The 142,528-nt window shown below is 48.4% G+C and overlaps 2 protein-coding genes across 2 annotated transcripts; one reads left to right on the forward strand and one right to left on the reverse strand.

The window, feature by feature from the left end:
* Positions 1-38,224: 38,224 nt before the first annotated feature.
* On the reverse strand, positions 38,225-74,966 carry BLK (BLK proto-oncogene, Src family tyrosine kinase). Its single transcript, XM_030945065.1, has 13 exons — positions 74,887-74,966; positions 66,187-66,289; positions 63,819-63,867; positions 57,299-57,392; positions 56,227-56,325; positions 55,095-55,198; positions 48,761-48,910; positions 47,982-48,134; positions 46,864-47,043; positions 46,251-46,327; positions 42,994-43,144; positions 40,084-40,215; positions 38,225-38,665 (listed from the first exon to the last, which is right to left on the reverse strand). Exons 1-13 carry the CDS (start codon positions 74,964-74,966, stop codon positions 38,457-38,459), a joined length of 1,581 nt encoding a protein of 526 aa, XP_030800925.1. The 3' UTR covers positions 38,225-38,456.
* Positions 74,967-91,037: 16,071 nt separating this feature from the next.
* On the forward strand, positions 91,038-113,263 carry FAM167A (family with sequence similarity 167 member A). The gene is made up of 3 exons (XM_030945436.1): positions 91,038-91,391; positions 98,638-99,182; positions 110,621-113,263. Exons 2-3 carry the CDS (start codon positions 98,805-98,807, stop codon positions 110,882-110,884), a joined length of 642 nt encoding a protein of 213 aa, XP_030801296.1. The 5' UTR covers positions 91,038-91,391; positions 98,638-98,804; the 3' UTR covers positions 110,885-113,263.
* Positions 113,264-142,528: the final 29,265 nt, after the last annotated feature.

The following is a 142,528-nucleotide window of genomic DNA, read 5'->3' on the forward strand; positions in this document are numbered from 1 at the left end:
GAACTATTTACCCCTTGCATCCCACCTGGGACCCCCCGAGCTTCCCAATGCACATCCCATCACCTGAAACACCAAGAAATTTTTTGAGTAAAGCAGGAAAAATGGCAAGGAAAACACCCAGGTGGATTCTTGTTTACTTTCACATTCATTAGAAAATAAAAAGCTGTTTTCCTGGATGTATTCTCTGTTCCCGAACCTAAGCAAACTCAATATTTTTATGGGAAAAAAGTACTCTCAGCCACCTTTTGGGGCTGCTGGGCAAGGTCTTTAACTTCTCTCAGCTCACAAAATTTTGTTGTCTGGCTCTCAAATTTGAAGGAAAATTAATAGCAATAATAATAATAATAATAATAATAATAATAATAATAATAATAATAATAATAATAATAATAATAATAACACCTATATAATATGTAATATATACTATATAAGGTATTCGATATACTATATAATGTATTATTATTATTATTATTGTTATTATTATTATTATTGCTATTTTTACTATCCCTATTATTATTATTACTATTACTATTTTTCTGTTTCTTTTTCCACTGTGCCCTGCAGGCAGCTCCATGTCCCAGCCGTCCCCAGGCAAAGTTCACACTTGGGGATAATAAACCCCAACCTATGTGACATGGAAACAACTCCTTCCTTATTTTCCTTTCCAGAAGGGTGAAGAAAAGACCTGTATCCTCCAGATCCCTCCAGCTGCTCTCATCCTAAGGGGAGGAGATGATGCAGGTTAAGGAGTTAAATCCTCCCCCAAACTGAGGGTTTATTAGGATGGATAAAGCCAATCTCCAGGATAGGAATGGAGGGTCTCCAAATGGGAGAAAAGACCAGAAAATTGGATCTCTGGGCAGGCACCTGCTTCTCCCCCTTGCTTAAATCAGCCTGCCTTGGTCCCCCTTTTTTTTCCCATTTTTTCTCTCCTTTCTTTCCAGCTCTCTCCGTGCCATCGGTGGAGTGCTCAGCAGTTAATATCCTTCTGTCTCCAATTGTGCCTGGAGAGGTGTAACGTTTGATAAGCCCCATTTAACTTGGCTGTACTACATTGTTTAAATAATTCAAATACAGATTGGCCCTTTAGAAGGATTTCTGCTCTATTGACCCTGCTGGTCACGAGTTACCAGGAAGTCAGGGAGGGGCTTCTAGAGCTGAAAGCCTGGAAAAAAAAAAATCAATTCTACCTCTTTAGTGCCCCAATCACACCCCATTATTCCCGGGTAATTGCAGACCTGCTTTGCTGTTAACTCTTTGGGAACAATATGGGAAGAGGGGGAACAAGAAGGGTTTTCCTCTCCAGTGAGGTCCTAATCTTCTTGGAGAGTGTCATGTCCTTATCACTGGAGTTTGGATGAATAATTATTTACAGGTAAAAGTGTCAAATTGCTTTGTGTGTTATTTTTTCTCCCTCTTCCCTCTCAATACCTGGTTTGCTGGAGGTTGTTTGAGCTGCAGAACTCGTAATACCTTAATTTTTCCTGCTTGTATTTCTTTTTCTCTGTTCATTGAGCCATCAGAAAGAAGGAATAGGATGAGGAATTAGTTCTGATTTGTGTTTGTCTTTCATGCAGGGACCCCACCAGGTCCCTTTGCTGCACAGACACGTGGCAAATCCTACTCAATAACTTGTGGAAAAGCAGAAGAAGAGGTGGCCATGTAGGAGTAGGACAAAGCAGACAAAATACTGGCCTTGAGCAAGTGATGCCCCCACTGCAGATGGTTCAGAAGGGGTTTAATCTGATCCCATAGAAAACAGACCTCTGGTGAGCTGTAGTGCATCTTTTGGATTGATTTAATAATAATAATTGATTTAATTATTTAATTGATTGATTTAATCCACAAGGATTCTGTGATTTTAGGCACAGTTGGATCTGGAGGGGAAAATGTTGAAGGCTCAACAGAGGTTGGACTGTGGTGATGCTTCAGAAATGAAATGGTTCAATCCCAAAAGATGTGCTTCATTCTTTGACAGCTAGAAAAAACCCCAAACTTTGCATGCCTGAAAATGCCAGATAATAAAAATGTCCTTTCTATTTCACTGTCACGAACAGGTGAAACCTGCCCTGACCAGAAGGAGATTGTGATCCTGGTGCCTTCACCTTGTGAGATTTCATTAATCAGGCAAAGAACCCAAAAGCAGGTAAAAATGCCCCAGATCCCACCTCTGGCATGGTGCCTTCTGCCTCCCCTCAAATTCCTTCAGCTCCTGGCTCCTCCTCCTTGACATGAGACCAATAAGATGGGACCCAGGGCTAAAAACTTCTCAGGATGTGACGCACAAAAAAATCCATCCTTCCTTCCTGGTGTGGGAAGGCTGAAAGTCACCCATCCCATCCTCCAGCCTGGTCTGGCCTGGGGCAAAAGCCAGGCCCTCACCCTGTCACCCAGCAGGGCTCCTGGGGTGGCACTGGGCCAGGAGATGCCAGCCAGGGTGGAAAATTGAGGTGATGGGGAACTGAGCTCGCTTGGTGAGGCTGCTGGGTCCCCACCCCTTTCACAAATGGTGACCTTATCACTGGGCTCTGTTTATCCAGGAACAGGGGACAGAGGACAGGGAGGAGCAGCATCAGCCTCCACTCTGGGTCACCACGCCAGAGGCTGCTCAGAGTCCATTGGTGGGATGGGTGGGATTCCTGTCCCAGCTGCTTCTCCTGGGATGTCATTCCAGACCCTCTGTAGGAGCCAGGAGATGCCCAAGTGGCATTTCCCAGGCTCACATGTGTCTTACAGCACTGGGGTATCCCTGCTACCTTCCTGAAGGGTGTTTTTGATTGACTTGTTGATCCAGCCCATGGATTTCAGGGTGTGGACAAGGGTGAGGTGACATCTCAGGGTAGCCAATGCAGTAACATCCACCCTGGCCAGTTTACAACACTTCATGCAGCAGGTGATGATTTCCAGGGGGTGTTACACAGCAGGACCCTAATTTTGGTGTGCTGAATTGTCCTCAGGAGGTGCCACTGCCTCTTCCCTCACCATGAGGGGCCTACAGAGCCCCTCTGGTTAATTGAACTGGCTAAATGACTGCTTACAGGTCGAGAGCCTGAAAATCTTCCTCAGTGCGAAGGCAGGAACACATTTCTCTGCACATTTCAGAGACTAAAACACCCAGCAGCAAGACAAGAGGGACACAGCACTTCAAGACATGGTTTAGGGGTGTACCTGGCCTAGCTGGGTTCATGGCTGGACTCCATGATCTTCTCCAACCTTAATGATTCCATTATTCCGCAATTCCAGGGTGGTTGGTGTTGCCATGGAGGCACCAAGCTCCATCTCAGGATATTCTATGATTCTGTGAGGTTGGGGTAAATCCCACCTGCTCCAAGCAGCAGCAGAGACATTTGCCCGTGGTGTTGTGTGTCCCCAGGGTGTGTCTGATGGGCTCTGTGCTGCTCGGAGCGGAGAGAATCCCAGTGCAGATGTGCACAGCTGCAGAGGAGCCACAGCTCAGGGGAGCTGCAGAACCACCATGGAGTGAGTGCAAGCAGCACCTGAAGTGTGAAACAGAGTGAAGAGGAAACAAAGTCTGTGGTAGTTTTTAATTGACAATATTTGGGACTTTCCAGGTATTTTAAAGTGGTTAGGTGCTTGGCCCCGAACTGGAATAGGATGCCTTCAGGTGCAAGCACCAAAACAAATCCCATAAGAATTCGGGAAAACCCTGGATGTAGAGTAAGGGGACAGTATCCTAACTGCAATAACTTACCCCTATCTCTGGAGAGACTCCTGGGACCCTGATTTTAGACAAAGCAGAGCCATGCTCACCTCCTCCCCCTGCCTGAGCTGCGAAGGGTTAAAGGGTGGGGGAGTCGTTTGATTAATAGATGTCGTGTGAACGAGCACATTTGCCTGTGACTGCATTCCTGGGGCTTTCGGCGGGGTGATAAGCTGCGACCAAAGTCCTCGGGCTCTGGGCAAGGAGAGCAAACAGGGCCCCAGTGGAGCAGTTATTAATTCGAGCCTTGCATCTCCCAGGGCTGTCTCTCAGCAACGGGGCTCCCGGGCAGCCTTTCACACACCAATCGATACAACTCACCTCTCCCCTTGCCCTTTTCATCCCCATTCCCCCTTCTTTTGCCCTTTCCATCCTCATCCCCCCTCCTTTTGTGTGCTTGCCCTGGTCTCATTCCATGCCAGGACCTCCAGCTCTGGGACCCTTTCCCATGGGCAGCACCGGAAGGGGAGGATGACATTCCTATTAGGATGGTGGAGCAACCCAAAGTGATGCTGTAGTTGTCCCATCCTGTGTCCCCCCTGTTTTATTCTGCATTGGGATGGATATTTTGGGACCAAAACCAGGGAATTCAGCAGTAAAGTTTCCCAAGAGCATACAAACCTTTCTGCTCCCATGGAAAGACATGCTCTGAGAGTCATTGCTTTTCTTCTAAATACATTTATAAAACAAACACACCTGATTCAGAATTCCTTTAGCTGAAAATTTTGCTTTTCCCTCAGTTGCAAATTGATTCAAGCCCCATATGGTCATTACAAGTTCAAACTTTGGCATGAAGACACAATTGAAAATGAAACTCCTTTCCCTTCCCTGAAAAGCAAAACAAACTGAATCAGCCTGGACCTTTCAATCTGCTGGGGTTCAGGTACAACACTGGCATCCTTGCACAGCTGCTTTCACAAGGGTATATTTTTAGTGGCAATGTTGGTGCATGGAGGATTTCTCCACACCACGGTTTTGGGGCAAAAAAGTAGGTTTCTGGTTACTGGCATCTCTCCTAACCCCTCAGCTGCTCTCTGGAGGTTGATGGTGGCAATGATCAGACCAGGAGGTGTCTCCTTTAGGAAAATCAGTTTCTTGAGCTGGGCCAAGACATTTGGTGATGGTTTTGGGAAGATTGGACTCCAGACCACTTTATAATTTACAATTCTCCAGTCCCAGAGCAGGAGGTAGGACCAGGGTTAATGGTTTTAAACTAAAGGAGGGCTGATTTAGGTTGCATATAAGAAAGAATATTTTATAATGAGAGTGGTGAGGCCCTGGCACAGGTTGCCCAGAGAAGCTGTGGCTGCCCCTGAGTCCCTGGAACTGTTCAAGGCCAGGTTGGACAGGGCTTGGAGCAACCTGGGCTAGTGGAAGGTGTCCCTGCCCATGGCAGGGGGTGAAATGGGATGAGCTTTAAGTTTCCTTCCAAGACAAACCATTCCATGATTCCATGTTTCCATGATTCCATGATTCCATGATTCCATGATTCCATGAATGTGTTTGGCACTGTATGAAAACAAGAGGTTTCCAGGGCATGCCAAGCTGATCACTTCCAAAAAAAAGTAATCTTTTTAAGCCAGCCTGATTTCCATATCCAATTCCAGATTTCATAAATATTATGGAGCCCTTCTGACTTTGCAGAGCATCACAACAGATCTCTATTCACACCTAAGCAGGCAGAACTCATGGGAAGGAACCACCTGCAAGTGACAGCACCTTTGCTCTGAAGAAAACTGATTCACATCTGAATCATTTTTAAATCATTGAGGAGTATGGTTGGGATCACACCAGAGTTTGATCCAAACCACAGCTGTCCTCTTTTCCCACATCTCCTTCAGAGGCTGTGGTGTTGCACAGGATGCCAGGACCTAAAAAGGGTTTGGAGAAGGGAGACAAGATAATTTAACATTTGATTGTAAGCAACAAGCCACAAGCCTTGTGCCTATCCCTGGATTGTCATGGAGGAACAGTAAAATGAGATGCCCAAAGAGTCAAAACTGATCCTGTACTGAGAAACAGAGAATTAAATGCCTGATTTGGACTGTAAATGTCTTCAAAGCTAATGGGTGAGAAACACGATAATTTTGAGCAGAAATTGCATTTAGCACTGATAATTTTTACAGGATTCACTGCAATGAGATGAGTAATAGCAACAACAACAACAACAACAACAATAATAATAACAATAACTAAACAAATAGGATTTCCCTGTTAAAAAAAAAAAAAAAGAAAGAAAAAAGAGAGTAGTTCTGTCCAAGAATTCCCAGCAGACTCAAGTAAGCCTTGTATCTGAGGTAGCAGATATGGAAAAGGCATACTGAGGTCATCTAATCCAAGGGCCGGAAACCTTTCAAGGGTTCAGTGCCAGACTGTATTTTTCTTCCACAGCAGAAACTCAGCAGTCTCTGTCTCTCCTGGAAAAGGGTGAGGATCCCATAAGGGTGGGATCCTGCCTCTCCAGATCCAAACTGTCTGCAGCAGCCCAGCTGCCCTCTCCAGGGTTTATCCTCATAGTTCTCTCCCAGCACATTTCCCAGCCTCAGGGTATCATGGAATCGTGGAATATTCCATGTTGGAAGAGACAGGGATCATTAAGTCCGTATTCCACTCAATCTCCAGTTGCTGGACAGAAAAGTGTGAGTCCCTCGTGTTCCCTTTTCCTTCCAGCCCCATGAGGGCATCTTGGCTGCTCTGGTGCATTTTCAGTGAGGAAAACCTTCTTAAACCCTGAATTTAGGCTCCTGGAACTTGCAGTTGAATCCTGTCCCAACATTTTAGGATGAAAAATCCAGGAAGATAAACACTGTGCATTTGACTGAGTTAAAGGATCTCCCCAGAGGTTTTGTACTGTGGCAGGTAAAGGGTGTTTCATGAGGACCCCAATATCCCCACAGCCACATCAATTAGGAAATCCCACTGGTGTCAGAAGGTCTTTGAGGGTCTGGTCTGGAAATTCTTGTGTTTTGTAACTATTCCCGCCAAAATGGAAGGTGGGACTTGTTGATCTTGGAGATCTTTTCAAAACCTAATTGATTCTGCGATTCCATGAAAAAAGACAACCACAGGACATCTGCAGGAATTTGTGACCATACCCAGGCTGTTCTCCTCCCTGAAATCTCAAATCTACCTCACACATCCCTTCTCCCTGAGCTTCTGAAGCCTCTTCCAACCACTTTTCCACTTAACACAACACAACTTCCACATTTCAGAGCCAGATCTAAGAACCAGTGAGATCAGGGGAGGGAAATGGGCCAGCACTGAGGTTGTATAAACTGGATTTTTAATCCTTGGGCAACTTTGATCACCCTCCTCTTGTGGGCTGTACTTTAACACTCCAGAGCTCTTCTTCATGTAGTATTGAGTCAAAGGGATCATGGATTCTGCTGGAAGAGAGTGGCTTTTCAGGGATTCCTTCTCTCCTGAAGGGGTGACGCATTTCATTGTATGGAATGATGTTTTCTCCTTGGAAAATGTCACAGTCTGTGGCCATTAAAGATTTCCCATGGAAACAGACGTGTTCATTGGTGTTCTAGATCAGATAGTGAATTTCTCCCATGAGCATCTCCCTGTAGTTTCCATGCAGACCCAGTCCTCTCCTCCTGCTCTGTCCCAGAGGTGATCAGTGCAGGCAGACTGCAATCCCTCATCCATGCCCATGTGTGCAGAGAGTGGCCCATGTCTGCCTCAGGCAATTCCCTCAGGGAATGGGCATTTCCAGCAGGAGTTCTGAGAAAACAGAGGTTGACCTCTGAAATATTGATTGCCTTGAGGCCAGGTTGGATGAGGCTTGGAGCAACCTGGTCTAGAGGAAAGTCTCTGTCCATATCAGGGGGGTGCAATGAGAGGATTTTTATGGTCTCTTCCAACCCAAACTTTTCCATGATTCTATGATCCAAAGACCTCTACAAATGCAACCCATGGCACAAATTGTACCCCCAGAAGTCTTGATGAGTCCTGCTTGAGCCTTCATCCCTGCCTTTTTCCAAACAGAGAGGACCTTCTCTCCTTCCTGGTCCACCTCAGCACTAAATCCAGGCATTATGACAAGAAATTGCACTCCAACCATTTAGCTGGTGTTAGAAACTAGATCCAGACTGGATCTCTTTCCACACTCACAAGAAGTTAATTTGGATTGTCATGGGGTATTTCTGGTCAGCATCAGTTTATTAAAACAGAGACAGTAGAGATGGAGATGCAAGAGTCAGAGTTTTTTATGTGACAGGGTCTGCTCCACAATCTTCCACCTTCAGCAACTTTCCCTGGGCATCTTGGCTTCTTCACAAATATAAATGATGGGCTTCCATCCTCTTTTTTTTTGCACTCTTCAACATTTTGGGGTTTGCTTCTATCTTTGGATAATGAGGAAATGGTCCCCAAGTTGTGTGACAAAGTCCACTAGTTTGGGAAAAAGAGAAAGGTCTTACTGAGAAGTTTTTCAGAAGAAAAACATATAAGAAAGCATTGTAGAAAAAAATGCTTTATTTTTATTATTTGTTTGTAAGTCTTTACTTCTGATGAAGCAGAAGGGCAATCTTTGAAGCTTTTCAGCCAGATTTCATTCTCCATCAATGGAGTTTTGTGCTTTCTACCCCTGTAATGTGCAATGTCCTCACAGATCTGCTCCACCTCTGAGGATCTGGGTAAAAGCATCACCCATTTCCCAACATAAAACCCATTTTCTGCTTTTACACTGAGTTTTCAGCCAGGCCTGATCTTGCACCCACTGCCTTGTGGCAGGCTCTGAATTCTTCATATTCCCACTGAGGTGTGAGCAAGCACACAAAGACCAGGGTTGGTTCCTGAGCCTGTGCTGGCTCCCAGATGTTCCCTGTGACACGAGGCCTTTGCAGCATCCCCACTCCAGCCTTTCTCCAGGACCTGCCTTCCCACTGAGTGCAGCACTGGCACTAAAAAAAGCTTTTCTCTACCGTGAGCCAGGCCAGCACGTCCGCTGGAAAAATGACATAACCCCACCACGTAATCTGGAGTTCCTCCTCTGGGGCAGCCTCGAGCTGGGGCCATGTGAGAGGAGATCAAAGGGCAGCACAGGAAAACGAGAGCAGAGCCCACAGAGGGAAAAACACCCTCACCCTGCAGGCAGGGCACTATCACACAGCCCCTGGCAGGCTCTGGGAGTTCCCGTTCACAGGAGGGATGGAGACAGACAGACAGACAGACATCCTCTGGCCCCTGGCACTGGCTGGGCGCGGGCAGGCTGTGCTTCTCCGTGCCTCTCCCACTTTATCTTTCAGACCAGTGTGGGACAGCAGCTGGAGACAAGATTTGGCTCCTCTTGTGCCGTGGAAGGGATGTTCTGGACCCAAAAGAGCCTGGGAGGCTGCAGTGCCACCAGCATCCTCTCCCCTGCATTCTCCAGTGGATTTCCCACTTTTTCTTGACTTCAGAAAACACAGGAGATGGGTGAGGCAGTGGGAGGGAGGTGAAACAGCAAGGAAAAGCCATGGAAAGTGGTGGGCCCCATGCCAGGGGTGGTGGTGCTGAGGGATCTCTGTTGCACACAGACCCTGGCACAGTCCTGCAGGTTGGAGCCTTTCCATCCTTCATCCTCCTCCCAGTCCCTTCAGCCACGGGGAATTTGCCATCGGCTGCACCCCCAGCTCCATCTGCCCAGCAGTGCCCACACCAGGGGGTTTGCCTTGCCCAGGGTTTGTGGTTTCTGACCCCTGCCTTGCCCGTTGCCACTGGAATTCCCTATCGCTGCAGTGACTCAGCTGACAGAAAGGGAGACAATGGCATTTTACATCAGCCCAGGCTATCAGGAGCCTGCCTTATCTGAGCTGTGTTTTTCTATTAGTCTAACACTCCATTGTGCATCCCTTTATCAGCTGCAATGTTGATGTAATGCTGGCTTGGAAGTGGTTTCTGCATCCTAGCACTAAGACAGCTCACTTTTATTTCGGGGGGGAAGGGGAGGGTGCGAGAGGAGGGTTTATCGGGATTCTCAGGAGATAGGAGCCCTTCTCCTGCATGGAGCAGGGAGGGAGGGCTGGCTGGGTGGTGAAGGGGGGGGCTGCCAGCCCAAATTCAGCAGATATTTTTTTTTCCTAAGCAGCAATTTAATGAGCATAATTCCTGCTCCTCCCATCCAGACAATATTTTTAATTGTCCTTCTGCAAGTCCCAGAAGGTGCAGACCTGGCTTTCTACAGCAGGACTTGAGCCCTGTCATGTCCTGCAGTAAGGGTCATCCCTAACAGCATTTTCCTAGGCAGGTTTTCACTGGCTGTTACACTCAGGGGCCTTTTCATTCCCTCCCCCAGGTTTTTTACATCTCTAAACACCAATTTTCAAAATCCCGCCAGCAACTTGAGCATCCTTAAAATGACTTAAAAAAAAATAAAATCTGAGGTTAAATGGAAAGGACAAATGAATCCTCATGCATGAAGTAATAATGTAATGGTGTGGCCTCATCAGGTTTGCTTCCTGGTGATCCTTGTGGGTCCTTTCCAGCTCAGGATATTTTAAGTTTAAACCTTCAGGACTGGGCTCCATGACAGCAGCAGGGACAGAGTCACTTCAGCTGTTACACAGGAGGAAAGGAGCACATTGGATTTCTGCTACTGCAGCAACATGAGGTTTATGGCCAGGTAGGATCAAACATCAGTTTTGGCTTATTCAGCAGCGGAAAGAGCAGCAATGAGGCTGTCAAGGGAGGGCACAGAACATCTGGAGCCATATCTGAGCATCAACCATCATGCCCTGCTTTCACTCAGCTCCCCCAGCCCACGTGGCACCCATGCTTTTGCCAAAGTCAGCAGCAACAAATACTGACCAAAATCAGCATTTTCAAGCCGCTGTGACTCCCCCTTGGAGCAGTCTCTGGTGGAAGGGGGGTGGACCTCATCAGGTACTCTCTGCTCCTTCCTTGGTGGAATTTCATGCTTGTCCTTTCCTCCTGGCTCTGTGTGTGAAGGTAGGACCAGAAGATGTTTTGAGGTTTCCTGTTTTTTAATGAAGTTATTATTTCTTATTTTGCTCCACTCAAACCCAGTGGCCTGGTAAAGATGCTGCTGCCAAGACACCCCCTCATAAAGTGCATAGAGCCACTTGTAGAAGCCATACATGAATTAGAATCACAGAATGGTTTGGGTGGGAAGGGACCTTAAAAATCATCTTGTTCCAACCCCCTGCCATGGGCAGGGACACCTTCCACTATCCCAGGTTGCTCCAAGCCCACCCAGCCTGTCCTTGAACACTTCCAGGGATGGATCAGCCACAGCTTCTCTGGAAAACCTGTGCCAGGGCTTCCCCACCCTCTGAGTAAAGAATTTCTTCCTGACTTCTCATCTAAACCTGTCATCTCTCAGATAAACCCATTCCCCCTTGGCCCATCACTATCTGCCCATAGAAAAAGTCACTCTTTATCCTTTTTTATAAACCCCTTAAAGGTCTCTCTAGAGCCTCCTCTTTGCCACTGTGCCATTAATAACCACCCAGTTTGGCTCTTACTTTGTTGTTTCACTGGTGCCCAGTTCACAGGGTGACCAAACAGAGGATAACATTGATTTTGGACTTTGTGTTCAACTGCTAGGTGGCTCACTGTGGATGAGGAGCTGTATTTTGTGGCACTAGATGGGTGTCTGCTGCAAATCCATCACCCCAATGGCCTGGTAGCTCTGGTCAGCTCAGCAGGTTTGTTTGATGTGGAAGAACAAGCAATCACATGTCTTGCTATAGGTCCCTACATTATTGTTTAATAGCAACAGTCAGACTTTTCTGGGGTCCATGGAGCTCCAAAAAGCCAATCAGGACCCATTTGCATCCCTTCAAAATTAATCCTTGGGACAAGAGAAATTTACAGTGAACTGCAAATAAGAGCCCCAGGAAAATCCTGTGCACATATGTGGGGTTCATCCTCTCTGCTCCCCCCAGAGGACAGGGTGGGTGGTACCCACATGAGCTGCCCAGGGCAGCGCTGGAGTCACATTCCTGGAGGGATTTAAAAGCCCTGTGGATGAGGTGCTTGGGGACATGGGTTAGTGGTGGCCCTGACAAAGCTGGAGGAACAATTGGACTTTTCATCCATCCCCAACAAGCTTCAGCCTGGGCTTTGGTGTTTGCCTACCAGCACTTTTGCATCTGTGTTTGCATATCCTGGGGGACTGTTTGCATGTTGAGACCTGGAGATGAGTGAAGACCACAACATGTTTTATTTGCAGCAGGGCAACTAAAACAGGCCTTTCTGAGGAGACCTTCAGAGCTAATTTAATTTCTTGCTCCTTCATTTACTGCTCCTTCTCCTGTGCACCCATCAGATTGGTGAGAATCCCACATGCTGGGGACTGAACAGAGTTCAGTTGGAGTGCTTGGGTGGCAGCTCTGAAGTGCTGTTGAAGGGACAGCAGAAGTAGAAACACAAACTCTGGTGAGCAGAATTGTGGTAAATGGTTACCATGTGGGACTGCTGCATCCTCAGAGCTCAAATAAATGGAAAGGCTCTTGCAATGGGATAAACAAATCCTGGAGGGTCTGAGCTTGCAGCCCCCTCATGCTGGTCCAGGTGGGACTGAAGCTGTTTTGCTCGTGCCTCTTCCTCCTCAGCCTCCCCTGCCTGAGGTGGGCTGGCTGCTCTCTCTGCACAGCGAGTGGCTGCAGTTTCGTCTCAGTCATCATTTCTATTGTTATCTGCCCATTATCTGATCCTCTCCCAGGCCAGGCCAGGCCAGGCCAGGCCAGGAAACATCCTTCTGTCTCTGTCTTCGACAACGGCGCTCCATCCTCTTCCTCCTTGGAGAAGACAAAAGCAAAAACAAGTGCATAATGAATCAGACGTTTCCCTTCTCACTTCGCCCCTTATTTCCCCCTCTCATTTTTCACACGGGCCAATTTCTGCCTTTTCCCTCCTGTTTGTTTGGGATGTGCTCAGCATCCCGGGGAGTCTGGCTGGCTCCTCTTGGAGTCAGCAGGAGTTCAGCAGTGGGTAAGGCTGATAGGGCTCCTCTGGCCCCCACTGCGTCCTCAAATGTCTGCAAGAGGCTTGGCCTCCTGACACCGGGGCATGGGATCAACTCCAGGCCAAGCTGGAGGTTCATGAGGGTTCAGGAAAGCAACTGGACAGTTGGGTGGAGGAAAAGTGTTCTGTGGAGGGCGATTAAACATGGGATCAGCTTATCCAGCTCAGGATGTCACGCGGCAGAAACGCGCTAAAGGCTGGAAGAGGGTGTTGGGGAAGCGTTGCTCTGTCCTTGCCCTCATTTTGTATTTCTCCATGGCATTCCTGGAGGAGAGGTGGGACACTCACCTCTGTCCACTCCATGGGTTCTGTTTCACCTCTAGAACAAGATGGGGCAAAGCTCTGCCTGTGAAGCCCAGCACTCCTTAACCTCCGGTGATGTTTCACATTTGCTGTTCCAAACCAACACTGGGTCCCACATCCAACATTCAGTGGAATTCTGCTTCTAAGCCAGGTGATCCTGGTCCTTCCTGGGCCTGGTTAGGGCAGGAATATTGAGGACCTGTAAGGAAAGCTGCCCTGAAACACCCACACCATCTGAGCAACCCCTCCCTATCCTTCACCTCTCCCCACCACCCAGCAGCGCTGCACTTTGGCTCTCCTGTTAATTAGGCAGGTTTTCCTAGGAGCCTGATTTTCAGAGATCCCTGCTGCCCAGGGTCAGCACTGCTGTGGGCTTGGTTCTGTCTTCCAGATAGAAGTCAGATGATGGGAAGCTCAGCTGCTCTTTGGGGACCTCATCTGCAGGTTGGCCAAGGGCAAAGGCCAGTGGTAAAGACTTTGATGTCACTGGTGTGGGTGATGTGGGTCAGGGCCAGTGGCTGTTCCTGTCCCCGTTTCCATGACTGGGGGAAAGACAAGAATCTGCAGGGAGTGATCCCAGTTCTGAAACTTTCCCTCTCTTTTCAGAAAATGAAGGTGAAAAGCAAGACACACCCACACACCCCAGACAGATGCAGTCCCCCAAATACAGATTCTGCAGTGATTTTTTATTATCAGTTTTTACTGTAAATAGAAAGGAACAATGCATAGAATAATTAAGGTTGGAAAAGACCTCAAACATCATCAAGTTCAACCTTTCACTCATCACCACTATGCCCACTGAATCATGTCATGAAGTGCCATGTCTGCTTGTTTTTTTGAACATTTCTGAACATTTTTTAACATTTCTGAACATTTTGAACATTTTTGAACATGGTGACTCCACCACTCCCCTGAGCAGTCTGTTCCAACACTTTACCTCTCTTTCAGCAAAGAAATTCTTCCTGATAACCAACCTGAACATCTCTTGGCATAGCTTGAGGCAATTTCCCCTTGTCCTATCTCTTGTTCCCTGGGAGAAGAGGACAAATCTCAGAATGTAGAAAGGAAAGATGAAAACATTCTTATTTCTTTACCTTTATAAAACATCCTGACTCTCTTCTGTCATTTCTAACCAAGCCACATGGCTGAGACCAAAAGGACCATCTCTCAGTGGATGCTGGGATAGTTAGTTTGTGTTAGGCACTGAGAAAGCCACATTGTTGCTTTAGAGAAGATCCTGAAAAATGAGAAAGGGTGTGGAAAAAGTGCTGCAGACCTTATCTGAAAAGTGAAAAGGAAACCTTGGCATGGCAGACTCAGAAAGCTTGGTCTGGTTGGCTTATCAGAAAAGGACATGTGACTGGAGAAGAACTTCTTGGGGAGAAAAATGCCTGGTGATAAAAGTGTCTTTAATCTAGCAAAAAAAGTGTCTTTAATCTAGCAAAAAAAAAGCAAAGCAGAGCCAAACCACACAGGCTTGTGGTTGCTGCAATGGGAAATTAAACACGTGGTTAACCCAGGTTCTTCATCCTTGGATATCTAAACTGGAAGCAGATGAATTCCTGGAAGCAATGTTTCAGTCAGGTGCAAGCTGCTGAGTTACAGGCAGGAGCTGCACCTGAACATCACACTGACAGTGTTGAAATGAGATGGGATGAGCTCTGATGGGTGGAGATTCCAGCTGGAATTGTTTCAGCAGCTCTGGAAGGGCTGCAAAGGGAGATCTGGTACCTCCTTGCTTACTGGTTTATGAGAGTTATGAGATTTTCTTCCTGGTTTGAGGACACAGCCCTTAGTCCTGTCTCAGAGGTTCTGACTGGCGTAAGGCAATGGCTCAGCAAATCAAGGTGATAGGGAAACCAGAGTGAGAATCACAGAATCATCAGGGTTGGAAGAGACTTTCAATCCATTAGAATTTCCACTGGGAAATCTTGGAGTAGTCCAGGAAATGTTTCTGCTTATGATGACAGGCTGGGAAAGCTGAGGGTGTTCTGCCTGGAGAAGAAAAGGCTTCAGGGAGAGACCTCAGAGCCCTTTGCAGTGCCTAAAGGGGCTCCAGGAGAGCTGGAGGGGGACTGGGGGACAAGGGATAGAGGGACAGGGCACAGGGAATGGCTTCCCACAGCCAGAGGGCAGGGATGGATGGGATATTGGGAAGGAATTGTCCCCTGTGTGTGTGGTGAGGCCCTGGCACAGGGTGTCCAGAGAAGCTGTGGCTGTCCCTGGATCCCTGGAAGTGTCCAAGGCCAGGCTGGACAGGACTTGGAGCAACCTGGGACAGTGGAAGGTGTCCCTGCCCATGGCAGGGGTGGAACTAGGTGCCATGTAAGGTCCTTTCCAACCCAAATAATTCTCTCACTCTATGGTTTTTTTTTTGTACTTTTCTGCTGGTGTTTTTATACTCTTTATCCTTTTGGATGTGCAGGTCATAAGCAAACAGGTTGGATTTAGTACTTCATCTCTTCAAAATGGAATTGTCCTTTCTTTAATACTTATCCTGTTCCTCCTTCTTTTGGTTGTTTGTTTTTCATTTTGATGGCATACTTCACTCCCAGCTGCTTCATTATCAATGTTCAGTTTTCTCACTGGGTAGAATTTACAAGAGACTTTCAACAAATATGTGGCTTGAAAAATGCTTTTGCTGAGCTCTGCCTGCCATTCTGAGCAGGGGTCTCTGTTGGGGAGAGCCAGCAGCAGCTAAAAAGGATCTAAAAACCTCATTTGGACCACAGGCTGCAAGGTGTGAGCATCAAGAAGGCAACTTCAATGAATTCTGAGCAAATCTTCAGCAGTAGAAGAATAAAAAGTGAACAGGACTGGAGGATATTGTGACAGGTAGGGGACCTTGAAAAACTCAGTCCAAACGCTGCATCAAACCTCCATAACCTTTCCTCCTTGGGCAGTCTGTTCTTGTAAACCACTGATGATGGAGACACTGTTCTTCCTCTCTCCTCTCTCCCCAGACAGGGAAATGAGGGACATATCACATTTACCCCACGCCTTATCTAGAACTGAACACTCCATGTCCTTCAGCTGCTCCTCATTGTCTGTGTTTTTCACTCTTCTCCTCATCCTTGTTGCTGTTTCCTGCATTTCCCCCCACTTCCTCCTGTAACTCCATGTGGTGCCTGAGTTGGACCTCCTCAATCCCAAGTTTTGGACCAATTTAAGCATCTCAGTGTGGATCAAAAGCCCTTTGCTCCAGCTGATTGATGCTCAGCCTCTGATCTGCAATGCAGTTCCCCTTCTGCTCCTGCACTGCTGCCCTGTGGTTGGTCACCATAAATCCCATCCTATTGCATGCAGGATGTCTTTGCTAAATCCACCTTTTCCCCACAAAATTTTGCTCCTGGAGATTACCCTGTGCTCTGACAAACATTCTGGTTCCAGGAGTCTTTATACCAATATGGGGACACTCTGTTCTCTTCCTGACAAATTTCCCACACTGCCACAGAACCAGTGGTGCTCCAAACTTTTGGGAGGCCAGACCAGCCCCATCCATATGAGATGGAGGTGGGCTCCCAGCTCCCTGGGGCATCAAGGATTTCATTCCCTGTGTACACAGCCCTCGGCCCAGCAGGGAGGGGCCGCAGCCTCTCACACAGAGCAAGGCCCTAATACCTTTCATTGCATGGCAGAAGAGGAAAAAAACCCCTTTCCATTCATTCTGAGCAGGTTTTCCAGCCCCTCCCATCTTGACCCTGATTGCTTATCAGCTGAGATATGTTTATCCTAAATCTTTCTTTTCTCCTTTTCGTGTCTCCCCCCTCCACCTCTCCCTTTCCTGCTTTTTCTCCCACTGTTTCTCTCTCTCCCAGCAGCCCACATGCACACCCCCTTCCCAAGGCCAGGGCTGAGCCTGCAGAGGAGTGAAGCTTCAGACTAAACTTTAATTTGCACGCTCCCTCTCTCAAGGGCACCCGGCGTTTTTTGCGGCTGTTGTTTCACCGCAGAACTGGAAGGTTCTGGTTTGTGCCACTGTCGATCGAGACAGCACCACTGTAATTACAGCACGTTCCCTCCCTGTGGAATTCAGGAGAGACCAGCTCCTTTTATAGCCTGGCCAGAGCCCCTCTGAAGGGCTGCTCTTGTGCCTCTTTTATACCCTCTGTCCCCAGGCCTGGTGTGAAAGTGCTGCAGCGTTGACCTCAAGCCCTGCAGGCCCTCTAAGTGGTTCCTAGAAAACCCTCCTGGCACTTTGCCCATGGGCTACAGTCATTGTGCTGGTGCTGGCCTGCGTCTCTGCAAAGTGCCTGCTGCTGCAGACACTGTTCATAGAGACTAGGGCCTTAAAAAATTCACATTATGGCTTAGAGACATGGTTTAGTGCTGGGCTTGGCAGTGCTGGGTTTGTGGTTGGACTCGATCTTCTCAGGGGACTTTTCCAGCCTCAGTGGTTCTGTGATTCTCTGCAGTGTGAGCTGCCCAGTTGTGCATGTTTCCTGTTTCCAGGAGCTCTATTCCCACCACTTCCTAGAGAATCCAGGAGCCCATTTCCTCAGCAGAGGTTTTGCCCATGCCAGGGCAGATGTTGGGATGCAGATCAGGAGCCACTCTCCCTGCAATGATCTCCTGCCAGAGCAGTAGTGCTGGTGGAAAGAGGCAAGGGGTGGGTTGAGAAGAGAAATCCTGCATTTTTAGTGTCTGGAAGGTGCTTGTGCTGTGGGAAATCTGGGCCTTTTTGGTGTCCTGGTAGTTGACAGCAATGTCTGGTCAGGAGGATTAAACAGGGAGAAGGGAGAACATCACTTCATGCTGCTTTCCCAGCCTTTTGAACCCAACTTTCAGCCTAAATCACATAGAAATATCAAAGCACAAATGAGCAGCATCTTCTCTCTGTGGACCTGTGACTTCCATTCTGATGGAGCTGTGATTTTCATTTTGTTTCTGTCTCTGGGAGCCCATCCTCTGGTTGTCCCCATGCATCCCAGCCTGCTGCTGTTTCTCCACATTCCCAACCACTGCACAATAAAGTCAAGTGAATGTATCTCCTTCCCAAAACATATTTCACAAAGGGGATTGGCCTTCCTATGAAGTCCTTCCTGCTCCTTCTGTAAGGACACAGCATTTCAGTGAAGTCATCCTGGAGTGTTTCTCTTGGATTGCAAAAGCAGGATGTTGCAAAACCCTGAAGGCTCTGGGAGACTGAAACTGGGTGGAAATTGAAGAGTCTTGTTCTCCAGAATTGCTGGGATGTTTTGGCTTTCCCCATCCCAAGGTCCATGAAGGGGGGACAGAGTACCTTAGGGCTGTTCAGAGTGTGTGTTGTTTCCCAAGTGAGACAGATTTAGTTCTCCACTGGGTAGAGGGATGGTCTGGGGAGTGAGGTGGGATTTAAACTCTCCTCCTTGAGTGTCTCATCATGCTTCTCCCCAGCTGTGAGACAGAGGCAGTGCAAGAGTGGGATGAAGAGAGCTCTGTGTTATCACAAATAACAAGAACAAGTGGGTTTCTAATCTTGGGGATGAGATGATCTTTTCCGTCACAGGACATAGCTCCACTAATAAATAAAACAGTGCCAAACACAGACACTGGAACTGGATTGTCTCTGTTGTTGACATGGTGCTTGGCACAGTTTTGGCCCTAGCCAGCCACCCTAAATCTGCACAGGGCAAAGCACAGGGATGCTGCTTCACCCAGACAAAATCCTGGTGGAACATCCAGTCTTTTGGGGTGCCCTGTATGAACCCCCTCTGGACACAAGGAGCATGTGGCAAAGCACAGCTGAGCCTGTTGATGCATCACTCCTCTTGTGCTGCTTCTTAGACCCTTTACATAAACATTTGCAAGTGGCCAGGGTTGGGAAAGAGCCCATGAGCAGATAGGGCTCTGCTCTGACTCTGTGCGGCTGCTCAGATGTTTTTGCCCTGCTTTTCATGTAGATGAGCTTAGACCATGGCAGAGGTCAAACCAGCACAGGATATCTTTAAAAAGCCCAGAGCTGAACAAGATAGGTCTTCTCAAAAGCCTTCTTTGCCAGTTCTTTTTTTCCATTCCTGCCATACTCAGGTCATGCCAGAGTTTCTGCTCGCAGCATGTGGGAAGTGCAGCAGTTGCATGTCAAAAAAATTGCAAAGAATAAAGAACTACAGAAGAAAAGGGCAGATTGCACAAGGCAGCTCTTGTTTATCTTGCACTGGGGCTTGCAAGGTTGCAGAGATCCTCAGGCTGAGCTTGGATGGGGAGGAGATGTCCATTAGCTCCTTCTCCTTGATTTTCCATGTAAAGCTTTACCCCCACTTTGCCACTCTGGTCCCCCCAGCACTGCCCCTGCCCCCCGTCCCATTAGGACCCACGGGCTGTCGGAAGCATAATGGAAGAGAGAGCTTTCATCCATCACAGACCTTGAAGAGTTCAACGAGGCAGAGCCATCACAGAGGAGAAACATTCCTCCGTGAATCCCCTCTTGTCTCTCGGGTGGGAAGGGGGAGGAGGAGGGAAGAGATAAGGCCAAACTAATTTGTCTTTTTTAATTGGCTCAGAATACTTGAACGAAAGCTGGTTTGTTATCCTTGGCTTTGCTCTGGCAGGCGTCCAGGATGTAGGGCAGGGCCAGAGGCTTCTGAAGAGTTAACCTCTTCTAAATATCCTATTAGGATCCTCTCCATTTAGTGTAAGGACGATGTAAGCACAGTCAGAGTGGGAGGGCCCCTTCGGTTTTCTTTTTTCCCTTTTTCTGGTGGAAACTCAGCTTTGGAAGGGACACTGGGACATGCAGAGCAGCAAAGGCCTGAGGGTGAGAGTCTGCTGGTCAAATTTTGCTGTATACACTGTAAACATCCAGAGCTGAGCTAATCACCGTGAGCTCACTTTGTAGTCAGTGAAGAGAGACACGCACTCTCTGAGGGACAATTGAGTCAGACTAAGGTAGGATCTGAAAGGGGTCAAATAATTCAGGCCTGGAGTGACTGGAAAGGGAGAACAGAATGGTTTGGGTTGGAATAATAGAATTACAGAATGGCTTGGTATGGAAGGGACCTTAAAAACCATCTAGTGCCAACTCCAAGGTGTTTTTTCCTCAGGATGTTTACATTTATCAAGTGTCACACAGATGTGACAACAGATCTGTTGGGAGGCCTGTGCAGGTCTTGGAGGATGAGGGCATCTAAAATGGCACTTGATGTCAATGGGCAATGGATCAATCTGATAAAGTGGATCAATCTGATAAATCAATCTGATTACTCAGGCTCTGGATGTCTACCCTTACTGAGAGGTCATGTCTTGTTACTGAGAGTTGTGAAGAATCAAGGAATCATAGAATGATCTGGGTTGGAAGGGACCTTAAAAATCATCAATTCCAATCCTCTTGCCGTAAGCAGGGACACCTCCCACTAGAGCAGGTTAAGAAGTGGCACCAAAGTCAGGCTTGGGGTCAGGTTGACTGGCGATCCATGATTTCTGTTGAGTGACCTGTTTGTTGTAAAAGAGAGATCGGCAAATCCTTTAAAACAAACTCAAAGGCATATTTACAAGATTGTTTAGGCATGAACTCCACCTTCATCAGTCTTTGTGCTCATGATGTCTGACAGACAAAGTGGTGAAGCTCACTTCCTTGAAGGGTCCCAACTGTACCTTTCATGAAGATGGATGACGTGGGCCAGGCTGGTCCACAGGGCTTGGAGCAGCCTTGGGCAAGTAGAAGGTGTCCCATGGCAGGGGTTGGATCAAGATGAGCTTTAAAATCCTTCCAACCCAAACCATTCAATGATTTTATGTGTATGGAGCTGAGTTCAGGACAGTGCTGGTGGATCTGAGAAAAACTTTGGTCTTTTCCAGGGCTCCTCACACACCCAACTGAGGTCCAGCCAAGAGGCATTCAGCGGAAAACCGATGATGCCGCCTGCTTTGGCTTCCTCCCGTGCTCAGAGGGGTGAATCCTTTTTTTTTTTGCAGAGGGTTGCCATCCCAGGTCAAGGCCTGTGCCCTCCACATGTCTGGGAGCATCAGATTTGCTTTGGTCTCTGACAGCATTACTGCAAAGTAATTTCTCTCTCTGGGCCGTGCGACTTCGGCAGGGGAAGAGGCGAGAGGCAGAGCCCAGCAGCTCTGACAGACAGTTTGCAAGGTCCAAGGGTTAATTCTGTGTTCCATTATAAATTTCCCTTTGTAGAGCTGCCAGGCCTAATTGATTTAGGACCCAAATTCCCATTTCTCAAAGAAGACTTATCTGGACTTGCAAAAAGTGGAGCTTGCTTTCAACCCCAAAGCAGGAGAGTTAATGTGCGTTCTACATGTCCTGCCATCTTAAATCATGTTAATTAGTAATGTAATTTAATTCATAGAAACGCCTGATTCCTTTTTCTTTTCCTCTAGAACCCCATATTGCCATCAAAACCCATCATGTAGGCAGTTCAGTTGCATTCCTCAGCCTGATGGAAAAGAAATCTACCTTGTAGAGGGGTTGTTTGTACAAATAAAAGTCTACAAAGTGAGAAAGGGGAAAATGTCCTACAGAAACATATCCAAGACTGGAATGATACAGCCAGGGCTGTGTTTGCCAGGGCTGGAAATCCCTGCTCCTTTTTTCATTGATGGAATCTCCAGGAGTTCACCCTGTGTGACCCAAGTAACACCATCACAAACCAGTCCCAGCCCCTGGGTTTTGCTTTTCCTGAAGTTTTAATCAGCCCCTTTGACAGATGCAGGCACAGAGGGGGTGGCCCTGAAACCAAACACTTCAGTGGGTGCTTCCAGAAATGGGTCTTGTTCCAAAAGTCCCAAGATGCTTGGGACAAGTCCCATCCCATGGCAGCTGCCACAGCCCCAGCCAAGGATCAAAGAACCCCAGGAGTGAAGGGGCTCCTCGAGGGCATCTCCCCCCTCCTCCTGCCTCAAGGCAGTCAGTACCACCCTGCTTAGCCTTGCCAGGGCTGTTCTGAACGATGCTGAGTTTCCCAGGCAATTTCTCCTTCCCACGCTTCCCTGTCCTTGCCATTAAAAGTCCCTTCCCTCCCTTCTTTTACCTCTCATGAAGGAATGTCACTCCTCAAGTGTCCCTGCAGATGAACCAATTTCACTGCTCCCTCCTTAATCTGACTTTCCTGCTCCTTTACTCATTCTCTTGGCATTTTTTTGGGCTGTCCCCAGTCTGACCCCTCTTTCCCTAGGAGCCTGGAGGGGGGCCCAGTGCTCCAGCTGAGACCTTCCCAGCACCAAGGAGATAACTCCAGAACTGACTTCAAAGATAATGCCGTAACTCCACGGAGCTTCCCGATGGCTCAGACACTTCCCAGCTTCCCAGAGGTTGGGAAGAGGAGTTCCCATTATGAAAGGAGACTGAGGAAGGCAGATCTAAGACACCCACGTTTTGGTGTCCACATCCACCTGGCCAAGCCTGGGGTTCTGCTGCTGAGGGGAGAGAGGAGCTGTGATGGCTCCATCAATACTGGGGTGGGATTTGGTTGCCACAGGGGTGTCTAAGGCGACTTTAGTCTGAGGTCCTGCTGCTATTTGGCCTTCTGTTGACATCTCAGGTGCTTTCAGACTTTTCCAGTGCCTCTGTTCAGCCAACTGAATTGTATCTAAGGGAATAAAGGGAATATAAAGGGAACATAAAGGGAATATAAAGGGAATATAAAGGGAATTGAGACATCCAGCTCACTCAAAGACACTGACCTGGGGAAATTTATTAGTCTTAATCCACAACTGAGTCCTGACTTGCCATGCCAAGTCTCACAGCCTCCTTTGTTGTTTCACATCTCCCTTCTCCATTCCCATCACTTTTCCCCTTTCCCTGCTTGGTGGAGGCATTGCAGGATGCCTTCCCTCTCCATACCTGAGAATCACCCGGGAGCAGAGCACTGAAACACCTGAGAGGGACCCCAACCCTTGGGATTTGAGCCTTGTACAGAGGAAAGGGATGGTAAAACACCTTCCCTCAACTCCCCTCTCACTGCTGAGCTTTGCCAGGAGAGGAGCTGTCTCCTCCTGCCTGGGGATGTGCTGGAGGCTGAGCAGAGCCCATTCCTACATGGAAACCCCCCCTTCCCTTTTCCATGGCTCTCAGAGCCGGGCACCCCCAGCCCTGGGAGGGCTCTGACAGTAACCATGCCACGGGGGCTGTCAGTCAGAGCAACCTTGGGCAGTGTCAGCCACAGTTCGCTGTAATCTCCTGGGGGGAAAGCGGTGCCAGAAGTGACAGCTACCTTTATCCACATCCCAGGGATATAAACAATATCCTGGAATAATGACAGTGGGAGCATAAGCATCAATATCCTTCAGCTGCTTCTCCCCCCTCTCTCTCTCCACCCCAGAGTATGTTCCTGAAAAGCCTCGTTTCCTAATACCTGGGGTTTCTTTGCTTATTAGCCTTATCTGCTGGAGCAAAGTACCTCGGTGAAAGACATTTTTTGGTGACTTTTTTTTCGGAATGTTTTTGTAATCCTTGCATTTATAGGCAAAGACAAGGAGATCAAAGCTGCCCAGGGTTTATAAAGCATGTCAGGCTGAAAGTTTGACATCAATTAGAGTGATATACACGTTGTCCAGATTTATGAGAAAACACTGATTTGGCCCCATCCCCTGCCCCCCCAATCAGTGGAACTCTTTGCAGTGACTTGCATCTCTTTTCAGGGTCTGCTGATGAGTGATCAGGGATCTGTGACCCAGTGCCCAGTGGTTCTTCCCAGCTGGAATCCTGCATGCACTGAGTTGGCCAGACTCAGCTGCTTCCATTCACTCTGCCCATGGCAGTGCAGTGGCAGCAGTCAGAAATTATTCACTCAAAGTTTGTTTGAAAGGGGAAAGGGGATGCGGGACTGAGAATTTAGTTTTCCTCTTAATGCTTTTCTGCTTAATACTTTTTTTGTGGTGTGTCTTATGCTTTCTTTTGCAGTAGAAATGACTATCACCAGAAGAAATGGCTGAAAAATGTAAATCCTTCATGGCTGGGTTGCAAGCGGACACATTCCCTCTAGAAAGGCAACTGAGGGATTTCCTAAGGAGAGAGGTTTGGGTCCCCATCCCTGCCATGTCCCAGTGTGGACACCCTCTCTGTGACACAGCAGGGAAGGAGCAGGGGATCCTCACGGTTGAGTTGTTCAGGAGAGAAGGAGAGATTTCAGTTCACAGCCTCTCTTAGGCTCAGGAAAACGAAACTGAAATCATCAGGCTCCCAGAGAGGAGCCATGACCTTCTCTTCAGCCCTCTTGCTGAAGGTGGCTGAGTCTGTAACAAAAAATAAGTGACTTGTAGAGCGTGAAGGTAATGGAGGGGAGGGAAGGCTGTGGCTTTAATCTTCAGGCTGCTCCCCTGCACAGGTGGCTGTGTTGTCTTTGCTTTTGCCTTGATGCAGTGACAGGGTGGGGATGGAGCTGGAGTCTGATTTACAGGCACAGACTCCCCTCTCTTGTGATCTTCTGGGATTTGCACAAGGAATCATGGAAAAGTTTGGAAGGGACATTTAATGGTCAGCTAGTCCAGTCTTGCAGTAAACAGGGACACCTTCCACTATTCCAGGTTGCTCCAAGCCCCATCCAACCTGGCCTTGGGCACTTCCAGGGATCCAGGGGCAGCCACAGCTTCTCTGGGCACCCTGTGGCAGGGCCTCACCACCCTCAGTGTAAAAAAATTTCTTCCTTATATTTAGTCAAAATACAGCCTCTTTTAGTTTAAAATCATCATTCAACGTCACAACAAGCCCTACTAAAATTTTGTCACCATTCATGCAAGGTGATTGTGATTAGCAAATCCTGACCTGAAGGAACATCTTGAAAAAACATTTCTGGGGCTCAACTGTGTGTTTTGCAGACCCCCTGTCTTGGGGAATTTGGTCCAGGGAGAAGATCTGAAATGCCAGGTGAAAGTCAGCTTTCCTCCAGCTGGAGGAAGTCCCTAGATGTGGATTTAGAAGCAATGGAGCTGTGTATGTATTTGTTGTGCAGATTTACCTCTGGTGTCTGGACAGGCAGCAAATCCCACAGGATCATTTACCTCTGCATGGCTGGAGTAAATATGAAAGGAATCCTGAATATTTGGGAGCCTAAAAAAGGGTTCTGCATCTAAAAATGGCCAAAGCAAAGGCAGGGTGGGGGATGAGGATAATAAATGCAAATTGGAGAGTTTGTCCCTAAATTAGACCTCGCTTCCATCTCATTTTCCCTGCTGCCTTTCAGATATCCTCCCAGTGTTTCCTGGCAGTCCCTCCACATTTTTAACATCCGAATTTTCCTCATTTACCCCAGGGTTCAGTGCTCTTCCTGTGTCTTGTGACCGAGGGTTGATTGCAATGGACGTTGCTCCTCCAGAGCAAACCAGGAGCTGATTGTCCCTTTAACCCTCCTGGAGCACAGAAATCCACCCAAACCAAGGAATTCCCCCAAAGCATCTATGGCAGTTAGAAATAGGGTGGAGGTACCAAAAGGTGAGGATTTCAGCAGGGATTTTTGTCACTTTGTTGTCACAAGTTGTTCTATGCCACAATCGTGTAATGAGCACAGAAACTTCCACCAGGATTTTCCATTTCCTCCAAGTGAGACCCAGTGCTGCAAAGATTCCCTCAAATCTCAAGGCTCCTACACATCTCAACACCTCCTCCAGATCAGACTCCGGGCAAAGGATAAGATTTAATCATTTATTGCTTTTGCATGGAAAATATCTCAGCAAAGTGATTTTCCAGCCCCTTTTTGGCTGTCAAATATGTCCTGTGATGGGCACTGGAGGTGTCACCCAGACCCTCAGCAGACCCTGGAAGGATTCAGCTCATGTTAAAGCAGACACCTCCATCCAGCTCTCCAAGCTCCACTGACTGTGGACCCAGGGGACTACAATGAATTCAGATGCCTAAAAACATCTTTGATAATTTCTTGGCATCCTTTGGCTCTGATGCTGCGTGCTGAGTGCTGTGCTCCCATTTATCTGGGAGTGATATTTGTGCTGTCCAACAAAGCCCATTCATGTGACCCAGCCTGTCTTCTGATCATCCTTTGGAGGAGCACTCTGAAAATTCATGTAGATCCATGAGTTGGTGTGGAAGATTTTGTGTCTCTGCAGCAAAGGATGCTTGAGAATGGACCAGAATCAATATTTATAGACCAAAAAGCTGATGTGGGGCTGTCCACACAGCTATTGTAGGCTGAAATGAATGAAGAATCCCTATGGGACCACCTTTAATAGCTTTTTGTCAACTTCTGCAGCTATTTAGGACCTCAGGGTGTTCAGGTTTTCTTGAAAAACAACCAGCAGTTTGTGCAGACCCCAGTGGCTCAGCACTTCCCACCTTGGGATTTTATAGCAGGAGCCAATGATGTATCAGTGAACTGAGCTGAGTGATTCAATTCACCAGGGAAAGAAATATTTGTTACAATTTCTCCTGAAGAGATTTTCAAAGGTTGTCTTTAGTTGTGGTGCAGCCACATCCTTTATTTCTCATTCTGGGCCAAACCAGAAATTATCTTGCACGCCTGTTCTGCTCATTTCTCCCAGATTTCCAGAGACCTTCAGCTTCTCCAAGCTGTGCTGTTCAGTCCATGCCTGCACTTACTCCTGGTTTACAAAGCCATAATGAATAAGTTCAGTCTGGGAAAGGCACCAGAAACTGGGACCCCTCTTCCAAAGAGCTGCTTGTGGAAAAGCTGCCAACCAGAGAGAGAAATGCTCTGGTGTTCCCTGTTGTCTACATGAGTTTCAGCTGTCCTGGCTGCAATGCTTCCTCCTATGATTGCAGTGGGAAAGAAATGGGAATCCATGAAAATCATTAGAAAAAAAGCTTGGATAATTGGCATTGTTCAGTAATTTTGAAACTCAGGGCAAAATGCATCAAAGTTTTCTCTATTTTTGGTTTTGGGTTTTTTTTTTTTTTTGGCTGAACTTGCCAAATTTGGCCTGAACTTGCAAAGAGACTTGATCTGCCAAAACCTGCATTTTTGAGTGAATTAATGACGGTCATGAAAAATTTCAGCCAGCTGAGACAAAACCCAGAGCTGTCTTGAAGAGATAAAGTTAAAATGGTGCAAAAGTCTTTCCAGACAAGCCTTTATGGTTAGCTCCTTAAAGGAATGCATGTACCTAACTCCCTCTCAAATGATGGAGAGTCACTACTTAATTCTTGGATGACTTTGGCCCTTCATGCTTAGATGATGATGGCTGCTCTTGACAGCAGGAGGGACTGAACCAACAACCACTGAAAGCATAAAGCAGAATTCACACTAATTCCATTCACCCCATCCAAGGCTTTGCACAGACTTCCTATAGGACTGTGAAGGCAACATTTAGTGGCATGGGATTGGGTCTGACCCTTCTTCCTCTGACCAAATTCCTGCACTTGGCATGTTTCAAGCCCAGTTTGCTTTAGATTTAGCAGTAAAATGCAGATTCTGTTGACAAATGCCAGTGACTGTCTCTACTCCTTGGCCTTGTTTAGTTTTCAAATCAAAGAACAGCCTCAGCATCCTCCCTCATCCTCCCTTTTATTTCCCTCTTGGCAAAAAAGAAAGGCGTGTATTTTTCCTAGGATGCTGGTATCTCTGCCCAGAACATGCCATGATATTATTTTTAACCCTGTTTTCTCTTCCTTGCTTTTCTTTATGGAAGAGCCTTGGAAGCCTCTCTTTTTTCCTTCATCTGCACCCACATCTGCTTTGCCCTTTCCTTCCCTTCCTCACTGCTCCTGATAAAACACCTTGGTCTGATTCCAGCAAAATGCCAAATGTACTGCGCGGGGAGCTGGGCAGAAATGCCTCTGCTGATTAAATCACCCTTTTTAAATAGCCTGAGCTGTTCATGTCAACCCTGGTGCCAAACAGTTTCTTGCCTACCCAAATCGCCTCAGCAGCAGCAGATGACTGGCAGCCAACCTCTCTTTCTCCTGGCTTGTGCTGAAAAAAGGCAGCTAAAAACCAGACAGATATGGAGATGTCTCCTGAAACAGCAGGAGGAGGTGAAGGAGCAGGAAGAAACATTTCTGGACCGACTAGACTTTGCATTTCACCCAAATTCTGTTGTTTTCTTGCTGAGTGTGGGCTGGGTGTTGTGTGAAGAGCCTCAGAGGGCTGACTGTCAGATGTGGGGTGTTCGTAGGTGGGTTTGGACCTTTCCTTTGTGGACGGATGCACAGGGCAGAGAGGGCTTTTGGGAGGCTCAGATTTGTCTTGGTGACCACCAAGGTCCTGCCACATAAAAAATATGTGTGTAAAGAATACAGAGAATATATAAAAGAAAAAAATGTAAATACCAAAATGGCATTACCTTATCTTTGAGGTCTTGTGGCACTTCCTGGTGCTGAGTTTTCTTCTCAGGTACCTGGGGAATGGGATCTAAAAAGTATCCCATGGGAACTTCTCAGCCTACTGCTGGGGGTATCCAGCACTTTCTCTTGAAGCAGGAAGAAACATTTCTGAGCAGACTGGACTTTGCATTTCACCCAAATTCTGTTGTTTGCTTGCTGAGTGTGGGCTGGGTGTTGTGTGAAGAGCCTCAGAGGGCTGACTGTCAGATGTGGGGTGTTCGTAGGTGGGTTTGGACCTTTCCTCTGCTGGATGCACAGGGCAGTGAGGGGTTTTGGGAGGCTCAGATTCTCTTGGTGACCACCAAGGTCCTGCCACATAAAAAGTCCTGCCACCAAGATCCTGCTCCACCCTGAAGCCACCAGCTCAGAGACATGGACCGGAGCATCCTGTGCCCCAACCCCTGTAGGAGCATCGGGGGGTAGGACAGTGGGGAAGGATGGAGATGAGAGATCTCTGAAGCCAGGTGGTGGAACTTGGGGTTTATTGCAAAGGGCCTGGGTGCAAGGCCCTGCTGGGAGCTGCCAGCCACAGCTCAGAGCAGGCCCAAGAGAAGCAAAGTGAGTGGGAAAGAGAGAGAGAGAAGTAAAGAGAGTGGGAAAGAGAGAGAAGGCAAGAGCGTGGTAAAGAGGATGAGAGAGAGAGAGAGTAAAAGAGGATAAGAGAGCAAGGAAGAGTAAAGACAGTGAAGTTCCTGTTACAATACAATAAATCTTCTTCTGTGTTGAATATTCTAATTCTCACTAGCCAATCTAGTACAATATACAAATCCTATAGCATTTACATACCGCCTATAAGAATCATTACATTACCATACTGTGTTACATTTCAAACCCTAAAAATTACTCTTTGGACCCCTTCTGCCAAGCTAGTAGGGTCTGCTCTGCCCCTTGGACCCGTCTGCAAGCAGAGGGTATTGTTTCATCAAAAAGGGATTACCTGCATACCACTGTTTTCCAGTTGTTCAGTAACTAAGGTATCTCAAAGCTTGCTTTCATTTCAACCTTGCTTATAGTTTCCATATTCTCAAAATCTTTTGCCAGGCAATCATATTTATAAAGCTTTCCTGTTTCATCTTCCCCAACAAATATAAATAATATAAATAATATAGATAATACAAATAATATAAATAATATAAAGTTTTCCTGTTTCGTCTTCCCCAACAAATATAAATAACATAAATAACATAAACAATATAAATAACATAAATAACATAAACAATATAAACAATATAAAGCTTTCCTGTTTCATCTCCCCCACCAAACCCCGCTATTCCATGCTGCTCTGCCAGCACAGCCCTTCTTGTTCCAGCAGGAGTCAAGGCCTCGGTGGCAGCAGAGCCTGACGCAGGCGCTCCCCCGTGACGCTCCCGCTGCTCCCGGGGACAGAACATTCCCCAGGGAGGCCAGGGGTGCCCGGGGGGACAGGCACAGATGTGCAGGGACTGTCACCTTGAGCGGCTCCACGGCCAGCAGGGATGCGGCAGGGTTGTTTTGCTGTCCTGCTCCAAGCAGGAGGAGGAGGAGGAGGAGGAGGAGGAGTGGGGCTGACGGCAGGGATTTCATGGGAGATTGTGTTGGAAGTAGTCAGCACAGCTGGGCTCTGTCCTGTGGCCTTCACCTGCTGCTTTACCCGTGGAAGAGGAGAGATATGCTGTAGAGCTCTTTGGTTTCTCCTGCCTTCACATTTTGTTTTCTCCTGAGGTGGAAGGGCCTTCTGGTGCTGCAGTGTGGGTTGGATCCATCCTGTTAAGCTCTCTTCATCTTCTGAAAAGGATGGCCAGGCTCACAATGATTATTGGGAATTTGGGAATGGTTGTCTGGCTCATAAAAACCCCAAAAATATGCCTGAGATTCACCTGGGTCAGTGCTACCCAGGCCAAGCCAGACCTGTGCCAGACTAAGCAGGATGGAGAGTTTGGAGATGGAACTTCAATGGGGCTTTTCCATGTTTCTAGGAGAGACAGAGAAATGGGGTCATCTCCTTTCCCTTCATCCATCTTTTTGGGCTCCTCCTGCTTCAGAGTGGACATTGGTTGGGCATTTCCCCTGCAATGAATTATCCCAATGCTCCTTCCTTTTGCATCCAAGTGGGACAAGGCCAAGAGAACCCCTCTGAGTAAAACACGGTCCATCCCCAGGGCTCAGGCCTTCCTTGCTTGTGTACAAGGAGCTGAGGGTGGGAAGCTGGAGAGGGGTTTGGGACAAGAGATGGAGGGACAGGACACAGGGAATGGCTTCCTACTGCCAGAGGGCAGGGATGGATGGGATATTGGGAAGGAATTCCTGGCTGTGAGGGTGGGGAGGCCCTGGCACAGGGTGCCCAGAGAAGCTGTGGCTGCCTCTGGATCCCTGGAGGTGTCCAAGGCCAGGTTGGATGCTTGGAGCATCCTGGGAATAGTGGAACAAGTTGATCTTTATGGTCCCTTACAGCTCAAACCATTCAAGTATTCTATGAAACAGGAGGTGAATTTAGATCACCAGCCTGCTGGGTGTTGCTTTATTCCCAACAAATGACTTTAGATTTTCATGCCCCACTTGGGGCTGGGATGTTGTTGGTCCATGCCCAAGGCTTTGCAGTGTCCCACTGTCCCGCTCTTTCTAGCTCAAATCCATAAGAGACAAAGCAAGGCAATATTTTAGAAACACCTTCTGCAGCACCACGCACCCAAACTGTGCATGCAGAGCACACACACAAAGCAGTGCTCCCACCCCTGCAGCCTTCCCCAACTCCCCAGCCCACTGCATCCAACACTCAGCCACAGGCTGAACCTTTCCCAGCAATTTGGGCTCCAAGCAGCCAAAGTGGGAGTGAGGAGAGGGCAGGGGGCTGGGGGGGAAGGGTGTAAATTGCTCATGGAGGATGCTATCACGTCAAACGCTCTGTTTACAAGCTGCTGCCAGGTTATTGAAGATCAGAGAGTCCCTGGCTCTAAACACAGCTACTCCTGGAGTGCAGCGTGTCGGGGCTGGTTGATACATGTCCCCTGAGTGCCCTTGGGGTGACCCTGGAGACCCTGGAGTTATCGGGGGAAGCAACCGTGCGGTGGGGCTGGAGGACCACCTACGGTGCCAGGGGAGCTGTGGGGAGATGCTGCACAGCCCAAGGGGAGGAGATCTGCAGATACAGAGGGCTCCTGGCCCATGTAGAGACAGAGCTGGGAACCTACAGGAGCATCTAAACACCTGGGATAAACATTTGCCAGCCCATGGATGGCAGAGGTGGCTTTTTCCAGTCTGACCAGTTGGGTTGATTGATGTCCCCTGTGGTGTTGGCCCATGGAGAGAGGTGTCTCTGTCCATCAGCACTGGTGATTTCAGGCAAATTTGTGTTTATTGGTTGTGTCTGGGATATTAAATTCAACCCAGCCAGGAATCTGATCATCTGCACTGCTAAATTCTTAACCTGCTCCTTACAGAAAGTATTAAAAATCCAAACAATCCCTGGGCATCAGACTGGAGACAGCACGCATCAAGAACAACTCCCAAAATATGTTTTGGATCTGTCCACACTGTTTTGGATGGTTGAGAGAGTTTAATAGCATGGACATGGCCAGAGAAGGCCTCAGGACCAGGGGAAAGAACTGGTGATTTTTTGTTTACAAGCACAGCTGTACTGAGTAGCTGCCAAAGTTTAAGGTACTGAAGAGTCAATACCAGCCAGAGCAGCCCTGGCAGTGTTTGTCCTGCCAAAGGAAGGCCCCTGAGATCCTTGTTTGAAGATGACAAGGTCTAGTGAAGGTATCCCTGTGCAGGGAGTCTGGAACTGGATGATCTTTAGCATGTCTTCCAACCCAAACCATTCCGTGATTCTGTGATTTTATGGAAGTTGGTCAGATGCAGATGGGAGAGGCAAGGTGTGATATTAATTTCTGATCTCCTGGATGGGACAGGCCAGTGGTTCTGGAGGTTTGATCTGGATAAGAAACCAGGGCTAAAGCCTCTCACATTTACCTGTTCAGAGCAGCTGAAGATGCCCCTGCTTGCCAGAGCACAATCCCCAGTCAAGGCTTATCCCTGTGCCTTGGAGGCTTCCTGTGGTTATGGAATCATTTAGGCTGGAAAAGCCCTCTGGGATCATCAAGTCCAACCATCCCTCAGCACTGCCAAGGCCACCACTCACCCATGTCCCCAAGTGCCACATCCACATGGCTTTTCATCCCTCCAGGGATGGTGATTCAACCACTGCCCTGGGCAGGCTGTTACCTCATTTCCAGCAGTGTCCTCACTCCCAGACGTCAATGTGCTTTAAATTCCCATTTCTGATCGTGATCCTGAGCACCCCCAGCCCAGGGCAGTGGGCTGACCACAGAAAGCTCCCACCACCCTGCCACAGCTGCCTTTCCACTGTCTCCACCCTGTGGCTTCAGCCGGCCCTTGGAAGAAAAGAGGAAAGATAAGGTCAGAAAGAAAGTTCAGGTGAGGATGAGTTAAATATACACTTGAAAGGCTGAGGGGAATGTCCTGCAGAGATTCCTGGGGAATCTCTCACAGAGACAATGATGTCTGGCTGTCACAATCAGGGTGACATCTGGCATTTAGAGGATTGGTGGCTCCAGGGAGATGTTTCTTCCTTCTGCTTTGCTGGCAGAGACCTGTAGCTCAGGTTTAAGGAAAGAGAACAAGTTGGCTACAAATCTTGTTTTGGTGACCACGAGGATGGCAAGGCCATCTTCACCTCCAAGGGGAGTCAGAGCTGGATCTCCTGTGGCCAGCTCCCAGGATCATGAGCAGGCCACAGCAGCTGGCCTTCCCTTCTCTCCAATGCTGGATAAACTGCTAATTTTAGCTGGGAGTGACCTTGGACAGATTAAGGGAGGAGGAAACCCTGGAGAAAGGAGGTCTGGAAGCAGCCTAGGAAAGGAGAACCCGTGGCAGGTCACAGCCTGTCTGCAGTGGTGGGCAACGCCAAATGTCATGGGGAAGGGTGCAGCATGAGCCCTGGGAGAGCAGAACAAGGAAATCAGTGATTCAGAGACTCTCCAAGGCAGGGATGGTGTTGTAACACCTAGCTCAGCCCCCCGACGGATGAGCAATCCTCCAGAAACAGCCCCAGCCCTCTCTGCCTGCAACCCAACACAAACCTCTGTGGGGCAGCTGAGTGACCAAGGAAAGTCCTTCCCTTGAGCCCTGTTATCCCTGGAGGGATTTCCTGGCTGCTGGCTGAGATGGAATCCTGCCCTGAGCAGCCAGTGGGGATGGAGAGGAATTTCCTTGGGCTGATTTGTTGCAGGTTCTGCCTCTGCTTCCCACCAGGAACCCATCTGTGCTCTCTGCCACCCTCACAGCCTGGCTGTCACACACAGACCCAGCTTCTCCTTGGTTAGGGGCGGTCAGGAATGGCCACAAATGCTTTTCAGAGCCAGCCTGGAGTGCCACCACCCTTGGGGATGCTCTGAACCAAGACTCCTCAGAGAAACAAGCTGGGTGAATTCTCCCTTGGCACTGGGCTCCTGGGAGGGGGCCCTTGTGGAAAAAGTGATCCTTGTTCCCTTTGGTGGAGCAGCTCAGAGCCCAGAGCCCAGCCTGGCAGGGCACTGATGCCCTTGTTTGCTCTGCAGTGTTTGCCAGGAAATATTTACCCCGCTGTGTGTGGGTGGAGGCAAAACAGAGCAAGGTGAGGGTTCCTCACCACCTCCCTTCCCGGGCAGCCTCCATTTGCAGGGCCAGCAAGGCAAGCTCCAGGCAGCCTGCTCTGCACAGAGCAGGTGGAGACACTTGGATCCTCCCTTTATCCCCTTGGGAGAGATCCTGAGCTCCTGGAATGTGGCAGTGTGCCTGTGGGTGAGCAGCCAGTGCTGTCCTGCTCCAAACAAGAGCCCAGCATGGGATGGCTTTGAAATAAAATGCCATTTCCCAGGAGGTGAGACAGCAGCTTAAAGCTGAAGGAGGATAGATTTCAATTAGGTATTAGGAAGAAATTCTTGTCTGTGAAAAAGTTGTGGCTGCCACTGGATCCCTGGAAGTGTCCAAGGCCAGGTTGGACAGGGCTTGGAGCAACCTGGGATAGTGGAAGGTGTCCCTGCCCATGGCAGGGGGTTGGATCAAGATTAACCTTCAGGTTCCTTCTGTCCCAAAGCATTCTGTGATTCCATGGCTCTGTGACTTTGATGCTGCTTTGCTCTTGTTTTACCCCAGCTGACCAAGCCCATCTCACAGCTCCAGGGTCCAGCTGCAGATGGAGTGTTTGCTGTGCTGCATCTTTCATTAGACATGAGAAAATCCACATTGCTGGGAGTGCCTGGGTTCTGAGAAAAGCTGGAGGTCACACCTTACCAGACAGACAGCAGAAAAACCACCCAGTGCTGCAGCTCCCCACAGCCCTGCCCTCTCACTGGTTTTCCTTTGCTCTCCCTCCTCTCTCCCCTCAGCACCTGCTGATTTTTCCATGCCAATCTCCCCTGCCGGCCCTGGCTCCCAGTTTCCAGATGCTCTCCCCACTTTGCCAAGGTGCCACAGGGCACAGCCATTGCGCAGGGAAGGTTTTACATTGCAGGCACAAGCTATTTCTACATCTGCAAGGTGAAGAACTGAGAAATACCACAAAAACCTTCTCTCCAAAGCCTCAAACCACTTGTAAACAGGGTGTTAATGACAAGGAACTCAGCACAAGACCAGACATTAGCCACAGAGATGACATTTCAGACAGAAGATGGGGATGCAGTGAGAGCACCAAGGCTGCACAGGAAAGCAAAGACCAACAGTGAAGGACTGAATCTTTCTGTGTGAGAATTGGAAATACCATTCCAGTGGCAGCCAGGGAAGAAATGAAAGGATGATCTTGGATATTATGCAGGATACACATCACTCGATAACATTTTTAATCCTTGTCTGGGCCATTCAGGGGCCCATGCTCTGTCTGTGGCAGGAATTGACTCATATCTTGTAAAATAACTTTGCACAGCCCAACAAGTTCTTCCTGGGCAGGTTGAATTTGACAGCCTGGATCACTTTTATCACCTTTCTCCTGCTGCAAGGCTCCCCTGTGAGCCTCTGGCTGGAGCTCACCCATGTGAAGAGACATCTCTTAAGCTGCCAGGTTGGTATGGGGACAAAAGAGTTTTTCTAGAGCTTTCTGATGGCACTGGGGACATCCTGGGCTGGAGGTCACGGATGCAGCGCCTCACTCCTCACCTGGGATTGTGGCTGCACCCCCTGATGTCCATGCTCAGGAGGGCAGGTCCTTTTCTGCCCAGCAGTGGTGGAGGAGCTGCAGGGCCAATTTCCCAGCGGTTTTGGTGGGTGTTTTGTAAAACTGTGGATGTTTTGTAAAACCATGGTTGTTCACAGAGCTCACACTCCACACTCCACACTCTCCCTCCATCCCCTGGAGAGGCTGAGCTTGGTGGCACAGCCCCAGCCTGCTCCCCACAGCAAGGGAAGAGTTTCCAGTGGCTTCATGGAGCCAGGTCTGCCCCAAGGAACAAATTTAACATGATTGTTCAGCAGGAACAAAAAGGACCGTGGTGTCCAGTGCAGAGGAAGCTCAGCCCACAGCCTCTTGTTATGTTCACCCTGGGCTTGGCCACGTGCTGCAACTGGCCATAAAAATATCCATTTCCTTTCTAATTTGGGCTACAACACTTGACACTTTGGCCTTGGGTGATAATGCAATGTACAAGTGCTCAGCAGACACCCTGCAGCCCTTCTTCCTGCTTTGCTCCAGCACAAATCATCCACAGCATTCACTTCAATAAAATATTAACAGCCAAGGAGTCAAACAACTTTCATCTGTATTTATTTCCTGACTATCATCTCATTAACAGGAATCTGCTGGTTCTGCATGGAGTTCCTGGTATCTGGTAGAGACCAAGCAGGAGTTCAAACAAGGGGAAAGACTTTTCCCTCAACTCCAATGAAGTTATTGAATAAATGGCTTTCCCCCCACTGTGGTTTAAAAAGAGATTTGTGTAATGATAGCGCATGTGACTTGTCCCTTGGGAACCACAAAGGAACTGGACCGACCCTGATTAATCTTAAATTGTTTTTAGGACTTACTAGCCTTGAGTTCACAGGGTTCAGGTTGGGAGGATGGAGATCTTCTCCACAGCCCAAGGTTTTCCACCCAGCTCCAGTGAAGTCCTAGAGGGATGCAGGTCTCCCATAGACCTCCATCATCCCTATGGAAAAATCCCAGACACCTTAGGGTTTCTGCACTAGACCTAACATTTCTGAGACTGGGTCATCTCAGCCAGTTCTCTCTCAGTCTGGGAGATCATTTATTGTTATTAAATCCTCCTTTCCCCCTCAGGGGGACATCTCATTTTTCTCCCAGGCCCTTGTGCAGCAGTGGCACGAACAATAATTCTGTATCATGGCTTGGGCTTGGTTGGGTGCTTTTTCTGGTACACATGACATAGAACCATGGAATAGTTTAGGTTGGAAAGGATCTTAAGGATCATCCCATTCTAAGCCCCCTGTCATGGACAGGGACACCTCCCACTATCCCAGGTCGCTCCAAGCCCTGTCCAACCTGGCCTTGGACACTTCCAGGGATCCAGGAGCAACCACAACTTCTCTGGGCACCCTGTGCCAGGGCCTCCCCACCCTCATTCTAAAATCTTCCTTATATCTGGTCTAAATCTACCCTATTTTAGTTTAAAAAAAAACACGTCTTGTTCCTTCACAACAGATCCTGGTAAAAAGTCTGTCCCTATATTCCTTACAAACACCATTTGAATTTTTTAAGATTTCTCTTTCCATCTCTGCTGTTTCTTTCCCACATCTTCCCTTTTCCACTGTGAAATGCACCCTCTACAGCTGGACTCAAAATCTACTTCATGGAGGAGAGAACAGCAGATGAAACACCCTGGGGAGATGGTTCTGGAGCGTTCCCCTGTGCCCCAGCCTGGAGCTCACTCCTGTGCTCCTCACACTCCTCCCATGTGCCATCTGTGCCCCTTTTCTTTGCCCTCCACTCCTCCACCCAGTGAAACTCCTGACTGGAGACTGAAGCCTCTTTTGGGCATTCTCCCGGGTTGGAGATCCACCAAAAAACAGGGAAATGGCATTTGAACCCTCCCGGGCTGGGTGTGGAGTGGCACCTGCCGTGCTGTTGCACCAGGAGCTTGTGCAGCGAAGGCTCAGCCAAGCGAGGAAGGGTTTTATTTCTGCAGTTTTTTTTTTTTTTTTTTTACATGAGCCCTCCACTCCTCAGTCCAGTGAAACTCCTGACTGGAGGCTGAAGCCTCTTTTGGGCATTCCCTTGGGTTGCAGGTTCACCAAAAATCAGGGAAATTGCATTTGAACCCTCCCGGGCTGGGTGCGGAGCGGCGCCTGCCGTGCTCTTGCACCGGGAGCTTGTGCAGCGAAGGCTCAGCCAAGCAAGGAAGGGTTTTATTTCTGATTTTTTTTTTTTTTAACATGAGTTTTTACTGCCCAAGAGCCGCCCAGATTCGCTGGGAAGGAGGGACATCTCGTGGCCACACCACGAACATCTCTCCTTGAGCATCTTTCCATTCCCTCCCCGGTTACCACCCCAGCATCCTCACCCCGCTCTGCCCGGGGAGCCCCCCGGCCTCTCCCTCCTCCTCCAGGGGCTCGCTCACACCCTGAGCCTCAATAAAGAAGCGGGAAATCCTCGTATCCAGTTTTTTATTACTGATTTGAGGCAGAGAGGGGGCATCACCCGGCACGTGTGGCCCGAGGAGGTGCGGACAGGACACCCGCGGCACGGAGGGGGTGCAGCATCTCCAGCAGAGCGGGGCAGAGATTCTTCACCCCCGCAACACCACGCTGACACCTCAATAAAGAAGCGGGAAATCCTCGTATCCAGTTTTTTATTACTGATTTGAGGCAGAGAGGGGGCACCACCCGGCCCAAGGAGGTGCGGACAGGACACGCTCGCAGCCCTGCCCGCGGCACGGAGGGGATGCAGCATCTCCAGCAGAGCGAGTCAGTGATTCTTCACCCCCACAACACCACCCTGGCCACGGACCCCTCTTCCCAGCGCTGCAGCTGCGAGGCTGAGGGGTTTTTCTCTATCCAGGTGGGTCACGAAGGAGTTTTCTGTCCTTCGTGCCAGAGGTGATGCTTGCCAGGTGGGCACAGCCCTGTGCCACCTCTCAGAGCCACCTCTTCAGTCTTTGCGACAACCACAGAGCCGGCAGCATCCTCCTCCCTCGTGTCTCTCCTCATGCCCCATCTCCACGCGCAGATGGGAGGAAGGGAAACCCGAGCCCCCGGGCCACCGGGAGCATGGTGGCTGTCGTGCAGCGCTGTCCCTGCGGTGGCTGCTCATTGCTGCGGCTCGGGCTCGTACTGCTTCTCCGTGGAGGTGTAGAAATCCTCGAGCACCGACTGCAGGTACTCGAAGGTGGGGCGCTCCTCGGGGTTGCTGCGCCAGCACTTGAGGATGATGCTGTAGAGCTCCCCGGGACACGACTCCGGGCAGGGCATGCGGTAACCCCGCTCCAGGTTGCGAATCACCTCGGGGTTGGTCATTCCTGGGGGGGAAACAGAGCCCAGCAGGAGTTATTCAGCACCCAGGATAGGGGGAAGGTCGGTGCTTCCCGAAGTTCACGCCCAGGCTGGGCTGGAGGGGCTGAGGTGGTTCCTGAATCTGGAATTCCTGAATTCTGGAAATCTTTCCTCAGGGTTGTGCTTCCTCTCCATGCCTCTGTCCCCTCCCTGATCCCCCTCTCTAAGTTTGGCTTTGCACAGGGATAACTGAGGGAAGGAAAGCCAGCTTGAAGGAGCTCTTGTGACAAGAGGGGCATTGAGGGGCTGGAGAGTGTCCAGGGAAGGGAATGGAGCTGGGGAAGGGGCTGGAGCACCAGGAGGGGCTGAGGGAGCTGGGAAAGGGGCTCAGCCTGGAGAAAAGGAGGCTCAGGGGGGACCCTGTGGCTCTGCACAACTCCCTGACAGGAGGGGACAGCCAGGGGCGTTGGGCTCTTCTCTCAGATAAAAGGAAGAAATGGCCTCAAGTTGTACCAAGGGACATTTTGATCAGGTATTAAAAACAGTTTCTTCAAGGAAAAGGTTGTCCAGCCCTGAAACAGATGCCCAGGGCAGTGGTGGAGTGCCCATCCCTGGAGGAATTTACCAGATGTGCAAATGCGGCACTCGGGGACATGGGGCAGTAGTGGCCTTGGCAGAGCTGGGTTAATTCAATTTAGAGGCCTTCTGCAACTTAAACAATTCTGTGATTCTGAGAGAGAGCTGAGTGAGAGCTGGACACTCATCCTGCATTCCCAGCACCCTGTACCTCGATAAGGAATCCTGTACCTGATAAGGGATCCTGTATCCTGATAGGGAATTCTGTACCTGGATAAATAATCCTGTACCCAGATAAGGGAATCCTGTACCTGGATAAATAATCCTGAACCTAGATAAGGGATCGTGTACCTGGATAAGAAATACTGTACCTGATAAGGGATCCTGTACCTGGATAAGGAATCCTGTACCTGATAAGGGATCCTGTATGCTGATAAAGAATCCTATACCTGGATAAGGGATCCTATACCTGGATAAAGGATTCTGTACTTGGATAAATAATCCTGCACCCAGATAAGGGAGCCTATACCTGGATAAATAATCCTATACCTGGATAAGGGACTCTGTACCCAGAAAAGTGATCCTGTACCTGGATAAGTGATCCTCTACCCAGAAAAGTGATCCTGTACCTGGATAAGTGATCCTGTACCCAGAAAAGGGATCCTGTACCTGGATAAGGGATCCTGTACCCAGAAAAGTGATCCTGTACCTGGATAAGGGATCCTGTACCCAAAAAAGCGATCCTGTACCTGGATAAGGGATCCTGTACCCAGAAAAGTGATCCTGTACCTGGATAAGGGATCCTGTACCCAAAAAGCGATCCTGTACCTGGATAAGGGATCCTGTACCCAGAAAAGGGATCCTGTACCTGGATAAGGGATCCTGCCGAAGGTGATGATCTCTGTCAGGAGGATCCCAAATGACCACACGTCAGATTTGATGGTGAAAACCCCATAGTTAATGGCCTCTGGAGCTGTCCATTTGATGGGAAATTTGGCACCTGTTCCAAAGGAAACAATTGGAAATAAGTCCTGGAGTTAGAGCATCTCCCTCACCTGTCACAGGCACAAGAATTCCCCCAAACCAACCCCTGGTTCCTTTGGGCTCTTGATTATGATTCTGTGGTTCTTCCTAGGAGAGGGGCTCCAGCCCTTTGGTTATCTGCACATCTTCCTCTGGATCTGCTCCGTCCCAGAGCTGGATGGAATATTCAAAACCAATTTGGCAGATTTATTATGGGACAACAACAGTAGGATTTTATTCTGTAAAAATTTTTTTGTCTTTTGCCAAGAAAAATGGTATCACATGATCCTTGAGGTCTCTTTCCATCCTGGTACTCTGTGATTCTGTGAAATCACTTATTAGAAGGGGGTTGTTTCAGCAAAAGTGCATAAATATAACAGCAAATATAAATTCCTCAGTCCTTAAAGCTGCAGAGTTTTATTAAAACCAAAATAAATCCCTTTTTATTTTGTCCACCAAGTTCTTGCTTAATGCGCTGCTGACAGCAATGACCAAAAGGTTGCAATTTCAGTTTAGCTAAAAAAAAACAAAAACAAAAAAACCAACAGCAAAACCACCTTGATAAGTGGGAACTGATCATGTTACACTGCAGAGGAAACCACATTTTTATTTATACACATCCTCCCAGGACTGGAAATCCAACTGCAGGGTGTGAAATAAGCACCTCAGTTGTTGCACATCACACTCTGAGTGACAAGGCTGGGAAATGCAATATATGAAGTGAGAATTGTTCAAAGCAGATAGAGGGGAGGTGTTATTCCAGAGCAAAGCTAGCTGGAAAAATGCTGATGGGAGCTGCTTTCTGCTGGAAAAGCAGCTCCTTTGGTTATTAACAGAATTATACCGATTTCATCAAAGCTTCTCTTAAGGATAAAACTGCCTTAAAAATTTGCAGCAAAGTCAAAATTCCCCTTCATGGCAGTTTCCAAATTACATTTGGGATCTTTTACTATTCTGAAATAGTCTTGCATGTTGAAATGGGTATGATTTGTATCAAAAAGTATCTTGGGGACAGGAAATTGAAAGAAATGTTTCTTATCTTATTTAAAAACCCATAAAAACTATTAAATTTCCTTTCTTCAGAGTATATTTTAAGGGGAATTTTATCTCATCCCAACTCTAGAAGTGGACAGATTTCCAAAATTTGAAAATCTTCTGGTAAGTGTCACTTATGCCTGACTGAATTGTTTTATTTCAGCCACTTCTGCTGCTTTCCCTGATGCTCTGCGGAGTCTCTTTGCAATCTGAATTTGATCTCATCCTGACCTCGGACTCAGAGCTCAGTACAGGGATGACCTCAGAAGTCTTTTCCAAACCAAAAGATTCCGTGATTTATTGTTTTCTATGTGGTCCCTCTGCTGTGGAAGGGACCTGATGTAGTCAGGGCTTGGTTTGCCTGGCACACCTGGAAGCTGCTGCTGGATCCAGACTTGTGGCTCCAGCTCTGTTATTTCTTCCCCTCTGGATTGAATGCTCACAAAAACCAGGCCACAGGCAGCAGTTTTTGTTAGCAGAGGTCAAATTTCTCCAGCAAACAACTGGAGGGGCATCAGAAATCCCCCAAACAGAATCAAAAGAGTTTTTTCCTATTTCCCTCTCCAGTTTTCAGTTGCTTTTGTAGCCCCCAAGCCTTGCTGCCTCTCCCAGGACTGGATGTTTGGGTGTTTCTGTTTCCCCTGCCCTCTGCCTGATGCCAGCCTGGTATCCTGGCATTCCTCGGGTAGGATGTCAGAATCCAGGATATTCCTCTGGCTGCCCTGGAGGATTCAAGAACCAGGCAGGAGGCTCAGAGACCCTGGCACAGAGTCAAAACCACCTGTGCCTTTGATTTTAACCCATGGAAACAATTACCAACTTTGTGCGAGGAGTTACAAGCCACAAGGGTTTGAACAGAATGTTAGTGAATTTATCACAGGGTGAAAATGTAGAATTTTGGGGTTTTTAGAATGGGGGTTCAGGAGGCAAGATGGAGGAATCTGGGTGTGTCCTGTCTTTCTCCTTCTTCTTCTTGTCCTCCATCTTCTGCTGTGATGGTGGCACTTTTGGATTGGTTTAGAGTAGAGACAGACTGTCTAACATAGGTGATAGGTATTTGTCGGAACCCAGGAAATTCCTCTGGCTGCCCTGGAGGAGTTGAGACCCTGCCAAGGGGCTCAGAGACCTTGGCACAGGACCCAAGACCCCTGTGCCTTTGATCTTGACCCATGGAAAAAACAATTACCACCTTTATATGAAGAATTACAAGTCAAGATAGTTTAAGGAGAATAATAGTTTGTCATGGGGTGAAAAATAGATTTTTGGGGTTTTTAGAATGGGGGTTCAGGAGGCAAGATGGAGGAATCTGGGTGTGTTCTGTCTTTCTCCTTCTTCTTCTTAGTCTCCATCTTCTGCTGTGATGGTGGCACTTTTGGATTGGTTTAAGGTAGAAGCTCACTGTCTAACACAGGTGATAGGTATTGGGAAGTTATTGCAAATAATGTACATGTAGTTTTTAGTATAAATAGATAACACTGCCCCAGGGTGGTCAGTGTGCCATGAACCAACCTGCTGGACAGACCTCAGCAGGTCAGAGAAAGAATGTATTAGACAAGAGCAAATAAAGAACCTTGAGAACGAGACCCAAGGAATTCTGCCTTCTTCTTCAGTCTCAGGGCTGGGAAAAAGAGACTTTCTAACACCTCAGGGTCATCTCAACACCAGAGATCCCATCAGTAGGACGGTGGGAGATAAGAGCAGTGCTGGGAAGGGCACCCACCTTCCTGTGCCAGGTACTCGTTCTCGATGAGCCTGGCCAGGCCGAAATCGGCGATTTTGCAGCAGAGCGTCTCTGACACGAGGATGTTGGCGGCCCTCAGGTCCCGGTGGATGAAGTTCATGCGCTCAATGTAGGCCATGCCCTCTGCCACCTGTGAGGGGAGGAAGAACACACCTTCATCATCACCTCCCCATGGGATCTTGGGTGGTTTTCACCCACCTTTGCAAAGCACAGCATTTTTACAGGGTTGGTGTTTTTTCTCCATGAGCATGGATGTGCCTACGTTGCCCATGGATGGATGGATGGATGGATGGATGGATGGATGCATAATGGATGGACAGGTGGATCAGCAGACAGATAAATAAATAGATATTGCGCTTGTACAGGTGCAGATATTCAGCTTTACCATCCTGAGCAGCCAAGTGAAGCAGAACAGAAGCACCACTCTCTGTTTTGCCTTGAGTCGTGTCTGCAGCGAGAGCTGAAACCACATCACTGGATTCCCAGTTTCTGCCACAACTCTCTCCTCTCCAGCAGGCATATTAGTCATAAACATTCCAAGTTAAATATGTGAATTAAAAAAGGGAAAAAAAACCCACAAAAAATCAAACTAGCAAATCACAGAATTATAGAATGGTTGGAAGTGACTTCAGCACCTTAAAGATCTTCTCATTCCAAATTCCTCCTATGGGCAGGGCCACCTTCCACTATCCCAGGTTGCTCCAAACCCCACCCAACCTGGCCTTGGACACTTCCAGGGATCCAGGAGCAGCCACAGCTTCTCTGGGCACCCTGTGCCAGGGCCTCACCACCCTCTCAGGGAAGAATTTATTCCTAAAATCTAATTGAGACACCTGGTGTGTGATGAGCCTTTATCAATGACAGCAGCAATATTTCATTGATGAGTGCTGGGGGTTGAAAAGGGAGATTGATAGAAGACAGAGGTTGCCAGGTTGAGTCTCAGATTTGGGAAGGTGAGTGGACATATGCAGCCCCTGCCAGCAAGGGGTAGCACCCATTAAAGCTTTTAAGTGCCTGTGGGTGAGGTCAGAGCAATTTTCCACTCCATGCAGATTCACATGAGCCTCTGCACTCACATGTGGTTTCAAACAGGATACTCACACATACTTTCCAATGCTGCATTTCTAACCTGTGTCAACACCCCTCTAGTGCAAGGGCTGATTTCTGCAGTGGAAAATGGAAGAATTGATGTAATTTCCTGTCCTGATGTTAATGAGATAGGACTTGGTGCTCAGCCCGTTCCAGCCCAGAGTGTTTTCAAGCATTTACCCTCAAGACTGACCACAGGAGCGAGTGTATCAGCCCAGACTGTTCTAATTTTAACTCACACGGATGTCATTGGATCAAAAATTGCGCTCGAGAGGGTTGGGTGCCTGCTGAGCTGTGATGTCACCCCAACACCACAGATAAGCAGATTGCAAAATAGCTCAGCAGACTGCCCTTTCCTCCTGCTGCTCCTCCCAGAGATACCCAGGGAATGTCTGAGTCCCTGCCCTGGGGAGGTGGTGCTGGGCTGGGAGAGGGAAGGATGAAAGTTGTTCTTCCAGCTGATGCCTCAGGGATGGGTAAAATTCTTCCTACCTCGCGCTGAGGGTGACTTCTGTGGGTTTTGTATGGCTGGGGTGTGGGGGTTTGGTCTGTGCTCAATTATCCTGGTCCTGCTGGGTGGTGAAGTTTGCACAGAGAAGCTGTGGTTGTCCCACCACCCCTGGAAGTGTCCAAGGCCAGGCTGGACAGGGCTTGGAGCAACCTGGGATAGTGGGAGGTGTCCCTGCCCATGGCAGGGGGTCAGAATTAGATGATTTTTCAAATCCTTCTAACCCAACCCATTCCATGATTCCATAACTCTGTAACATTGACCAAAATCTTTGCTCTGAGTCACCCAGAGATTGCTCTGGTCCTGCACAGAAATGCACCTTGCCAATTTCTGGGGAATGCTCCCACTCACCCCAAGGGCTCTGTAATATGGATAAATTGAAGTAAGAAATTAATTAATTAATTAATTAATTAAAGGAATTAATTAATTCCTTATCCTCGGGAATTTTACACAAATCACAGGCTGTAATTTTCAAGAGAGGGAATGAAACAATGAAAGATGGAGGGAGGGAAGTGGAGATTTCAGGAGAGGAGGGAAGGAGGGAAGTAATTAAGTCAAATACCCTAAACAGGGAGTGTGCATTTGTCTCCATAACATCTCACAGACATCAATGATGAAGTTACAGATATGGAAAAATTATCAGCAGTGAAGAGGGAAGGAACAGAAAGAGGTTCCTCTGCGCCCCTATGGAAAGTTCAAATTAAAAATGACAGAAGGTGGCACTGCTTTAAAGCATTTAAATCTTTTCACTCTGGTTAAAGCAAGAATTAAAATATTTCACTGTAATAAACCATCCCCTCAAATATTAAGATTTTCCAGTTCTTAATTTATTAAAAAGCAACGCTGTATGAGGACTGGAACCAGCAAATTTTGCACATTGTTTCCTCAAGTCCACTTTGACAAGAGAATCTGAGTGATTTAATGGATAAATTCCATATTCAGCCTGATGCTTCAGGGTATTTTTTTTTGCCAGTATTTCCTAATTAGCCTGACTCTGCTCTGGATGAGCCAAACTCTGTCAACAGCTGTCTGGGACCAAAGTGCAGTGATTTAGCCATTCTCATTCTTCATGTGGTTTCCCTAATTTTGCCCTATTTGTGTTATAGAGGCCCTTCTGGACTAAAATTTTAAGCTGCAGCTACAGCTGTGAGGATTTGCAGCCTGGGGATGCTTAAAGGCTAAAAGTTTGTTTTCCTAAAGAGCAAAATTCCCAGATATGAGGATCAGAACATCCTTTATGCCTCATCCTCAGAAAGGCAGAACTGCTGGTCCTGCATTGGAAGTCTCTTTGTTGAGCTTTTTCTCCTTTTTCAGTAAAAGGAGAAAGAAACCTTTTTTTTCCCTCCTCAGCAAGGAAGAAAAGCAAAAAAAATAAAATCAGACCAAAAATTTCAACCACCCCCCAAAAAACCCCAAACTCCAGATCTCTAACCCTGCACTAAGCTATCAGAGGGTTGCCCTAAGGACAGAACTGATATGCACATGGACAGAGAAGGATGAGGAGAATCCCTAAGAGAGCACACCAGGAGGAGCTGTTCTTCTCCAGAAAACTTTTGCTCTGACTGACTTCAGACTTGCAGGAATTTCACTGAGTTATAAAAAAAATCTTGGATCCTTTTCCCACCCACTGTTCACTGACCTGAGCAGAGATATCAATGAGTTTGGGGAGATTCAGTTGGCTTCCTTCTTCTGTCTTCAGGAAATCCAGCAAACACCCTGCAGGAGAGGAGAGGAGAGACTGCTGTCACTCTTCTGAATAATTTACAAATTTGTTTTCCCTGGTGCTTCTCTGAATATATGCAACAAATCTGCCTCCATCCTAAGGGAAATCTGAGCAGCCAGAATGGGTGTCCACTGCAGCATCTTTCATTAGGAAAGCTCCCAAACAGCCCAAATTTCCCTCTGTTTTACACAGATCTGTTGCAAACTGCTGGGCATTCATTGTTTGAACTGTTATAAACAAGAGGGGCGAAAGAAAGGACAATTTCACCATGAGGGGAGTAAAAACCTGAAACAAACTTCCAGTGAGAACAGTGGGGAGGAGAACTTTAAACACTCTTCAAATTGAGCATCACCACAGTTTTTTCATCACCCAGAAAATCTCTTTCTGTATTAGAATCAAACTTTTGGGTCACTTGCTTGCAGATTTGGTACAACCCCTCCTGCCCACCCTCATTCTGCACAGGAGCACTGGCCAGATCACCAGAGTGGCTCTGCAGAAGCCCAGCACAGAGCTCCAGGAGGGTTTTTACCATTGGCCATGTACTCTGTCACAATGTAGATGGGCTGCTTGGTGACCACGGCATACAGCCGGACCAGCTTGTTGTGCTGCAGCTTCTTCATCAGGTTTGCCTCTGCCAGGAAGGCATCGGGATCCATGCTGCCCTCCTTCATGGTCTTCACAGCCACCTTGATGTTGTTCTTGTAGTAGCCTGCAGGGAGATGATGGTGTTTTGAGGAATTTTGGGCTCCCTGTAGGGAGATGATGGTGTTTTGAGGAATTTTGGGCTCCCTGCAGGGAGATGATGGTGTTTTGAGGAATTTTGGGCTCTCTGCAAGCTCATGTGGGGTTGTGTAATAAGGAGAGCTCATGGAGCAGAAAACCACAGGAACAGCTTGAATCCCTCATGAAGGAACACGTGGTAGATCCCAGTGCCAGCAGTGTGAGAGGAGAAGGGACACTCATGTCACAGCTGTCAGTCCATGAGGCTGCATCAGGGATGGTCCCTGCACTGAGCCCATCCTCACACAGCCCTCCCAGACCCTTTCTGGGTGAAACCCCTGGGGCCTCCCACCAGCTGGGCTCTCAAACCATCCAAATGCAGCCAAAAAGGCAGGACTGAGCAGTCAGCACATGAACTCAGCCTGGTCCTGTCCACAATCTCCATTTCCAAGGCAACCAGCAACCACAAAGAGGGCGGCAAAGGAAGCTGGGCTCCCCACACTTCCTCTCCTGCTGATTAGCAGTAGGCAGGAGAGCATCAGGGATGGAGATCTGGGCTAAAAAGTGGAACAGGAAGGCAGAAAGAAGTGGGAAAATGTCACCCAGGTACCCTACTGGGTGTGACTTAGGATCACTGGTGTCACTACAGTTGTCCCCAGGATTCCCAGGAAAAATGAGTGCATATCCCAAGAGATGAGTAAATAATAATTTCAACACCTATCCCCTATGAAACCCTTTCTCAACCCCTGATCTCTGCAAACATGAGCTGTCCAGTCCTTCCCAGGGATCCTGTGTGTGCCCATAAATATATGTTTGTCCTTAAGGATCCCCACTCCTAGAATAGTATTGCCTTAGGGAAATAAAAGGTTTTCCCATCTCCTCTCTTTATGTCTTTTTTTCCCCTGGAATGGAAGGGGTTCCACTTACCCATCCACACTTCCCCAAACTGCCCACTGCCCAGCTTCTTCACAAGCTTCAGGGCCTCCCGAGGGATCTCCCACTCATCCTGGGCCCAGGGTCTCTGGGGAACCAGGGATGTGCAGGGAGCTGTGAGGCGCTGGCACAGCCCATCCCCTTTCTCTGGAGGAGGACAAAGCACAGGAGATTTCAGTGGGATGGCAGAGAAAACCTTCTCCTCCTCCATCCACACATGCCAGGAAAAATCAACCCATGGAAACCTCCACAACCACACAGGGAAGTGGTGAAGCCCCCAGCACTGGAGGGGTTTAAAGGTTGTGTGGATGTGGCATTTGGGGACATGGGTTAGTGGTGGCCTTGGCAGTTCAGGGGGAACAGGTGGATTCAGTGGTTTTAGAGGGCTTTTCCAACGTTTATAATTCTATGATTTCATTAAAAGTTTCAGCCACAGGGATCAAGGCACCCAGAATGGCCCCAAACAAAGGGGAAAGTTCAAAGGGAGCCATAGAGGAGCAAATTACCCTGCCCAAACCTTGCTTCCCATGCATCCCTCCTGCATATCCTGGCAACATTCCCCTCTTTCCTTTCCTGATGGGGGACACTCCCTGACTTTAGGGCTGGGAGCAGAGCTCACCCTTGCAATTCCCTAAGATGGAAACCAGGTCATGGGTTCTGGTCGTAGGATCACTCCTGCCCCGTGAGCAGCTGCGCTGTCTCCCAAACCTATCCTCCCTCTGTCCCCACCCTCTTCCAGGACACAAACCCACGAGAGAAGGCAGAGAACTTACGGCTGTAATGATGGATGAGCTCTGGCAGGCTGGAGAAAGTCATCCTGGGGGAGATGTAGTACCCCCCTCCATCCAGGGAGCGGATCCTGTAGTGTTTGATGATGTCCCCGTGAGCAGAGTTGTTGTCCCTCACAGACAGGGAATAGGCATCTGGAGAAGGAGCAGAACGAGCTGTGAGGACAAACTGCATCCCAGCCAGGGACCAGCTGCCTCCTCTTTCCACCAACAGCTCCAAACCAGCCCTGGCTGGTGCCTTTCCAGGGCACGTCCCCCAGAATTTACAGCTTTTCTCTCTCCAAGGCAAGGGGACAGCATAAAGGTTCATCAAAGCTGAACTGACCCAGTCCAGGCTTCCAGGAGTAACACCTGCCTGTGCTGTGGCCAACAGCCCAGTGGAAGCCCTGTGGGGACCAGCAGCACCTCTGCAGGCAGAGCAGGCAGATGTTCCCCAGGTCAGGATGGTCTTTCCACAGCTCCATATTCCCATCTGAGCTCTGCCAGCCTCAGCATCATGAAATCAGAATGGGTTGGGTTGGAAAGGAACTTAAATTTCTTCCATTTCCATCCTCTGCCATGAGCAGGGACAGCTTCCACTATCCCAGGTTGCTCCAAGCCCCATCCAACCTGGCCTTGGACACTTCCAGGGATCCAGGGGCAGCCACAGCTTCTCCGGGTACCCTGTGCCAGGGCCTCACCCTCATAGTGAAGAATTTCTTCCTAACATCCAATCTAACCCTGCGCTCTTTCAATTTAAAGCCATTTAAAGCCTTTTTCCTCTAATGATTAAACATCATTAAACCTTGTGCCAAGGTCAGTGGTTCAGCTGGGGGGGCACAGGAGGTGGGTTCAGGAGAATTGTCTTGTTCAGCCACAAACTTGTGACCAGATCTAGGGATTCCCATCAGGAATCTTGTCCCTTTTGGGCCCCAAGGGAGCTGCTCAGCCATCCACCCCTCCAACCTGCACTTCCCTCCATGACAGTCTAAACCAGGGCAGGTTTCAGTGCACAAAAGCATCACTAGATGTTGCTGCAGAGCAGAACTTCCAGCCTGTGTCAGTGTGGTTCAAGGCAGCTTAGTAGTGGGTTTTTTTTCCCCTTTGTCTGGATTGTATTTATGGAGTGAGTTGTTACAAGCCTGCTGGGCTGTTCTAAGTCTAATATGTCACCTGGGCTGATAAATTGCCCATTTTTGATGTTTTTTAATGAAAAGGCAAGGCTATACATGTTTAAAAGTGTGTATCTGTTCATGCAGGATCATAAAAAGAAGAAACAGCAAGTCTGAAACCCTAAGCCTGCACGTGAGGGGAAAGTTTATTAACATAAAATCCTCACTGGCTGCTGTTTCTCCATCCCAGCACCAGCAGTTTTCCCTACACTGTGCCTGAAACCCATTTGCATTTATAAAAAGCAGCAAAAAAGACCCCACCTCTGTGGATATTTGCTCTGTTGGAGTGATCATAAATCTTTACAAGCAGAGTTTGGAAGACTCTGAAGTTTTCCCAAATGCCAGCAATCACTTTGAGGGGACTCCCTTCCTGCAGAGACCAGATCTGGTGGTGTAAAATCCATGGAAAAAGCCTGGTGGTTTAAATCCAGAGCCAGAGAACCTCAATTTGACGTGGTGGTCTCCTCAGCAGAGGAAGCTCTTCTGGTTCTCTTTCCTTCACCATGAATGTCAGGCAGAAGACAAATTAAGAAGCCTTTTTGATTTGATCAGTCCTTAAGCTGAACAACTGAGAAACAGCCCTGAAACATCTTCAGTGAGGCAATAAGGCCTCGAGGGAAAGGCAAAGAAATGGCTCTACTGGCTCCTCTGTGGCCCTAAGTTCCAAAATAATGATAATAAACATCAAGGCCAAAGGCTGGACTTGATAATCTTAAGAGATCTTTTTTAACCTGAATGGTTCTGTGATTCTGTGAAGAAGAATATGACATTGATGACAACACATTATTATTATTATTATTATTATTATTATTATTATTATTATTATTATTATTATTATTATTATTATTATTATTATTATTATACTACTACTACTACTACTACTACAATTACTATTATTGTAGTAGTTTACTATTATTATTTCTAGTATTATTATTTCTACTGTTATTATTTCTAGTATTATAATTATTACTATTGCTATTATTTCTATTATTACTATTATTATTAACTGTTATTACCTTCCATTATTGCTGTTGAGGGCGATGACATTGTTTTAATTTCAAAGAGACTGAAATACTGCCCAGGCCAGGCTGCAGCCCAGGAGAGTTGGGCTCATGTGGCACAAGACCAGGAGGGTGCTTGGTGTGCCTGGGACACAGCTTAGGGTTTGTGGGGGATTTTTACAGGGTGAGGTCTGCTCAAGGAAGGAGCCAAACGTGGTGTGAAGGCAGCTGCACTGAGGCCAAATGATTCTGCAGAAGGAAATCCAGGAATTGATGACAAAACGCATCTGCAAGGGGGTGTCTGGGGGCTGAGAGTCAGCAGGGAATGGAGACCTGCCCTGTTTGCCAGAGGTTGCACCCAAAATACTCTTCTCCCACAGGATCTCCTTTCCAGGCCCCATCAACCCTTCAAACTCTCCCACACCTTTCAAACAGAGTCAGGGCCAATCTCTCAGCTGCCAGAGTTAATTTTTATCCTGTCATTAAGCTAATGACTGCATCTCAGCCCCAGTCACAGTTTAATTTACTGCAGGGAGCGTGGTGGAGCTTCCTTTTCCTTCTCCCTTGGGAGTTGCTGTGCAGGGGCAAGGCACTGAAGGGAAAGATTCAATTCTTCCTTCACAGAATCACAGAATGGTTTGGGTTGGAAGGGTTCTTAAAACTCATCTTGTTCCATGGACAGAGACATCTAAACCAGGTTGCTCCAGGCCCTATCCAACCTGCTCCCTGCTCCCAGTGACAGCAGAAAATGAAAATCATTGACTCCTAATTCCCTCTGATGATATCCAGGATAGCCAAAAGGAGTTCTTGCTCCTCAGCCTCAAGGACATCACCCTGCACATTGGTAAATCAGAGTATCAAACCACAAACAAATGGTTTGGTTGGAAGCTTAAAACTCATCTTTTCCACTCCTGCCATGGAGAGAACTTCCACTAAACCAATTGCTCCAGGCCCCATCCAACCCTCTCCCATGACAGCAAAAAAAAATCATTCCATCCCTCTGATGATACCAGGATAGCCAGTCTTCCCAGCCTCAAGGGACATTCACCTGTTCTGCATCCTGGCACAGATCTGGGCTGGTAATGAGTCCAGAGTACAAAATTTATGGAACAATTTCTTCATCAAAAAGTTGACCAGCCCTGGCACAGCTGCAGGACAGTGATGGAGCCCCCATTCCTGGAAGGGTTTAAATGCCACATCGATATAGCACCTGGGGACGTGTTTAGTCCATTTCCTGCTCCTGCAGCTCTCAGCAGCCCCTTAAATCCTTCCCAAGGGAAGGGCAGGAGCTGAGCTGGATGCAGAGGCTGAGCTGGATGCAGAGGCTGAGCTGGATGCAGAGGCTGAGCTCAGTGAGGTCCCTCCTGCTGGGAGCAGAGATGCAGGAATGCTGCTGGGAGCCAGGAGCCCGTGGCTCAGCACAGCTGGGGGAATGTGCTCCTGCAGCTTTTGGAATGATTGGTACTTCAGGGGGACTTTGTTTATTTGCAGCAGCTTCGGCAAGGACAGTGCTCTGCCGATTATTTCAGTGCTTCCCACACTGTCCCCATCTTCCCAGGATGCTGAATGTGCCTTTTGGGGACCTTGAGAAATGTTGGCTCTGAAGATTTGCAGAGTTTCTGCATCTCAAACCATGAGGAAAATGAGACCCAGCTCAGGATGGGCTGGGAATAGGTGCTGCTCCTAGTCAGGCTGCAGAACCCATCCCACTGTGCCTGAGACATCCCAGTATGAGGCAACCACCTCCCAGTTTAAGTCATTAATTGGATTTAGCTCAGCCCAGTGGCTAAAATTTGTCCCTGGTGGTCAAATTTTGGTGGTGATGTGCCAAGTGAATGAAAATACACGTCATGGGGGCAGAAAACAGGAAAAAACAGCGGGGCTGCAAGGGCAGGGTTAATTCCATGACATTGCTCTGCACATCTCTTGGGGGGCCACAGGGAGCTTTACATCAGGGAATTCAGCTTTATGGCACATTTGGAGATTCCTGGCTTTGTCTTTTCCCTTTCTCTTTAGGGAGGAGGAAGCTGTGGCTGAGATGGATCAAACGTGGTTGTTCAAGCACCCAAAGCACAGGGTGCTCAGGCAGCAGTTGGATGATTCAGAGGATGAGGTGTTTGAAGGAATAACATCCATATTTTATCCTAAATATCAGAAAAGGCACAGGGCAGAGACACACCTGAGCATTTGGGACTCACGTGGGGCTTCCATGGAGTGGAACCCACATCTGCTAATGCAGAATATCCCACACCTCATTCTTCTTGACAGCAGAGACAGGGCATTGAGAATCTGGTGATTTCTCCTTGGATTTCAGGACTCCACTACCTCTGCTGAAGCCGTGTGTGACCAAGACACATCCACACTCCAGATAATTGCAGAAGTTGGGGACAATTGTCCTAAACAAGTGCAGGGAAAGGTCTGATCCCATGCATGTGTGGCACCTAGAGATGCCACAAAGACCAGGATCATGTGTGGACAGAGCTTCAGACACAGCACTCCAGTGTTTGCTTTGGGTGCTCCCTGCCCTTCCTGGTGCAATGAACACCCCAAATATCCCAACAAACAAAGGGAGAGTGGGAATGGGATAAACAGAAGAGCAGCACGTGGCTCTAAGTCCAAGCCTGATCACTGCAAAAACACCACAAAAGTAGCAGGGAGATACAGCAGAAAAAGTGACTTATAAAGTGAAATGCTTAGAAACAAATATCTGAAATGTTTCCTGCGCTGAATGTTCCCTAAAAATTCTAAAAGCTGCAAATCCTTATGGATAGCAGCCCTCCTGCTTAGCATCAGCTCAGCAGGGATGTGTGGAGGTGAGCCCAGGCACGGGGCAGAGGGGGAAATTCAAAGTACAATGTCACAGTCTGACACAGCCTGGGGGCTGAGGGAGACTGCTACAGGAGGATGAGATTCCAGCTGCTGCCTCCAGACCCTGGCACTGTTTAATTTTCTGGCAATGGTGCAAGGAGCACCTCCATGGTGGAAGGAACAGATTCTGCCTTGGAGACCTCCCAAGGTGAATAGGGAAAAAAAAGAGACAAGGAAGGAAGAAGGAGATGTTGCAGTAGGCAAGAGCCATTTGTAGGGTGGAGGAACACGACTGTTCCCTCTCTTATTGTTTGGTCTGGGCCTTTGGAATATTTGGGAAAAAAATAAAAGGAAATGAAGGTTCCATATGATTCTAGATGGATGCTCCAACTCTCTACTGAAGAAGTCACAGTTGGACATCATGATCTTAGAGGGTTTCCAACCTAAACAATTCCTTGATTCTATTGGGAAGACACAAAGCACCTTTTCCCACGTGTTAAGGAAAGACTCCTGCATCCACTTGAAAGGAAAGGAACCAAATGACAGCAAGACACAAGCACTTTCCTGACCTAATCCATGGATCTGGTTCAGAGCAGAACCACGGGACCATCATGAACATCTCCATGCTGTAAACACGCACGATGGCCCAGAGGAAGCAAGGAGAAAAAAGTAGGAAAGAAACAATAAGGAATCCCCATGGGAAAGCCTAAACTAACTTCCAGACTCTATGAATTAATAATATGGAACAAAGAAATTGAAATTACATGGTTTTCTATTGTGGTTAATAACTATATCCACTACCCAAGAGGAGTTGGAGCATTGTCTGGTCTTTCCATCCTCACTGAATAATTTCTTCAAAAATCACACACGTTCATATGGAAGGAAAGTGGATGAAATCCATTTATCCTGCTCCAGTCACTCTCCTTCCAAAAGTTCTGTTTTGTATGAATTCCCCTTGCTGCAGACAATCAGGGAAAACATGTTTTCCCTAGGAAAATACGTTTTCCCTAGGAAAATCTCTTTTTGTCCAAACTGTGCAAGTTTCTGTTGCAAACAGGAGAAATATTCCTTCTAGAGTGTGTAGAAACATCTTTAAAAAAGAAAAATAAACATTTCCTTGGGAAGAAAAGGAAAAGAAAACCCCCTAAACTATTTTGGAAAATCTGCTTATTTGTGTCCCTGTGTCTCTGCCATGAACTCTGGTGGAAGAGCCACTCTTACCACAGCCAGAACTGCACAGAGGAGTAGATCATGAGCAAATCTTTGCCCTCCAAACCCCCAGCTCACTCCTAGAGCCCTGCTGAAGGTTTTCCAAGCCTGGGCAACAACGGGGAATTACCTTTGCTCCACGGATCTCACCTTTGGTGGTTTCACTCTCCCTGACGAGGAAAGAACCAACTTTGTTCCCAGAAGACAACAGCAGCCTTTCAGCATCTTTTCTGCTCAGAGTTCTAAAATACCACCTGGGAGACAGAAAAGGCAAAAGCATGGCTTGAAAAGGAAAAACTCTACCAAAAATTGAATTCTTTCCAGTTAGTTCTTTTTTTTTTAATTAATCATTACGCTGTGAAACTGAGGGTTGTTTTTATTAGCAAGTAGTTTTTTATCTGCTGGAAAGTGGCAGTAATGGACTGTTTTGGGTAGATTAACACCAGATTTGGATCACTTTGAGCTTGTTTCACAGCCTGGAAATTCAGACAGTGTGGGGAGTAGATGGGATGTGCAGTATCCCATACAAAGAACTTTTATGTCTCAGCCACATTTCTGTGCCCTGCTAAATATTTGCAGAACTCAGTGATGGTTGGGTCCCTCCAAGAAGAGATTGCAGGCAGAACTGATCATTTAGAGCTGAATGCCATAGAGGAGGAGAACTCATGGAAAAAAATTCTCCTTCTGTTGGTATTATAGGCAAAATAAACTCTTTGAATCCAGTCTTTGATTCAATTTTCCTTGCAGAGAGGCTGCATCTGGGCTCATGTAAAAAACAGCACTGTGGGTCTGGGCACTGGCGCTCAATTTTCTGTCTTGTTCAATTGTTGGTGTGGCCCCTGGCAGATCCAAGACCTGGATCAGTGCACCCCATCCAGAGATTCCCAGTTTACATATGGGTACTCTCTTGGAAGGTGAGAGGTTTAAAGCCATTTGTGTGGGTGGACTGGTCCAGTGGGACCAGAGGATGGTCCCTGGCACTGCCACCATAACCTTTCTGTTGCCCCCCCCTCAAATCCTTGTTTTCCACAGTGGGTGCAATCAATGGGACAAGAACCTTTGCCCACTTTCCCCATAACAACCTCATCCTCCCTTTCCACACCAATATGATGATCAAAAACTCGTCCTGAGCTTTTGGGCAGCATTGTTTGGGATGAGGAAAGACCTCCTGCCATCCAGCCCAGCAGTGACATCTTCCTGCCATCAGTAAAGCTCCTCCTGGAGCTCATTGAGATCCAGGGCACAGCATCCATGCTGACCTCTCAAAAGCTTTCCCACTTACTTTTCCTCTTCCAAACTGTCCACTTGTGCCACGAAGTTGCTGGGGATGTATCCTTTCCTCCCAGTGCTGAGGGACTTTGCCAGCCACCAGTCCCCCTCTCTGCAAAGGGAGCAGAGGAGAAGGTGTGAGGCGTGACAAGCTGAGGCTGTGGGGATGTGGATTGTGGGGTTTGAGCGCCGCAGATGGACTAGGACTCCATAATCCACTCTGCAGTTCCCTCTGGGTTCCCAAGCACCAAAACCAGGTTGGTGGCTGTTGGTGTTTCAGGGACTTGTGGAGGTGACAATCTCTTTCCATGAACATGGAGCAACCACAGACCCAAACCTTTGCCACACACCTCGAGTGGTCACGGGGTTTATTTTGTCTCCTGAACAGGGCATTGGGGTCCTTTCTGCTCCTTCTTTTGTGTTCCAGACATCCCACCTTGCTGTTCCACTCCTGACTGAGCCACCAGCCGTGACCCAAAGCCATCCCCACGCAGGGGGTTCTCCATCTCCTTGTCCCAGAGGTCCCAGCCCATGGCATCTGAGTGAGAAATGTCACCTCTGGAGGCCACCTCAAACCTCCAGCAGCCAAGGATGGAGCAGCCCTCCAAGGCTTGGGGCCCCCAAGCTCACCTCTGCCCTGTTATGGACTGGGCCTCTTCTGTGGTGACTTTGAGAAGTTGAAATGAAACCTCACAAGTGTCTGGCTCAGTTCTGTCCTTTCCTCTGACTACACCCAACCCACATCCTTTGCAGAAGCAGAATCAGCACAAACACAGGACAGGAGCTGTTTTTTCTTGGTTTTTTTTGTTATTGTTGTTGTTATTTATGCTACTTCTGCACCCATAGGCAGTGACAGCAAAGAGGGTCCCAGTACCGCCCAGGCAGGGACAATACCCAACCCCAGAGTATCTGTGACCCATGGAAAAGTCACCCTGCAGAGAGAAGAGGGTACCCAGAGCCACGCTCTGGAGCACAGCCAAGGCACAGGATCAGCTCTGGTCAGCTGCAAAGTGGTGACTGACCCCAAGGTCTCCCCTTTCCCAGCCTCCTGTGCTCATCTTTGAACTTCCTCCTGGGTCACTTACTTGGAGAGGACCTGGAGTTTCTCCCCTTTGACCAGCTCCAGGTCACGGTCACTTGAGGCAGGGAAATCGTACAGTGCAACCACAAACAAGTGATCTGAAAGAAGAATTAACTCCTTTGCATCCAGACTGTTCCTTGAGGGGCTTGATGCACACCTGGGTGTATGGTGGGGCATTTCAGCCCCTAAACATGGGGCTCTGTCATCCTCCCACCCCCAAATCCAACCTTTCCACCAACCCAGCTTTCCTGCTGACCACAACCTCTGCTCAGGGATTAACACCGATTCAACAAAGCATTTCCTGTGTATGTATTTTTAAAACACTGCAGAACCACCCCCCCCCTCCCAGTCCACAAAACCCACAGTGTCAACAAGAAAAAGGGGTTTGTGTGGAATTAGAAGGGCCATAAATAACCTGTCAGAGTTCAGCCTGAGTTTTACACAGTGGTAAATGAAAACTGCAACATTTCCCATGGTGGCTGTGGAATTTGACTCAAAATGACGAGGGGTTTTTTGATTGAAAAAAAAGCATAAAGTCATTGCAGTTTCTGTTGTTTGAGGCTGTTTCTAGGATTTAGCTCACCTTGGGCTCATGGCCTGTGGCCTGCGCTTTGAGCTCATCCGGTATCTTGTCATCCCTCCCTCTTGAACACTTTTCCTTGCAGTGAATGAATCAGAATGGTTTGGGTTGGGAGGGACCTTAAAGCTCATCCAGTTCCACCCCCTGCCATGGGCAGGGACAACTTCCACTATCCCAGGTTGCTCCAAGCCCTGTCCAGCCTGGCCTTGGACACTTCCAGGGATGCAGGGGCAGCCACAGCTTCTCTGGGCATCCTGTTCCAGGGCCTCCCCAAACTCACAGGGAAGATTTTCTTCCTCACATCTAACCCAAACCTGAGCTGTACCAGTTTAAAAGTTTCTGCCCATATAAAAATCTCTCTCTCATTTTTATGAGCCCTGTCCATGTGCCACGATGCTCCGGCCCAGCCCAGGGCTGATCCCTGTGGGCTGGAGCTGAATCTCTTAGTTTGCAAACCCCAGAGGCGCCGGTGCTGCTCTCGGGGAAGTGTTGCAACCTCTCCCCTGTGCTCTGCACGCTCACAGCTGCTGAAGCAGAAAAGAGCAGCTATTCTGGGGCAAATCAAAGTTTATAAAAAGAATCAGCACATGCGCAGGATCTCAGAAATCAAACCAAAACAACATGGTGGAAAAGAAAAAGAAAGGAGAGGGAGGGAAAGAAGGAGAAGATGGAGAAGAAGAAGGAGAAGGAGAAGAAGAAAAAAAGAATTAAAAAAATTAGAGAAAAATAAAAAATTTAAAGAAAAAGAAAAAGAAAAAAGAAAAATTAAAAGATAAAGAAAAAAAAAAAAAAGAAAATTTTAAAGAAAAATTTAAAGAAAAAGAAAAAAAAAAAAATTAAAAAAAAAGAAAAAAAGAAAATTTTAAAGAAAATTTTAAAGAAAAACTTAAAGAAAAAGAAAACAGAAAAAGAAAAATTTAAAGAAAAATTTATAGAAAAATTTAAAGAAAAAGAAAAAACCAAAAATTTAAAGAAAAAAAATTAAAGAAAAATAAAAATCTAAAGAAAAAGAAAAGAAAAAAAAAAAAAAAAAAAAAAAAAGAAAAAAAAAAAGAAAAAAAAAAAAAAAAAAAAAAAAAAAAAAAAAAAAAAAAGAAAAAGAAAAAAAAAAAAAAAAAAAAAAAAAAAAAAAGAAAAAGAAAAAGAAAAAGAAAAAGAAAAAGAAAAAGAAAAAGAAAAAGAAAAAGAAAAAGAAAAAGAAAAAGAAAAAGAAAAAGAAAAAAAAAAGAATTTGAACTGTGCTGCAGGAAGGCTTCAGCTTCTTTTCAGCCTAATTAATGCACTGAGACCGATGGACAGCCTATTATTAGCATTTTTCAAAACAGCCTGTCAAGCCACTGTCTTTGGGTGACCTTTTCAAATAATGCCACCAGCAAGAGAGCCAGACTGGCCCTTTGTCACAGCAAGATAACCGTGTCTCTGGGGTGACTTGGGGTTTGTGTCTGTGCAAGGCTGGCTGCTGCTCCGATGGCAATTTGTTAGGGAGGAGAAAGGGTCAGCATGGGAGGAAAGGCAGCTTTGGAAAGCAGAGCCCTGAGCAGCTCCCTTCAGGCTTTTGAGAAGGAAATCGGAGATCCATGAGAGGTTCCAGCAGAGTCTCTCTCCCAGGATGGGAAAAGGATGATCAGTCACAAGGGAGAATGCTTTGAAGTCTGAAAATAGCTGGCACGGTTGGGGGCTTCCCCTTGAGGCAGCTCGAATTAGCAATGCGCCCAAACTCTGTCTGCCTCCTTGAGAAAGTTGTTATCACACATCTGCTCAGACATGAAAGGGTTTGGGGCATGAGGTGTCCACAACCAGCCTGCCATCCACACACACACCCTCCTGGTCCTGTTGAAAGGGAAATAATGCAGTGATCACACTCAGAAAAATAGGAGCAAGTGTGTAAATGTCTTCAAGCCCAGAGTGGCTGTGTACTCCAGAAAATGAAAGTGGAGTTTTGATCTCGAAGCGACTGACATAAGTGAAAATAAATTAAATTAAAAAGAGAGAATGCAGCAAGGACAAAAAGGGTTTGTATGCTGAACAAATACTTTATCACCTCTTATCCCACAACAGGAACACTGAAATGAGCCAGAAGAAAAGTTCTCTCTGCCCGAGCTAGCAGGAATTGCCATCTCATGATGAAAGGGGCTCTTCCTGTCCCTGAGTCCATCACCCCATGAGAAACACATGGATTACACTGCCTTGGATCAGTTTGATCCACTCAGGCCACTCAGGGGCTGTGAGGAGCTCTCAGATAAAGCTGCCAGCCCCAGCACTTTGACTGGGAGCCAAACACATCCTGGCTCAGAGCTGCTGTCAGCAAAGTCTGATACCAGCAGGGTTTGCAGAGGCTCAGTGCCAGTTTGGTGGCTCAACGAGAATGATTCAACCAGTCCTCCCACTGCTGGCTTGTCCTGAATGGAAGGTCTTTGCAACCACCTCATGGTCACAAAGCAGAGCTGAGACTGTGTCAGGGTGTTCCAGAGGATCATCCATTGGTTTAGGGCCATTTTGGGATGGTCATGGTGTGAGTGACAACTTGCAGGACACGTTGGCCAGCTGGGTGCACTGAGTTATAACTTACTGCTGCTGGGAATGAGCTCAGCTTTCTGTTTCAGCCTGGCATGGGCTGGTTGGAATCGCTGAATCCTAAACTTGGAGAAGATCTTTAAAGTCGTCAAGTCCAACCATTTAACCCAGCACTGCCAAGGCAACCCCAAAGCAGGGCTGAGACTGTGCCAGGGTGTCCCAGAGGATCATCCATTGGTTTAGGGCCATTTTGGGATGATCGTGGTGTGAGTGACAACTTGCAGGACACGTTGGCCAGCTGGGTGCACTGAGTTATAACTTACTGCTGCTGGGAATGAGCTCAGCTTTCTGTTTCAGCCTGGCATGGGCTGGTTGGAATCGCTGAATCCTAAACTGGGAAAAGATCTCTAAAGCCATCAAGTCCAACCATTTAACCCAGCACTGCCAAGGCAACCCCTAAACCATGTCCCCAAGTGCCACATTCCTGTGGCTTTTAAATCCCTCCAGGGATGGTGATTCCATTGCCTGGGCAGCCTGATCTGAAGATTGGTAACACTTTTTGTGATTTTTTTTTCCTAACATCCAATTTAACCCTCCCCTGGTGCAACTTTAAGCCGTCTCCTCTTGTCCTTTCACTTTTTACCAGGGAGAAGAGCCCAACCCCTACCTGGCTACAATTTGTTTTCAGGGAGTTGTGCAGAGCCAGAAGGTCCCCATGAGCCTCCTTTTCTCCACGCTGAGCCCCACCAGCTCCCTCAGCCTCTTCTCCTCAGATGTGCTCCAGATCCAGGCAAACACTTTTGATTGGAATTTTTTTAATTTCTCACTGAAAACACAGCCCTTTTTTCAGCAGAAACAACCCTTCCTTCTCCCACTTCAGCTCAAACTCACATTTCTGACAGCATTCCTTTCAAGGTCAAAACCACATTCAAGTAACTACAATAAAAACAACCAAGAATTTCAGCATTAACTTTGAGATGCCACAGAAGACCTCAAGTTCCAGAGCATGCTAAACTTCCACACCCTGAAACTCAGTCCTGTTCATATTTTGGTCAGCAAGAAGCAAGTGAAGAGGTGGAAGAAGTGGTGGCTCCTCACCAGAAGAAATGACCTTGCAGAGACTTCAACTCCTCATGATGTTCCAGGTTATTAAAATGCTTGAGGATGAGCACCCAAACCCACCAGCTCTTTCCATCAGTAGGATTTAAATCCAGCTGTGAGCAGCTGGCAGGGCAAGGGCAGGGGTTATTCTACCTATTTTTTGTGTCTTATCCATCCAATGCAAGCAAACAGCAGCTCTACCATGGGACTCTTGGGTTTGGGGCCCACCATGAGCCAGGACTTTGCAGTGCTGGGGCCTTTGGGGGTTCAGAATTAAAATTTTGACTCCACAGAGACTTAAAACCAGCCTTAAAAACTTTGTGGTTGCTCAGGGAATGGTGTTAAAATGTTTGGGAGACTCACATCATGGGAGAATCACCTGAAGTGAAAAAAAGATTGGTGATGCCACATCCATATTGAATCCAGAATTCTGCACCCCTTGCCTGCCTTTGTGTTATTTCCATGAGGATAAATAATGTCAAGAGGAATTAGGTTTTTGTTAAAAATTGACAAATTGTGATTTCTGAGACAGAGGTGTGAAAGCTGGAAAGTGTGAGACAATTTCAACAACTCCAGATCAGAAAAAAAAAAACAAAGAAAAATAATTCAAAATGCAAGGAGAGCAAAAACAAAAAATCCACAAAAATTAAAAAAAAAAAAAAACAACAGGAAAATAAAGGGTTGATTTTACATTATGTGCCACACTTTCATAGCCAATAATTTTCCCTGATTGAATTTAAAGTGCTCCCACAGGATTTAATTCATCTTTCTGAATTTATTTTTTTATATTATGTGATTGCCTGGATTTTGTGCTTTCTCTTGTGATTCACTTGAATTGCTTTCACTTAGGAGAAGATCTCTGGTATCTCAAATATCTTGCTTAGTTTTTATCAGCCTGTTTTGCCACACGGGGCACAGTCAGATGTACCATCATTTCAGGAAACTCAGACACTGGCAGAGAAAAATAGGAAGTTTTCCAGACTATCAGTGTGAATATTTCTCCAGAACTGGAACTGAATCTAATGAACTAAATTAGTTTTGAGAGCTGAAAATGGCTAATATTGTACTTAATCCATTTTTTAGCATCTTTCAACTTCTGCCTTTGGGCATGAAGAAGAAGTAAAATCCGCCTCCTTGATCACAATTTCTGCTCTGACTCTGACCAGAGTGGAAAAAACCTTGTGATAAAAATCCTGTGATAAAAACCCTGTGAAAAAAACTCTGTGATAAAAATTCTGTGACAAACTGTCGGTCCCTGCTCAGCTGGGGAGGGAGGAGAGCACGGCCACTTGGAAATGTGCCATGAAAACCATTCTGCAAAAGAAAACATAGTTTCTGGAAAAATGGCCTTTCCATGAAAACACACCCCAGATCACGTGGTTGAAGGTATTCACCTCCCACAAATTTGATCTCCATAACAAAAGCTAAATTTGAAGAATATTTTGATGTTGCAGGAGTTCCTGTGCTTGGCCCATGGTGGGGACCCTCCATAAGACCTAAGAAAACCTAACACTGTCATTCCACCCATCCCATTTATTCATCATCCCCCTTTTCTCTTCCCTCACACCATCTCCCCCAATCCTACCCTTTCATCCACGTGAAGAACTTTCCTGTGTTGCTAACTGCCCTCTTCCAAGCTTCCTCCATTTCACCCCCTCTTCTAATTATCTCTCTCTGTGTCCTTAATCTGCAGAATTCCTCTGACAAAAATGCACATGAGCTGCTGCTGGAGGCTGGGCAGAGGGAGCTGAGGGCTCCCTGCTAAAAGGCAATAATCTCCAAACACCATCTGTGACCCACAGATAATTGCAGAGGTGGATGAAGCCGACAGCCCATCTCCAGGCAGGGGCTCTGTGTATCCTTATTTTATCCTCTTCCCTTTCTTCTCCTTCTCTTTGTAGCCTCTCTGGGCTCTCTGATGCCTGCTATTTCCTCTGAAATTTTCAGCTGGCTGGATAAAGCATCCATGGCTTGTCACACTGCAGACAGGGCAGAGAAATCTCACACAGCTCCAGGCTCAGATCTCCCTTTGCTCCAGCAATCATGGAATCACAGGATTGGAGGAGACCTTAAAGATCACCTGCTTCCAAAGGAGAGGGAGTGCTTTTCCCTCTGGATTTCTTTGATGAGCAAGGGGAAAATTGGAAGCTGCAAGGACTTGGTGATGTAAACTGAGTTTTGTGAACCACTCTGATAAACTCCCTGCCTGGCACGGCTGCAAATACAGAAACCACACGCCTGTGACGTGATGGCTCGTCCTCAAACCCTGACATTTGGGGACCACCACCCTGCAAAACCTCACGGGGAGGCAAAGAAAACAGAGCCTTACCTTGTGCAGAGGCTTGGTGTAGATGAGGGCTGTTGATAACTTGTCTCCCCTGTGATAGAAATAGAAAGGAAAAAGGAGATATTTATCACTTTGCTGTGTTTCAGGAAGAACTGATTTCAGCTTCACACACGAGTGGGAGTCTGGTCCAGAGACCACTGCAGCCCCTGTGCCTGGCTCCACAGCTGTGATGGCTTTAGCACATTTTGCCATGAGGTGTTCACAGCTGTCTTCACAGAAAAGCTGCAATAAGCCTTGGCTTCCCTCTGAGTTAAAGCAGAAATCTGCTGCCCCCTCATTTGGAGCCTGCTCCATCCAACCCCTGTCCACTGATGCCAGATTTAGCATCAGTGAGCGGTGAGAGATGAATGGTCCAATTGAGAAATGGCAATTGCAGAGTTGTTTGAAGCAGAAAACCAGAGATATTGTCTGCCATAATTGTCCCAAGGATCATGGGTGTATGATATCCTTTGCTCAAGATTACATTAAAAAAAACCCAGAGGCAGTGACTGCAACAGCTAATTAATCAGAGAACTGTAGAAATCATAGAATATTCGATGGTTCTTGTGGATATCCACTCAGGATATTCTATGATCCAATCATTCCTGAGATGGAAGGGGCCCACAAGGATCATTGATCCAGCACCCCAACCATCCCACCCTGTGCCTTGGAACGTTGTCCAAATGCTCCTGGAGCTCTGGCAGCCTTGGAGATTCCCTGGGGAGCCTGCTCAGTGCTCAGCGCTCAGCACCTTCTGGGGAAGAACCTTTTCCCAATATCCAAATTGGGAAAAATTCCCAATTTGGGAATTAGTCCCAAATCCCAATTGCGACTAAATTTCCTCTGACACAGCTCCAGCTGTTCCCTTAGGTCCTGTCACTGGCCACAGGGAGCAGAGGTTGCATCTGCCCCTCCACTGTCCCTCAGGAGAAAATTGCAGACTGTGAAATTAAATAGCAACAAGTCACTGCAGCTCATCTGGGCGCAATTTTAAAATGCTTATTTTGCTCCTGGTTTGGTTTGGCCCTGCTGCTGGAACTGGCAAATTGTCCATAGATCGTTCCAAGTGAGCTGGGATGGAACCACCTTGTTTTGGGGATAACAGTTTGAAACTGGCCTTCACCCACCTCACAGTGCCTGTGGTGGGTGTTTGACCACACTGGGTATTTTTATACACGCGCAAAAGTGGTGAAATACAGACAACAGAACTAAAAACACCTCGTGTTTTCTGCCTGCACCATCCTTTCACCCCAGCTCAGCAGCAGTGTGGGGTGGGAGAGCTGCTCATCTGCTGCCATTTCTCATTTAAGTGGAAGAAATTTGGATTTCCCCTGACATGTGAGAGCTGAGTGCCTGTGGCAAAAAATAACGAATGGCAGAAGGTGGCCAGTGATACTGTATTTATACTGATAGTGGCTCCTCTCCAGTGAGCTGGAGAGAACGAAATTTAGGAAAATAACATCTTCTTGGTCAATCTGACATCTGCTGTCATGAAAACTGGACTGAATAGCCGTGGGAGAACTCAGAAATTAAAGTAAAGGAGTGAAAAACATCTCCAGCTGTCATAAAAAGCAACGATTTGCAATTCCTCCCCTCTCCCAGGGCTCGACATGGTCTTCACATGAGAGCTGCACCTCGAGTTTCTCTTGTGCTGGCTGCAGTGCTGGCAGGGGCAAGGAAAGACAAAAGAGCTTCATGTCCTTTGGACAGCAATGGAGGCGAAGTGACTTACAAAGTTTAAACAAGTTTGCCATTTGAGGTCTCCTAAATCCTTCCCCAGTTCCTTCCTGCTCTGTGTCCACGCCAGCAGAGGCTGAGGGAAGGCAAAGGGAGCAGCAGATGCCCAGGATTTCTGATTTTCAGCTCACCCCAACACAGACTGGCTGCAGACCCTCCTCACTGAACCCGCTGAGGACTCACAGTGGTGAAGTTTCCATTGTGGTTTGCAACTTTGAATCTTAGCCTGAATCTGACCCATCTTGCAAGTCAGCAACATCAGCTTGGGTTTCAAAGTGCTGATGAGAAGATATTTCAATACACAGTATTTTAGGGGTTTGAAATATACAGGGGTTCCTCAGAGCCCTTCCCACCCCTGTCCAAAAGGGATCAGCTGGGAGGACCAGGTTTCCCAGAGAAGCTGTGGCTGATCCATCCTTGGAAGTGTCCAAGGCCAGGTTGGACAGGGCTTGGAGCAACCTCGGATAGTAGAAGGTGTCTCTGCCCATGGCAGGGTGTAGAACTGGATGGGCTTTCAGGTTCTTTCTAACCCAAATAATTCTGTGATTCTGTGATTCTAAATGTTGCCTGCATCACCCCAGATCCCAACTGAGCTGCGGTGGGATCCCAAAAGGACACAAAACTGCAGGCTTACCTTGGGTGGGGCAGGAGGGGGTTTTCCCTTCGTTTTTGGGTTGCCTCCAGAAGTGTGTTTCTCACTGGGCATCAGCTGATTTTTGCTGCCAAACAGCCCCATCCTGGAAGGAAGAGCAGAAATTGGTTTTAATGGGACTGCTTTTGGGGAAAGATGCAGGCACTGAGGGACAAAGTCTGTGCATGAAGAACAAGCAGGAGAAGATCAGAATGCAGGACGATGGGACAGTGAAGAGAGGAGTTGAAAACCATCCTGCCTACAGTCCTCTGCTACCTTGGAACCTTGTCAACCCCATGGTTTCTGTTCCCACATGACTCTGGTGTTTCACACTTTGCAAATGAGATTCAAACAGACACTACAAGTCACCAGAAACACAAGAAAAAGAGGCTCAAATGACTGCTTTGGATATGTCCCCTCTCCAACTCAGAGATCCCCATCTGATATCAACCTTGCTCCAGACCTGGGTGATGCTGGAGGGATGAAGATGGATTTATCAACAGCCCTGTGCTGAGCTGTTCAGCTGTGCCAGGGCCTCAGGAGGGTCACACAGTCCCTGGCCCGAGAAGGAGTCACCTCAGGCAGCTCAGGGCTTTCTGCAGCTCCTGTCCCTCCCACGCAGCAGGGCCAGCGCGCGGATGTGGCCGCGCCGTGCACGGAGCCAGCCCTGCTGCTCCTCACGTTTCAGCAGCTCAGGCTCACACTTGGTTTGTCCAGGAAGACACAGGACCTCTCTGGCCCTTTGGAATACTGCAAGAAGTTCAAGGAATGTGGTGCAGCCTGCATCCATCCTGCCTGTAAAGACAAGCCGAGGGCTGGTCTCATCCATCTGCAGTACTCTGGTACTTCTTGATGTGCTCTGGGTCCTCACAAGGTGTGACTCTCCCAGAAATCATGGATTAGGTTTCCCTACACCCTATGGATGTCCCAGACCTCCTGGGCACCTCAAGGATCACTAGACACAAATGAGTCAAACCATTTCTATGGATCATCATCTGGTCTGCATTAAGGTTTCCAAACTTGGGCTTGAGGACTGTTTGACTTTCATCCTAGAAATGTAATTTCAGCTCCAGTCTGGAATTCAAGGATAATAATGGGTCTGGGTAGCCAAAATGGCCAAACTCTTCTTGGAGCCTCAAAAATGATGGAGCAGATGAAGCCAGCATTGCTGAAGTGCAACATCCAGCGCCAAAGTCTGCCCCACTCCTGCCTTGAACCAAAGGCTCTGGAAGGCGTGGGCTACATGCCCAAAACCCTCCAAAAATTAAACCCTGAATACTCTTAGCTGTGCAGAGACACAGTGACTCCTATTCCTGCCAAAATACCTCAAGATCTGCCATGATCATGGAGGATCAGGGACCTCAGGTCCAGGGACACCCCCAAATGTCAGTCTGGCACTGTCTTTTGGTAGTCAGATTCCAACCAGTGTGTTCAGAAAAGCTCCCAGCCAGCCAGACTCGAAGGGAAAAATATTCCAGTAAAAGCAACTTTTTCTTTTGCTTTCTAGCACAGATCTAATATTTCAAAATCTGGGACTCTAAAATGAGGTTTCTAATGGAGCCACCACAATATTATAATTTTTAAATATCTTCTCCCTTCTGCTTTATTTTTATTTTATTATTACTGATAAGGTGTGCAAAATAGAAGGAATTGGTGAAATATTTCAGGATAGCCTGATACACACTTCCGCCCCCATCCAAAAGTTTTTCATCTCTGAGATTTCCTTTGACCTGGGTTTGCAGATGGCCCATCCATCTGTCCCCAGGCCTCAGCTCCGCTCCAGGCACTGACAGCACAGTTGGAGGGGGAGTTTCACCTATTAAATCAACCAGAGCAGTTCCTGCAGCAATTTCATTTTCATTTGGCAGCCTCCAGGTTGTACCCAGAGCTTGCTCTGCTTAGCAGATCTGGTGGTGCAATGGCACATGATTTATTAGGGGAACTTTTCCTGCTTTTCCACTCTCAACTTTGTGCCAGGATTTCAGATTCTGGATCATGGGGGTTTTTGCCACGAGAGTAGCTTGAATTTTCTTTTTCTTGGTTTTCTTTTTTTTTTCTTGCAGCAGCAGGAAAGAGCAAAGTATGATTTAAAGTCAAGGCTGGATGATGGACAAGTTTCAGCTATCACTCATTACCAACTGTGAAAGACAGAAAATCCACCTACATGTTTGGCATGGATTTGTTATCCTTGTTACAGTCTCACTGGAAAATCCTGAGGTCTCTGATATACTCTCCAAAATGAGGGATAATTCATGCAGCTGCCATATTTTTGGCAGATTTAGGGAATGTGAGATGCAGCACGAGTCAGCAATTCTCTTTGGCTGCCAGTTGTGTCACAAGGATGATCTTATGGGAGGGTTGACAGACCATCTACAGGATCATGGATGCTGCTTTTGGGGTTTTCAGTTGCTCTCAATGCGTGATGGCAACGAAAGATATTTTGGCCATCAAATAGATCCTCCCACACACATCCTCCCTCTCCCCTTCCGCCCTGTGTCAGGCAATGTGATTTGTCCAATCATAGGAACACCAGGTGCTCACATAACTAATGGAACACATAAAAAATAAATTATTATTATTAATTATTATTATTATTATTATTATTATTATTATTATTATTATTATTATTATTATATGTTTGTGGGCCAGCAAAAGGATATAAAATGCTGTTGGAGATTGGACCCTCTGGACCAACTGATCTTCCAAGAGGCAAGGGAGCTTCTGGATGGGTCTTCACCCTGGCAGGGACACCTGCAGGACGTCCAGCCCAAAGATGGGGAACTTTTGGGTGGATGAGTAAAAGCTCTCAGTTCTGGTCAAATACAGTGATAAATCCTAAAGTAGCTCTATAGGTGCTTTGCAATTGTGAATTCTGCAGGGCCAAAGACTGAAAATCTGTACATTTCCAGCTGAACTTGCTTAGATTGTGATGCTTTAGTCGCAGTCTGTTGGCCAAATCTGAGACAAAGTGGAGTGAGCCACAGTTAGATTTCTTTGGGCAGTTTAGAAAGCGAGGCGGTCTCATGGCTCAACAGGAGAAACTACCTGGTGACACTATAACTACTGCAATAGATCATGGAGCTATTATTTAGATATTCATTGACAATATTTATTGTATTATCTATAAATCTAATCATAATCACACCATCATTGTGTCCTACTTCTCCCCCTGGGCCAAGAATCTTCTTTTTACTACTCTGGTACCCAGTGGTGGCTCTGGTGGGGCAGAATGGGAAAGGCCTGGAGGAACATCAACTCAGCAAGTCCAACCAGGGGCTTGGAGCCATCCCAGCTCCTCTGGCAGGGTTTGAGAGGAGTGGGGACCACCTGTGCACCCCCATGGGGACATTGCAGCCCTTTCTGCACCCTGCAGAGACTGGAAACACCTCTCTGCAGCCTTGCACAGGCTCAGCTCCGTTCCCATGCACGTGTCGGAGACACAGCCCTGCAAAAGCAGCTCAGAGAGGGGAACAACACAGCCCACCTCAAGTCAAGCCTCCCACGAAGTTCACTCACTCCCACCCACACACAGGAGGGGTTTGAACAGCTCTGGGGATTCACAGTCCCTACAAAATCCACGAGTCCTGCTCTCCCAGTTGCCTCCAACACCTTCGGCAGCCAACGCCACCATCCTTTGGGCCAGCAGGTGTTTTACAAAACCCAAAATAGTCCTGCAGGCAAATGTTGCTGGATACAGAAAGCTGCTGGTTCCCATTTCACAGCGGGTGGAACCTTGGATTGGTAAAAAGTAATTTTGTTTTCAAAAATAAAGGCAGCTGAGTTGAGTGAGTGTCATGACAATATGTTTCACATCTGATTAATGCTCTAAAAAATTATCTTTGCAAGAAAAAACAAATGAGACAAGCCACATAGTTTCCCACCCTGTTTTTACTTTTTTTTTCCAGCAGAAAGCAGTGCTGGGGAGAGCACAATAAGTAAGAAAATCATAGAAATTTCCTTTTGTGAATTTATAGTATTTCTCATCTAAAAATGTTGGTTTTATTTAATAAATAAGAGGGGGGAAACTTTTTTCTTCAAGCCTCCAAGACAAGTTCTTTTTAAAGCGACCAAAAATCAAAGCAGAACAAGCAGAACAAAAAAGTTTTAAGGCAACACAAAATTTTAAGGCAACACAAAGCTTTTTCCATATCGCTCTTCATCAGGGAATGGAGTGATAGGACAAGGAGTAACGGGTTTAAAGTGAAGGAGGGGAAATTTAGGTCTGATATATGGAAGAAATTCTTCCCTGTGAGGGTGGTGAGGCCCTGGCACAGGTTGCTCAGAGAAGCTGTGGCTGCCCCTGGATCCCTGGAAGTGTCCAAGGCCAGGCTGGACAGGGCTTGGAGCAGCCTGGGATAGTGGAAAGTGTCCCTTGCCTATTGCAGAGGGTGGAATGGGATGGTCTTTAAGGTCCCTTCCCACCCAAACCATTCCAGGATTTTATGATTCTATATGCACAAAAACATTTAGCAAAAAACAGCTTCAGAAACAAAATCATGGAATTCTTGGAGTGGTCCTGTGCAGGTCCAGGAACTGGACTTGATGATCCTTATGGCCCCCTTACAACTCAGGATATTCTACAATTTTATGATTCCAGCTTAGCTGCTGCTAGGTCATGAGTAAAGAATATTAGATTTTCCTGGAAGAGCCAAGCTGAAGAAGCCAATAGCCACCAGGACAATGAGCTCTGTGGTGCAGCCAGCCCTGAATTTGTGGGACAGACATGCAGGTCACAGGAACACTGGGTGTATGAGCAGAACCTCTAAAACTGGGGTTCATGCTGGATGCCCACGTTGGGGAATAATAGAATGCAATTTTAGCAGCCTTCACAGACATAGTTGAGGTAGCATTTTGGCTACAGAATGAGGTGGGTGCAGGATCAAGTGTTTCTGCAGCAATGAGTCAAAGGGAGCTCTTTGAAGATCATAAAATCACAGAATATCCTAAGTTGGAAGGAACCCACAAGGATCATCGATCCAGCTCCTGGCCCTATCCAAGACATTCCACCCTGTGCATCCCTGAGAGCATTGTCCAAACACTCCTGGAGCTCTGGCAGCCTTGGCCATTCCCTGGAGAGCTGTTCAGTACTTGACCACCCTCTGAGGGAAGAATTTTCCTTAATATCAAACCTAAACCTCCCTGGACCCACCTTCACACCATTGCCTCAGGTTCTGTCATTTCAAATCTTTGCCCATCTCATTTTTACAGTGAGCAGCCCTGCACCACCTACTGCCATTTGCTGCTTTCCTCTACCAGGGCAAAAGAGATCTAAAGTAATTTTTGATGAGAATCCAGCACCTTCTGCAAGAAGGATGTGGAGGACACTGACAGGCAGCCTTGGGATTGTGTGGGCAGGTATAGGAAAGGAAACAAGACCAAACTGAGCAGAAAAGCAGAAGTCTTGGCTCAGCATTTGCCTCAACCCGATGAAACTGCCATGGAAAAAGAGGTTAATACCCAAGTAAGCCAGCAGAGTTTCACTCTGAGGGCAGCTCCAAAAAAAAACCCCTAAGCCTACTGAAATCACAAAATGAGCCCCCTTTCCATCCAGGTTCTGTGGTGGGTGCAACAAAGTCTTTTAACAGTTCAGCAAGATCAGATATTTTAATTCATTTTAAAACTTACAAATGTCTATTTTTTAAAGAACACATTTTAAAAAGGAAATGGGTTCAAAAACCCTAAAAAAATTACTTTGAAAATGCAGATCTAGCCTATTATGAAGTGTTTTAAATGCTGGATTTCTCTTTACAAGTCCTCCCCTCTCCTGAAAGAATTGCTGAAATCAATTCACTTCAGATGCAATAATTTAAGTATTCCAGATTTGCATTTTTGCATCAGCGAGGAGCGAAAAAGTTCAGTAAAAAATATTTCCTCCAGTTCTCAGTGCATCACAGATGCATTCAACTCTCTTTCCTTTCAATAAAATAGCTCTTCAGAACATTTCCTGACCTGGCACTCTCACATTGCTTTGCAAGACACAAAATTGAAGAATTACTGAAGATCTTGATGGATCAGCTCCTTAAATAAGAAGGAAGATTTGCTACTGAAGCAGTTTTTGCCATGACCATTTTCTACTTCTGCTGGGTTTTGGTCAAGTCCTTTTTAGCTCATATTTTGAAATAATCTGCAGCTTCGTTGGAGGTAAGAAGGCAGCTCTGAACCAACGTGCTGTGCTATAAAGAGCACTGAAACCATGAGCAAGGTCTTTCTCAGAGGCAGAAGGTGGAGGCTACAGCCATCCTCTGTGATGTGGTGGCCAAAATCTGGCTGCCCCATCCCTGGAAGTGTTCAAGGCCGGGGTGGATGGCTCTTGGAGCAGCCTGGGGTAGTGGAAGGTATCCCTTCCCATGGCTTTAAGGTCCTTCCCAATCCAAACCAAACCATTCTGTGATTCCACGATTCCAGCACTGCACGAAGCCCCCATGAATAGCTGGAGAGCCCAGAGCAAGAAGCATCCTGGTTCTTGCTGGGGAGTGAAGCAGATGTGGGGTTTCCATGTTGCATCCTCACTGAAGAACTGGGAATATCCTACTGGCAGTGTTCAGACCCCATTCCAGCCCTAACCTTTGGTGGATGCCAGGTTGTATTTGTGCAGTGAGGACTCTGTCAAACACTCTGGTCCATGCCAAAGGTCCTTGAAGGGAAGGTGAAGAACCCCCAGGAGCAGCCGGGCTCTCCCGCTGAGGTGAGGTGCTGATGATGTTGGGGCTGATCCATCATAAAATCTCACACACCCAAAGAACCCCACAGCAGCTGTAGCTGCCTCCTTCTCATGGCCGCAGTCTCCTCCTTCCCCACTCCAGTGCATCCCATCTCCCTGGCTTGAATTCTGTCCAGGCCCCAGACTTGAGCGCAGCTAGTGTGGCCAAATTGCCTTGGAAATATCTGTTCCCTGGCAGCCCAGGGCAGATGAACAAATCCAGGAGCTTTGTGGTCCTGTGATTTATCCCTAAGTGAGGGGTACACATTTCAGGAAAGAGACTGAAGCCCACTGGCTTATTTTAGGATCTCCTGCTACAATCCAAGCCAGCTTTCCATTTCTATTACAATTCATATCTGCACAAAATCTACCATTTTTCTTAGGCCATGATTTGCAGGTGAACCTGGCCCAGGCAAGCGAAACAAGCAGAAAATCCATCTGTTCCAGGCCTTTCTGAAGAGCTGGGACAATCTCTGGGAGAAAGCTGTGTGAGGCTGGGGGGGCTGTGGGAGAGCACAGATTTCCAGAACCTTGAGCTTAAGCAGATGCAGAAAGTCTTTTGACAGGGAATTAAAAAAAAATAAAGAGAAGAAGATAATAAAAGCTTCTTGCTCATTCCAGAAGAAGAAAACAGCCTCCTGTTGCCAGAGTGGTCATTCTCTAATCAAAACATCTGTCTGGAGGAAAAATGGCTGCTTACATTTAGCTTTGCATCCCGCTGGAAGCCGATGGATGCTGGGATGGGCTGCAGGAGGCTGCGGGCCATGAAACAGAGCCAGGGATCAGGGTCTTGGAGAGGGGAAAAGCAGGAGGGCAGACTGCTTATCCCACCTCCCTTCATGCTTCCTTCATGAGCTCAGCCCAGGCAGCGAGGTGGGATGTCTGCTGGTAATGTCTCTGCAGGAATTAGGGGCAGTGGGATGCCCTGAAGTGGGCAAGGAGGAGGATGGGTCCAGGAGAATGAGGCACATCCCTCTGGGTACCTGCAGCCACTCTGGGGTTCTTCAGGTGGGGCAGATTTGATGACAAAACTGCACTGCCCAACAGCACTTCCTGCAGTGCCTGGGATTTCAACCCAAATTTCAACTCAAACCTCTCTCTGCCCAGTGTTAGTGTGGGCCAAATTGTGGATGGGTCCTGGGTGAGCAGGGGCACAGCAGAGAGAAATCCCCTCTGCAGGCCACCCCTATCTGACATCCAAGCCCTATGGAAGTGGGCACAGGCCTTGGTCCCTTGGCCAGAATCCCTGATGCTCCATTCCACAGCACTTGGAGGACACATCACAGGAATCTGTAGGGATGTGGGGAGGTCCTGGCCCTCCCAGCCCAGAGAGCATGAGGAGATGGATGGGCTCCACACCTTTGTGTGTGGCCACCCAAACTTCTGCCCTGGGAAAGGCCCTTTCTGGAGGCCCAGCATCCCAGAGGATGACTTTTCCTAGGAAGAGGAAAACATTTTATTGGGCCAGGAGGAGAAATGAACCTGGTGGCATGCTGGTGCTCAGGAATTCAGTTCCTCAGATCAGGTCTCAGAGGGAATGATGCTCCCTCTCACCACTCTCAGCAGAGGCAAAGGGCTTTAGGGAAGGATGTCCATCTCCAATTCCCCACCTGAACACCTCCAGCTGCATATCAGGAATAGTAATGGGATGCCAGAGCACTTCCCTACTCATCACAGCCGTGTCCAGCTTCTGTCAGCCTTCCCCACACATAAATCCTCTCTTCCCCTCCAGGCCCTGGGAGAATGAGGGGGATGGGAGTGCCAAGATATGCACACCTGGCACTTCTTTGTCCTCCCCTCTTTTGCAGCAGACCAAGGGAAAAACATCCCCGCAAACCATCCCTTGGTGCCGGATCCAGCAGCAGCTGGGAAGTGCCTCCATCATCTCTTTAACCCACAGACTGTGGGGAGAGAAAATAGGACAAGGAGGAACAGGAGGGTGGATGAAGACAGAGAAAAACCCTCAGGGGGACGTGGATGAGGGTGGGATGTTCCTGACTTGCCTGCTTCCCACGCTGCTGCTCCTGGGGACACGCTCCGAGGACGCGCGAGCCGCTGGCCGGACCCATGACAGATGCTCCATGGGGCTGAAGGCCCTTCCCAAATTTTTCTTTCGGAGGCCTCTGGTTTCCACCACATCCACACCATCCATGAGACCAACAGCTTTACACCCCCGGACCACAGGAGCAGCCTGGTTTTGCAAATGCTTTTAATGGGATTTCTTTTTTTAATCAGGTCTTTGTGTCAGAACTGACTCTTTTCTACCCCCCTAAGGATTCTTTGCTCTATTTTGCTTATAAAAATGATCACCTGGGAGGGGGTGGGAGTTGCACTTCCCAGACAACCTGGCCAATGAAAATAACAATGAGGAAGGCGAGAAACACAAAGCGAATCCAGACACAAACCCCAGCAAATGCCACAGGCTATTAACAGCTGTCATTAAAAGCAGTGAAAATGACTGTGAATGGATTGTACTTCCACTATGCAAACCACCAATTTTAGGAAAAAACCCAACAAACTGGCTTTGCAATGATCTTTCCTTTCTGTCGCTAAAAAAAGACCTTTTACTGGTGAAGCACATCTTGTTCCAGCCAGCTCCATCCCTCTATGAACCTACTCGACCATAGCAGCGTGGTCTAACGAATTAAGACCTGGTCAGGGACTTGTGGGTGGCTCTGAGGAAGTGACTTTCTCACTTTGCCTCAGCATGTTCAATTGAGAGGCTGAAACTCTGTCCTGGGAGATAAATGTTGTATAAGAAGCAGGATTTGTTTCTACAGAGGCTTCCCATGGCGGATGTGTAATGTTGGCTCCTCTGTGGTGTTTTCAGTGTATTTTTTTAAGCTGTTGCAAACACAAGGCCCCCAAAAACCACCATGTACACCTCTGTGGGTAATTGCATGGCGTCATCTTTGTGTTGTAAGAGGCAGCAGGGGGGAAAATGACACTTGGTCTCAGCCAGCTCGAGGCTGGGATGACCTCACATCGTTTAAACTTCAGCTGCCCCCACTGAGCAGGACAAACACGAGCCAACATCTGCCGGGAGTGATGCACAAGCTAAAGGTCACCCCATGCTGGTGATGGTGTTTACAGGAGGAAAAGCTCCACGGGCCAGATCTGAGCTGAGGTCATGGCAGAAGACCTTTACCAGCCACAGGACACAAGGACAACAAGAGGGTGGCTGAGGACACGATGATGTGTGAGGTGGGGGCAGCTGCTCCAGCGTGCACGTGGCTGGTGACCCCTCTGGAAATATGGGATGGGAATCAGGCTTGGCTCTGCAGCTGTGCTCCTGACAGGAAGACAGCCCATGGAGGGCTGCAAGGCTGTCTGGGCCATACACAGGGGCCTGCAAGTCCTTGGGGGTCACACTGAGTCCATCACCCTGGAGGGTCAGCACAGAATCTCAGAATCTCTAAATCCCAGAATCCCAGAATAGTTTGGGATTGGAAGGGGCCTCTGGTGATCACCCAGTCCAACCCTCTTGCCAAGGTAGGATCACCTGTAACAGGTGACACAGGAACATGGCCAGGTGGGTTTGGAACGTCTCCAAAGAAGAAACTCCACACCCTCCCTGGGCAGCTGTTTCAGTGCTCTGACACCCTCCACATAAAGAGTTGCTTCATCATGGTTGAGGTGGAACTTCTTGTGGTTTATTTTATGTCCATTTCTGCTCATCCTGTGGCTGGGCACCACTGAAAAGAGCCTGGCACCATCCTCTGACAGGCTTCAAGCCTGGGTGGCACTGAAGACAACCAGGACAGACACCCAGCCCAGCAGGCCTCAGCCAGGTGTGCCGGCTCTTAGAGACACAGAAATGAGGAAGCCCTTGCAGATTTGCCAAACTTCCCCCTTGCCAATTCCCATTTTCCCTTCCCAATTCTCCTCCAGCTAAGGGCAGGGGATGGAGGTGGAGCTCCTCAGGTTTGGGGCTGGGGAAGAAAAAAGCAGTGTCAGGTTAGATGGAGTGCTCTGAGCTTTACGACAGGGCCTCACCATTTGGTGGGCGACCTCTCTTTGCTAAATGAGCTTCACTTCCTATCCCTATGAAAAGGGAAGTTGCTCTTTTAGAAAGCTGCTGTCGTCCACCACTGAGGTGGGAAGGAGGAGCTACCAGGAGGTGCAGCAGAGGCTGAGCACTGCTGTAGTGACTGCCAAGTCATCCTGGGAGCAGGGTGACAGCGTGGCAGCTCCAGACACAAACCTGCCTCTGCTCTGACACACATTCCCACTGCTGACAGTGGGGAAACCCAGCAGCTGCAGCCGCCTGCTGCACAGGCTCTCCCAGTGATGGCCGCAGCTCAAAAGCAAGAATTCAAAATAAAAAGGATTGGATGTGGTGTGGTTTGCCCTACTGCATCCCAGGAAGGTTTTTCTGATGTCTCAGGTATCCTGTGTGTCACCTAGAGTATGTCCCTTCATCCTTGGGCCTCCTCTGTTTCCTCCAGTCTGGGATCTCATGGCCATGAGATGGAGTTTCTGGAATCCAGAAGCCCAGACAATTTGCATCCTCAGCCCAGGGATGTCCTCTGAAAGTGGCTGGAGGGGGAACTCTGAGAAAGAGTTTGTGAAAAAGGACGACCTTTTTCACAAACCCTTTCTCTGGTTCTGGTATCTAAGGTGTTTTCTGGTATCTAAGGTGTCCTGTGTGTCACCTGGAGCACATCCCTTCATCCTTGGGCCTCCTCTCTTTCTTCCAGGCTGGGATTTCATAGCCATGAGAAGGAGTTTCTGGAATCCAGAAGCCCAGACAATTTGCATCCTCAGCCCAGGGATGTCCTCTGAAAGCAGCTGGAAGGGGAGCCCTGAGAAGGCTTGTGAAAAAGGACACTAAAAAGGGAAAAAGTCTCTCATTTGCAGCTCCCAGTCACTCCAGATGGGCTCCATCTGTCCCTGTTCCCCTGACCTGAAAGCACAGGCTGGGATCTCACCCAGCCAAGCAGGGTCCTTCTGGTGGTGGCTTCCACCCTGTTCTCATACGTCAGCCCCCAGATGTTCTCCAGCGTCTTTGCAGGCCCTGACACAAGTGTGAAATCATGGAATTATAGAATCACAAAACAGTTTGGGTTGGAAGGGACCTTAAAGATCATCCAGTGCCACCCCTGACATGGCAGGGACGCCTTCCACTATCCCAGGTTGCTCCAAGCCCTGTCCAACCTGGCCTTGGACACTGCCAGGGATCCAGGGGCAGCCACAGCTTCTCTGGGCACCCTGTGCCAGGGCCTCCCCACCCTCACAGGGAAGAATTTCTCCCTAATATCCAATCTAAACCTGCTGCCTGTCAGTTTGAAGCCATTCCTGGGAAAGCCTCCCTGCAATGACCCCACAGCCCACCAGGATGACCCCACAGCCAGACTCGTGCAATGGTGGCCCCTGCACGTCCTCCTTGTGCAGCAGTGCCCATCCCATGGCATTTGATCAATTTCACACTGAACCAAAGGCATTCTTGTTGGGATTTCTGCTGCAGAAGAAACTCCAGCTTCGAACTGAGCCCGCTGAGAGGATGAAGGTACCTCTGCTTTCCCAGCTGGCCCCCAGGACTGCTTCCCCTTGCTGCTGCTGCAAAAGCTGGGCAGCTCATTTCCTCTAGACTTTGTTTTCATGGGCTGGCTAAGCTTTTCTCTTCCCTTTTAGGAATGACTAGTCTCCTTTACCAACAGAACCTGCCTGTTCCCACTCCTCTAGCAGATGAAAAGCTTATTTACAGTGTCCTGCTGCTCTGGGAAGGTGTTGATGTGTTACAACCAACCCACCAGACTCCATTTTGAGAGTTCATTTTCTGAGCTCTCCAAGGACTTTTTGAACTCTGAGGCAGCATCTCAACCACTAAAACAGGCAATATTGGGGTTCCTCCCCCTCTTAAAAATGTGGTGGTTGCATCCAAACCCCTGGTGATCCTCATTCTAAAGAAGCTGTGGTGGCTCCTGGATTGTATTTATCTACGTATGTTTATCATGTTTATTTAAAGTCTATCTTGATTTCACTGGTCCTCCTGTTGGTTCTCTCCTTTGCAAGAGACAGGCTATCCCTTTTTCCCTGATTTGAAGGAAAACAGAGGATTTTCCCTGATCCCATCCCTATGTTTGTGATAACACTGAAACACAGACACCAGGTACCCTTCACCGCCCCGAGTGCAGGGTGAAGATGGGCTCCCTCTTGTTTCACTACCATTATTTATTATTAAATCCCATTGGTTTTGCAGGGATATCTCCAGAGACTGGGATGAAAATGAAGGTTTTGCTTGATGGCAATTGGGAGATATTCTGCTAGTAATTGCCACAAAGATATTTTGTCTGGATCCCGTGAGGAAAAGCCTTTTTGGAAAGAGAAAGTGACTCCTACCCAGGCCAGTCCTCCCTGCCAAGCTTGTCCTACACTCACAACATGACTATTCTTGACTACTTGCAGCAGCCAAGACCTTGTCTCAATGTTATTTCCTTTCTGATTCTCGTAAAGAATGAAGGAACCCATTACTTTTTAATCCCTTACCCAAAATTAAAAGATTAAATCAATTTTCAGAATTAAAATCATATCAAAACATCCTTATGGTGTTTGAAGGAGACAGAAATGTGGCAGAACAAAGCCAAAACTCATCAGGTTTGTTACAGAAAGTCATTATTTATGGCACTGAATTGATGAGGCTGATCCACTCTCAGGTTACCTCACATTTGATCTGGCCTGAATTTATTGCCTCAGAGGTGGAAGAAATCTTATTTCCTAAAGTTTCTTGCTTTGCCAGTGCCCATCCTCTGCCTGGCACCAGCAGTACTGCACTAAAACAACCAGGATTTCTTCTCACCTGGTTAGGAGCAGTCTTGTACAGAGTCCCACATTCACAATTCCCTTCCATTCACGGTTATTATTCATTGGCAGACCACTCAGTGACTTTTAGAATGCTTTTTCCAACTTTTTCACCACAATTTTGAGGGGAAAAAAAAGCATTCCATGGGAAATCACCACGTCTCAAAAGGTTCTGTCTCACAAACACCACGAATATTGGCACCTTTCACTGGAAAAAAGGAATATTAATTGTGCAAGTCTGCTGCATTAATGTCTCAAGCAGCTGCGCTCTTCTTCCTCTGCTTCTAAAATGGTCAAGGCCAAATATGCAAGAGACAGCCAGGAAAAAAGTCAAGATAAAAGTCAGTTTAAAGCTTTTCTATCAATTTCTCTGCCTGCTTAGATTGGCATCACTTCTCTCTCTTTCCATCACGCATTACAGGTGACGCCTTGATTTTTCCACAGGTCGAATTTAACCTCTATTCAAAGCCCACTTCTCAAGCATCATTCTCTCACAGACACATTTTGAGAGGTTCTGCCCCAAATTTCATGGTCCCAAGTTGTTCACATAACCCTGGATGCCACCAAGGCTCAGGTGTTGGGCAAGGACTTGTCTGGGGTGAAAGAAGTCTGGCAGTTCCTCTGCACCAGGAATTTTGTTATGGTTTTCCTTTCCCACCCCGGGTTTCATGGAGGAGAGAGACCTTCCATAAACGAGGAAACACCATCCTGTAGTAAATTGGGACCATGGGGATCTGGGCATGGGGCCAAGCACCTCTTTTCCCTCTTGGCTGTAAGGTCCCTTTATCAAGGGACAAAGAGTTTGTCACCCAACCTCCATCCACCAGAATCATTCCTGATTCTGCCATCACTGAGGCAGACCAGACATCCTGGAGGACACTGAGTAATTTTTCATTCTTCCCCTCTCGTTAAGTAGCAAAGAATTCATTTGTGAGCCATGTGTTTATTATTTCTGCTGTGTCTCCTACGTGCCTGACACACAGGACCCCAGGGGTGCCGCTCGCTGCTTTTTGATCAATAACACATTCCACGGCTTCCAGAGGAGCAGAAATCATCAGTGAGATTGGGTCAAATTTGGAAAACCATTTTATAAGTATGTAAGTAAAAAAATAAAGAGGGAGAAATGCAAGGGGATGATTTTGAAAATCTCGTTTCAGTTCAGAAGCCACGTGTATTCCACAGGGTGGCAGAAATGTAGGACTGGCACCATGAAGGTCATTAATCACAGAGACCCCCCCTAACTTGTACTTCAAAGCTTTCAGTGATGGAAATTCCCACTGCTTCCTATCAGTCTATCCCAGCCCTCCAATTCCCAGAGCCTTAAAGTGACTCCTAACAACCACCACTAATTTCCTTCACTGAAAGACTCATGGCTGGCTGTCCTGCCCATGGTGGGTGTCCCACTCCTGGCAGTGTCCAAGGCCAGGCTGGACATGGCTTGGAAAAACCTGGGATGGGAGAAGGTGTCCCTGCCCATGACAGGGAGTTGGAATGAGCTGACCCTCAAGGCTCCTTTCCAACACAAACCATTCCATGATTCCATGGTGGACTGCAAGTTTATTCCCCCCCTCTTTGCTGTGTCTCCAGCAAATGAAGCAACATCATTTCTTGCAGTAATTCCACACAGTTCACACTTCCCACACCTTTGCTCAACCGTGTCCTTCTCCTCCAGGCATTTATCACTGGGTTTGGATGTTTGAATAGACAAGGCCACAACGTTTTTGAAATTAAAACTGACCAGCATTAACAAAGACAAAATTGCTCTGTAAAACCACAGGAACATTGTTCTCCTGCTCAGTTGCAGCTTCTCCTTGGAAAAAATTATAATTGAAACCCATTTTTTTACTTCAACACAAGGAGCTGTTGTGGTTTGAGCTTGGTTTTCTGGTGGTGGGGGAGATACTTTTGGTTGGATATTGTGATGGATTTAAACTTGGTATGGAAAACAGGCTGACCTGTGAGAAGCAAATGTCTTGTCCAGCATGCAATATTGGAATTCTGGTTTACATTCCTATTTATGTTCAAGCAAGAACCATAACCCTGCACAGCCTGTTTTGTGATGTTCAGTGGTGCAACTGCTCCTTCCATAAGCAGCATCAGGACCCTGAGGCTGTAATTTTTTGCCAAGACCTCTGCAAGGGGGAATTTCATCCTTTTTACCCCCCCCCCCAGCTACTTCTAATCTTGCAATGTGGAGTCAGCCTAATGAAAAAATCTGACTTGCACCACATGGGATTAAGACATGGATGGAAACTTTGGGGCTGGCGAGGATTCCAGCAGGATTTAGCCCCAGGTGCCCTGAAAGATTTTTCTGCCTGTGATAGAACGCCTGCAGGAAATGATTGGCTGCAAGGGAACTCACCCACATGGAGGCAATGCTTGGGTGCCTCCAGAGGCTCGTGAACCGTGGAGGAGCAGTGAGGAAACTCCTTTTTTAACACAGATGGAATGGAAAGAATGAGGGGAAGGAAGGACGGCGAATAATGATGAAGTAACAGTGTGCCCAGGAGCTCCTGCTCTGCTCAGCACATCCCTGTGATCCCTGTGAAATCCATCCATGTGAATCCCCCCTTTCCACACCTGCTTTAGATGACAAAAAAGCCTGGGCTGTTTCTGAAAATATCCTCAAGGTCATTTTCGGATGCTGATATGCCCATCAAGGTGCCACAGAGAATTAAAGGTTGAAATATGGGTCAGGAAGAAAACCACAAAGCAGAGATAAAGGAGCTGTGTTTGAAAGGGACACACAGTCCAAATTATGAGGGAATGGGATGCCCATCCTGGGATATTACAGGTTTAGTTATGAGGACCTGGGATCACACCTTCTCAGCTGAAAGCCCAGGGTATAACAGCATCCCAGAATACCCCATGCTGATTAAATCAAACATGGGAATTTGTCGGAAGAGAAAACGAAGAATAATCAGCAGCACTTCAGCAAAATTTTCATTTAAATATGCCTTGGGTGTTTCCTCCTCCACCAGAAAATTCAGGGTTTGACTTTGCAATCCTCACAATAGCCCTCTATTGGCAGAACAAAACAAGAATGGGCCAGAAGGGTTTTTTTCACTGACTTTTGGGTACCAATAGAATGAAAAGGCTGCAGGAGGTCTGGGAGAAGAAAGCAGAATATGAACGACAAACCACAAGCTCTGCAGCCACCAAATCTTCTGATAAAAATGACTTAAACCTTGACAGAATGACTGACTGAGCATGTTAATGAGGGTGCCTGGGCTGCCCTGCAGCTTTCCTTTTCTTATTCCTAATTTCCATCTGCCTTCTCCATCTCCAGCACGTCCCCGAGCCGGGACCATGTGCGTGTGCTCTGCATGCAGCAGGAACCCTCACTGCTGGCAGTGTCCTGGTTTTGCACTCTTAAAGATTCATAATCCATTAAATATCAGAGCAGCCCGTCATGAGAGGCAAGAAATAGCCCCAAATCATGAATGGGGTAACTAAAGCACTTTGAAGAGCGTTCAGTGGGGCATCATTTGCCACAAAGCCCTGAGGAAACACCTGAGGAGGTCTGAGATGCAAATACCCCGCAACACAGCAAGTGCTATTCCCTCCCAAAAGTGCCACGGCAAGAACAGATATCCTGAAATATCCATGCTCCAACTTAGAGCTCTGCAATTTTGAGCCTGACCTAAATTTTAATCAGGAATGAAAGTCATAGGTTTAGTGCAGATCCTGGGAAGTGACCAGGGAAGAAGCAGCAAGTCCACTCTTCCTACAGCTCTGCTGGAAATTTCCAGCTTTGCGAGAAGATTTGTCTACAACCAGCATTAACTTTGCAGTGGTTTTACCAGCTTCAGTGGAGGAGCTGGTGAAAACAAAAATATTGCATCCAGTGAAAACATTTAAATCATCTGTGGGGTGGAAGAAAGCAAAAACTCTCAAAAAATCCTAAATGTGCATCTCCACAAATGGGGAATTAAAGATTTGATCCTTCCCCGCACTGTCTGCAGCGCCCAAAGGTTGCTGTGTTGGAAGCTGAGTACCCAAATTTCCATATCCCCTCAACTTCAGAGCTGGGTCCCTGATTTCACCTTCTCCTGCCACTCTCATTTCCAAGAAATTCAGTTGGATGAAACTCATTGACTCCTGGCTATCATCTACTTTCAGTATTTTTAAGAGGGAAAAAGTTGTCCTGTGCCTGAGAGAGAACCCGCTGGGTGAACGTCCAACTTTGAGCATCAGTCCCACTTCAGAGCATTCCCAATTCCAGCACTGGGAAGCTGCCAGAAGGAAAGACAGACACACCCCCTATCCTGGTCCACAGCAGCAGTTTGGTTCATTGGACATCCCAGCCTAAGGACTTTAATTACTGGGCCAAATCTTTAAATATCCTAAAGGAATATGCCCAGTGGAGCACCAGACAACAAACAGGCAGCAGGAAGGAAGGAAAACTGCTGGAAAAATCATTTGCACTTACCTTGAGAGTCCTGTGTTCAGATTAAATCATATCCTACTCAATCTTAGCTGTCCACCAGAGTTGAAAAACCCCCTTCCAGATCATCAGCTTGGGACCATCAGCTCCTCCTGATGAGTTTCAATCCTTGGAGCGTGCAGAAAGAGAAAACCCTAATTCTTCTTGGTGTCGTGTGTTGAGTTGCTGTTGGTGGTTTCCTGTTGCCAACAGCTGAATGACAAATGGAGCTGGTGTGTTACACTTAGAGCAGTGGAGGGCTGGCAGTGTGACCACACTTCTCACACCCTACTAATATTAGAACGGGGTCTACCTTAGAAGAACCCACAAAGGCTCCTCAGGCTGAAAGAAGTGCAGTCCTGCTGCAAACAGGGCCCTGAACTGCTCTCATTCAGGCTGGGGTGATGCGAAAGTCAAGCCCTGGAGCCTCAGGGTATAAAGCTGGTGTGAAAATGGGAGGAGAAATATGGGTCTGGGGTTGTGTAAATTGGCCCATTCACCGCTCAGAGCAGTCTGAGCCAGTGGAAGGGGTGGGGTTATTTATTGCACTTTCAGAGAGCTTATCACCAGTCAGGTTCGAGCCTGAGAAGTTTCTTTTTTTGTAATCAGCTGGGTTAACAGGCTGTAACCTCACTCACTTTCCATTTGAGGTTCTGTTTCTGCTTCAGATCTCACCTAAAGAGACAGGTCATGTTCTTCCTCCTTTCTTCAAAGAGTGCAAGACAGCTGATGCCATTTAGGGCACAGGGGGAAGAGCACAGGAGACAGCTGACAGCACATCCTGGTATCTCTTTATTGCTTGTGTGAGAGATTTTGTGAGATCTGCCTTCCCCCTGTTTTGTGCCATTAGCTGTTTGTGGGACTGCACAAAGCTCTGCCCGTGCTGAGCACCCAAGCCCATCTGGAGCTGCCATGGGTGAGGCCCAGCTCAAACCTCACTGCTCTGGGGGATTTCAGTGCCTTCCATTCCCAAGGAGAGCACCAGAGAATCACAGAATGGTTTGGGAAATGGGTGGGAAGGGAAAATAAAGATTATCATGTTCCACCATGTCATGGCCAGGGACGCCTTCCACTATCCCATGTTGCTGTAAGCCCCATCCAGCCTGGCCTTGGACACTGCCAGGGATCCAGGGGCAGCCACAGCTTCTCTGGGCAACCTGTGCCAGGGCCTCACCACCCTCACAGCCAGGAATTCCTTCCCAGTATCCCATCCATCCCTGCCCTCTGGCAGTGGAAGCCATTCCCTGTGTCCTGTCCCTCCATCCCTTGTCCCCAGTCCCTCTCCAGCTCTCCTGGAGCCCCTTTAGGCCCTGGAAGGGGCTCTGAGCTCTCCCTGGATCCTTCTCCTCTCCAGGTGAGCACCCCCAGCTCTCCCAGCCTGGCTCCAGAGCAGAGGGGCTCCAGCCCTTGGAGCAGCTCCATGGCCTCCTCTGGAACCACTCCAGAAGATCCAGATCCTTCCTGTTTTTACCTGCAATGCTGTGAAGCTCCATCATCCCCATTGCCACCCTCACCCCAGGGTTCCAGACCCACCGACTCATCTGAAGGCCAGGAAGGTGTTGAGTGTCACCTCCTGATCTTGCTGGATTCTGGATAAAACCCCTGCACATTAAGGCAAGGAGAAAGGAAAACCAGACAGAGCCTCATGAAACAGGACAACAGGATCCTGGCTGACTGGCTGAGCAATGGGAGGTTTATCAGCTTCTTTTTTTGAGATGAGGGATGAAACTGTTATTTAAGAGAAGGTTGGATCTTCACTCTTGGTCCTGCAGTTTCAAGGATCACCACTGGCTGAGATAACACCCTTCTTCTGATGGATTTCTGCAGGGGAAGTTGTCTGGAGGCAAATTCCAAAGTATGGATCTCTCTAGAAGAGTAGACATTGGGAGTGTTGCAAACATTTGATTTTGTGGCTCATTCATCAGTCTGAACAAACAGCAAAGCAGAGGACTCTAACAGGCAAACACATTTCAAGTGTTGTTCGCATTTTAAGGTCCCCAAAATACTCAGCTTGATTTAGAAATAGAAAAAAATTCCAACAGCTGGGGTGAGAGAAAAAAAAATCAATTTATTGGCCTTTCATTTTATTGTCCTGGGTTGAGGAGATTGTCCAGATTCTGTTTGTCAAGCCACCAGTTGCTGAAGTAGAACTGTGTTCCCTGACCATCAGTTCCAAATCCAGGGAATTCCACCCAGCTTTTGCTGCAGGAGGGAGCAGGAAGGGAAGCTGCAGCTTGGACTCCACCCTTCATTCACCCCAGCTTAAAGCAAGAGTCTGAGATGGACTTTTCTTACCTTTCTCTTCCTCCCAAAGCCTAGGATACAAGTTCAGGGCAATCACAGCATTTTTAAAAACCCCTCCAGTCCTGTGGGTTTTGGTGATGAAGCTTCACTGGATGGACAGGTAGGACTGGAGGAGAAACTTTTATACACCAGCACTTCTGGAATTAATTTACAAGAAATATTTTGAGTGAAAGTAGAACTGAAATCCCTTTTTTCCAGCAGAGATGTGGAAAAAACATATATCAGCCCTGAGATTTTTGAATGCTTTTTATTTATGAATCGCTGTAATGAATTGGGTTAGTAGGTTTATCAGTGGAAAGCCATTACAAATCAGTCAAAATCTTTGGAAAGGGTCTTACTTTTATTTGGAAATTATTTCTAGTTCTTCAGGTCTTGGGGAAAATTTTTTTAGTTGAAGAAGAAATAATTCAGTAATACCCATACTTACAAAGTTAGTTATGGAATCACCAAGTGGATTTACTTTTACCTTTGAAAAAAACAAATGGGCTGAAAAGCCTCACCATGATTTTGATAGGATTTGAGGCACAATTGTCCTTTGTTAGGTCTTTGATGTTTGACTCACCTGGGAGAAACCCATAGAGAAAATAAAGAAGATACCCCAAGGAAGGACCCTGATCTAGTGGAAGGTGTCCCTGCACATGGCAAGGGACTGGAACTAGATGATCTTGAAGGTCCCTTCCAACCCAAACCCTTCAATGATTCTGTGAAGACTGACCCAGGTCAGTGCCAGGTCCCTCAGTGATCCATGGAGATGTGCAGCCAGGTGACCACAGCTGACCTCTGCAGCCCCTGGGGACACCAGGGGACAGCATCACCTGGGGACCTGCTGCCCTCTGGAGGTGCCTCTGCCACGTTTCCAGGTTGATTTGCTCCCAGGTGATCCTCCAGCCATGCCAGAGGACTTTCCTGGTGCCAGTCCCTGTGGAGAACGTGGAGGCTGCTCCTGCCCAGGATGGGATGATGATGGCTGGGAGAACCACAGCCTCCTCTTCCCATCCTTGGAAGGCTGAGTCCCAGGGAACTGTAGGATCACAGAATGGTTTGGGTTGGAAGGGACCTTAAAGACCATCCAGTCCCACCCCTGACATGGGCAGGGACACCTCCCACTATCCCAGGTTGCTCCAAGTCCCATCCAACCTGGCCTTGGACACTTCCAGGGATCCAGGGGCAGCCACAGGGTCTCTGGGCATCCTGTGCCAGGGCCTCCCCACCCTCCATATGTCAATATCTTACCAATATCTCATCTAAAGACACTCTCTTCCAGTTTAAACCCTTTCCCCTTTGTCCTGTCACTCCATGTTCTTGTCCCAGCTTCCCTACATGTTCCCTTCAGGTACTTCAGGAATTTTTCTTTACAGGGACTTTGCTTTAGGGGAAAAGCATTTATTGGAGGACCAGCTGAGGAGAAAACCATTGATGCTTCTCCAAGATTCCAGCAGTGGTCCCACAGAATGGCCACACAACCTCACCAGGAGATCCAGCTCCTCCATGCTTTGTTAGCAGGATACCTGCAGGGAGAAACCACCCAAATCCAGCAGAAAGGGCAAGAAGCAGAAGGTTCAAATCCAAACTGAGTTGAGCTGTGTTGTGATAAAGCAATGGCCATTTCTGCCCATTTTGGGTGGTAAGAGACAGCTCAAAAAGTCCAGGTAAGATTTAGGAATCTCTAAGGTGCTTTATAGAGCTTGTGGTGTTCAGATCAGCACAGGGGATCCCAAGGAAGTCTGGTTGCCCCATCCTTGGAAGTGTCCCAGGCCAGGCTGGACAAGGCTTGGAGCAACCTGGGACAGTGGAAGGTGTCCCTGCCCATGGCAGGGGGTGGGATGAGAGGATCTTTAATGAGAGGTCCCTTCCAACCCAAACCTTTCCATGACTCTACAAGCTACCATTACAGCAAGGAATTTCCAGCTTGGGCTTTGCAAAACCTCATCCCAGCAAAACCTGAGGCTTGGATCCGTGTGTTCCCAAGGATTCAGCAGTCCTCTGGAAAAGCTCCTGTGCCCAGGGATGCTGTGGGAACTGGCAGTCTCTGGAGCTCTGTGGGCAACAGAAAGGATTCCTTGTGTCTGAGGAAAAGGAAAAAATACTGAGCCACAGGTGTGGACTTGTTTCACAAGTTTATTTTGACTGATCACACCTAATTTCAGGTGTCCATTGCAGGTGGTTGGTGTTAGGGCATCACCAGTGGGAGCACCACTCTTCTTCAGCAGCTCCCCACCGGTGTTTTTTGGATGAACACAACTTATCCAAGATAAGTCCAGGCCAAAACACATTCAAACCCCATGGACTGGCTTCAGAGGGATGTGGCTGCAGCCTTTCACTGCTATCTTATGGCAGCTCGTTTGAAATCCATTACACAACCGAATTAAAAATAAACATTTACAGAAGAGGGAGTGGATGACAGTGTGTGGTCTGTTCCTGCGAGGAGACAGACAGACAGACAGACATCCAGCTCTGGGAGCAACACCTCTGCTGTAAATTCGCCCTGCTAGACCTGGGCTCTGACCCTGTCTGGCCACATCCCTGTGATTCAAAGCTCCTGGCTATCAAATCTGGGTGGCTGAATCCAACTTGTTTGTCAGGAAGGGGCCCCAGCCGTGGTCATTCCCAAGCCATGTCCTGGGATTGCTCATCCCACACCAAAACCAGGCCAGGGGCTGTTTCACCCTGTGCCTGTCTGATCCCTGGTGCTGCTTGGTTCATGGGCACAGACTCAGTTTTGATTTGGATGAGATGCTGCTGAAAATGTTGAACCTCCACGTGCTTGATGGACCAGGCTCTGCTCTGTGGGACTCAGCAGCAAGAAAACAGGAATGGGCAGGAATTGATGCCCAGGAAGTTCCACCTGGACATGAGGAAGAACTTTCCTGTGGAATGACTAAGTCCTGAACAGATTGTCCAGAGAGGGAGTGGAGTCTCCCTCAATGGGGAAATTCCAGAATTATCTGGACACAATTCTGTGCTCTGGGATGGGGATGCTGAACCAGCTGACACACTGTGATCCCTTCCAACCTGTTCCCTCTTGGGATTCTGGGATTCCTTTTGCTGCTGAAAGCTCCTGCAGGTCTTTGTCAGAGTTTTAACACGCAGCCAAGAGCTCTTCCATCTCCCTTGGTGCCTCTCCATCATCATCAACCTTCAGGTGCCTCCCTGCAGCACAGCAAGAGCTGATCACCAGGCTGAGTTTGCATATGCAGATCTGAAATCTGACAAAAAAATGGATGCTGGCAAAGCAAAAAAAAAACAAATTTGAAAAAAATTTGCATTTTCATCAGAAATGTGGAAGTGCTGCTGTTCATTCTGAAACTGCATTGCTGCATCCAGGACACCCCCCTTTCCTGCACTCCAGATTTCCAAACCCTGTGCAGGCACGGCCTCTAAATTCCTATGGGGGTCTGGGGTACCCCTGGCATTCGAAGGGTGGAGGGAAATCCCAGCCCTCCCGTGCTGGAGCTCAGGAAGCGGCTGTAAATCTCCTTGTTGCCCTCGGGGGGCAGGGGGATGGCTCAGGCAGGAGAAGGGAAGGGTGAAAAAAAGGAATAAAAATGTTGTGAAGGGGTTTCTCTCACAAAAGCTGAATGTGGGAATGGGGAAGGGGCCTGGATGGTTGGGGATCGATGGTTTAACCCTTCGCAGCACCAGCGTTGCACACGCGGGGGGGGGTGGCTCTGAGCCCCCAGATGTGTCACGTGTGGGATGCTTTGGAGAGCGGCCCCCCGGCTGTGAGGGGTTAACCTCCAACTTCTGGGGAAGGAAGGAGGGAAACAAGGAAAGAAACAAGGAAGGAAACAAGGAAGGAAGGAAACAAGGAAGGAAGGAAAGGAAGGAAGGAAAGGAAGGAAGGAAAGGAAGGAAAGGAAGGAAGGAAGGAAGGAAGGAAGGAAGGAAGGAAGGAAGGAAGGAAGGAAGGAAGGAAGGAAGGAAGGAAGGAAGGAAGGAAGGAAGGAAGGAAGGAAGGAAGGAAGGAAGGAAGGAAGGAAGGAAGGAAGGAAGGAAGGAAGGAAGGAAGGAAACCCCCTCTGTCCTCTGCCTTTGATTCTGGACCCCACTCTGCCTCTCTCAGTCCCTCCTCTGAAGCAGCTAAAATGGCTCCCAGCCCCACTGGGGCAGCTGTGGAAGCAACAGGAACTTCCCCAGCACAAAATTCAGGCACAGGCTGGTTCCTAAGCTGGTTTCTGCCCGTGGATGGATGGTACCAGCCAGGGCAGCACCACCCTGGGGCTTCCCAGCGATGCTGATGCATCCTTGCAAAATTCCCCTCGGCACCTGGAAAACGCCATCCTAAAGCTCTCCCGAATGCCAGAGGACCCCAAACTCTTTGTGGGGCTGATATCCATGGTAAGAAACACGATCAGCATGGGGACAGCAGCAGGTTGGTGTTGGGAAGAGCCACAGATTCCTTCGGGAGCACAACAGCTCTCCGGGCATCTCCTGCAAGCTCGAGGGTACCTGCCCTCCTCCGGACCGCTCCATCCCTGCTCTCCGCGCCGAAAGCATCGCGGATGTTCCTCCCTCTCCTGGGTGCCGGAGGATGTTTAGGACCCGGGCTGAGCAGCTCCTCCTTCCTTCCAGGTCTCTCCAGGGTTATTGCTTGGTGGGAGGTAGGTTCAGGGCTCGGTGGTATGAATGAAAGAGAGAGAGAGAGAGGAAATCGGCGCTGAAAAGCTCAAACTGGAATAGCTCGCCTGTCTCCAGGCAACAGCCCTGACGCAACCGCTGGAAAAAAAAAAAAGGAAAAAAAAAAAGAGTCCCCTAAATGAAAAAAAAAAAAAAAAAAAACGAAAGCAAAAAAACAACAAACCAACCACCACACGCACAGATTGCTGGAGCGAGACACAGAGGAGGAGGAGGAGGATGAGACAGGCTCCGGGAGGAGGCACTGGTGACACCGCTCTGCAAACACCAAGTTGAGGAGCCGAGGTGCAAGGAGGGAGCCGAGATGTCCGTGCCATAATCCTCAACCTGACTCCAGCCCCGGTAAGTTTTGGTGCTGGTGGTGGCTTTGGGGGGGACAGAGCCACCCTGGGGACACCCAGCACGGCGGCTGTGGGGACCCCAGGAGCAGCAGAGAGGGGTGACGGGGACCGCACCGCGGGCTTGCGAGCCGGGTGTGCAGTGATGGGGTTTGCAAAGTGTCCCCCGCTGCCCCGCCGACATTCCCTGGAGATGGCTCCCCATTGACTGGGAATGTCTGAATCCTCCTCTCCCGTGGTGTTCGTGGATTTTGCTCTCAGCTGGGAGCAGCGTGGGGCTCCTCACCCTCTCCGGGAGGGTTTTTCCTCGCTGGGTGAGGTGTGAGAGGGGAGAGGCTGCCCGGGTTTCGGGACCATCACCTGTTGCTCCCTCTGCCCCCAGCCTGAGATGTGCGGGAGCCCTGGAAACCTTCCCGAACCTGGAAAGGTTGGTGGGGTTGTGCAGTGCAGACATGGTGGGATGAGCCTCGCAGGGCGTAGCTACCTCGGCTTTTTGAATCAAAAAAAACCCCCTGCTACCTCTGGTTTTTGAATGAAAAAAACCTCTGTGCTGAGCAGAGCAGGTTTCCACCTGCTCGGGTCTGGCCCTCGCAGCTCACGTTTACACCGAGGAGGGAAAAAAAAGAAAAGAAAAACAGACAGAACTTCTTCAGAGCCCTTTATAACAGCTTGGGGCTAATTGTTAAAATAATAGCGCCAGCTTGCAGCGCGAGTGTTTGTGCCCGAACACCCCGGGGCGTGCAGCATCCCCATCCCGCAGCCACAGGGCTGGCACCTCTCTAAGGACACCCCTCCCTGCTTCCCTGCGATGCTCCCCCTGTTATTCCACAATCCGGAGCTTTCCAACATCGGAGACCTCGGCGGAGGCAGGAGGGGGGAGGTGGGAATGGATGAAAAGCAAGTTCCTGGCTTGCAGCGAGGAGCTGATTCCTCTGGCTTTGTCTGCTCGTCCCCTGTATCCCAGGAATTCCCCACTGTCCAGCGGGAACGAGCCTGTTTTGGCTGCCGTGGGTTTGCTCGGTGCCAGCCATCATTTCAGCGCACGGGAGCTGCTGCTGGGTTTTTGCATCCCAGCTCTTCTCTGCTTTCAAATGCCCATTAAATTCCACCCCCTATCCTTCATTGGGGGGGGGTCTGTACACCACAAAAATCCACCAGAACGGGAGGAATCCAGCTTCTGCCGGGCTCTGGGCTTGCAACAGCCCGGCAGCCATTAGGTGTTTGCAAAATGTAGCAGAGACACTGCAGGGGAAAATAAAAAAATAAAAATAATCAGCCTCAGAGCAGCGTAGCCCTTCTGTGGGGAGGGAAAGGAGGGTCTGTTTGCAACCAGCTGATCTGAAATGGTATTAAATGCCACAGTGCAGCTCAGCACTGGGAGAAGACGGGTCTGAGGACAGAGGTTGGGTGATCATGGTTTGGATAATTGGATGGGACAGGGGGCATGTAAAGGGGATTAGGGGGTCACTGAGGGGCTGACCCTGCTCCCCTGATGGTGTTAACTTGGAGCCTGGGGGTCTCCAGTACCCCTGGCGTTGTCCCTGCAGGGGCTGAGCTGGGCGCTGGGCAGGTTGGAGCTCAACAAAACAAAACAAAACAAAAAGGTTGGGTTGTGGTTTTTTTTCTTTCTGAAAACACACCCTTGCGTGCTGCATCTGGGGAAAAAATAGCTCCCCGTGCCAGTCTCCTGGGAAGGGAGCATTTCTCAGCCTGCCCTGGCTCATTCCCAAGGAATCCCAGCCCTTTTCATTACCCTGGGCACAGGGGTAGGGTAGTGAAACATGGCCATGCCTGGGGTGGCAGTGGGGAAAAAGGGGGAACAACCAGCTGTGCCAAGCCACAGGTCCTTCGGGGGCATCTCTGGGAACAGGTTGGTTGTGCCACCTCCAAATTTAGCTCCAAAACCTGCAGGCAGCCTGGGGCAGAGAGTGCAGAAGAAACCCTTGCCCATGATCCATGGCTCCACAGAGCTCAGAACGCACCAAGGTGGACATGGTGACTTCACCAAGAGCCTGAAAACTTGCCTTTGCTCCTGCTCCTTAATCCTTTTCCTCCTGAGAGGAATCCCACCTGGTTTGGGCTGGTGGGTTGTAAGCATTGACCCCGTTCAGCTCCCCAGTTTGCAGCCACTTCCAGCTGACTGGAAGACTGGTTTGCTGGAATGCCAAGGATTTCCACACAAAGCCTGGAAATCTGCTGATCCAGGGGAGCCTAACTGGTCTGCAAATGGAGCTGCAAGGGTCCCTCTGAAGCAGGCAGCAGCCTCAGCCCTGCTGCCTCGCCAGGAGCCTGCTAGAAGCTGCGTGGGGGCTGCAGGAGGGATGAGGTGTAGTCGGGCAGGAAGGTGCTGATGTGTTTATTGAAACAGGTTCTGACTCTGCCTGTGATGCTGGAAATGAGCCAGGGAGAAGTGCCTTGGGGCAGGGAGTGCAAACTGGTCCCCTCTAATCTCACAGAATCACAAAATGGTCTGGACTGGAAGGGAGGTACCTTCCATAAACTCACCCACTCCCTGCCTTGGACAGAGACACCTTCCACTATCCCAGGTTGCTCCAAGCCCTGTCCAGCCTGGCCTTGGACACTGCCAGGGCTGGGGCAGCCATCTCTGCATCCCTCCAATCCTCTGATGGATTTTCTGCAGCCCCCATTGCCCTCCCCTCCTCCCTTGCAGTGTTCAGGGCTCTTTCTGGAGGCCACTTGGGGGCAGAAGGATGTGCTGGAGCAAACCCTCATCTCACTCCAGGTCAGATGTGAATGGAAAGCCCCTCTTTTTCCCTTTTCCCCATTTTTCTGTGAATGCCATGTCCACATCTATGCTTTTAATGCTCATTTTGGTCCCATCAGTGCTGTCATTTTTCCACGGAGAAAGGAACAAGCTCACAGACAGGAGCATGGCCAGAAGGTCTCCATGGGCACCATGGGTCTGCCATGGCTCCTCCAGCATGGGCAGAGCCCTTTCCATCCTGTCCCAACCATCCTGAGCAGGCAGAGAGCATCTGATCCTGACAGCACCAATTCCAGCCCTTGGAGCATGTCCTGGCTCCTCAGGATCAGACAGCCCTCCCTGGTGCTGGGATTTTGTCCTTTGGAAGGGAGGGAAGCTGAAGGTCACTTTGGGACCAGGCTGCTTTTCTGCAGGGGAGGATTTCAGCTGCTACAGAAGAGGACTGGGTGGGTAAACACTGAATAATAAAATCCAGGGAAAACAGCTCTCCTCAGGGTCGGTGGGGTGCCCAGGGATTTGTTCTCCACCTCTGCCAGCAGGATGGGGGGGGCTCTGGCAGGGTGAGGAACCCCCAGCTCACCAAATCCACACAGCACACCAGCTCCTCTCCTGACAGAGCTCATTCTGGCATGGGGAAGGGAATGAGTGATGTGCAACCACCCTGAAAGGGAGCCACCAGCTCCAGGGAGCTGCAGTGTTGATCCTGACGATTCTTTCCTCCCCTCACCCCATTCCTGAGGCCTCTGAGTCTCTGCTGCCCTGAGGATGCTCTGGAACATCCATCCTACCTCAGCCATACTCCATTGCTATGGCAACCCCTTCTCACAGGCATCTCCTCCTCTCTGCCCCTCTCCCAACCTGCAGCAGACACCGGGAGGGGTCAGAGACCCCCGGGGGATGGGTCAGTCACCCCCACCCCATCCCTGTGTCAATGCTGTGCAAGGAAGGGGGCAAACACAGCTCTCCCTGCACACCAGGCACTGTCCCCCACGTCTCGCTCCACCTCAGTGCTCCTTCACCCCACCTTTCCAGGCTCAGGGCCCTCCTCTGCTGCTGGGAGCTGCAGAGCTGGATGGTGATGCTGGCATGTTGGATTTACTCCAGAGGTTTCCTCTGTAGGACCAGGGGGTGTCTGGGTGACCCCTGTGCAAACCTGCAGAGCAAATGACCAGGGGAAGCACATCCCAAACGCCACGGATCATGGGGGGTGTCCCTGCACCCACTGGAGTGGGAGCACGAGCACCCAGATGAGACCTGGGGACACCAGAGGTGAATTCTGTACTTCTCTGAAAACCCCCAGAGCTTCTTCCCTGAAGGCCAGTTGCACGGACTGAGTTCTCATTGAGAGGGAAACTGAGGCACAGAGGGGCTGAGGTGCATTCTCTGAGGTGCATTTTGAAGGTCATTCACAGGCTGAAGCATTGCCTCTGCCCTGTGTGCTCCATGCCAGAAGTGTCATCCGTGGTGTGTGTGGGCAAAAGGGCTTCTGTCAGCTGAGGTTTTCTCTCCTATCGAGGCTTTTTTGTCCTCCCAGCCTCCAGAGGAGCAGAATTCCTCTAACACACGCTCCTGCAGCCACTGCTGCTCCTCTGCAATAAGAAATGGTGTTACAAGAATCCACAGCCCACCCGGAACAGTGAAGGAAGAAGAATAACTTGCTCCCCATGGCTCCTCCTTGGCTAATTGTTGAACTCCCAGTTTAACATTCCTGTTATTTCTCCATCCCAGGCTGGTGCTTCTGCTGATCCCTTGGGGTAGGTCAATTGACTTCTCCAGTGGAAATCTAACACCAGAAAGAAATTAAAGGGGTTTTTTTGTTATTTTCTCAGTGACCGGTTGTGGTCTGTGCTTTCAGGATTCATCTAAGGGAAGGGAGGATTCATCTAAGTGAGATGTGAGCAAACCCTCACCCTGTTTTGGGGCTGAACTCGTTACCCCTAATTAGGAGTGGCACAAACTCCCTGTGGCAGGTGTGATAATGAGACAAATCAAGGATTAATCACTTAAATCCCCTCTCACAGGCCAGCCCAGGGGGAGCCAAGCCTTGGGCAGGGTGACTGGGAGGATGTGGATTTGAGCCAGAGCAGGTTTGTGCCTGGGAATTTGGTAACTCTCAGGGTTTGTGTTACAGCACAAGGGCATTTTTCTCACACTTGCAAATTTCAGATCTCTTTCTCCACAGCAGGTCTTTGATCCAAGTTCAAGATATTGATAGGAAATTAGAGGCGGTTCCCTTCTGTCACTTTGGAGTTTGGACAGGCTGGGGAATGCTGCCAATTTAGGGGGTGTCCCTGCAGAGGGATTGAGATGCTTCATGTTACACCAAGAAGTGAAGGATGGGCTGAATCAATGCTGCTTTTAGGGCAGAAAAACCAAATCTCCTCCAAAGCTGCTGGGAGTTGTGGTGGAAGGGACGGGGAGATGTCAGCAGGGTTGTGACAAAGGGGATGCTCCAAGCTGCTGTTCTGTTTTCATGGTCCAGTGCTCTAAATGTTAACTGAGCTGTGCCCAGGGCTCAAATACCAGGGGCCATTGCCACCCTGAGGATTCTATACACACTGAAACAACGGGACAAAAGAGTTTGTGTGGGGCTCTGTTTTGTAGCTGTGGCATTCAGAAAATGATAAAAATATGATCTTTGCTGGGGATTAGCAAATCCAGTGTGGAACTGCAGCAGGCTCTGGGACTGCTGGGTTTGGGCCACCCTCAGCAATCTCCACAGAGGTCTCATAGGACAGAGAAAAAAATTTCAGAAATGAGGTCTTTAGAGTCATTGCTTGCTTTCCTTTATTGATATGGGGAGGCTGGAGCAGGAGGAAAGGTAATTTTATTGACATGCCCTGAGCCCTGCAGAGAACTCTTCCACCAGGGCAGCTGAGTGCTCTCCCCTCTCTTTTCCAACAGAAGAAGGAAAATTGTTGCTGTTCCAGGCACGAGAGCTGTTGGCTCCAACCTGCCAGAGTGTCTGTGTTGTGCTCCCTCTCCCTGTAAAACTCTCATTAACATAAATAGGAGCAGGAAGGAGACCACAACATGAGTAATCCTCCACCCCCACACTGTCTGTGTGTACGCTCTCAGCTCCTCCTTCAGCTCATGTGCCCCCCCACACAATTGTTGGGATAAGTCTTGCTCTCACTCGGTGTTTATTTTAAATTGAATCTTCTTGCTGAAAAGGTTGGAGAGGCGTAATTATGGTCTGGATTTCAGAGCTGCACATGCCTCTGTGGGAATGGCAGGGAGAAGAATGGCTGAGTAACTCTAGGAAGCTGCACACATCCTGCCTGGTTTTCCAGGCACCTCACCAGGCAGGCAGAGAAGTATTTTGTTTTGTGCCTGACGTTCAGAGGAGAGCTCTGGATCTATTCCTAGCTCAGCGATAGATGAGCACACGACCTTGAGAGCGTCTCCTGTCTGATCCTGCTGGCAAATGAATACAGAAGCTGCCTGAGCTTAACTCTTGAGGAGTTCTCTGCCCCTCCAGGTCCCAGGGTTTGTCAGACCAGCTGTGGGCACAGCTTCCATGAGTGCTGACAGCACAGGTGAGGAGGAAGCTCCTGGTTTCTCTGTGCTGCAGCTCCTAAGGGTGTCTACAAGGGACCATTCCCACTGGGCAAGCTGAACATGGCCAGTGATGGAAACCACAGGTCCAAGCCTCCCTGGGTGTCTGAGCCCACGCCATGCCAGCACCCCAGGGAGTTCCTCACCTGGCTGGGACCACGTTCCTGACTGGAGCCACTGGGCCAGGAGGGAGCTGAATCCTCAGGCTGCAGCTTTGGCAAAGCCAGAACTAAATTCAGATCTTAAACTGGATCTTAAAGTGCAGTGTGGGGAAGAATAAATCCCTTTTTCCAGTTCTCCTTTTGACTCAAACTCTTGGGAGAAGTTTGGGTTCACAGAATCACAGAATGGTTTGGGTTGGAAGGGACCTTAAAGATTCCACTCCCTCCCATGGGCAGGGACACTTTCTATGATCCCAGGCTGCTCCAAGCCCTGTCCAGCCTGGCCTTGGACACTTCCAGTGATCCAGGGGCAGCCACAGCTTCTCTGGGCACCCTGTGCCAGGCCTCACCACACTCACAGGGAAGAATTTCTCCCTAATATTTAATCCAAACTTCCCCTCTTTCAGATTGTCCTATTTCATCTGGACCTGACTTGCCCAGATGGGGAAATGTGGATTGGCCAGGCAGAAAATCAGCAAAACCAGACAGCCTAACGTCCAGCAGCAGCCACTGCTGTCTCCAGAGGACTTTGGGGTCTGGGAATGTGTCCTGGCCTCCTTTGGCCACCCTTCTGTGGCCTCTGGAGTTAAGATTGGAGGTGTAGGTAACCAGAGCTTTGCTGAAAGCCAGAGCCTGTCTGTTCCTGCCCCAGAGCACTCAGATAACTGAAGTGAGGTCACCCTCCCCTGCAGCACCTTGGCACTGAGCCTCTCCCAAAACCCTCACAAGAGCTGTCTCTCTTTCCTCACTCCCTTTTCCTTCTCAAAACCAATCCTTTTTTTTTTTTTTTTTTCTTCTTCTTCCAGGTGTTCATCCAAGGCTGGTTTGGTGCTTGAGGAGGGGCCCACACCTCAGCCGTCCTCCAGGGAGCTGTGCTGAGCACCTTGTGACACCCTGGTCAAACTTTGAGGGTTCTCATCTCCATCCCTGGTCCTTTCCAGCCCACCTCTATGCCTTTGGACTCCCAGAGAGGATGTCTGTGCCCCAAATCCAAATAGAAGAGGCTCTGGACAGCATGGATGCTGGCTCTGGGGGAGTTCCTCCTCCAGATGATCACCTGAGGACCCTCAAGGCATTGACAGAGAAGCTGAGACTGGAGACCAGGCGCCCTTCCTACTTGGAATGGAAGGCAAAGCTGGAGGAGCAGGCTTGGAAGAGCCCCCAGCCCGAGGGAGACAGGGAGGACGAGGCCACCAAGGCCAAAAAGAGCCCAGGGGAAACTGTCCCCATGAGGAAGGTGCAGCTGCACCTCAATGGGAGCCCTGCCCAGGACAAGGGGACTGTCACCTCGGGGAGGATAGGTGGCTTTGAGAGCATCGACGAAGCTTTGACGTGGCTCAGGAAGGAGCTGGTGAGTGATTGCCTGTCCCTGTCCCTGCTAGCACAGATTTTCAAGAGGGATAAAAATGAAAGAGTGGGGAAACTCCTTGTTGCTACCTGCCTTCAGCCCCAGGTGGAAAGGCAACAATCAGTCATTGTGCTTTCTGTCACTCATTGTATTTTCCATCACTCATTTTGTTTTCCACACCTGGCTCTTCCAGGCCCATCCTCTGCTGTTTTTTCTTGATTCAAACCCAGTCCACATTTCTGTCATCCCCCTCATCCCAGACTTGGGCTCTGTCTCACACATCTGTTTATTTCTGGGTTTTATGTGATGGATATTTCACAGAGAAGGAGAGGACAAAAATCCTTTGTCTTTTCTAGGAACCTGTGCTAGGAAAATCCACAGAGCCAGGGCTGGAATTCACCTTTTCTCTGTCACTTTGCTATCTTGGTTTTTGGCACAAATTTATCCTGGGCCTGACCCAGCTCCCAGCTGAGATCAGGAGTCGGCACAGCCTGGGGATAATTCCCAGGGGGATGCACCAATCCTGACAGAGGTCAAGAAATGTTTCGAAAACACTCTCAGGCACATCCAGTGATTTTGGGGTTGTCCTGTGCAGGGCCAGGAGTTGGACTTTATGATCTTTGTGGGTCCCTTCCAGCTCAGGGTGTTCTGTGATTCCCTGGAGGTTGATAGGAGGGATATGTCCTGTCAGGGCAGCTGAAGTCACAGCTGGACACTGAGCTCAGGTGCTCTTCACAAGAGTAGAAGCAATGAGACACCAAAAACCACACTTCCCTTCTCCTCACTGGCATGAAAATTCTTTATTATTTGGCCCAATTGACTGGAAGTGACTCATGACACGTGGCTTTGTTTCTGTTGCCCAGTTGGAATTTTGCCTGTGAGTCCCAGCAGGAATATTTGCAGCAGGGGCTGGGACATCACTTGTGGCCAGCACTTGTGAAAATGTTCCTGTGCAGACACTTTGTTTTTGAGAAGCACTGAAATCTTTGAGGAAAGGTTCTGACGAAAAATGAGTAACAGTTTTAAAGATTTCTTTGTGACTTTTGCTTCAGATAATCTTGATTTGTCAACTTTCTGTTGCTGCATTCTCCCAACTCCACTGGTCCCCTGAGGATTTATTTACAGAGGTGGTTCTGGATATTGCACTTTGGTGACTTGGTTTCTCAGGATCATGATTTCAGGAATTCAGGACTATTAGGAACAGCTTTGCAATGATCCCCTACAACCCCTCAGTGCTCTGGAGAACCTCAGCTCCAGATCTGTGACCTGAACCTGGGTGTAATCTTAAATTCACGTTTGATGGAAACCCTGAATCTCGAGATGATCAAAGAGAGTAAGAAGCAGATTTTCCTTCTCAGAACCCTGGAATTTAAAAGATTTGGGGTTTTCTTTCAATCTCTGCCCATGATGGAAGTACAAATTGTCTCAGAGTCTGATTCTACCCCTTAGACTGGGGTGTGGTATCTAAACCACCATCTGTCAAGAACTGAAAGTTTGAATTAAAGACGAGAAAAGGCCCAGCAAACCCTAATTGTTCCTCACTTTCCATTTCCCAGCCACTTAATTACACCAGTCTTTGCTGGATCTGGACGTGACTGGTAATTTAGAACAATTTCCCCAAAAGAGAGAGCAATTTTTTGGCTGACCACAGGGTGAAATAGCTGAGCTGGAGGCACGAGTGTGGGTAAGACCTGCCAGCGGGCAGAGAGGGAGCACAGCCAGGCCATCCCATCACATGGTGCTGGAACCAAAAGGTGCATTTCACATCACATTTCAAGGGTGAAATGCAGTTTCTTGTCAAATGAAGGAACAAGCCTCCAAAGATCCCAACACAGACAAGATTTTTCCTCGTGTTGTGGTAGCAAAGCCATCAGGAAGGCTCCACAGCAGCATGAAGCTCAGAAACCAACCAGATCCTGGGCTGATCCCACAGTGTGGGCAGCAGGGGAGGGGGAATTCTGCTCCCTCTGCCCCTCTCAGGTGAGACACCACCTGCAGAGCTGCCCCAGCACAGGAAAGACCTGGAGCTGCTGGAGAGAGTCCAGAGGAGGCACCAGGATGAGCAGAGGGATGGAGCAGCTCTGCTGTGAGGAAAGGCTGAGACAACTGGGGTTGTCAGCCTGGAGAAGGCTTTGGGATGAGCTGATTGTGGCTTTCCAGCTCCTGAAGGAGCCTACAAGAAAGATGGAGAGGGACTTTGGATAGTGACCTCGAGGGACAGGACAAGGGGGAATGGCTGCCCACTGCCAGGGACAGGGATAGATGGGATATTGGGAAGGAATTCTTCCCTGTGAGGGTGGCGAGGGCGCCCAGAGAAGCTGTGGCTGCCCCTTGGAAGTGTCCAAGGCCAGGTTGGATGGGGCTTGGAGCAACCTGGGATAGTGGAAGGTGTCTCTGCCATTGGCAGGGTGGAACACGATGAGCTTTAAGGTCCCTTCCAACCCAAACCATTCCATGATTCTGCAATCCCACAAAGTGGTTATTTAGGGTCTGTAGGGTTCACCTTGCCAATGAAGGAACAAAAGCTGGTGAATGTGGAGATTCTTCCCGTGCAGGAAAGAAGAGCAGCAGCCCTGTCCTTAGGGAGTGAAATGCAGACTGTGCAGCTCCATCAGCCCCAATGCTCAGCACAGCTCCCAGCCTGTTCGGGCTGGGTTGTTTCAACAGCATCACCCTGGAATGGTTCTGGCTTGTCCCAGGGAGCTCCTGCCAAGCACTTGGAGCTTCAGGAGTTTGCACATGATGAGGACTGTTCCCATCAGGCAGCTGGCACAGGACCACCCAGTTTTGGATTTAACTCTATCCCAGCCAAAAGCAGCAGAGGCAGGACAGTAAATTTGGTGCTATCATAGAAGGGTTTAGATGGGAGAGCCCCTTAAGATCATTGAGTCCAACCACTCCCCAGCACTGCCAAGGCCAGCACTAAACCATGTCCCCAAGCCACATCCACACAGCTTTCAAATCCCTCCAGGGATGGGGAATCCTTCACTGCCCTGGACAATCCTTTTGCTGAAGAAATTTTTCCCTAATATCCAATTTAAACCTCTCTTGGTGCAATTTGAGGCCATTTCCTCTTGCCCTATGTCTTGTCACTTCCAATCCACACAAAAGTCATCATCTGACACTGCAAGGAATTTTCCTGTGTGTCTTCAGAGTCTGCTCTGCTTTGGCTTCAGCCAGGTTCAGGTTGTTCACATTGAGAAATGAAGCAAAAGACAAAACCCAAGGTTTTATTGTCCATCTGCTGTCAGAACCCAAGACATTCCTCTAACTGCCCTAAAAGACTTAAGACCCTGGCAGGGGGCTCAGAAACCTTGGCATGGAGTCACAGACACCTGTCCCTTTGATTTTAACCCATAGAAACAATTACCAACTTTATGAGAAAAGTTACAAGCCACAAACATTTGAATAAAATGATAGTAAATTTATCACAAAGTAAAATTTTAAAGTTTTTAGACTAGAAGTTCGAAAAGCAAAATAAAAGAATCTGTGTCCTGTCTTTCTTCTTATTGTCCTCCATCTTCTGCTGTGATAGTAACACTTTTAAATTAAAGACAAACTGTCTAACATAAGTAATAAGTATTAAAAGAATTATTGTAAATAAAGTAAATGTAGTTTTTAGTATAAAAGGATAACACCACCCTGAGAGCAGTCAGTGGGCCTCTGTCTGACCTGCTGGACAGACCTCCACAAGTCCAAAAGAAAATGTATGAGATAAGAGAAAATAAACAACTTGGAAAAACAGAGCTGAAGAATCCGACTTCTTCAAGCCCGAAGCTGAGAGAAAAAAAATCTTTTAATACCTCAAGAGCCATTCCAGCAAGAACAAACCCAAAAATCTGCTTTTCTGGGCCTGTCACCTCACATGACCTGTGCCAGACCCAGGTTTGTAGGACTGACACAAACCCACAGAGCCTCAGCTGGGCCCTGCTGAGAACCTGCCCCCGAGTAGCTGATTTATTCAGACATGCAAACTGCTCTTGTTTTTGTGCTGAGAGGCTCTGTGGAGGTGTAGGAGCAAATTGCAGCTCTCAGCATGTGCTGAGCTGCCCCGGGGCTGGAGCATTTCCCTCCCCAGCTCCTCCTGCCTCTTCTCTGCCCTTGTGTTTGCCTTTGCACTGTCAAGTGTGGCAGCTCCTCATCTGTGCTGAGAGCAAAACCATCACCAGCCCAGGGATGGTGACAGACTCGAGCGCTGGAGGGGTCTCACTTTGCTATTTGCTTTTGAAATTTGCCAGGTTTTACAAGTTACAAAATTAAGCACTCAAAGTCCTCTTCTTCCTAAGTATGGCTAAACTACAACTCTGTGAACAAAGACATCTTATAACAGTTCTAACTTTGTCCTTTCAAGAAAAATAAATTTTCTATCTCAAATTCACCAGTTTGGCACTGAAATCTGAGGTGTGTGAGCCAGAATGCAGAAAAGACCTGAAAAGGAACACAAATGTCTGGGAAATCATCAAACACCTGTGTCCTGTTGGTCAGATTTAAAAAAATTAAATATTAAGCATTTTATTTCCATTTGGGATACTCATATTGGCTGAACAAGGGCTTGAGTGAATTTAAACAAAAATGCAGCACCAGATTGCCTCATTATAATGGGGAGAAGCCACGGCACAGGGTGCCCAGAGAAGCTGTGGAGTCCCCGCCCCTGGAAGTGTCCAAGGTCAGGTTGGACAGGGCTTGGAGCACCCTGGGATAGTGGGAGGTGTCCCTGCCCATGGCAGGGGTGGAACAGGATGAATTTTAAGGTCCTTTCCAACCCAAACCATTCTGTGACTCTGTGAGCTCTACTGTTAAATAGCTGAAACTAGGGAAGAGTTTAGGATTTATTATGGAACAGGACCATCCCCAAGGGTCAGTTTGGGTGCAGCCCCTGCTTTGGGGAGAGAGGGAGCCAACATAGCCTAAACAACACTGAGGAAGAGTGAGATTTGGGGCCCACAACATGGTCCAGCTGGCAAAGAAAGCTCTCCTGGTGGTGGTGGAGAACTCCCAGGAACTCCAGAAGGAGCTGGGATAACTCATCTGGAGCTGTGGGCTGCACCACAAGGGCATGAGCACCTAAAATTAGCTATAACAGGGTGGCATCTGAGCACCTCTGAAGAAGCCCCAAATCAAAACACAGACAATGTGGACTTATCTGAAGAGTTTGGCAAAAAAATGGCCAAAAAATGACTTCTTTTTGTTTGAATCCAAGTGGCTGCGCTCAGGAAAGTGCCAATTCACATTTCAGTTTCTTTTGATCTTTTGGAAATAAAAAGGGCTGGCCCTGTGGGAGCAGCTGCCTCTCCACAGACCATCCCCCTGAGCTTCATGGACCAGGCTGGGACTTCATCCATGGGATTCTTCTCTTTTGGGAAGAGAGGGAAATCTCAAAGAGCTCCTCATCTCCATGCCTCGAGGTGCTGCCTGCTGAAAATCCCCCAAAAGCAATGCAGAGAAAAGATGGGCTGCCTGAAATGGGAAAATTATTGGTCTTCCTCTCTGTTGAAGGCAATATTGAAGGCAATTGCTTGTAGCAATTTAGGATGAGCCACCTAGACTGGATATCAGGAAAGAATACATCTAGAGTTTTCTCTCCCTCACCCCTGTTAAAAATGGGAGACTCTGAGGCTCAATCCAAGCAGAAAATCCTCCCTAGGTTCATAAGATCTGGTGGTCCAGCTTTGCATTTGCTTCACTGCCAGGAAAGACCTGAATTTGGTTCCCCTCCCACCCTGGGAAGTTCAACCTGGCATCCTGTCCTTTCCAACAACAGTCCCCACCCATGCTGGTGAGAAACACCTGGAGCTGGGTGTGCAGAGAGGGACAGAATGTGTTAAAATGTTGGTTTTCATGAGCAAGACCCACCTAAGGCTCTTCCTGCCCTGGCCATGAGAGGATCAAAGGAAATCCAAAGCCTGGCTTCTGCTGGATGCTCCCCATGGGTTTCTCCAAGATGCTGCACCCATGTGTGGGATCCTGCTGCTGCCTCACACAGATAACCTGGAGTGTGGAGTTACCTCCTGGGTGAACTCTGCAAACCAAAAACCCCACAGCTCCCCGTGGTGTGGCCCCTGTAATCCCATTATTCATTGCCAGGCAGCTTTGTGGAGCTCTGCTGGCCTGACAACTTTGCTGCTGTTAAAGGGACATCACTCATCCTTTTCAGTGATTGTTTGGTCCTCAGCATGGGACAGGGGGAATGGCTTTAGTATTCGTGCAGAGTCTGTGGGAAAGGGAAGGAGAATGAGGATTTCTGGGTTCTGGCTGAAATTCCACTAAATATTCTGGGAGGGTTTGAACAGAGCAGTGTTTAATGGGACATAGATGCAGGACAGGGGGTTTGTATCTCAAGCCAAGCCCCAGGGATGAGTGTGGGGAGTGAGAGTTCATGCCCTGCAGAGCAGCTCAACTTTGGTGCTCTGCCCAGCAGCCTCCACAGGACCTGTCACCAAGCAAGGAACTCCCAAGCCCTTGGGAAGACGAGGCAGCCTTCCAAAGAGCACAGGCAGTGCCAGCCCTCATCCCATCTTCCATCTCCTCCTTGTGCACATCATCCCCTCATAGAAACATGGAATTCTTAAGGAAAAGCCCTCAAAGATCATTGACCCTGGTTCTTAACCCAGCACTGCCAAGGCTGCCACTAAACCATGTCCCCAAGTGCCACATCCACATGGTTTCAGTCAACCACTGCCAGGCTTTGTTCCTTATCTTTATTTTCTAGAGGGCTTTGCCTTCCAGCTCATGTGAAATCAAATGGATTCCTCAAAAGACGAAAACAAGAACCAGTCAAAAAATGTAAAGCCGGTTTGCAAGAGAAAAAAAGCACCTATAACTCACAGCTCTCTGCACAATGGCCTCATAATTCTCTTTTAAATGTTGTTGGGGGTTTTTTGCTTTTTTTTTTTTGGCAGCAGAGGCTTTTTTAATCCCACATTCTTCCAAAGATTCAATGAAAGCCTTTGTTGGCATTTCTTAGGTAACTTGATACGCCAAGAAGAAAGAATGACCCAGGGTCACTTCAATAACACCTGTGATCACCTCCTGATAAAATGTCAGCATTTGTTGTGAGACAGGGCAAAATATCAACAGAATTGTTTTGGGGTTTTTTTATTGTAACTCAGGTGGAAGAATAAAAACTGCCAAGTGGCATTGCTCTGCTGGGAGCACAGGTTATGAGGTCTGAGAGGAAATAGTGGGGGTTTTTGATAAAGGTAAATGACCACAATCTGCCAACAACATTGATAGAGATTTCCTGGGAGAGAGAGAGAAAGATTCACTCAGATATTGGTAAAAAGGTGACTTAATCCTCTCCAGACAGCCAAGCTGGAGCCTTATTGCTGTCTGGGATCATCAGGCAAGGTCCTCCAGGATACCTCTGTAGTGTCAGAGAATCATAGAACGGTTTGAAGGGATTTAGGTATTAGGAAAGAATTCTTCCCTGTGAGAGTGGTGAGGCCCTGGCACAGGTTCCCATCCCTGGAAGTGTCCAAGGCCAGGTTGGATGGGACTTGGAGCAGCCTGGGATAGTGGAAGGTGTCCCTGCCCATGGCAAGGAGTGGGATTGGATGAGATTTAAGGTCTCTTCTAACCCAAACCATTCTGGGATTCTCTGCTTGCCTGGAGGAGGAGGGATTATGGCACAAGATAAAACAACCCCAAGGCTGCTCTGGTTCACACCCTCCTTGCAGCAGCCCTTGGAAAGGAGCCATGGAAAGGTCTCATGTAGGAATATCAGAGTCTTTGTGGGGTCTCTCAAGGAGAACCTTCCTTCCTTCCTTCCTTCCTTCCTTCCTTCCTTCCTTCCTTCCTTCCTTCCTTCCTTCCTTCCTTCCTTCCTTCCTTCCTTCCTTCCTTCCTTCCTTCCTTCCTTCCTTCCTTCCTTCCTTCCTTCCTTCCTTCCTTCCTTCCTTCCTTCCTTCCTTCCTTCCTTCCTTCCTTCCTTCCTTCCTTCCTTCCTTCCTTCCTTCCTTCCTTCCTTCCTTCCTTCCTTCCTTCCTTCCTTCCTTCCTTCCGCCACTTCCTTCCTTCGCCCTTCCTTCCTTCCTTCCTTCCGCCACTTCCTTCCTTCCGCCCTTCCTTCCGCCACTTCCTTCCTTCCGCCACTTCCTTCCTTCCTTCCGCCACTTCCTTCCTTCCTTCCTTCCTTCCTTCCTTCCTTCCTTCCTTCCTTCCTTCCTTCCTTCCTTCCTTCCTTCCTTCCTTCCTTCCTTCCTTCGCCACTTCCTTCCTTCCTTCCTTCCTTCCTTCCTTCCTTCCTTCCTTCCGCCACTTCCTTCCTTCCTTCCTTCCTTCCTTCCTTCTCCTTCCTTCCTTCCTTCCTTCCGCCACTTCCTTCCTTCCTTCCTTCCTTCCTTCCGCCACTTCCTTCCTTCCTTCCTTCCTTCGCTTCTTCCTTCCTTCCTTCCTTCCTTCCTTCCTTCCTTCCTTCCTTCCTTCCTTCCTTCCTTCCTTCCTTCCTTCCTTCCTTCCTTCCTTCCTTCCTTCCTTCCTTCCTTCCTTCCTTCCTTCCTTCCTTCCTTCCTTCCTTCCTTCCTTCCTTCCTTCCTTCCTTCCTTCCTTCCTTCCTTCCTTCCTTCCTTCCTTCACAAGCCACCAGGCCAGGAATAATTTACTCCCTTCCTCCAGAGCTGCATCTGTACCCACAAACTGAGCAGCTCATTTCCAGGCCTGGAGGGAAACTGACATGGTATGATCATATCCATGCTGCTAAAATCCAGGAAAGGGAGATTTATCCCAAAACACAGAGTCACAGAGTCCTAGAACTGGCTGAGTTAAAAGGGGCCTTGGAGGTCATCCTGTTCCAACCCCTTCTGGTAAGCTTGTTCAGCTTCTTTCCCACCTTCTTTTCTTTGTAGCTTTTGTGGTTTTGTTGCTTTTCTGTGAGGAGGGAAGTGGGTTGGGAAGTGGGAATTGTCTTGATTTGCTTTTCCAGCCCTGCCTGCTCCTGTTTGCCAGGCTGATTCCCACACCGAGTGTTCACTCCTTCCTTCACTACCCACAGCATCCTGTGGCAATGAATTTCCTTAATTACGAGCTAGAATTTCTTTTTTTAATAAAAGACCTCTTTCCTTTCATTACTTCTGAATCTTCCACCTTCCCAAGCCAGGTGCCAGGGGAGAAAAAAAATACTTCCAAAACACTTAGATCATTAGCTTGGAGGTTGTAGTTCTCTGCCCTGTGGGAAACTATGGAGATCCCATCCTGAGAGCCACTTCAAATCTCTGAGATAAAATAAGCCACAGGGGAGGAGGACTCTGTCATGGGCCAGCTCTGATTTATGCAGGCTGGAAACCCAGGCTGAGTATTTGGGGATCAGTTATTTGGTGTTCTTTTAATTGGTCCTTTCCACCTCTAATTGCTCTGTCTCCCTGTGGCTGCTGCCTTATGAGCAAAATTAATTTGGGCTTTGTTTAATGTTGAGATGGAGGCTCTGAAGCCTGACAGATACCCAAGCCAAGAGCCTTGGCACGGCTTTAATTCTGCTTTCCTGGTGCTCCTGAAAACATGAGCAGGCACAGAATTTCTCCATTGTTAAAAATTCCCCATCCTGATCTGGTGTTTTTTGGGGATGCATTGCTGGCTTGGAAGATCCCTGTCTCCCTCACATATCCAGCACCTCCAGATGAGTTCACAGAATCAGCTAGGTTGGAAAAGACCTTTGAGATTGAGTCCAACCTATGACCTAACACCACTTTGTCAACCAGGCCATGACAAACTTTTTTTAAACACTTCCAGGGATGGTGACTCTGTCACCTCCCTGAGCAGCTCATTCCATGCCCAATCACTCTTTCTGTGAAGAACTTTTTCCTAATGTCCAGCCTAAACTTCCTCTGGAGCAGCTTAAGGCTGTGTCCCCTCATCCTGTCACCGGCTCCCTGGGAGCAGAACCCCACCTGGGTGCACCTTCTGTCAGGGAGCTGTGCAGAGTGATGAGGTCTCCCCTGAGCCTTCTTTTCTCAAGGCTGAGCCCCCCCATCCCTCCTTACAGGCGCTTGTGCTCCAGACCCTTCACCAGCCTTGTCACCCTTCCCTGGACACATTCAAATACCTCAACATCCTTCCATTCCCCACAATCTGGTGAGGCCTTGTCTTGGTTTGGAAAGACAGGTGTCTGCTAAGGAAGGCAGGAGCCTCCCCTGAAATGGAGAATGTAAACCCCCTCCCTCCAAATTGCTATAAATTTTAAATTAAGGGGCTCTCAGGCAAAAAATATGGGAGCAGGAAGTAATAGTTCTTTAATAGGGAAGAAAATAAAAGGATAAAATAAACAATGGAGTAAACTAAAACAGCACTGACAGAGTCAGCACTCAACCTGACACCCTGTGGGTCAGGGTGTTGGTAGCAGTCAAATTGGAATTGTGGCTGCAGCCCTCCTGGAGTGTCAGGTGTGGATCTGCTGGAGCAGGGGTCCTGTAGAAAAGGCGATAGTCTTCCTCTGAAAATCCAGTGGAAGAGGCAGCTGCTGTTCCTCTGGGGAATCCAGTGGAGAAGCTGTGCTGGGGTTCCAGAATCTCCAGATTATATCCGGGTGGGAATGCTTGGCTTCTCCCTCTGGGTGGAGCATCTCCCAATGGGATGCTGTAGTTCTTATCAGCCATGCAGTGACATTCAATAGCTGTTATCAGCAGATGTTCCCCCCAGAGGGAGGAGTGGGTGTGGAAGAGATAAGGAAAACTGTCCACTGAACAGGAGGCAACTGCCATACAGATGGCAAATAGAATACATCTTGCCTTGTTGCATTGTGGTTTTAGGGTTTACCTCAGAACCCCGGGTCCCTTCCCTGATAATTCCCTCCCAGGTGCGTCAGTCACCTCTCCTTTCCCTCCCTGGCCCCTCCCAGCACTGTCTATCAATCCTGGAATTCCAGAAGGGTGTGGAGTGATTGGGCAGATTCAAAGGATGCCCTCTACCCCTGGGGGACATTGGGCCATCCAGGTGTCCTCTGTCCCTTGAGACCTCCCCTCCTGTACCTGGTTGGTGGCTCCCTACCCCTTCCCTGCCCCTCTCCCCGGGTTAAAAGGAACAGCAACCACACGGTTTGGAGAGTTCTGTTGGAGCTGTTGCTGGATTCAGAGGCCTGTGGGCCAGAATAAAGCTCTGGATCCAAACCCTCCATCAGAACTGACTCCTTTCTTTCACCATCACCTTAAAGCTTCTCCACCAGAGGTAAACCTGAGGAGTGGCCCCTCTTAAGGGAGGAGGCTCCATCCTGCCACCACCAGAGCTCCTGCAGGCCTGGACTTCTCTCCATGCACCCAGCTAGCCAAAAGTGTCTCTGGGGTGAAAACACCACAGTGCCACTATTTGGTTCAGCAGCAAGGGCCAGACAAGCTCAAGCACATCCCATCCGGCCATATTGGTAATATTCCAACATTGCCTTGCAATCTGGGACAAGCCTCGAGCAGGGAGGCAGCAAATTCTCCACTAAAACCCCTCTTCCCTCCCCTTTCCAGGCAGAAATGCGCCTGCAGGACCAGCAGCTGGCCAGGCAGCTGATGCGGCTGCGCAGCGACATCAACAAGCTGAAGATCGAGCAGACGTGCCACCTGCACCAGCGCATGCTCAACGATGCCACCTTCGAGCTGGAGGAGAGGGACGAGCTCGCCGACCTCTTCTGTGACTTCCCCCTGGTCAGCTCCTTCAGCCTCTCCACGCCCCTCAAGCTCATCGGGGTCACCAAGATGAACATCAACTCCCGCCGGTTCTCGCTGTGCTGAATGGGGAGGGGGCAGGAGAGGGAAGGATGGGGGAGGAAAGGGAAGAGGGCTCTCTCTCTGCCTCGAGAGGCCAACAAGGAGAGAGCTTCCCTGGGAAGCTGCAGCTGGTCTTGGTGGCAAAGTGGAGATTGGCGCTGGAACAGCCTGGGGATGCTCATGGGGGAAGGCAGGACCTGCGTGGAAGAAGCCTGGAGAGCTTCCAGACCCAACACACACACTCAGCTCCTTTGCCAAGCCCCTTCTCCTCCTCTTCCTCCCACGGGACGCAGCTCGGTGTGGGTGGTTGTGCTCAAAAATCAAAGGAGGGGTCAAAAATCAGCCACAGAGCAAAATCCCTCTTCCCTTCCCCTCTTCCCAGGCTGGAGCAATGTCACTCTCCTCCATGGATGTTCCCTTGGGCACCAGCCCTCGGCCTCTGCTGCTCCAAGTGTGGGATCCATGGGGCTGTTTCAGGTGGGAAGTTGATTTCCAGTAGGAAGGAGCCCTCCCACCAGCAAAGGACTGGGTTAAATGGTCCAGCCCCAAGAAGTGGTGAGAAGATGTGTTTGTTGGATTGCTCCATAGACACCAGGGCACTACAGCTTCATTTTGCCTGTGGTATAGATGATGGACTCACCATGGGCACATTCAGAGATTCCAGCTGACCAGAATTTTCCTGTGTGCCCTGGAAGCCATACCCAGAGCAATACACGTTTCTGATCCTGTTGGATCCTGTTGTCAGCCCCAAGACACCCTGTGGTTCACCCTGCAAACACGGAAATGTTGTACCCAAGATGTTTCCTGTGAGGAAAATCCCCAGGCTAACACCCCTCAACAGCAGCACCAGCAAACCCTGGATCCTCTGTAGCAGCACACATCCATCTGAGAGAGGGACTTCAAGAGGAGAAAGGGGACTTTTGGGTAACAAACTCAAAATGGGACTTAATTAAGGGAGAAATTGCTGTGATGAGCTTTGGACCTGCAGCAACACAGGGGTTCCCTCCCTGCCCAGCAGAATGTGAGATGGATGTTGTATTTTCTTGCCTTTCAGTGCACACAGCTGCCTGTACCTGGCACAGGGGGCAGAGACCTCTGGTGCTGCCCAGCAAGGGACTCCAGAGGTCTTGCCATGGCAATTTTGGGACACCTGGCACCCAAGACAGTGCAGATCAAGCGTGGATGCCTTCAGGCTCTCCCTCCTGTGCCCACCCCACTCCTGGCCCTGTCAGAGTGGAAAAATCCTGCTCATGGTGCCCATACCCAAGGCAGGAGGGTTGTAATGAGATGATCTTTATGGTCCTGTCCAACCCAACCCATTCTGGGATCTCAGCCCAGCTCAGCCTCTCCCCATGTACCCAAGCAGGAGCAGCTCTTGGCTGAGCAGACCTGGCTGTGCCCAAGGCCTGGGGAGGAGCAGGAAGCAACACAGTGCTCTGGAAGCTGTGGCTGTGTTGATGTGCCTGTAGCTGTCTGTGAGCTCTGTGTGTGTGTGTGTCAGTCGCTGTGTGTGTCCATCTGAGCCCACAGGATGCCTCTCCCGGGAGGCTCTGGGTTGGGTTCGCGCCTTTGTTCCGAAACGTGATGGGAACCGCGATCCAGAGAGGATCCGACGCGCCTGGGGGGATGCAAGGAGGCTTCCACACCTGGGGCTCCACAAGAAGTTCTAGATTGGTGCAGAGAGGACAAATAATTTTTGTTCCTCCACAGGTCTGCACAGTAGGCACGAATTAAGGGGTTCAGAGATGTGTGAGGCTGAGATCAGTCCTCCACCCCCACAACCCTGGGTGGTGCCTCCCCATTCACCCCAAAGCTCCCTGAGTATCTTTTCTTTCTGCTAAGGAAGGAGGAATTTTAGGCACCAGAGCTTTATCTATACCATCAGCACCACGCCTGGGTGCTGATTCTTGTGCTCCCCAGGTGAGGAAGGTTTTTTTTGGGTTGTGATCAGACTGTCACTTGGCCTCTGGACAAGACAACCAGCCACGGTGCCGTTCAGTTTACTAGGAGCAGCCTTACTTCCCCATGGACATCTTGGAAAAAAAAATACCCACCTCATTAAAATTCTTCTTTGTTTACTTTTTTCATAAAAATAAATCAGTTTTGTGTTCCACATGTTGATTTTCAGAGGCATTTTCAATCAGAAGATAGAAATGATGGTTTTTCCATGAAAATAATGCCTTGGAAAGGGGGATTGGTTCTCTCTAGGATCAAATGGAGTGGAGTACAGGGTGGGCCTGGATTTGGGCTCTTGTCTGGTAGCCAAAAGCAGGGGTTAATTCAAGCACAGTCTTAGTGGATCATTACACGTGGCATTAGAAAATCAGACGTCTGGGTTCCAGACATTTATTTTCTGCACTAAGGGGGAAGAGGGATGAGTGTAACTGCCAGCTGTTTGTCAAAATGCACAATTTTTTAATTATAAAACCTCTGTCTGTATGGATTTCTGCCTCTGGTCTCTCACTGTGTTGGGGAAGCACCAGGATGGTGTGTTCCAGGGTTACAGGTGTGCCAGGTTTTTTCCTGGCAGGTTTGTGTATCCACTCAAGCCCATCAGCTCCACCTGGCAGTCCAGGAAAGATGGGAGGAAAATAAGGTTGGAGCACATATGGTGTGTTTGGACAAAAACCTATGTGAAAGAAAGAAAAAAAAAAAAAATTTGTTTTATGTTAGTTAGCCACTGAGTGAAAAATGGGTCCAGGCACTTCAAATATATCAGGCCAGGGAGGAAACAATGAATAGAAATAGGTCTGATTTTTGCTGAATTTTATTTAAAATTAAAAGTTACCCAATTTTTGGGTCAGATTTGAGAAACATGAGGACAGGTCATTGCTCCCACCACAAAATTCCCGGACAGGAGCCTGCAGGTCTCAGCTGTCCACAATGAGATGATTCAAACCCTCGAGTGCTGGTTCCTCTCCTGTGGCTTAGAGCCACATTCCCTTTCCCAGATGCTTAGAGAGAAAAGCTGGGGGAAATCAAGGTTGGTTCTGCTGAAGCCCATCCAAAAAATGCTTCTTTGTAGACCAACAAATCAAAGCTGCATCTCCATCTGGAGCAGCAGTTGCTGCTGCTCCTTCTCTTGGAAGCAGGAATCTTCTGGGCACTGATTCCAGTGCTGTCCTCAGCCACCCAGCAGTGAGACACGTTGCTCATGAAATGGAAGAGCCAGTTTGAGACTAATCCATTGGAATAATTAACTGCAGTTTTAATTTAGGTGGCCAGGCTAGAGGACCATGGATTTCTCCAGGCTAACTTGAAGATAAAATTTCAGATTTTTTTTGCTTGCCCCCAAAATCTCAATGCAAATTTTAAAGGAGGGGGGGGATCAGTCTAGCATTTTGATGAGATTAACTTTGCTTTTACTCAAAATTTAAATGCATCATTCTTTGCTTAGGAGGAAATTGTTCCCTGTGAGGGTGGTGAGGCCCTGGCACAGGGTGCCCAGAGAAGTTGTGGCTGCCCCTGGATCCCTGGAATTGTCCAAGGCCTGGCTGGACAGGGCTTGGAGCAGCCTAGGACAGTGGAAGGTGTCCCTGCTCATGGCAGGGTGCTGAAACTGGATGAACATTAAGGTCCCTTCCAACCCAAACCATTCTGGGATTCTGCAAAAATAGTTCTAAAAATTTTAAATTACAGCTGGGACATTAACACTTCATTTTCATTCAAACATTTTCTTGCTGTTAACTGTTAAAAAATGTTCCTTGAAGGAGGCTTAATAAAACTTTCCCACTTCCTTTTTTTCAGCTAGACCCAATCCCTGAAGTTTTAGTCAGTCCAAAGCCCCACATTTTTTACCATTAAAAAAAATCAGTTAAAAATTAATTAGCCCGGGTTTCTTTTTTCTTTTTACTTCCTCTGGGTCAATTAAGAGGAAGCACAAAGCAATTTTAGACATTTTACTTCACTCTCAGCTGGCTGCTCTCCCTGGCATGAGCTGCCACGACCTGGTAATGGACAGGACCTTGCTCCTCTGCCACAGCCCCAAAGCAGAAATGATGAAAAGGGTCATTGTTCCCAGGAAAGTGTCTCATTCCTCACTCTTTTGCCACGGGAAGTGACATCCCATAATCAGTGAGTGATCCGAGGTCTCCCACAACCACCCCCATAAAACCTTAATTAAATTCAGTGGAGTCTCTGCCACACTGGGTCCCCTTGCACCAGGAAAGCCAAGGAATGACACATTTAAGGACTTAAAGACTGAATTTTCAGATTGGCTCTGCTACACAGGATTTCAGCTGTCACAGTTTAAACTTTTTTATAGATATAGATGATGTAGATATGGATACATATGGGAACAAATCCCAGCTGGAGTATTCCCAGCACCTCGTGGGTTTGTTTCACAGCCTGGCACTCTCTGCTGAGTGGGTTTTCCTTCAGATCAAGGCAGACAGGAGGAGGGGGAAGGAAAAAACAAGGGATTGCAAGGAGGAGGTGGCAGGCTCCACACCAGAACCGGAGCCAGGCTCGCTTCCCCCGCTGCACGTTTTACAACCAAGTGTTGTGTCTGAGGGGATGGGAGTGAGACATCCCAAAACCCAGCAGGAACCATCCCTCTGGCATCATTTATAAACCAGATGCAGCACCCAAAGATGTGCAAACCACTGCAAAAATCCTCACTCATCTTCATGTGACATGGGAAATTTGGGAAGCTGAGGGTAGCACTTCCCTCCCCTCTGCAGGCTCAGGACACTCCTGATGACATTCCTTGGGGCACTCCTGGATGATCACACTCACTCCTGGGAGCCCCAGGTTCCAGTGGTTGGGAAGTTAAGGTGAAATGTAAATGTGGAATTTAAGGTAAGCAGCAATTTAATTTGGGCAAAATTCCTACTTTCAGCCTTTCAATCCATGTTATGAAGAAGGATCAGGAAACCACCTTCATTCACCCATCATTCAGAGCAGCCAAGACCTGGACTGGCTCCATCCTTGGAAAAGGTGGATATTACAGCGTCCCTGTGGTCAGACAAACCATTCTGGTCACTGTTGCCATCAGCACCCAAATGTGTTTTAAAATGCTCTGGGGCAGCCACTGAGAGGGGTCTGCAGTGCCAAAGTTGTGGCTGCTCCTGCATCCCTGAAAGTGTCCAAGGCCAGGCTGGACAGGGCTTGGAGCAACCTGGGATGGTGGAAGGCGGAGGTTGGAACGAGATAATCTTTATTTTTCCCTTCCAACCCCGTCCATTCTCAGTGAGGAATGAACAGTGCTTCACCACTGCTCCTTCCCCGAGTCCCCCTCTCTCTTGTGGCTGTCTCAGCTCCCCCCAGAGGGGGATGAGGGGGAGGAGGGAGGTTATTACACAATGTTTTTGTTCCACTGACAGCTTCCCTCTGCCAGTTGGAACAGGCTGCTCATAAATTTCGGCTTTCTGGAGGGGTTTCAGGAGTTTTGCATTCTTAGATCATTGTCTGCCTTTCCCGGGAACAATGGGGGCAGAAAGGAGCTGCTCCAGAAATGCCGTGTGCTCGGAGGGGATCTCTCCTGGATGGGGATTGCTCAGGGGGGGACACAGGGAGTTGCCCTCGACTGTTTCAGCTCCCAGCCCGGGTAGCCAAGGAGGCAGCCCAGTGGGAACCAGGAATGCTGCTGACAGTGCCCCGTGGAGATCTGCAAAGGTCAGCTCCTTCCTGCCACTCCAGGAAGAGGACTGGAGAGATTATCCTGTGATTATAAAGTGGGAAATGAGATGTGGGATTGTCAGGATCTTTAGCTGGTCAGAGTGACCCCAAGAAGAGTTCAAAAGTCTCTTTTCCCAGCCCAGTGATCGAAGAAGGAATCAGGGATCTTCATTTCTCGGTCTCAAGGTTGTTTATTGTATCTCACCTATAAAATTCTTTCTCCTGTCCTGCCGAGGTCCACTCAGCAAGACAGTTCCAGGCACTCTGCCTGCCCCCGGGGCGGTGTTATGTCTTTATACTAAAAACCACGTGTACAATGTTTACAATTACTTCCCAATACCTATCACCTACGTTAGACAGTGAGCTTCTACTCTAAACCAATCCAAAAGTGCCACCATCACAGCAGAAGATGGAGGCCAAGAAGAAGAAGAAGGAGAAAGGCTGGACACGCCCAATTCCTCCATCTTGCTCCCCTGAACCCCCATTCTAAAAACCCCAAAATCTACTTTTTCACCTTGTGATAAATTCACTATCATTCTACTTAATTTGTCGTGGCTTGCAGATCTTCATCTAAGGTTGGTAAATTGCTCCACAGGTCATAATCAAAACCACAGGTGTCTTGGGCTCTGTGCCAGGGTCTCTGAGACCCCTTGTGGGGGTCTTGGCTGCTCAGCACAGCCAGAGGGATGTCCTGGGTCCTGACATGGGATGGCCCCTGCTATGGGTGCTCAGCTGGAGTTGCAGCTGAGCCCCTCCTGGACTCGCAGGTGTGAACACCTTGGCAGGCTCAGCACGTCCTGCCACCCTGGGAGCTGCTGGGACTGGGATTTTGGAGGAAATCTTGTCCTGCAGGTGAATTACAACTGAAATGCTGTCGCAAGGCTTCTAACCAGATCAGAGGGATCAAGTTCTCAATTCTCCCAGACTCATCCTGTGAAGGCAGCAGCTTTTCAGAGTGTGCTGTTCCCTTCCCAGGCTGCCAATTCCAGCCCAAGCTTTGGTGCCCTGAATGCCTTGCCAAGGGTGGGCTCTGCCTGCTCCACGAGGTTCCTGGCATGGTGTGGGTCCAGCCCAACCAGCAGGTTGGGTTCAGGAGTTGTAGGAACCAGGGATCATCCCAAACTGCCAGCCTGGGTCCTGCTACCCTCTTTGGAGTCATGAGGGTTTAACCATATTGTGAGAAATAGCTACTCACTTTTCGTAGTTTAGGAGTAAATACAAAAATACAACAGAAGACTGAATAAAGAAAAAAGGTTATGGCGCTGGGAGCAAAAGATTTTCCCCGCCATGTGCTCAGGCCCCTAACAATGGAGGTTTTTTTCCCTTTTTAACCCTTTAACCCCTCCCAAAGTTCTGTCCATCAACGCCTTCTTTGCTGTCCAGTGGTGGAGATCTCTTCCCCAAATCCTGGTTGGAGGTCAGATGTTCCACAGTGACAAGCCAGCTCTCCCAGATGTCCCAACAGCAGCTGTCCCTTGATAACTACGTGAGGGGGGAACAACATAACTATAAATCTATACAGCTTTCCTTAACCTATATACATGATATTTGCCCATTAATTATGAGAGTCAATCATCACATTACTCATCCATCACAATATCAACCTGTCTGGGCTGCACCAGCTGGAATCCAGGGCACAGGAGTGACCCTGGTGCTGTTCAGTTCTCCCGCAGAGCCAAGGAAACCCAGCCAGGACAGAGTGAAAGAATCCTTTCTGACAGAGAGCAATCACTGAGGACTCAGAGATCTTGCAAAGGGAGCATTCCAGTGCAAAGGGACAATTCCCCAGTGCATTTTTAAGCCAAGGCTGTAGAGGAGAAGTTTTCTTGACTTGTGACACACAAACCTCTCCTCCAGCAGTGGAATCACTCATTTGGATGGGAACAGCAGGAGCTGTGTCTTCACCAGCAACCAGGACCCATCCTCTGGCCTAAGGCCAAGTCCCCAATCTGATCAAACCCATATTATTAATTACAAAACAGCAGACACACCAAACCACATCTTAGAAATGTCCCCGACCCATGAAAGCTCCCAAATTTTGCTTGGGAGTTGTTGTCCTGTTCCTAACCCATGCCAGGGACTGTGATGACCACTGAAATTCAGCACCTGGAAATGCTCCTCAGCTTTTTGGTTTGCTCCCAGCCCCAGTACAGCTCCAGCAAAGTCCTGAAGTTATTTTCCCTTCCCTGCGTCTCTTCCAAGCCCACTCAGCATAGAGGACCCCAGCCCTCTGAGACCCCCCGGCCAGCTCATTCAGAAAGGTGGCTATAAAATCTTAATTATCTCCATTAACTGCCAGCCTGCTCCGAGTTACAGTCCCAGGGATGCCAGGAGGTTTCCTAGTAACAGCATGCAATCAGCCCAAAATAAAAAGGAAATTATTTATCAGAGAGCTCCTTGCCATGCAGGAGGAGAGGATGGCAGGGGAAGGATGTCCCAGGGGCTCTGCAGGGAGGAGCTGCAGTCTCCAGCACCTCTGTGAAGGATGAGAGGTTGTGGTGCTCCTGGAAATCCTTCCTTTAGGCAAAAAATACAATCACCAAAAAATCTTCCTGGGTGGGAAAAGCCAGGATGTCACACAAGAGCCAGGCTGAGCCCCTGCCCTGAGCTAAAAGGAACATTTCAAGCTTGGGGCTGGCTGTATATACCCAGTCATATTTCCTGGGAAAAGCCCTTTTTGGAGTTTTTTACTCTTTTCCCATCTCACCTTCAGGACAAGCAAGGGCAGGGACTGATGTTGGTGCAAAAATCTTGAGATTTGTCAAGTGCCACAGGGTGAGGTGAAATTTGCCTCATTGTTCATGATTTCTTCCCAGTTCTGGCAGGGAAGGAAAGGATTTAGCACCAGGACTTGATTCCTAAGGGATTTCTTCTTCACATCCTCAAAACACCAGCCTTCCTCCTGGGCCCAGTTCAAAGCAATTGGCACAGAAGAAGAAAGGCTGATTGCTTTGTGTGCTTCCTCTCACCTGGAATTCCATTTCTGCAGAGCACCTTATGCACCAGCCTCCAGAGAACTAAACTTGGAGTCTGTGAGTTCTGGTCTTCTCATGTCCAGAAATTAATTCCCAGAGGACATGATCCATGATTTTTCCAGGGTCTAAGGTGGGGCTGATCTCCAGAGCTCTCCAAATCCTCCTTTTCCCCTTTTTTAAGATGTGTATAAATCTTGGAGACACCTGAGGGCGGGCAGAGATCCGACATCAGGAGTTTTTTGTAGATGACAGGCAGCAGCCCCACAATTCCACCACAGAGTTCCATTAGAGCACTCTCATCCAGTCCCATGGATGTAAATTCATTTAATTTCACTAAACAGCCCCTAAAATTTTATTTCCCTGGCTGCTGGTTATTCTCCCTCCCAAACATTGCTGTTCTGTGCAGAATCTTGGAGCAAGTCTGGCCTATAGAACTGAGGCAAAGAAGGGAATTCAACGTTTGCCATAATCACCCTTTGTGAGGTTGTCCCCCCATCCTACAACCCACACACATTTTCCCTGAAGTGTGCTGTTAAAACACTTACAACCCCCTTTTTTGTCACTCTCAGCATCCCTGGCCACTCTCTGCTCCAGCTGGTCCCCAGCCCTCCAGCTTTCATCCCTAAGCACCCCAGCCTTGCATTTGCACTCTTCTTTCACTTCCCCTCCTTATTTCCATTTCTTGTATGCTCCCTTTTAACAGCTCAGCTCACTAAGAAGTGTCTTAATTAGCCAAGGAGGCTTTGTGCTGAAATTCCTGATTTTCATGAGCAAAGGCAGGGTTTGTTCCCAAGCTCTGAATGCGTTTTCTTTAAAAATAAATCAGCCAGCTGTCTTGGACACCTTCTCCCCTTCATAGCAACCTCAGAGTTGCCCAAAAAGCTGCAGTCAACTCTCCTGAAATACAAAATCCTCAGCCAAGAGCTTCTCAAGCCTCTCTCCAGGTGCAAGTCCAGTTATTTGACAGCTCTGAGAGCCCCACCTGCCACCCCTGACCCCAATTGTTCTCTGCTCCTTTTTCTTTATGAACAGCAGGTCAAACACTGGTGGGTGTGGACAGGACTGGCCAAGGGCTCCCTCCCTCTACTCATCCAGCCTGGAGCACTGAATCCACCCCTGGAGTATCAGATAAGGACATGGAATCATTGGAGCAGGTCCAGAGGAGGCCAAGGAGATGCTCCAGAGCCCCTCTGCTCTGGAGCCAGGCTGGGAGAGCCGGGGGTGCTTACCTGGAGAAGAGACGGCTCCAGGGAGAGCTCAGAGCCCCTTCCAGAGCCCAAAGGGGCTTATAAAAAAGAGGATTAACAACTTTTTATATGGGCAGAGTACAACAGGACAATGGGAACAGTTTTAAACTGGAAGAGGGGATATTTTGATTAGATCTTAGGAAGAAAATCTTCAGTGTGAGGGTGGTGAGGCCCTGGCACAGGCTGCTCAGAGAACCTGTGGCTGCCCCTGGATCCCTGGAAGTGTCCAAGACCAAGTTGGATGGGGCTTGGAGCAACCTGGGATAGTGGAAGTTCCTGGGATGGAATGGGATGAACTTTAAGCTCCCTTCCAACCCAAACCATTCTGTGCTCCTGGATTTACAAAATGTAAACAATGGTTATCTGCTGCTGTGGATTGCAACAGGTGCATCTGTGATTGGTCTCATGTGGTTGTTTCTAATTAATGGTCAATCACAATGAGCTGGCTCGGACTCTCTGTCCGAGCCACAAGCCTTTGTTATCATTCTTTCTTTTGGTATTCTTAGCCAGCCTTCTGATGAAATCCTTTCTTCTATTCTTTTAGTATAGTTTTAATATAATATATATCATAAAATAATAAATCAAGACTTCTGAAACATGGAGTCAGCTCCTCGTCTCTTCCCTCATCCTAAGACTCCTGTGAACACGGTCACATCGCAGCTCCTTTCTTTCCCATCAGATCCCATCAGTGGAATGTTGACTCTGCCTCTCCCGCTCCCCCCTGCGCTGCTTTGTTCCCCTCGCACCGCGGGGCTTTGATCACCTGCGGCTTTTTCATCCCCATGTGCAGCTCCCTTCCATCTCCCGGACAGCAAAGAAAGAAAGGTCCCCTTTCAGTTTCTCCTCGTTTTGTCTCCGGGCTCTCAATACCCGCCTGGAGCAGCTCTGCCCCATCCCCTTGAGCATCCCGCTCACACAAAGCCCTCTTTGTGCCGGCCTGGGCTCCAGCCAGCCCGGCCTGCAGGCTCAGCTTATCTTTAGGCAGAGCCAGCTTTACAGCCTTCAGCAGAACCACTGAGTGGATCGTGGCATCGCTCGGGGATGCTCAGAGAGCCTTTGTCTGCTGCTGGCACCTCCCTCAAACCCTCACTTTTTGCTCTCCTGCATTTTGGAGGGAGCAGATTTGCTCTTCTCTGGGCAGAGCTGGCTGGGGAACACAAGATTCAGGTTTCCCCCTTACCTGTAAGGGACAATTTTACTCCTTTTCCTATTCCTAGGGAATTTCTGAAGAAGCCAGGCAAGGGATATGCCCTCAGGATTCAGGCTTGTCCCAGAGATCCTTTACATCCCCCCTTGAACCTTTATATCCCATACTGGCACAGATTCCTGCCATTCCCCTGAACCTTTACATCCCATTTTGTCAGAGATTCCTGCCATTCCCCCTGAACTTTTACATCCCATACCGACAGAGATTCCTGCAATCCCCCTGAACCTTCACATCCCATACTGACAGATTCCTGCCATTCCCCTGAATCTTTACATCCCATGTTAAAAAGGTTAGAAACTGTTGTAAAATAGTTGCTAGATCATTGAGCATGTGCTGCTAGTTTGGTGATTATATTTTAAAAGGGGATTAAAAGGGGAGTTATAAGAAATACGGTACTCAAAGTACCATAACACACCTAAGTGCACCATGAGCCAGCCTGGACAGAATTGTAATGGGCCAATCAAGCGCCTTAAACCTTCATGCAAATAAAGGATCCAAAAAGAAACCAATCCAAAGGGACAAAAAACAGGATAAAAAGGGGATTCTGACCCACTGAACCTGTGCCACTCCATTGGGGCCATCACTGCTGAGCAGCCCCAGTGCCAGCGTTGCATCCGAGGTCCTCCTGCAGCTCTCAAAAAATTCCCTCTCCCAGCCCCCACTGCTGAGAATTGTCTGGTTTTTCACATTTTCACTCAAAGATGCTCCTGCTGCTGTGGTACTCTGCCATCCCTCACTGGCACCATGCTGGGCTGCCTGGCCAGGATTTGGGAAGTTCTGGCCAGCTCAGGATTCCTCAGGGGCTCAGCCGGGTCTCCCAGAGTGGTTGCCAAGGGGATCAGGGGGAATGGCAGGAATTTCTGCCAGTATGGGATGATAAAAAACGAGAGCAGGCTCCCAGTGCTAAAGTGTGTTAGGAAAATTAATCCACAAACACCAGAGGTTTATGTCCAAAAAGGAGACAGAGGAGTCCTTTCTGGCTTTATCCAAATAAAGGGAGAGGCATGGGGCATTCCCTTGGATCTCTCAAGTTTTTGGAGGATGCAGCCTCCCTTTTTATCCCAACTTCCTGGCCACATTTTCCTTCTCTCTTTCCCCATTGGCTGAGGTACTTGAGAGGTACAAACCTCCCAATATTCCCGATACTAAAGATTTCCCTCCAATGTATAACCCTCCCTTTTAATTTTTAGTTCTTACTGAATTTAGGGATTTTTCTTCTCCATTGCTTCTTTAACCTTTCAATGTCCAATTTCATTTATCAGCAAACCTAAATTTTATTTGTAAAAGCAAATATCTTCTTCCATTCATCAATCAGTGGAATCCTTCCCATTGTTTCTTTTATCTCCCAGTGCTAGTGATATCTACCAGCAGACCCACAGCTTGTTTGTAAAGACAAATCAGCTATTCCTCTCAACTGATTTCAGCATTTATTATAAGAAAAAGAAAGGTCTAGAGCAAGGGGACCCGCAGGCCAAGCAGGAGATGGAGTGGCACAGCTTGCCTGGGTCAGAAGTCCCCTTTTATCCTATTTTTTGTCCCTTTGGATTGGTTTGTTTTCAGATCTTTCATTTGCATGAAGGTTTAAGGCACTTGATTGGCCCATTACAGTTCTGTCCAGGCTGGCTCGTTTCGCTCGGGGGTGATGCACTTTACTTAGATGAGTACCATATTTCTTATAAAATATATATTTTATTTCTTATATACCCTTCTAAACCCCTTTTACAATATAAAAACCAAACTAACAGTACATGCTTAACCATCTATCAACTATTTTACAACAGTTTCTAACCTATTTTTAACATGGGATGTAAAGGTTCAGGGGGAAAGGCAGGAATCTCTACAAATATGGGATGTAAAGGTTCAGGAGTGGATGTAAATGTTCACGGGAATGGCAGAAATTTCTGCCAATATGGGATGTAAATGTTCGGGGGAATGGCAGAAATCTGTGCCAATATGGGATGTAATGGTTCAGGGGAATGGCAGGAATCTCTGCCAAAATGGGATATAAAGGTTCAATTCACCCTGTGCAGGTACCTGCAGGGTTCCATGCCCTGCAGGGGCTGATTCCCTCAGGGAAGGAGAGGAAATCCTCATGGGTGGATTCAAGGGCTGCTTTTAAAATGTTTTTCCTGTGTGGAGTCAGCTTGGTGAGAGGGACCAGAGAGGGTTTGGGGGGGGGTTCCTTCTAACCTGGCTTTGCTTGGAAAGGAAAATTCCTCTCTTCTACTGATTTATCCCCAGCCGGCACTTCCATATTTCAGGCAAGGCACAGACTGGACTCCAGTCTTTAGCCAGGATGCTCTGTGAGTCCCAGAGGGAAAAAAATGCTGCTTCATTACTCCAGAAGTGCCCTTAACCCCAAAGGCCACCACACCTGACTGTTATTAGAGTGTTTTTCCTCAGGGGAACACCCTGATCTGTAATTGCCAGGTGGTTTTTGCAAAGGTTTTTGCAGTCACAGGCTGATTCTTTTTTCCCCCTGTGCTGTTTGCAGGTGGAAATCATCTCCCATGGGGAATCAGTCCAGGGTATTTACCCATCTCTAGGACAAGCCTGAATCCTGAGGCTTCTTCAGAAATTCCCTGGGAATAGGAAAAGGAGTAAAATTGTCCCTTACAGGTAAGGGGGAAACCTGAATCTTCTGTCCCAGAGGGACAGAGAAGAGCAAATCTGCTCCCTCCAAAATGCAGGAGAGCAAAAAGTGAGGGTTTGAGGGAGGTGCCAGCAGCAGACAAAGGCTCCTCGAGCAGGGAAAGGAGCGAGGAGCTGGCTCCGAGGCTGCTGGCCGGGTTGCCATGGATTTTGTGCTAATCAGCCCCTTCCTTGCCGGGAAGCAGAGGGAAAAGGGAGGATTTTGAGCGTGCAGGAGCTGCCTCCCTACCTGAGCCGTGTCCTGTGACCATCTGCCCAGTGGATGTGCCAGAGCAAAGGGCCAAAATGGGCTGGTACAGGATATTTTGGGAAATGATGTCCCTGTGCCTCGTTCCTGGCTGTGGCTCGGACCTGGCCTGGGTCCTGCCACATTGGGACGTGGGTGTTGGAAAGGGGAAATTTGGGGATTTTGGGGTGTCTGTGTGAGCTGTGGGACATCTGCAGACCCCAGAAAAGCCTCCAAAGCTCTACTGTAAGGGTACAAATCACTGTGGAAACCTGTGTGTGCCTCACTGTGCCCGTGTGGGGGCTGGCACTGTGCCCTGGGGCTCCCCCAACCTTTCATTGTCATTTTCAAGATGTTTCCTTGAACAGACCAGTGGGACAAAGCCAGGCTCTGGAGCTGAACTGAACCAGGAGAGGTTTATCTTGAAAATTAGGAACAATTTCTTCACTGAAATGGTGGTCAGACATTGGAACAGGCTGCCCAGGGCAGCACTGACGTCCCCAGCCCTGGAAGGACTTAAAAGATGGATGTGGCACCTGGAGACATGGGTCAGTGGTGGGCTTGGCAGTGCTGGAGGAATGGGTGGACTCAAGGATTTTAAAGCTCTTTTTCAACTTAAGCCATTTCCAATATTCCTCCACTTCAGAGTGGCTTTTCATATTTGCAGTCTCTTAAACTTAGATTTATGTATTAAAAAAAAAATCCCAAACACAAACAAACCCTTAAAATTCAGATAACATGAAAAACATCAAATAGACAAACTACTCAGTAGCCTGAAAAATAGAAAATATAATAAAAAATATAAATAAAATAAAAATATTATAAAATATTTTATTATTTATAAAATATTTTATTTCATAAATAAAAATTTAAAATATATTTTAAAATATATTAAACATATAAAATTAATTTCTCAGTAGCCTGTAACCCTCCCTCTCTCCCTGGAGCACTTTTTGGGACAGCTGTTGACATGCACAGAGATTCTGTGAGAAGGATTGGAACAGACTTCCCAGGAAGGGGTTGGAATCACCATCCCTGGATGTGTTCAAAAGCCCTGTGGATGTGACATTTGGGGACATGGGTTAGTGGTGGGTTTGGTAGTGCTGGGGGAACTGTTGGTCTTTTCCCCCCTAAATTATCCAAAGATTCTATGATTTTATGCCCATTCCCTGGGGTGGGGCTGCACACCAGCCCTGGGCACCTGTCCCCCATGGGCTGTCCCGCGTTTCTGTGACTTTCAGCCTCCTTGTCCCCACCTCCGTGGAGCCTCTGTGGCCACAGGGGATGCCCAGGGCCAGGGGACAGCCCTGCTGCTCCTGGGAGCCCGTGCCAGCACAGGCAGGCTGCAGGGAGGAGGTCTGTCCTGGCTGCCCTTGGGGACAGCAGGTGAAGGGCATCTCCTTGGAGCTGAAACAACACCTCCAGAGCCACGGCCAGAAGATGGATCCTCACGGCATATTCCATTCCCAAATCCCCTTTTCCTCCTTTAATTCCTCCTTTAACCAGCATTCCAAGCCTAGTCCTTGCACTCTTTTCTCGCAGGGAGGTTTCCTCCCCTCCAACACCATTTTTCCTCTGAAACACCCTCAGCTCTGGGACTCAGATAAGGGCACATCCTTGAAAAGGATGCAGATGTTTTTCCTCCATCCTGCCTTCCAGCTGCCTCCAGGACCCCCTGCTCCAGCCCCTCTGGAGGGCTGAATCCCTGCCACAGAAAGCTCTGCCTGAGTAAGGAGCTGCTTGCTGGCTCACGTTCCGGTTTCTCTTTCCTCAGCATCCCAAACAGTCAAATATTTGCTTTTCCCTGCAGCATCTCTTTGTACAGACAGGGATGAGGGGGAGTGGGGAATGGTCTCAGCTCGCCCAGCCCATCTGTCCACTGTGGATCTCTTTAAAAGAAAGGACATAATTAAAGAAGAAATAAAGAATAGCTGTGCTGGTCTTGCTCTGCTGTTGAGTTGTGTTCCCAGATATTTCTCTGCTTCATTTAATGCTCATCCTGCACTGGCTGTATCCCAGGAAATCCCTCTTGGCTGCTGTGGGGTTTGAGGCACCACAGATGTGCAAACTCCAAGCCTGCAGCAGGGCAGGAACTGATTTTGGCACTGCAAGGCTGATGAGGGTTGGAAACCCCACTGCCCAAAGCTCTTCTGGGCACCACACCCTTTTTATTCCTGGATTTTCCATAATGGCGTCTGAGACACTCCTCCAATTCTGCTGCTGCAAAATCTAGAATTGCTAAGGAGCCAGGCTGGGCTTAAAACCCACAAAACTGGGCTTAGAGGCCCTCTGAACTTTTTAAAACTGCAGCAAAGTCTCCCAACATCGTCACTTCTGTGGGCTGCTGCTGCTTTGGAATTTGAGTTCAGGTGCCAGAGCCCAAAATCCAGAGGTTTGGATCACCTACACAAACCCATGGTTCTGCATCCAGGTCCTGCAGGATGAGTGGCAGCACCCCAAAGCCTTTCCTGGCCCTTCAGCTGGGGTAATTCTCATCATGGCAGTGGCCAAGGATTTCAGTGGGAAGGGATGAAGGCATCCTGCCTGCTCAGGATCTCCTTTTGGAGGACCTCATCTTCACCCTGGGCCCCACTTTTAAGCTTCTGACATCAGTGTGAGGTTTTCCTGAGTGAGATTTCATTCAATTCCTATGGATAGACCAACCCTGCATGAATTTCTCTCATCCCTTCCTTGAATCTCCACAACCCCTGGGGAGGATGCAGCACTCCAGGAGGCAGGAGGTTTTTAAGGATTTTGCTCAAATCCAGGCTGGGAGATGAGGTGTTTGGGCCAGTGCTCAGCCTACCCAGCCAGGAGCAGCCATTCCTCACCACAGCACCATGGATTCATCCCTGGAATGGGGCTCACTGTGCTCCCAGTGCTTCCCAAAGGATGCCTGAGCTGTGGGGCTGAGAAGTGGGAAGAAGCCACTGGTTTTTGAAACAGCAGCATCATTTCCAAGGTTAAAACCAAGCCCAACCTTTCAAACCAAGTTAAAAACAACCCCAGGTGAATCCCTGCTTCTCCTCCTTCTCCTCCAGCATTCCCAGTTCCCTTTTACCCCAGCAATGCCTGAACAGGCATTTTGCTCTGAAAAGCAAAGGGAGGCAGGGAAGGGGGGCTGCAACCCCAGACAAAACTGGGTTAATTCAGTTTGGAAAGGTTTTTGTCTCTCTGTAGGAACATTGGGGGGTAGAACAGTTGGGACAGACGGAGATGAGAGATCTCTGAAGGCAGGTGGTGGAACTTGTGGTTTATTGCAAAGGGCCTGGGTGCAGGGCCCTGCTGGGAGCTGCCAGCCACAGCTCAGAGCAATAAAGAGAGAAGAGAGGGGTAGAGAGGATGAGAGGGTAAGAGCGTAAGGGAGTAAAAAAGGTAAGAGAGCGAGGTTCTTGTTACAATACAATAAATCTTTTATGTTGAATATTCTAATTTTCACTAACCAGTCTAGTACAAGATACAAATCCTATAGCATTTACATACAGCCTATAAGAATCATTACATTACCATACTGTGTTACATTTTAAATCCTAAAAACTCCTCTTTGGACCCCTTCTGCCATGCTAGCAGGGTCTGCTCTGACCCTTGGACCTGTCTGCAAGCAAAGGGTGTTGTTTCATCAAAAGGGGATTACCTTCAGCTGGCCACACCACTGTTTTCCACTTGTTCAGTAACTAAGGTATCTCAAAGCTTGCTTTAATTTCAATCTCACTTATAGTTTCTGTATTCTCAAAATCTTTTGCCAGACAATCATATTTATAAGGTTTTCCTGTTTCATCTTCCCCAACATCTCCCCACTGCTCCTCCATCAAGGGAAGGGAGCGCTCCTTCCCCTCTCCATTGGTATTCCGAGCTCGTTTGCTGCAGTGGGAGCTGCACAGCCGCCAGCCAGGCTGGGAAGCACATCTGCATGGTGATGCAGTCAGAAATTCGGGTCTCCAAATCAATTACTGGCCTTGCGCTGCTCCAGAAATTGCTCAGGATGGATTTGCATGCTGGGTGTGGGGAGAGGGAGAGGCTCAGCCTCGTTTTCTGCTTCTCTGCTTCTCCTGCTGCCTCAGAGGCAGAGCTGTGGTTTGTTTTTTGGGTCTGATTAATTGCGCCTTGTAGAAATTTCCCAGTTGTCCTGGTTTCCCTTCTCCTGGTGTCAGTTTGGATTGCTGATGCACAAGCTGCTTTTGGAGTGTTTGTTTTATTCCTACAGCACTTGAGAATGATGCTGATTGTGTATCCTGCTGTTACCCACCCCCTCTTCCCCCCAAGCCACTCTGGAACCTCCTCACCCCGGCCACACTTGATGGAGCAGTGAACCTCGGAGATGTCACATTCCCACAAATGTTTCTCAAGTGCTTTTCCATCAGTGCAGTTTTCCAGAGGAGACTGAGAGGGTTGGGCTGTTCAGCCTGGGGAGGAGAAGGCTTCGAGGGGACCTCAGAGCCCCTTCCAGAGCCTAAAGAGGCTCTAGGAAAGCAGGAGAGGGACTTGGGACAAGGGATGGAGGGACAGGACACAGGGAATGGGTTCAAACTGGAAAAGGGGAAATTTGGGTGGGATATTGGGAAGGAATTGTTCCCTGTGAGAGTGGTGAGGCCGTGGCACAGGTTGCTCAGAGAAGCTGTGGCTGCCCCTGGATTGTGGAAGTGTCCAAGGCCAGGCTGGATGTGACTTGGAACAACCTGGGATAGAGGAAGGCGTCCCTGCCCTTGGCAGGGGGTTATATAGAGATAATCTTTACTTTCCCTTCCAACCCAAAATATTCCATATTTCCAGGATCTGACACATGCTGGACACTGAGTACATCCACACCAGTGAAATGAGCAGTGCCTGGCCCTGTCCCCTGGCCCAGGACACCCCTGGATGTGTCAAGTGGCCACAAAGGAGCTGGGAATAACAACTACAGACACATCTTTCCCCAAATCCTGTGGAGCAATGGATGGAACCCTCAGGGAATCAGTTTTAAACCAGTAACACAAATTAGCCCTTGACACAGTGGGCATCAGAAAATATCAGTGTGTTGGGGAATATTGTAGCAGAGGGCCCTGAATGGGGAATAATGAGCATTGACTCTATGATTGTAGAAGGCTGATTAATTGCTTTATTTTACTCTACTATACTATTAAGAAAAAAATATTGGCCTTGCAGACAGTCTGATACAGGCAGACAGATCCAATTGGTCAGTTGAAATCTAAACACCATTCTAATTAAGAAATCACCCTTTGGTAAACAAATCTCCATAACACATTCTACATGTGCACAACAGCAGGTGCAGCAAGTGGAGATATGAATTGTTTCTCATTCTTTTCTCTGAGCTTTCTCACAGCTTCCCAGGAAATCCTGGGAGGGAGCTGTGTCTCCCTCTGTTCAGAGGATGTGTGATCACCACAGGGGAAAGGGTGAGAAATAGCAGCAAGTCCATAAATGTATGGTAAAGACCAGGCTGGGTGTCCTCCCTGTCATCCCTAACTCCAGGAATCATCCTCTCCAGGGATGAGGATGCTAAGGAAGCACCCAAAGATGGGCCCATGGGAAGCTCCTGCCCATGGATTAACAAAAGCATCTCCTTGGCCAGTGTGGGCTCAAGGGACTGTGCTGTGACCCTGGAGAGGGTTCCTACATCCATTCCTGCCTGTAGCACTCTGATCCTCACAGTCCCTCTTGGGGCTGATGCTGCTCCACCCAAATTGTCTGGAATCACATCATGAGGGACCCTGATGCCTTGAGAAGGCTGAGCTATAACATAGACTGCACAGAGTTAAAGAATAAAGTAGGGATTTATTAGAAAGCCTCAATGGATACACCTCGGGCAGAACAAGAGCCCAGCCAGGGCTGCACCCAGGATGAACCAAAATAGTCACAAAATGGATGGCCAGCCACAGGGTGTCTCATTTTTTATAATTTCTGGTCCATTTGCAAATTGGAGTTAATTGTCCAATTACAGTTTTAGCCTATGAAGTCCTATCCTTTTTTTTCCTCTCCATTCCACCACTGTTTGTGCTCTTGGGCCTGAAATTTGGATCAGTTCTCTTTGGTTCCCAGCTAGAGAAGAGGAGAAGAATTGTTTTGTCTCCCTGCTCTGTGAAGAGAGCTCACCATCCCTTAATAAGAAGCTCAGAATTTCACACTAAAGCAGTGCAGAATCTGAAAAACACAAAAGCTAAAACCTGAGGCATCAACCCCACAGCCCATGTGGGGAGCAGGGAGGCAGATGGGGGAAGGCAAAGACACCTCACAGTGCCCAGAAATCCTGCAGGGAGGGAGACCTTGGAAAACTGAGGAAGCTGAGAGCTCATGGGATCAGAATTTCCCCCAGGAGCAGCATTCTAGCTCCGTGTGCATCACATGTGGAGCATCAGCATTTGCTGAGCCATGAATAGGCAGAGCCTGGTGTTGTTTGTCTCCACGAGCTGGTTATTAATCCTTGCAGCCAGGAAGGGATGATTTTGCATTTTCTTGGCAGTATGGAGTGCTGGCAGGAGAGGAAAAGGCGGGAATGCGGGCTCTCCCCTCATTTAAAGAGGAGCTGGACATGCAGCCATAGCCAGAGGCTGCTCAACCATCCTCAGGGATGCTGAGGAAGCAGCTGGGGGGGTCTGGTCACTGCCAACACTCAGATCTTCCTAAATTAGAGGGGTGAAGTCTGATCTTTTCAGGAAAAAAAAATAAAAACAACAAAAAAACCCAGCCAGCAAGGAAATCCAAGGCTGTGTTCCCTCAGAAATCCCTACACACACAAACAAACCTGCCCACGCACACAGTGCCAGATAAATAAATAAATACAGGGAGGTTTCTTTAGTTCTCCAAGGGTTTTGCCCTCAGCTCACTGACAGAGATCAGAGCATCCCCTGGATAATGTCAGTGCTTGGATCACACTCCCAGCAGGCACTGAGGGGGCTCAGGAGCTGCTCCAACCCTCAGATGAAATATCAGCTTTGGATGGCTTTGGGTTTGATTATTTCAGTTTCTGTTAAATCCTCTCCTTGTTTTCCTGGTTGCTTGGAGCTTACAGGGGAGGGAGAGTGGTGGGAAGTGCTCTCATCAGGTGAATGTCAGTGGTTGCAGGGTGGATTTGGAGGAGAGGGAACAATACAACAGGAATGAAAGCACAGGAGGATTCCCAAATCTTTGTGTTCACCCCATCCCCATCCCTCTGGGGTGGGGAATCCTGTGCAGGGAATCTCACCAGTGCTGCTGCACCCAGAGCTCAAACTGAGTGAACTGGTGGAACTCCAAAGCTCCATTGAGGTTATTCAGATTCTCCTCCTGCATTGAAATGTCCCCCTTGCAAGTGTACCTTGAGGGCGTTTCACAGAGCCATGGAATGGTTTGGATTGGAAATGACCTTAAATCTCCTCAGTCGAACACCCTGCCATGGGCAGGGACACCTTCCTCTATCCCAGGTTGCTGTACAACCTGGCCTTGGACACTGCCAGGGATCCAGGGGCAGCCACAGCTTCTCTGGGCAACCTCAGCCAGGACCTCACCACCCTCACAACCAAGGACTCCTTCCCAATATCCCACCCATCCCTGCCCTCTGGCAGTGGGCAACCATTCCCTGTGTCCTGTCCCTCCATCCCTTGTCCCAAATCCCTCTCCAGCTCTCCTGGAGCCCCTTTGGGCCCTGGAAGGGGCTCTGAGCTCTCCCTGGAGCCTTGTCCAAGTGGATACTCCTCAATTTGGATCTACAAGGACATTTCTGGGATCACCTGAGTCAGCTCAAAGTGCCGAGTCCCAAGAAGATGAGGAAAAAGCAGAAGTGGCCAGTGCCCAAAGCACAGTGAGGAGGAGGAACCTTCCTGGCTTTGCACACAATGTTTTCAAGGATCACAGTTTCCAGCAGCACCTTTGGAGGTGGGGCAGGACATCCATTTCCAGTGAAAGATGTGATAAGGCCTCTCAGCCTGCAGAGATGAGGGAAGGCAGAGGATTCACTGAAAGGGTTTCTGCATCCCCAGCAACCTTTGAAAAATCACCTCTGGTCAGGAAAAAAAGCAAAGAGGCTCCATGAAATGGGTGAATCTTTTTAGAGCTCATGTTTGTGTCCCACAGCTCCAAGGCTGCTTTTACCCATTCACACAAGACTCCAAGACATTCCCACAACCCTTATCTTTTCTGCTTCAGTCCCTTTTATCTCCCAGGTGCAATTTTTCACTGCTTTCTCTCCTCTGACCCTGTCTGCTCCCATGGCTGTGGATATCCCCCATCCTGGCCTTGTTTGGAATGTTCCAGGTGCTGAGCAAGAGGGCAGAGACACCCCCTGGTTGCAGGATCTGTGCTTTAAGGAGCACAAACAATCTCAGGCACTGACATCCCTGCCCTTCCTTCAGTGCCAACACTGAAACATCTCCTGCCCTTCAGCCAGCAACCAGTTTTACTTAAAACCTTCAAAAAACACCTCTCTTTGAGAGCTGCACACCCAGCTCAGGCATGGCTGTGATTTGCCACCTATTTCAGGTGACCAAACCTGCAGGCAGGCAAGTGACAAAGGTCTGCAGGTCATGTGGGCCGTTTTCTTTAGAAATCCCCCCAAAAATGGTGTCTCAGAGCCTGGAGTTGGCTGCTGGCTCTGGTGTGGTTTCATTTCCTCCCAGTGTTGCTGTGTAAACACTGATCAGTCCAAATTTTTCAAATCACAACTGTCGAGCGTGGAAGGAGCATTAATGAGGAAAAAGAGGGAACAGATTGGTGGAGCAGAACGTGTTCCTTGGCTGGAGGTTGGTGGCTCCCATCCAGCACATGCCATTCACCCCCCTTCCTCTGCCACAGCCCTTGGAAACCAACCCTGCAGGGAGAGAGCTCTGGGACAGCTTGTCCAGCCCCAGGGGGCCTGGACGGACAAACATCAGGGGATATTTCAGGAATATGAATCCCTTGCAGTCTGACTCCAGCACGTTTTGGGTTGGGAAGGACCTTAAAGTTCATCCCATTTCACCCCCTGCCATGGGCAGGGACAACTTCCACCAGCCCAGGGTGCTCCAAGCCCTGTCCAACCTGGCCTTGGACACTTCCAGGGATCCAGGGGCAGCCACAGCTTCTCTGGGCAACCTCAGCCAGGACCTCACCACCCTCACAGCCAAGAATTCTTTCCCAATATCCCATCTATGCCCACCCTCTGGCAGTGGGAAGCCATTCCCTGTGTCCTGTCCCTCCATGCCTTGTCCCCAGTCCCTCTCCAGCTCTCCTGGAGCCCCTTTAGGGCCTGGAAGGGGCTCTGAGGTCTCTCTGGAGCATTTTCCTCTCGAGGCTGGACACCCCCAGCTCTCTGAGGGCAAGTCTCCAAGGCCCAGGACTGTGAAGAGCATGGAAATTACCATTTACCCCCCAGTCTTAGAGTACCAGAGCTGCATTTATTCATCACTGCCCCTGCCTGGCTCTCTTAGACCAGGGAGAATATGCCAGACCTGGGGAACAGGCATCCATCCTTCCCCAAAACCTCATACAACATGGCTAGGCCCTTCTTCATCCTCCTTCATGGCCTTGCAGGTGTTTAAAGCACACCTGGACCTGGCCCTCAGTGACCTGATCTCCTGGTTTGGAAAGACAGGAGTCTGCTAAGGAAGGCAGGAGCCTCCCCTGAAATGGAGAATGTAAACCTTCCCCACCCCTCCGAATTGCTATAATTTTAAATTAAGGGGCTCTCAGGCAAAAATATGGGAGCAGAAGATAACAGTTCTTTAATAGGGGAGAGAAAAAAGGATAAAATAAACAATGCAGTAACCTAAAACAACACTGACAGAGTCAGAAAACAACCTGACACCCTGTGAGTCAGGGTGTTGGTAGCAGTCCAATTGGAAATGTGGCTGCAGCCCTCCTGGAGCGTCAGGTGTGGATCTTCTGGAGCAGGAATCCTGTAGAAAAGGCGGTAGTCTTCCTCTGAAAATCCAGTGGAAGAAAGAGGCAGCTGCTGTTCCTCTGGGGAATCCAGTGGAGAAGATGGGCAGTTATTCCAGGATCTCCAGATTATATCTGGGTAGCAATGCTTGGCTCTTCCCTCTGGGCAGAGCATCTCCCAATGGGATGCTGTAGTTCTTATCAGCCATGCAGTGACGTTCAATAGCTGTTATCAGCAGATGTTCCCCCCAGAGGGAGGAGTGATTGTGATCACCCAAAGAGAGAGAGATAAGGCAAACTGCTCCCTTGACAAAAGATAATCTGCCATACAGATGGTGATAGAATACGTCTTGCATTGCAATCTGGAACATCTGATTTAATTAGACCTGTCCTGATCAAGGCATGGGATGAGATGAGCTCCATGAATTCCTTCCAACCTGAATTCTTCCATGACTTTAAATTGCTGCTGTTGTTTGTGTTAACAAAATAACTACTACCAGCCACCGGGCCAGGAACAAACTCTCTCCCTGGGGGCTGCATCTGGTGGTTGGTTTCTTTTTTAAGATAAACTTTTCCAGATCATTTTTGAATGTCAGTGACACCAATACCTGGAATAAATGGGAGCCACTCACGCAGAAAGGTCCCGGCAAAGCCTTGCAGGAGGCCCTTCAAAGGTGGGAATGGGATAAATGGGAACAACTCATGCAGAAAGGTCCTGGCAAAGCCTTGCAGGAGGCTCTTCAAAGGTGGGAATGGGATCTCTTGGGAGCTGTTCAGATTCAGCAGTACTGGAGCAATTTTCATACTGGAGCAATTTTCCAAAACTAAAGCAGGTGTTACAGGTGGAAAGGGTAAAGTGAATTCTGAGGAGGGGCAAATTCACATTTTTCCATGGAAACCTCTTGGTCTGTGGAGAAAGCCGGACAGAAATCACCTGCATCCATTCCTGCATGAATTAAAGCTTCAAGTCAGCCCCTGAAGCTGATGTTTAAACTACCTGGAAAATATCCCAGACATTAAACACTTGGAGCTGCTACAATAGGGTCAGAATAAGAGAAATTACACTTGGGAAGGGAAGGAATGAACCCATCAATCTCCAGCCTCAGGAAGAGCAATTTTAAAACCTTCAGGGTCAAGAATTTCAAATCTGGCTGGAGCACCATGAAATGCTGCACCCAAGGTGTTTGGGTTTCCCTCCTTGCTTTGCTGGCAGTCCTGTTTTCCACCTGTCTGGCCCAGAAATGTGGAAAATCTGGGTGTTCTGCATTGTGGCCCTGCTTCCTTCTCCTCTGAAATATGAAAGGACCTGTTGTCCCCATCCTTGCTTCAGAGGCAGCAGCATTTTGGAGGGACAGGAGCCAATGCTGTGTCCAGGAGCTGGAGGAGGTGTTGGCATTTCCCAGAGACTGACTGGAACCCTGTTTTCCATCCAGGCTCAACTCAGCTGGGAAAGTGCTTAAAAATGGACTCACTTCCCAGGAATGGGGCAACTCCCTGCTGCAAGGTGCTGTTCCTGCTAAGGGCTGATATGAAGCTGTTGGGATGCTGCATTATTTTGTGGCAGTGACATTCAGTGTTGATGAATGAGAAGAAGGAAACAACAGATAAATTCAGGAATATTTTGAGGCACAGCCAAATCCTTCTTGGTGAAGGATATTTTAGCTTTGCCTCCTCCTGTTGTGACAGAACAAGGGGTGGTAGGTTTAAGCTGAAGAAGGGTTCATTTAGATTAGATTAGATTAGATTAGATTAGATTAGATTAGATTAGATTAAAGAGATATTTTTTTTACAATGAGGGTTGTAAAACACTGGCAAAGGTGAGAAGCTGTGGCTGCCCCATCCCTGAAGTGTCCAAGGCCAGGTTGAATGGAGCTCAGAACAACCTGGAAGGTGCTCTGCCCATGGCACGGTTTTTGGGCTGGATCGCCTTTAAAAGGGTCATCCCTTCAAACCCAAAATATTCTGTGATTCAATTCTCTGCAATCCATTCTCCAGCTCTTTACGCCTTGCCTGGTGTGTTCCTATTAACAAGACTTTGTGGTTTGCCTTTATAGGGATAATTTCTCCCAAATGAGACATCTGAATGCTCTCAGCTGTGCTTGGCTCCAGATTTTTCCTGAGTGTGGTGAGATCAGTTCATGCAACTCCAGAGACTCCTGTGCCTCCTCCTGGTTTCCCACCACAAAGGAAACCAGTCCCATGCCTGTCCCCATGCACCTGATTTCCATCTGCCCATGTTCTGCTCTAAGTAGCTCTTTGCACTGGAGATAAACAGAGGTTGGGATTATATTTACAACCCCCAAATGTCCTCTACTGATGGCTAAATAAATCCCTGGGGTTAGCAAGGATGCTCTCCAGGTTGGTGCAGGCTCCTCTCCTCCAGTCAGACCCTGAACCCACATCAGCGAGGTGGGTCAGGGCTGCCCTCAGCCTCTAAAACCCCAAATCAACCCCTTTCAGATGCAGACATGCAAAAAAATCCTTGGATTTTGTATTTCCTGCAAGGTTTCAGGAGTTTTTGGCCTTGGGAGCACAGTGGGTGGGTGGAAATTAAGCTTTTAGGAGCTATGGGATGTTGTTAAGGTCAGAAAAGGGGACCTTTTCCAATGGGATGGATTCTGGGAGGGAATTTAGCCCACTGATCCCATCTGATGTAGGTTTGCATGAAACAAACCCTTCCCTGCTCAGGGACCCACCATGACACCACACACCAAAGGTGGCCCAAGGAGCCTTGGGCTTCCACCAAGTTAGAGGGCAAAGAGAGCAAGGATTGCTGCTCTCCACCATGAAATGTGGCCTCAGGCAGGTCCTGATCTCATTGAAGCTGTCCCTGCTCATGGCAGGGGGTTGGAATAAATGACCTTCAAAGGTCCCTTCCAACCCAAGCCATGCTGTGACTCTGTGAGGGCCTGGCTTGGCCAAGGGATCTCCACATCTGAGAGGCCACACAGACCAGCCACGGGGGAGCAGTCCTGGTTCCCAGACTCCCCACCATCCTTCCCTTCAAGATCTGTGGCAAAACCCCTTTATTTTGCATGCAGTGGGACCAAAACCATGTGAGGAAATGTCACAACCTGCTGTATTTGCGAGGCTACCAGACGAAGGAAGGAAATTATGAATCTGACTCCATGTTCTCAGAAGGCTAATTTGTTATTTTAAGATACTATATTATATAAAAGAATGCTATACTAAATTGTACTAAAGAATACAGAAAGGATACAGACAGAAGGCTAGAAAAATAATAATAAAAACTCATGACTCTTTCCAGAGTCCTGACACAGCTTGGCCATGATTGGCCATTAAGTCAAAACAATTCACAGCAGAAACCAATGAAACAATCACCTGTTGGTAAATAACATCCAAACACAAAGCAGAAAAACACAGGAGAAGCAAATCAGATAATTTTTGTTTTCATTTTTCTCTGAGGCTTCACAGGTCCCCGGGAGAAGGATCCTGGGCAAAGAGATTTTTCAGAAAAATATGACGGTGAAAACAACCCAGCTAGAGATGTCCATGGTCTGCCACATCCATCTCCCAGCCTTCAGAAGCCCTCTCTGCTGACACAAACACACTAATAACCCCCACTCCATTTGCACAGAGCTTTATATAAGATTTATATGGGACTTCACCTCCTATCAACCCCACATTCCCTGAAGGAAGCATGGCAGAGACCCAGAGCTCCTCACAGGGCAGGACACATTTCATTAGCGTGGAATTGCAGGACCAATTACAGCAGAAAAGCTGAAAGAAACCAAAACAGAAAGGTCAGCCCCAGCCCCCAGCTGCCAGGTCATGTCCAGTGTATGGAAATGCAAAGGGAAGTCTGATGGCTCCAGGAAGGGTAATTAGCTCTCAGTGATGAGTGGGAGACTGGGGACAACGTTAGTGTAGCATAAATCATCTCCTAAACAAGCCTTGTTTATTTATTATGGGCTCCCATGACCTGTGCCCTGAACTTCTCCCCCTCTGCTCGCTTATCCACTCATCTCTGGGTTTTTTCCTGGCTGGGTGGAAGGCTTCGGGCTGGCAAGCCCTTCAGAAATGCAGATAAGGAGATCTGCAAAGTGCCTTGAGAGGTTTTTCCAATTATTTCCCCTCCCTGAGGGAGCAGAAATTACACATAAATCCAAACTGGCAGCATCATGTGAGGGTCTGAAGTCCCACACCCACATGGTGTCCATTGCCTTCTGCCCCATCTGCCCTGGGGTTCCTGTGCCACAGGCTGAAGAATCCTCTTTATCCCTGCTTGGTTCCATGGCTACACATCTTTATCTCTGTCTTTTCACCCCAGGTTGATGCTCATGACATAGAGAGAGGATCCCAGAATGGTTTGGGTTGGAAGGGACCTTAAAGATCATCCAATTCCACCCCCTGCCATGGGCAGGGACACCTTCCTCTACCCCAGATTGCTCCAAGCCCTATCCAACCTGGCCTTGGGCATCTCCAGGGATGGGATAGCCACAGGTTTTATCAGAATTCTCCATCTCCATCCAAACCCTGCAGGTGTCATCAGGAAAATCCTCCTTTTCCCAAAAAAAAGCCCATTATTTTCAGTCCACCACCCCCTTGTGCACAGGTACAGTGGGTGTTTGGGTCACTGGGATTCATCCTAGACAAAGCTCTGCCCAAAGCTCAGGGTGAGCAGGTGCAGAGCAGGAGCACAGCCCTGAGCCTGAAATTAAATCAACTCTTTAATTATGCCAGGTTTCTCAAAAAAGGGACAATTTCTAGGGAATGTGCTTAAATATATATATTTAGTGTACATCTTGGAGCAAGCAGGGGATGGTGAGACATCTGAGGACAGAGTAAGGGTGTCCAAGTGGTTGGGATTGGGGCACGATGGGCTCTTGGTGATGCTGGGGGAAAGTGACTTGTCCCCTGCTCAGCCTGTCCTGTGAATGGGATACAAGGGTCAGCCACGGGTCAGCTCTGTCCTAAACTATGCAGATACCCTATAAATAGATGCAGTTTCCTGCTAGAGCCTGGTTGCTGCTGTTTCAAGCCAGATCTTGATGCTGGAGTCCCCAAGGAAAGTGGAGGGTGACCTGGAACAGGCAAGAGTGACCCTCAGTGCTGCCCAGGCTGACCCCAGCACAGGCTTTTCCCAAGGCAGAGCCCCTGTCACTGTGCTGGGGAAGCCAAGACCTTCTGGGATTGAAGACAGCTCATCTCCTCTTGTTGAGATGTGATAATTCCCTGTCTTTATTCCCTTTGACTTGCTGCATCTCCCTGGAAGGAGTCCTGATCAAAAGTCAAGTGCCCGTCTCATCCAAGAAATTAAATTCCTTAATCTCCATCCATTTTTTAAAGTAGCCCAGAGAATTATTTTCCAGGCTTAGTTGGCTTTGAGCAGCCTGGGGTAGTGGAAGGTGCCCCTGCCCATGGCACATGGTTGGAATGAGATGGTTTTTAACATCTCTTCCAACCCAAACTGTTCTGTGACTCTATGATTTGACCTTGGAGCAAGGATGTCACTGTCATATTTTCTGAAAAATCCCCTTGCCCAGGATTCTTCTCCTGAGAAGCTGAGAAACCTCAGAGAAAAAAAAAAAGAAAACAATATTATCTCATTTGCTTCTCCTGTGTTTTCCTGATTTGGAATGTGGTTTGGAGATTGTTTATCCAACAGGTGGTTGTTTGATTGGTTTCATGTGAATTGTTTTGACTTAATGACCAATCACAGTCAGGCTGTGTCGAGACTCTGGGGAGAGTCACAGGTTTTTCATTAGTATCTTGTTAAGCCTTCTGTAAGTATTATTTCTCTATTCTTTAATATAGGTTTGGTGTAATGTAATGTAATGTAATGTAATGTAATGTAATGTAATGTAATATAATGTAATATAATATAATATAATATAATATAATATAATATAATATAATATAATATAATATAATATAATATAATATAATATAATATAATATAATATAATATAATATAATATAATATAATATAATATAATATAATATAATATAATATAATATAATATAATATAATATAATATAATATAATATAATATATAAATTAGCCTTCTAAGAACATAGAGTCAGATTCATCATTTCCTTCCTGCCATGGAGACCCCAGGAAATACCACACAAGAATTTGGGAATGGGATCTATCCTGGCAGGGCTTTGATCACTCCCAGACCCACAAGAGCATTGGCAACACAAATCTTATTGTGAGCCCTTCCTGCTGCTGGCCTGGCTCTTCTCTCTGCTCCGTGCTCAGTTGTGGTCAGGGGGAGATTGTCCTCAGACTCAACCTCACAGTTCATCTGGTTACCAAAAACATCCTGCCCTCCTTTACCTGCCAGTTTTTCCCACTGGCACTGTGCAGTGGGATTTCCTACCAGTGAAAAAAGGGAGACCTCAGGCTGGAGAGGGCCTTTGGTCTCCAGCAGTCCCTGGCCAAGCCTCTCATGGAATGGTTTGGGTTGGAAGGGACCCAAAAGATCACCCAGTGCCACCCCCTGCCATGGGCAGGGACACTTCCACTGTCCCAGGTTGCTCCAACCTAGCTTTGGACACTTCCAGGGAAGTGTTATAAATGTATAAACAAAATATCCCCAGCACAACTAATTCAGAATTAGAGTTCTGGGAGCCAAGGCACTCTGCAGGTGCCCCTCTCTGCTGCAGCTCAGACTGGGTTAAACTCAGCTCAAACTGCCTGGTTTTCACAAAGCCATTCATAGACTTATATTTGAGGGCTGGTGCCTCTGACCTCAGAACCCCAGGGAATTTCTGCTCCTGTTTTGATTGGGATTGGGGTTTCAAGGAATGAGTGGTGCTGCTCCCAGACCTCATAGAAATCACTGGAGCCATTTTTAGGCTATGAATGGCTCTTAAAGAGCTTTGAGATACTGAACTGCCCCTTTGCTGCCCAGCTGTGCCTCTAACCCATCATTTTCTATATCCAGACACACACAAACACAGCTCTTTGTCCCCCCCCAGATGAAGCATGGCTTTCCCTGAGCAGCTGGGGCTCAGTGTTTTTCTCCCTCTGACCTGTAAATCCATGAGCACTGTGGCTGAGGAGGTCCCTAAAGGTGACACAAAGACCCTTTGCCTTCTCCCAGCTCCTGGCACAGCTTCCACACTGTTCAAGTTGGGTTTAAGACCCCTCAGACACCTCAGGCTCTCCCTAGAGCCCTTTCCCTGAAGGTGGCTACTCTTAAACCACCCCATGCACTCAAAGCCATCCTCAGTGTCCCCCAAGGTCCCCATCCACCCCTAACCCCCTTCCTCCCTCCTCAATCTGCTCAGTTCGGAGCAAAACCACTGAAAAAGAAAGTGTGTTCTCAGCTCCAGCCCACAGGGAGAAGGTCTGGGGAGCTAATTATAAACTCCTGCATCAGAGCCATCAATAATTCAGGGAGCTGAAATGGAGCTGGAGAGGAGTGGCAGGACAGGGCCCATTCAGTGCCTGGAGCACCCAGGGCCAGGGTGACCAAATCACTGGGAATTACTGGGATGCAGCTTTGTTTCCCCTGCATTTCCAGGGCCAGACACCAAATTCAGGCTCCCCATCCTTCCTCCTGCTTCACTGGCAAGTGAAGGTGGCAGGATCCTGCTTCTCTCTGGGTTTCAAGCCACCAAACTCCAGTTTTTTCCCAAAAAAGACAAAAGTCCCATTCACCACCTCTTCCCACACTCAGCCCTGCACTTTTCTCTGTGCTGGGTGAGATTTTGAATTTGATAGAATGGGGTTTTATTCATGAGGTTGGGGTTGGAGTATCCATATGGCCAGAAATGCTTCTCTCTTCCCATCCTTGAGACATTGGGCTGGGGCTGCGACATCTTCCTGAGCATCCCTCAAATTCAAAGGGAAGGAAAACTGGAAGGAAGAAGACTGAAGCTGAAGTTAAAACATCACATGGGGTGCATTTTGCTAAATTGTGAGTTCAACCCATCCTTGGA

This window comes from Camarhynchus parvulus, chromosome 3 (assembly GCF_901933205.1).
Source record: "Camarhynchus parvulus chromosome 3, STF_HiC, whole genome shotgun sequence".
NCBI lineage: Eukaryota > Metazoa > Chordata > Aves > Passeriformes > Thraupidae > Camarhynchus > Camarhynchus parvulus.

Bases quoted from the DNA above. Each gene is read 5' to 3' on its own strand.
- BLK (XM_030945065.1), bottom strand. From the start codon at position 74,966: ATGGAGCATCTGTCATGGGTCCGGCCAGCGGCTCGCGCGTCCTCGGAG. The intron at 66,290-74,886 runs GCAAGTCAGGAA...TCTTCCTTCCAG, and splicing joins AGCAGCAGCGTGGGAAGCAG to GATGGGGCTGTTTGGCAGCA. The intron at 48,135-48,760 runs GTAAGTTCTCTG...GTCCTCCTCCAG, and splicing joins GCTCATCCATCATTACAGCC to AGAAAGGGGATGGGCTGTGC.
- FAM167A (XM_030945436.1), top strand. From the start codon at position 98,805: ATGTCTGTGCCCCAAATCCAAATAGAAGAGGCTCTGGACAGCATGGAT. The intron at 99,183-110,620 runs GTGAGTGATTGC...TCCCCTTTCCAG, and splicing joins CGTGGCTCAGGAAGGAGCTG to GCAGAAATGCGCCTGCAGGA.